We start from the raw sequence: 144,179 nt of genomic DNA on the forward strand, positions 1-144,179 counted from the left end.
AATCCAGGGCTGGTGCTCTATCCAGTGCACCACCTAGGTGACCATTCCCATCATTAAAAAAAAATTAAGCTATTCCTCTTCCTATTTCCACTGAGTAACTGAGTTGAGTTGATAAGTTGGATTTTTTCCTTTGAAAGCAAGAACATGTTGCCTCTTGTATAACAGAAGCACTTCTAAAATGTCTCCATTGGGCATTTCTATATTTTGTTTTATTGATATGGGCAAAAGTTTTGTGATTGGATTATGGGAATTAGAGTTGGAGGATACTTGAGTGATCAGTTCATCCAACCTTCTAATTTTACAAATTAGGAAACTGACACCCCTTTAGCCAAAGTAATTGACCTAAGATCATACAAGTTGTGAGTGCTAGAGTCAGGGATCCATTGATTTTTGTGTGTTCAGAACAAATGTACCTTATGCATAGAGTTGAACTACCATATGGAAATTATTGTTCAGTCCTGTCTGATTCTTTGTGACCCCATTTGGAATTATCTTGGCAGAGATGCTGGAGTGGTTTGCCATTTCCTTCTCCAGCTCATTTTACAGATGAAGCAAACAGAGTGAAGTGACTTGCCCAGGGTCACACAGCTAGTAAGTGGTTGAGGCCAGATTTGAACTCAGGGAGGGGAGTCTTTCTGACTCCAAGGCTGGTGCTCTGTGTACCACAGCGCCACCCAGCTGCTGTGTGGGAGAATCCAACACTAATTTCCTTTCCACTGATCTCTGTAAAATGTTTCCAGGTTTTTTTTTCTTTTCTTTTCTTTTTTCTTTTTAGTGAGGCAATTGGGGTTAAGTGACTTGCCCAGGGTCACACAGCTAGTAAGTGTTAAGTATCTGAGGCTGGATTTGAACTCAGGTCCTCCTGACTCCAGGGCCGGTGCTCTATCTACTGTGCCACCTAGCTGCCCCAAAATGTTTCCAGTTTTAATTCAATAGTCAATGTCTTTTGCCAATGTGAACATCTTGAGGACCTCATCGTCTGTGGGGAATCCTTCTTCCATTTGGACTCTGTGCTGGACTTTCTCTATGAACCTTACTCAAGGGTTCAGTCTAACTATCCATGCCAGAAAAAAAAAATAGAAAAGAACACCTGTTGTCTAGATTATGATATGGATTTATTTATATGTTGTCTCTTCACCACCCCCCACTAGAATGTAAACTTCTTGAGAGCAGGGACTATTTTTTGCTTTTCTTTGTATCCCTATTTAGTTTAGTACCTAAAACACATAGTCAGTGCTCAATCAGTACTTTTTTTTTTTACCAAGTGACTCAAAGGACAAGGGAGAAAACATGGCGGTTGGAAACAGGCCACAACACTTTTGAAACAAAGCATTGTGCAGGAAAAGTGGCATAAAGTACATCATCAGAGAAATAAGGGACTGGAGGAAAGATGAATTAGTCATCATAGGAGGCAGGACTAACCAAGGGACAGCCTGTGTGCTCCCTTTTTGTTTATCTATCCATTGTCAAGAGAGCGTGAGAATATCTTCAGAGTGATGATGGTGGCCCCTGTGGCAAATTCATGGGAGGATGTGGACAAGAGTGGCACGGCATAGGCAGGCAGTAATGAAGGATGATCTTCACCATTGGAAGAAATGGCCACACTGAGAAGATTATAGATTCCTTGGAGCCCTGGAGTATTCAAGAAGGCTAAAAAAAATTTAAAAAGTATCTCCTAAGCACCTACTATGTGCTAGGCACTGTGCTAGGAATACAAAGACAAAAATGGGGGGGCAGCTAGGTGGTGCAGTGCACTGGCCCTGGATTCAGGAGGACCTGAGTTCAAATCCGGATTCAGACACTTGACACTTACTGGCTGTGTGACCCTGGGCAAGTCACTTAAGCCTCATTGCCCTGAAAAAAAAAGAAGACAAAAATGATCCTGTCCCTGGCAGCAAGGAGGAACCTTATATTCTCCTAGGAGAAAACAATGTGTACATAGCTAGCCAGCTACAAAATATTTACAGAGTAAATGAAATATCATTGTATGTGTTGGGGGGGAGAGCACTGTCGAGTCAGGGACATTGGTAAAGGCCACCAATATGAAGTGGCATCTGAGCTGTGCTTTAGAAAGGATGAGGAGGGATCATATTTTAAGCATTGAGAATAGCACATATAGCTTCCCATAGAGGAGGGAAATGGAATGTTGTGTATGCAGGATGGAAAGTAAGCCAATTTTCTTGGAATGTAGTGTGTGAGGAAGAGTTGGTATAGAAAGATCGTTTGGAGCCAGATTGTGAAAGGGCCAAAAAAAAGTCAAACAGAGTAGTTTATACAGCGTATCCCAAAAATCTTAGTGCTGTTTGAAGGTCAGGGTGTCCCCAAAGTCATAGTGCTGTGTTAAGCTATTAAATTTTAAAACAGCACTGACATTTTTTTTTTTTGGACAGCCCTGTCTTTTACCTTGGAGGCAATAATTAGACCAGCCCTTTAGGAATATCAGTTATTACTATTTTCTCATCCTTTCCCCTTTCTCTTTTCCTTCGAATCCTCCCATACCCCTTCCCTCTACTTCCCCCCCCCACCCACACCCTTACAGGTGAGAGGGAAATGCTAAAGACATATTAGGAAAGCAGAGTTAGTCAGGAAGGCAGATGTATGTGAATTTCCCACCCACATGAGAACAAAATTCATTTGTTAAGCACAACTGATATTCATCATTTCCTAAGATATAAAACAGAAAAACCTTCGGTGTTATAATTTATTTTGGTTATCTATAGTCTGAGGTCTATCTATTCCTGAAAGTGTAAAAGAAAAAAAAATTAAGCAGGCCGGACAATTGAAATGGACCATGAAATGCTATGGAAACAACACACATTTACCTCACATTTGCTGCAATGATAACGATACGTGGAGTCCAAAGGCCTAGTTTTGGAATCTTGGCTCTGCTTCTGATTAGCAACTGGACCTTAGGCTAGTCCCTTTCCTCCTTTGTGAAATGCACAAGATAATCTCCAAGGTTCCTTCTAGCCTGAAATTCTATTATTCTATGGAGCACATGATCTGGAATTATTCTCTGAACCCCAGTTGTGCTGGCAGACGGGGTCCCCAAAGCTCAGCTGCTGCTTGTCCCTTCAGTCTAGGAGAAGCCCCAAGGGGTTGGGGGTTTCTTGTGATCTAGCTCATGAGTATACTCTCCCCTTTGATTAAGAGTGATATTTGTCAGCCTGATTTAAATACTTTTTAGAAATGAATATTTACTATGGTAATATAGTTGGTACAAACCATCTTCTTCCCAGACCCTCCCAAGCCTGTAACATACAGAATCCAGAAGAAAGTTGTCAGTAGATTAGAGCACACATGGCAAAGGGATAACTCAAAGCTTCCTCAGGGCTAGATGGATTTTCTCCTCTTTGTGGGCATTCTCATGAAGTTCTTTTTACATATGGTGTAACTTCTGTTGGATTCCTTGTAGAGACTTGAAACTGCCCTTTCTCAGGGTCTCATTTGTTCCTTTCTTCCTTTCTTTCTTTCCTTCTTTCCTTCCTTCCTCCTTTCTTTCTTTCTTTCTTTCTTTCTTTCTTTCTTTCTTTCTTTCTTTCTTTCTTTCTTTCTTTCTTTCTTTCTTTCTTTCTTTCTTTCTTTCTTTCTTTCTCTCTCTCTTTCTCTCTTTCTTTCTTTCTTTCTCTCTTTCTTTCTTTCTCTCTTTCTTTCTAGTGAGGCAATTGGGGTTAAGTGACTTGCCCAGGGTCACACAGCTAGTAAGTGTTAAGTGTCTGAGGTCGTATTTGAACTCAGGTCCTCCTGAATCCAGGTTCAGTGCTTTATCCACTGTGCCATCTAGCTGCCCCTCATTTGTTCCTGATCCCATTCCAATGCTGTCACTGATGCTGTTCCAAGGATGCTGCTGCTGCTGCTGTTTGTCCTTCATTTTCAAAGAGGACCATGATATCAGGAGGTGATGTCATGACTTGCAGTTAATTGGATTTAAGTGAAGCAGGGTTATGCAAAGTCACCGGCCCCACTCTCTCCTCCAGAGCCACCTGGGTCCAGTGGCAAGATATAGATCAGGATGACTGGGGATGGCCCAGGATGTTTTGAGGCAATTGGGGTTAAGTGACTTGTCCAGGGTCACACAGCTAGTAAGTGTCTGAGGTGAGATTTGAATTCAGGCCCTCCCAAATTCAGGCCCAGTGCTCTATTCTTTGCTCCGTGTAGCTGCCCCCAGTGATGCTGCTAAGGTGCTGATGAAAAATCCAAATTCTTTCCTTCCAAAGTTTATAAGGTCCTCATCTGGCTAAGAGGTATGCAGAGGGAAGGTCAAGGTTTAGACTCTCCTAACCCCTCCCCCAGCCAATTTTGAATCCTTAGGGGCTCGACTACACACATGATGGAATGTTGGGTTCCATACTGGCTTGCTATGTTATACAAAACCCACAGGAGATAGTCTCCCCAACCAATATGAACATATCTCCTAGATGATGCCACATAATAGATCCAATAATCATTCAACTGGGAATTCCTCGAGGTCAGGGACGGTATTTTGCCTCTTTCCTGTATTCTTAGCACTCAAGCGCGGTGTCTGGCACATAGTAGGTGCTTGAGGAATGTTTGTTGACTGATCCACTGATCTTCACTCCTTCCAAATTGATCAAAACCTTTTTCTTCTACCTTGTATAAAACTTTCGATTGATTCAATAATGGGATTTAGGCCATATTCACACCTCATTCGCACCTTTATATATTTTTTCTAAAGATAAGAAGGCTAAGTGGGGTGCAGTGATTGATTTGATCACCCCCCCACACACACACCCTTATATTTATAATCTCAAATCATCACACTATCTTTTTCTGAATAAAAGAGAAAACAGACTTTTTTGGGGGGGTTATTTTACTCTGTGGGTGACTTACTTCCATTAGTTTAAGCCCTATAGGAACTTGGTTACTTATTTTATTTTTTTGCAGGGCAATGAGGGTTAAGTGACTTGCCCAGGGTCACACAGCTAGTAAGTGTCAAGTGTCTGAGTCTGGATTTGAACTCAGGTCCTCCTGAATTCAAGGCCGGTGCTCTATCCTCTGCGCCACCTAGCTGCCCCAAACTTGGTTACTTATTAACCCCTGGCCTTCAGTTTCCTCTTCTGTAAAATGGTGATAAGTCTTTTCCTATTAGCCCCACCTTTCTGTTGTGGGATACAGAGGTGTCAATGGATCCCTAATGCCTATCGATTAAACTAATTCTGTAAATCTTTCTCTATTGCCTTTTTTAAACCTTTTATCGCCTAAATCATCATTACTATTTTTAGAAAATTATAGCCCTTCCTAAAGGATTCACCACCACTACCACCCCCAACCCTTTTTCTCTTTACCAATTGAATCAGACTTTATTGAGCACTCACTATGTGCAAGGCACTGGGTTAAATTCTAAGAGGAAAGCATTTAGATTCTACATTCAAGGCCCTCGCAGAACTTATATTCTAGTAGGAGATGTCACACACATAAATAATGATTAAAAATAATACAGGAATGACAGGCCAGCTAAGTCCTATTGTTTCAGACTGGAGCAAGAGGTACTTAGGCTAACATGGGCCCATAGATGATAGCAATGGATTTAATAATAGCTAATATTTATATAGCATTTTAGAGCTTACAATGCACTCCAATATTATCTCAATTGGTCTTCACAACAATTCTGTTACTATTAGGTGCTATTATCAACCCCATTTTACAAATGAACAAACTGAGACTGAGAGAGATTAGGTAACTGAAGTAGTGAGAATGTATGTGGCAGTCAGAATCATTCACTGGCAATAAGCAGTTATTAAGTACCTACTTACTAAGTTCCAGGCATATATTAGACTCGGAGGGTATAAAGACAGAAAGAGATAATAGTCCCTGCCTTCAAGGGGCTTACATTCTTTTGGAAGTGGGAGGTAACCTAGGAGCTGGACCAATCAAGCAACCAACATTATTTATTAGGCACCTATAATGTTCCAGGCACCAGACCACCCATCCTAGTGGGACCCAGAATTGAAGAGCAATGGAAAAGCAAGGTGTTTTGGGGCCAGTGGCCATTATTTTCTTTTTCTGTCCTTTCCTTTGGACAAGCTCCAGTGTGAGTGGAATTCTCCCTCACTTCTCAACTCCAGAGGTCAGGTTAGGGCACACTTCACATTTCTGTAGGAGGGATGTGTCAACTGGGCCATTTGTCATTTCTCTGGAATTGAACCCTGACCACCCCAGTGAGGACCACTTCTAACCCATAGGATTTACCCAGTTTTCCACGCCTCGTTCCTCCTACTATTTGGTGTCTCTGAGTTTCCATGGCAACAACAGGACTGATTTGCTGATTTGCAGGTAGGCTCCAGAGAGGATAATGAAGTGCAGGAGATTTTGGGTTGTATGCAGGAGTGGGGACAGGGATAGTGTTTGCTAAACTGAAAGGCTGTCTCCGGTCCAAAGGTTGTCTTGGGGGAATCAGGAACTGGTATCCTTGTTCTGCACTAGATAAGTCCCATATCTCTCACCTTCTATAGGTGGTTTGAGGGTGGGAGAAGGCAAAAGGGAGGAATATTGGAGAAATGATGAGGAGAGGAAACAACAAAACAATGGAATTGAGGGGAGTGCATCAAGGCTTCAAAAATGATTGCGCTGTCATTCCAATGTGTGGAGGCAGCGTTTAGCTGTGGTTTTCAAGGAGACAGAAGAGCAATTGTTATTCCTGGTGAATAGGAGACTAGCTATAAACCTGGAAACTTTGGACAAAATTGATTTGGTACAGGAGAGGGGACTAACCTAAGTCTGCCTTTGATGCATGGAAAAGGACACAGCAGCAGTTGTCTTCAATCATAGCCCCATAGCCTTAGAGCTAAAAAGGCCTTCTCAATCTAGAGTCCAGGAATTCTCAAAAAGATTTTTTAAAATATATAATATTAAAATATTTTTGATATTTTAATTTTAAATATAATTATTTTTCTTATAACTGTATTTTATTTTATGCAATGTAAAGCATTATTCTGAGAAGGGGTCCGTAGGCTTTATCAGATTGCCAAAGGACACAAAAAGGTTAAGAGCCCCTGACGGAGTCCACTCTCCTCCTTTGATATATGAAGACAATGAGACACTAAACGGGGAAGAGACTTGCAGAAGGTCCCAGAGACTCTGCCAATGACCTATAGGGAAGGCAGCCACAGGGAGCTGTTGTGGTGTGTCTGTATCTTCCTTTCTCTTCCAGGTATCCTATGGACCACAGATGGAGTTGGTGCCTGCTCTGGGATAGGGATCAGCTCACTAGCAGTCTGTTCATCTGGATCCGTTAAAGTAATTTTCCACCTGAGTTTTTTATATAAACATTTGTGTGGATACACTGACCTTTGCTTTTAGCTTTTTCCTTGTTTATTTTCAGGGACTGGAAATGACTTGATAGTTTTCAAGGTTTCATTTGCATCACCCTGTTTGTGGTCACCAGAATTGCTCAATATGTAAATAATGGGGAATTGGTCCACAGGTGATTCATGTGTGTATTCTGGGTCCCACTGTCCATATCAAGCATGAGAAGAGTCAGTAAAATTATTTTGACGTTCACATGGGCAAAGCAGTACAGCTTTCCCGTTCCTTCAGAGGAATTTAATTCGACAAACATCTTGTCTATCTTTCTATCTATTTACAACATTAAATATTTTTTATATTTTGAGGTCCAAATTTTTTCCCTTCCTCTAGTCGCTTTCCTACCCATCAAGAAGGCAAGCAATGTGATACCAATTATAAACATAAAGTAGTGCTAAATATATTTCCATAGTATTTAACAAACATCTTTTAAAAGCCTCTTAAAAACAGAGTTGTTTTTGTTCAGTCGTTCCTGACTCTTCATGACCCCATCTGGGGTTCTCTTGGCTAAAATGCTGCAGTGGTTTGCCATTTCCTTTTCCAGCTCATTTTACAGACGAGGAAAGTGAAGTGAATACGGTTAAGTGACTTGCCCAGGGTCACACGGCTAGTATGTATTTGAGGCCAGATCTGAACTTGGGTTTTCCTGACTCCCAGACTACTGTGCCACCTAGCTGCTTCAGGAAAATGAGGCCAAATGAAGGTAAAAGAGCTTATCCAAAATCATACATGTCAGAGGCAGGATCTGAATCCATGTCCTTTTTTGTTTGTTTGTTTTGTGGGGCAATGGGGGTTAAGTGACTTGTCCAGGGTCACACAGCTAGTAAATGTCAAGTGTCTGAGGCCGGATTTGAACTCAGGCACTCCTGAATCCAGGGCCGGTGCTTTATCCACTGTACCACCTAACTGCCCCCGAATCCATGTCCTTTTGACTGAAGAGCCTGAACTTTTTTCCACTTTATCTTGATGCTTCTCCTGGTAGGAGTCACCCAATCTGGACATTGAAAGAAAAGAAGGCTCTGAATAGGCAGAAACATCAGGAGAGACCTATTTGGGGAACAGTGTAACCAAAGGTACCAAGGGGGAGGGGGCAGGCTGAGATTGGGGAGGTATCAGGCTTGGCTGGAAAGAAGAATTCCCATGAAGAAGAAATTGGATGTGTAAGGCTAGAAAAACTGGAACAAGGTTATGTAGGACTTTGAGTGCCAGGATAAGGAGCTGGACACCTGATTCTTCCAGCACTAATGACACGAAAACAAACAGAAGGAGAAAACAGCTCTAGTTAGTCTATAGTAATTGTTTTCAGAATATGTCACTGAGGGGCCACTTGTCACCAGCCCCTCATTGATCCAGATGAATAGTTTAGGAGTATTCCTTGATAAATATACCTCCCTTGGTTTAGGCTCCAGCTTAATTTGGCTTATTTTTCTCTTTTCTAGGCATTGTCAGTCTCCTTGGCAGCATCTAGCTAACAAGGCACAGAGCAGAGAGTGAGTTTATTACACACAACAAATAATACACAAAGAAATTGTACCCAAGCCCAGAGATAGTCAAGGACACTTTCCCCTCTGGTCAACTCCAGTTCCCCATTCTGTAATAACTTATGTCATTATTTTAGACAGAGCAGAGTCCTAGGGAAGATACCTTACCAAAGAGGGAAAAGAACAGGTGATTCCTTAACTCCCTGGCTTGCTCTAGAGAGGCGGTATGGTACAATGGATAGAGTGTTAGCCTTGGAGTCACAAAGACTGTCCAGCAAATTCTGCTTATGACGTCTGCAGTCTATGTGACCTTGAGTATAAGTATGTTTAGCCTCAGGCAACTCCCTAAGTCTGTCTTTCTGACTGTGGTGGGTTTTGTACCCATGACCTCCCAATTATAAGGCCAGCTTTCCATCTAGTATATCATGCTGTCACTCATAACAAAGAATAAAGAAGGTAAAAACATTTCATCCAAACTAACAAACAAGGGGCAGATAGGTGGTGCAGTGGATAGAGCACTGGCCTTGGATTCAGGAGGACCTGAGATATTCAAATTCAGCCTCAGACACTTGACACTTAACTAGCTGTGTGACCCTGGGAAAGTCACTTAACCCTCATTGCCCTGCAAAAAACCCCCAAACAAAACAAACAAACAAACAAACAAAATGAAGACATCTGGCATTTTTCTAGCATTCTATACCCACAGTCTCCCCCTCCCCTTCTGCCAAAGACCAGAAGAAGCTATGTTTTCAAATCTGTTCTTTAAGTTTAATTTTCTAATTTGTAAAACGAGGTATGTGGACTAGATTTATTCTGAGGTCCCTTTCCAGCTCTGACATTCTGTTTTAGGGTCTATTCTTGATGATGGGCTTGTGCTTCCCCATGAAATCTCCTCTATTGCCTTGCTTTGGTTAGGCCTTGATAGTTATGTTTTTTTGTTTTGTTTTGTTTTGTTTTAGTGAGGCAATTGGGGTTAAGTGACTTGCTCAGGGTCACACAGCTAGTAAGTGTTAAGTGTCTGAGGCCGGATTTGAACTCGGGTACTCCTGACTCCAGGGCCGGTGCTGTATCCACTGTGCCACCTAGCTGCCCCGATAGTTATGTTTTAGGAACCTGATGGTCTCTAAATATCACCTCTGACTCATCATCGATAACTCCAGTCATTCAAACATAAGCTAAGCATCTGCATAGCAATGCTCACACAATGCTTTCTTTTGTCCAGTAGCACCCATTGTTTCTAAAGCCACTGTTCTTGCCGGTAGAAAAGAGAATTCCCCCATCCCCATCCAAGCCATAGAGTGTGAAACTTGGGCTCTTAAATATTTAGGGCATCATAATTGATGAAGTCAGGCCTCAGATGGTTGCTACATCAGAGATTAAATCTAGGCTATTTTTGGAGGGCCTTATCATTAGACTAACCCATTGGGGTCATACATTCAATGGTATGATGTAAGATATCCAATGGGGTCATATGAAACAGAGCCAAAAGACTCCTAAGGGGAACAAACACAAGTCTTCAGAAAGCCTTGTCATCAGACTAACCTTTAGAGACTTAATGGGGTCAGAACAAACAGAACTGCAAGATTCCTAAGGGAGAAAAACACAAGTTCTGCCTGGTTGCCTGGTTCAGCATACCAATGATACATATATAGAAATGCTATCAGGGAACACTTTCTGGGGTCTCTCATAATGTAGCCATAACCTCCCTCCATGGCATATTAGCCATGTGAGTCATCCTCCACAAGGAACTGAATTTATCAAAAGGTAGCACTTAGTTGATTAATTACCACCAGCAATATCGTCCCTTCCTCCTTAAGTCTCTTATCTACATACAAACTTCGTATTTACATAATGGTGGCAGAACGTAGCTCAATTGTGGAGAGAATTGTGCCTCTTCCTTGGGAGAATGCTGGTCCAGCTCATTGTGCCCAACTTTGATATTATCTCTGGCCATAGTGCTAAAAAGAGTTCTTGGATGCTCTCCAAGGAGCCGAGAGATTTGTTGGGACTTTAGTGAGCTCAGGAGAAATTGTCTATAGGTGGAAACACTCTATTTCTAGGATAGGTGTAAGTTTGGGTGGTGAAAACAATCTGAAATCAAAGGGATAAGTACTGTTAGCTTTGATTCTGCTTTTCTCACTGATTCCAGGAGAATTCTTCTCTGGGAGTAATGGAGAAGAGGGAAGGGAGGGAAGAACCCTACAATCAATCAATCAATAAGTAAGTATCTACAATGTGTGAGACATCAGGGCTGGGGGTACAAATTCAAAGTATCCAGGAAGGGACCTTCCGGTCATTTGGGTGGGAGAGGAAGTGAGCATCAATGGCCTGAGGTCTGGAATACTTTGTCCGTTACCTGATCTTCTGGGGTTGGGCCCAGAGAATGGTCTTGGTTAGTCCCTTTTTACTCTCATTCCCCAAGGCTACATTCTAATTTAAAGAATACCAGGAGGGATTCGTAGAATCCAAGATAACAGTTCTACGCACCAATTACCTGAAAGGTTTGTTCTGTGAAATGTCTCCCTTGGGGTTTCTTTAAAATATATATAAAAAAACCTTGACTAAGTTTATAAACTCCATAGCGAGAACTCAGGATTGTCGACCATCTGTTTTTCTAAAAGATGCTACTTGAGTTTTCCTAATGTAGGGAACTTCCAATATGGAAAGTCCTTTCACTAACTCAGATTCTGTAACTTGAAATCGTAGTGAGCCCCCCTTTACACCAACAAGTTAAAAAAAACTTGCCCATGGCTACACAGCCAGCATGTGCCCAATCCAGAATTTGAACCCTTTTCTTCCTATTCTTCCAAGGCCAGCATTCAATTCATTACATCAGCCTATCTTGTTAATATTAATTGTTATTGTTCTTACATGTGAAACACTGGATTTAGAATGAGAGAACCTGACTTGGAATCACAGATGTGCCATTTAATGGGCATGTGACCTTAGGCAAGCCACTTTCATTCTCTGCATGCCTGTTTTCTAGTCTATAAAATGGGGATAATATTGCATTATTTATGTCCATAGGCATTGGTGAGAAGCTGCTAAGATAATGCACATGAAAATTTTTGTAGACTTCATTTAAAAAATCAAATCAACCAATGGTTTATCTATTTTATAGTTTTTTAAAAATAAAAGCAACTTCTAGTTTTATTTATTAGTTCAATGGCTTTCTTACTTTCAATTTTATTAATCTCTCCTTTGATTTTCAGGATTTCCAACTTGTTGTTTAATTGGGGATTTAAGATTTCTTCTTTTTCTAGTTTTTGTAGTTGCATGTCCAATTCATTCATCTGCTCTTTCTCTATTTTATTGATGTAAGCAATTAGAGATTTAAATTTTCCCTTAAGTACCACTTTGTCTACATCTTATAAATTTTAGTATGTTGTCTTGTTCAAAGTGCTACTGTCTATATCTATATGTAAGTATATGTAAATAATTTTATTGACCATTTAAAAATATTGAACCAACTTTTAAATATGAAGAGTATAGGCGGGCCTTTCCAATTTGAATATATATGTACGACATGAACATGCTATAGTAGAGAAGGAGGTGGCTCAAAGGCTAGAACAGCTGGGTTCGAGTCCTAAATTTGAAACAAAAAAGCTGTGAGATCCTGGGTAAGACTCTTAACCATCTAGACCAGTGGTATCCAACTCAAATAGAAACAAGCATGTGCAAAAGGATCCCTGACTGCCAAATCCTGACTTAGAAAGGCATATATTACCATTATTTAAGTACTATTGTATATTTATGTATTTGGTTAAATATTGCCCAGTTACTTTTTTTTTTTTTTTTTAGTGAGGCAGTTAAGTGACTTGCCCAGGGTCACACAGCTAGTAAGTGTTAAATGTCTGAGGCCGGATTTGAACTCAGGTATTCCTGACTCCAGGGCCAGTGCTTTATCCACTGTGCCACCTAGCTGTCCCACCCAGTTACATTTTAATCTGGTTCAAGCCTTATTTGGGAACAAGCAGCTGCAGGTCATGGCCTGTGCTCTGGGCAGAAGGGAATGTGCTAACTTTCATTGGCAGGGGGAATTTCCCTCTCCAAGGAGTTCCCTTATATCAATGATATCACAGGTCCAGCCCTGTCCCTTAAATTGTAATACTTTCATTGAATACTTTTGTGGTCGCATTCCTTAAGGATGGTGAATCTAGTGAACCGCCATTTTCTTTTTTTATTATGTTGCTTGATATCAAGATCAGAGTTAGAAGTGTTTCATAAAGCATATTAGGGAATGCTTCTCACCATAGTTGGAAATGTATTGCAAAACATGGGAAGGATCAGGTCCTGTTGGGATTGATTTCATTTTCTCCTGTGGTTCCCTGGTCCTGGGGCTTTGTTTAGGGGATTATTTTAGCTTCTTCAAACTCTAGAGAAGCATTTAGCTATTTCAGCTTTGGACCAGCCACATGGTTCCAGAAAAGTGTTTTAGCAATGGCTGGATTACCATGGGCCTGCATAAGGAGAAAGGTTGGACTTTTAATGGCTCCTTCAGCTCTGAGATTCTGGCATTCAAAAATGAAAAAGAAAAAAAACCCACTATCATTTCCCATTTCACTGAATATACATCTATGTATGTCTACACATTACGTGTGTATATCTGTGTGCACTTACCTATAGTGTTTTTGCAAATGGAAAAAGTTTTATTTTATTGATTGTTCTGGTGTTGCCCTTGCTGTTAATTTGGGGGTGGGGTGGGGCAATGAGGGTTAAGTGACTTGCCCAGGGTCACAGAGCTAGTAAGTGTCAAGTGTCTGAGGCTGAATTTGAACTCAGGTCCTCCTGAATCTAGGGCCTGTGCTTTATCCACTGTACCACCTAGCTGCCTCCTGTTGTTAATATATATATATATATATATACATACATATATGCATGAGAAATATTCTGATTTTGCCATTGACTCATTGTGTGACATTGGATACATGCTTTCATTTCTTTTGGCCTCAGTTTCCTCATTTGTACAAAAAGGGTATTAAAAGAGTCCATTTGGGGGCAACTAGGTGGCGTAGTGGATAGAGCACCGGCCCTGGAGTCAGGAGGACCTGAGTTCAAATCCAGCCTCAGACACTTAACATTTACTAGCTGTGTGATCCTGGGCAAGTCACTTAACCCCAATTGTCTCACCAAGAAAACTAAAAAACAAAATAAAACGAAACAAAACAAAAAGAGTCCATTTGGTACAGTGGAAAGCACGCTAGATTTAGAGTCAGAGAGTCTGAGTTTATAGCATGGTTTTGCTGCTTACTCCCTGTGTGACTTTGAGAAAGTGGCTTAACCTCTCTGGCCCTCGTCTTCCTGCACTGTAAGATGAGGAGACGGGACATGACTCCTAAGGCCCTTTTAAGCTTTCAGCCTAGACTCTACGATCCTAAAAATAAGGGTCATTCATTAAGGGTCACTAAGGGTCCTTCTGGGTGGCTAGGTAGTGCCATAATGCACAGATTCATCTTTCCAAGTTCAAATCTGGCCTCAAACACCTACTAGTGGTGTGACCTTGGGCAGGTCATCTAACACTGTTTGTCTCAGTTTCCTCATCTGTAAAATGAGCTGGAGAAGGAAATGGCAAACCACTACAGTGTCTCTGCCAAGAAAACCCCAAATGGGCTCATGAAGATTCGGACATGACTGAAAAACAAGTTAAAACAAAAGGCAAAAGGTCCTTCTAACTTTACAATTTTCTCAGACTGTGTATTTATCAAGCTTAGTTTGGCTAAAGGATTGTTTTGTTCATTTTTCCCAAGACCTAGTTTTTGCTCTTGATAACTTTGGCTAGTTAGTTCCTTTTCCCATTCTAGTTACATTACTTTCCCCCTTGATTTTAGAACATTTGTTTTCATTTTTGATGAGGGTTATTTGTTTCTAAGTCTACAAGTTGGAAGAAATGTTAACATCTGTGCTGAATAGTCTGTATTTTTCACGGTGTTCCCACCAATTAAGTGAACATGCACACACAAGTTTGTGTTGTTGCTGTTGGTTTTTTATCTATACACTATCCCTTACCTAAAATTTTTTCAGCGTCTTATTTAATTTAGGTCATTTTTCTGAGTTCCCCCATGGACTGACAATGTTAGGATTCTGCATTGGGGCATAACAATTGTGGATGCTTAGTTTCGTCCAAAGATGCATGTTCTGGCTCTGCCTCTCATGATGTAACCTTGGGCAAGTCACTTAATTTCTTCAATCCTCAGTTTCCTCCTCTGTAAAATCAAGGGGATGGACCAAATGATGCCTAAGGTGTCACCCTGCTCTAAAAACTCTATGTCTGACATTTATTATGCTGGAGGGTAAAATCTGTCTATGAAAAATACATCTTCCATCTTTATTCTTATGTTTTTATTTCTTCCTATCTTTATTGACATGGTATGCTTTAGGGAATACTCTAAGTTGAGTCAGAAGATCTAGGTTTGTGTTTTGGCTTCCCCACTACCAATATATAAATTTGGGCAAATTACCTTGGGAGGTGCTATGGGTCACTGAAAGAACAATGTTTGAGGATACAAGAAAGTGGGGGTGGGGGCAGCTAGGTGGCGCAGTGGATAAAGCACCGGCATTGGATTCAAGAAGACCTCAGACACTTGACACTTACTAGCTGTGTCACCCTGGGCAAGTCACTTAACCCTCATTGCCCAGAAAAAAAGAAAAAAGAAAAAAAAGAAAAAAAAAAAGAAAGAAAGAAAGTGGGGGGGGGGTTTAAATCCCTGATTTGTCACTTATCAGATCGGTGATCTTGGGCTTCTACAACCAAACTTTGATAAGTCTCACCTTACTTTCAGAAAAATGAGGCGGGGGGGGGGGGATTTGGATTAGATGATTCCTTAAATGGGATGACTCCCATTTCATGAGTCTCTTTGGGTCATAGCATATTGGTTTAGAGTTGGAAGGGACCTAGGAGGGCATCTAATCTAAACCCTTCATTTTAGAAATGGTAAAATTGAGACCCATAGAATTTAAGTGACTTGTCCAAGGTAGTGCAAGCAGTAGGTAGAGGAACAAAGAATCAGGTCCTCTGATTTCAAATCCTGTCCTCTTTAAACTCCATCATCACTGTCTAGTTTCCCCTTCTATAAAATGAAAAGGGTTGAATTAGATGATGTTTCAGCTCTCTTTCAACTCTAAACATCTATGGTTCCATGGGAAAGATCAAGTAGGGTATTCCCAATCACATGTTTCTTTCTTCCTAGATTACAGATGATTGGTGGTTGGTTTAATTTTAGCCTGTTCTTTTGACTTGTATCATCTGATTTTGAAAGTGTCCAATGATATTGGGAGATTCTGAACTCTTATTGTTTTACCTATTTGATTGGACATTTGGGGTATAAAATTGCTTAATAATTTCTTGGGTTGAAATTTACACATCTCTTATGTAGGACCAGTCAAACTTAATTTGCAGAATTCTTGGTTGTTGAGTGACAATTTTTTTTAACAAAAGCAATTCACCAAGACCATCTAGTAAGGCATAGCAGAGCTGTAATCTGCATCAATTAAGGGAGTATCTGCATTGGTCACAACATGGTTCCTTGACATATGGAAGTGAGTAACACATACATTGGCAGAAAGAAAGTAGAACATAAGCTCCTTGAGAACAGGGATTGCTTTGTTTTTTTTTCTTTGCATCCATAGCACATAGGAAATGTTTAATTAAATGATTCTTGAGTTGAATGGAAATTGTATTGAATAGAAAAGGCAAAAGTGCATTGGGGGAGTCAGGAAAGGCTTACCAGAGCTTCGTCTTGGTCAGGCCAGGAACATTTCCTCCATATATGGAAGAGGGTTGTTGTAGGATATGATGAGAGGGGTTGAAGGTCAGTGAGATCAAGATATGAACAGTCTTCTTAGAAAAGGCTGAGAGGAAGAAGAATGGAACCCATGGTGGGGAGGGGGGGGGAAAGGAAGGGAAAGGGAGGGAAAGGGAGAGAAAGAGAGAGAGAGACAGAGACAGAGAGAGAGACAGAGACAGCCAGAGACAGCCAGAGACAGCCAGAGAGAGCCAGAGAGCCAGAGAGCCAGAGAGCCAGAGAGAGCGAGCGAGAGAGAGAGAGAGAGAGAGAGAGAGAGAGAGAGAGAGAGAGCGAGAGAGAGAGAGAGAGAGAGAGAGAGAGAGATTCTCCAATCTGGAAAGATGGGTCCCTAGCCTTCTGGGCTTGGAAAGAACACATAGACATGGGTGATGCCACCAAAGTACTGCATTTTCATGTCAGGTTATCGTTCTTCTGTGGTGAACGATGTAGGGTTTTATGAGATTCTCTTTTCCAATGAAACCTTAACTGACTCAGTCTACTCTCCTTTTGTCTTCTCTTGACTACCCGGAGCATGTAAGTTTCGACCCACACAAGTTACTCTTTTAATTGTGTACTGTCTTATGTCCTCTAGTTGTTGCTCATATTAATCTTGTCTTTCCATCTTGATTATAAGATCCCTGAGGGCAGAGGCCGTGTCGTCTTCTTCTGTATTCCCATCGGTTCTTCTAATGGTGTTGGGCACATAGTAGATATTCAGTAATGACTTCTTGGTTAATTGAATTTTTTTGGCAGGGCAATGAGGGTTAAGTGACTTGCCTAGGGTCATACAGCTAGTAAGTGTCAAGTGTCAAAGGTCGGATTTGAACTCAGGTCCTTCTGAATCCAGGGCCAGTGCTTTATATACTGTGACACCTAGCTACCCCCAGGTTAATTGATTTTTGCAAGGATTTCTAGGAAGGCAGTATGGCATGGTAGAAAGAGAAGTAGTGTGGGATCATAAAATCTGGGTTTGAGTTCCAGGAATTCACACTTTCATTTTCTTAAGCCTCAATTGCCTCATCTACAGAAAGAGAAGGTTGGTTGGACTAGGTAATATCTAAGGTCTCTAACACAGAGGTCATCTAACATCCTATGTTCTAAGGTCCCTTCCAGATCTTTGTATATGTTGGAAATAGTGTTATTAGACCACTGCTCAATATATAGTTGGAGAAGACAGAAGAAGAGGAGGAAGAGTGGGGTTGCTATATATGGAAACTATGTCATATAGAAAGACTTTCTATATGACTTTTAGCTCTGACATTCCATATTCTAGAGTTTCTTCCATCTCCCATTTTCTATGTCCTAAGGCTTCTTCTATCTCCCATCTTCCACATTTAAAAGGCTCTGCCAGCTTTAACCCTTTCAATTTCAGCACCAAAATTTGTGATTGCTTCCATGGCACCATTGGCCTTCAAGTGAACCAGTCAAAAGAGCCCACTCAAAATGTATTTGACCTTCACATCCAAGTGTTCGTTAGTGATGGGTATTAGTTGACTGATCCCTAGGAAGGCAGGATGCTGTTTTATCATGGGAGGCACCCAGAAATTATATATATATATATATATATATATATATATATGTGTGTGTGTGTGTGTGTGTGTGTGTGTGTGTGTGTGTGTGTGTGTGTATGTGTGTAGGTGAGGCAATGAGGGTTAAGTGACTTGCCCAGGGTCACACAGCTAGTGTCAAGTGTCTGAGGCCAAATTCGAACTCAGGTTCTCCAGGGCTGGTGTTTTATCCACTCTGCCACCTAGCTGCCCCCACCCAGAAATAATAGAAATGGAGATGCCAGTCAAGAGAAAGGGTCAGTTAGTGCTCTGATTTCCAACAAGTTTCTTGTTTGTCCCCTAAATTCAAACAGAATTTTGCATGAAAGGTGGGTTGTGTTTCTTCAGTGGAAAGGGAAGACCCAAACTAGGGAAGACTTTACATTATGCAGGTGACTGAGAGACATTCTTCTTTGTCTTCCCCTCCAGGAGAAATTTGAGCTGGAACTCACATTAGGAAGGTTGGGAGAACAGAGAAAGGCGATGGGGTTCACTCAGTGCTGGGTCTGGCTCTTTTTCCTCACTTAGAACTTCCTTTTCAGTATTCAAAAGTGACTGTCTTGATTTTCAGGTATTCATTGAGGGCTGCCTCACCTGCAAGAAACCACACACAAGTCAGACGTACTTCATAAAAGACTTTAAATCAATGAGTCTGGGTCCATAGAACTGGAATGAACCTTAGAGGTCATATAGCGAGGCCCAGAAGGATAAGGCCCTACCCAAGGTCCCATAGGGAGTAAGGAATGATAGAGCCAGATTTGAACGCACGTCCCTTTGCGTCCACATGCAGAACTCTCCCCAATTTACCACACTGCTTCCTAAGGGGCAGGTTCTAATATGTCAGTAACTGACTGTGTGACCTTAGACCAATTCAGTGGGACAAATGTTTAAGCACTGTTATTTATAAGGTACCATGCCAGACTCAGGGTATATAAAAGTGAATAGGAGACCGTCTCTGGTTTCAAGGCAGATACTCAACCAACTTGCTTTATATTGCCTCTTGGATATTATATAAACTCAAACAAACTCTAACTCTCTCTCTCTCTCTCTCTCTCTCTCTCTCTCTCTCTCCTCTTTCCCCCTCTCTCTCCTCTCTTCTCTTCTCTTCTCTCTTCTTCTTCTTCTTCTTCTTCTTCTTCTTCTTCTTCTTCTTCTCTCTCTCTCCTCTTTCCCTCTCTCTCCTCTCTTCTCCTTCTTCTCCTTCTTCTCCTTCTCCTTCTCTCCCTCTCCTCTCTCTCTGTCTCTATATCTCTATCTCTCCTCCTTCTCTCCTCTCCCCCTCCCTCCTTCTTCCCCTTCCTCATCTCTATCTCTTTCTTCACCTGTCTCTGTCTGTCTCTCTCCCTTTCTTGCTTTCTCTTCTTTTACTCAGGTGATACCTGAAATCTGTTTAACTTTTAAAATCCTAGAAAGCGAGACTCCAGCCTGTCTTTCCAGATTCACTGAACTCCTGTTCTCTGTGATCCAGTCCAGCTAGTCTTCTCACCATCCCTTACTCTTGAGATTTCACTTCCTATCTCCATGAATTTGTAACAGCCATTGCTTATGTAAGGAGAAATGCATCCATCCCCCCCCCTTACCTTTACCTCACATCACCACCACCACCACCATCATCATCACAGTAGCACTTATAAAGTGATTTAAGGTTCACAAATTCACTCTACAAATATAACCTCATTTTCTCTTCCTAACAACCCGAGGAGGTAGGTGCTATTATTATATATATATATTTTTTGTGGGGCAATGAGGGTTAAGTGACTTGTCCAGGGTCACACAGCTAGTAAGAGTCAAGTGTCTGAGGCCGGATTTGAACTCAGGTCCTCCTAAATCCAGGGCTGGTGCTTTATCCACTGTGCCACCTAGCTGCCCCCTGGTAGGTGCTATTATTAAGCCAATTTTACAAATGAGGAAACTGAGGCAGAGGTGAAATGAATTGGCCAGAGTCACACAGATAGTAAGTACTGGGGACTAGATTTAAACTCAGAAGAGAGAGTCTCTTTCTTCCTTTAGTATCCAGCTCAGGCACCACATTCTGAATGAAACCTTTCCCAATGCCCCCAACTACCTTGTACCTAATTACATCTGCATTTATTAATTTTGCATTTATGTTGTATATATTTTGCATGTCCTTGTTGCCTCTCCCATTAGAATGTATGTTCCATTCTGTGAACTTGTCTACCCCGTGCCTAGGACAGTGTGGATGCTTCATAAATGCTTCTTAGTTGATTACATTGTACTAGAGCAGAGTTACAATAGGGATACACCTAAGTAAATACAAGGAGTGTGTGAGTGAAAGGGAGGAGGGAAGGAGGGGGAAGAGAGATCAGGGAAGGCTTCATGGAGGAGGTGGTTCCTGAGGTGAGCCTACAAGGGAAGTTTCTTCCCTTCACGGGGCCTCATTTTCCTGTCCTACAGAACACAGAGGTTGGGCCAAAGGGCCTCTAGATTCCTTCCAAGCTCCAAAATTCTCTGCCACTCTCTCCTTATCCCTAAAAATTACCAGAAGTGGCAATTTTACTGGGAAATTTTCTCTTGTCATTGAATAACCATTGGAGAATGAGGGTCTATGGGCGTGGCCCTCAGAAAAATTATGAAAATGGGCAGTTTGGGTTTTCTTCAAAGATAATTCATATTTCCAAATGGTTTACAGTTTACAAAGTACTTCCCTAACAATAACCTTGGGATATATTAGCCACATTTTACAGATGAGAAAGATGAGGCCCAAGTGATGTGAAAACTCCCTCTTTAGGTCACACAGACAGCAAATGTCCAAGCCCCAGCCTCCCCGGCCAAGGCCAGTGCTCGCTCGCGCTCTCTCTCTCTCTCTCTCTCTCTCTCTCTCTCTCTCTCTCTCTCTCTCTCTCTCTCTCTCTCTTTTTAGTGAGGCAATTGGGGTTAATTGACTTGCCCAGGGTCACACAGCTAGTAAGTGTTAAGTGTCTGAGGCCGGATTTGAACTCAGGTCCTCCTGAATCCAAGGCCGGTGCTCTATCTGCTGCACCACCTAGTTGCCCCGGCCAGTGCTCTCTCACCATACATCATGTGGCCCTGAGATGTCTTCCCAGCATTCTTTTGCTTTATTGCCCATGTCTTCTCTCCTTCAAGGCATCAGGGGAGAGCGAGAAGAGTGCTGGATATGGAATCAGGAGATCTGGGTTCAAATCCTGCCTCTAACATTTACTGGCTTTCAGATCACAGACTAGTCTTTTAACCTCTCAGAGCTTCAGTTTATTCATCTCCAAAATGGGCACCATCATATTTCCTCAGCTACCTCATGCCCTATCCTATTGTGAAGAATGGATTTAGAAAGCCTAGACGTGCCAGATGGGAGTTATTATTATTATTGTAGGACAGTGAGGTGGTATATTGGATAAAGCTCCAGGCCCAAAGTCAGGAAGACTCTTCTTTCTGAGTTTAAAGCCTGCCTCAGACATTTCCTAGCTGTGTTACTCTGGGCAAGTCACTTCACCCTGTTTGCTTCAGTTTCCTCATCTCTAAAAATGAGCTGGAGGGGGCAGCTAGGTGGTGCAGTGGATAAAGCACTGGCCCTGGATTCAGGAGGACTTGAGTTCAAATCTAGTCTTAGACACTTGACACTTACTAACTGTGTGACCCTGGGCAAGTCACTTAACCCTCATTGCCCCACAAAACAAACAAACAAACAAACAAATAAATAAATAAATGAGCTGGAGAAGGAAATGGCAAACCACTCTAGTATCTCTGCCAAGAAAATAGAGTCACAAAGAGTCAGATATGACTAAAACAACTGAATGACAACGACAGTTATTATCATATAGATAATTCAAGCAAAACACCATAGGTTAAAGGATAAAGGACATAATGGCCTGAATTATCCAGTTAGAGCGTCTAGAGGACATCCATTCAACAGAGCTAGACAACTCTCTGCTTCTCTTTGCCAGTGCAGACAGAAGCGAAGTAAGACCGGAGTACTGTTTCCTGAAACATCTTAGTGGGATGTGGAACAGAGGAAGAAGGATGTGTGTGTGTATGTATATGTGTGTGCTCACCTCTGTATATATGTGTGCCTCTGTGTGTCTTTATGTGTGCATGAGTTGTTCCAGCTCTCTGGGTTTAGGGTTTCTCTTTCTGCAAAGCAAGTATGATCTCACATGCTTTGCCTCCCTGGCAAAGCTGCTGTGAGGATGGGGAAAGGAATAGGGACTACACCTGAGATTTCATTAGTAGAAGCAACCACCAGGTGAGGAAATTCCTTCTAAAAATGCAGGTCAGGACTTTCTCACTAGTGCTTCTCACTAGCACCTTCTCACTAGCACTTTATAGTCTAAGAAAGTTGTCCAGAGCATTAAGAGGTTAAGTGACTTTCTCAGGGTCACAAAGCCATCATGGTTGTCGTTGTGGTGTCATTGTCATCATCATAGTCGTCGTCCTCATCATAGCTCTTTAAGGTTTGCAAAGCCCCTTACAAATATTATCTCATGTTATCCTCATAACAACCATGAGGTAATACTATTTCCATGCATTTTACAGGTGAGGAAACTGAGGCAGATAGAGGTCAAGTGACCTGGTGCCCAGGGCCACAAGGCTGGTGAGTGTCCAGAGACTACAAATTCAGTACTGTTTCTACTATAAGAGAAGTGGAGCATCTTATTATTACCTAAGTCCTTCCCAAATCCGGACTGCTTGAATCCTCCGAATGGAGCTGCCACATCTGTCTTGTTGTAGGTATTGATGAATACGGTGCCTGCCTGAAGCTTATCACTGACATACAGGGCTTTGTTAATATTCTGGGTGAAGACCCCCGAGGCCAGTCCAAATTCTGTGGCATTCGCTCGCTGCAGCACACCATCAATATCCCTGGGAAGACCAAAAAAATCTTGTATTCCTAGAGGACTTTACAATTGCAGAGTACTTTATATCCATTCATACCCATTATCTCATCTGATCCCCTGTGAGGGCCAATGATATTGCCTTCAAATTAACCAAATAGCCAAATTATGGGATGAAGGAAGGAAGGAAAGAAAGGAGAGAGGAAGGAGGGAAGAGAGAAGGAAGAAAGGAAAGGAGGAAGGAGAGAAAGAAGGAAGGAAGGGAGGAAGGAAGGAAGGAAGGAGGAAGGAAGGAAGAAAGAAAGGAAAGAAGGAGGGAAGGACAAAGGAAAGAAGGAAAGGGGAAGGAAGGAAAAGGAAGGAAAGGGAGGGAGGAAGGAAGGAAGGACAAAAGAAAAAAGAAAGAAAGGAAGGAAGGAAGAAAGGAAGAAAGAAAGAAAGGAAAGAAAGAAAGAGAAAGAAAGGGAGGGAGGGGGAGAATGGAGAGGGAGAAGAATAGAATGAGAATGGTCTCTAAAGGGAAAGGAATTTTGGGAAAACTTCTGGAGGCTGGTATGGAGAATTCCCTTCCTACTCAAAAGAAAAGAGGGAATATGGAAAGAGACATGGATCTGGAGACCGAAGACCTGGTTCAAATCCTGACTCTGTGTAACCCTGAACAAGCACTTTCTGTGACCTTCAGTTCTCTCCTTTGCAAAAGGAGGGGGTTGGGCAAGTTCATGTCTAAGACTCTGTCCTGCTGGAAGCTGGAATCCTGAATGAAGAATGACATCAAGACCGCCATGAAAAAAACTTGTGAAAGTCTTCTCTGGCTCCAGTCCTGTGTTGGGCCCTACCCAGCCCTAAGATACTTAAGTTATATGAGGACTTAAAATGTCAGTGAAGATTTGCCCAGGGGGTGACCTACCTTGGGTGGAGGAAAGATGCTCTGGGAGAGAGCTAGAGCTAGAGAAGGAAGCCCATCCCAGGACAGTTTTCTCAAAGCTGAGCCATGTATTAGGAGAGGTCGCTCTCCAGCACCGAATCAAAATGGGAAAGTGTTAAAAAAAACTCAAAGAAAACCCCACAATGATTCCTACCCATCAGGGAATCTGGAGATGATCATGATAGGTCCAAAAGACTCTTCCCGGGCCACAAACATGTGATCTTCCACATTGGTAAATATGGTTGGTTCAAAGAAAAACCCTATGGAGAGGAAAGAAAGTGAGACACTCATTTAGAAAACATTTATTAAGTACCAACCATGAGTAAGACTCTAAAAATAAGAGAGAACTTCTCTCATGACTCAGTACCATCTTGTAAAAAGGGTCTAGGGTCCAAGGTGTAGGGGATTTCATGGCTATATTTTACTAGGAAAGGGATTGTGCATATTGGATTCAGGGGACAAGGGTTCAACAAAACCTGGGTCTGCTATTTAGTAGCTGGTGGTCTTGGGAAAGTCACTTCCCTCTTTCTATTTCAGTTTCGTCATTTATAAAATGAAGGGGAGCAATCATTTTAAAAGCACCTACTATGTTCCTAAGCACTTTACAAATATTTTCTCACTAGATACTCATGAATGCCCTGGGAGACAGGTGCTATTATTATCCCCATGGTACAGTTGAGGAAATTGAGGCAAAGAGGTTAAGTGACTTTCCCACGGCCATATATATTGTAAGTATCTATGGCAGGATTTGAACTTGGGTCTTCCTAATTACAGGCCCTGCGATCTATTCACTGTGCCACATAGCAGCTCTTAAACTAGCAGGTAGGTAGTGTAACTAATGGAGTGTTTGACCTGGAGTCAAGAAGTCAGGATTCTAGTCTCAACCCTTCAAGTAACTAGCTGTGGGACCCCTAGCAAATTTCATCCCCTCTCTGGGTCTGGGTGGGAGCTGGATTTCTAGCTCTAACATTTGATGTCCTAAGGCTCTTTTAAACTACAACCTTCCTTCACTCTGTGGAACACGCAGCCATACCTGGAGTCAAGAATCAGTTTCCTTACTGACCTCATTGTGGACAACAGTACAAGGGAGCCTTGCAGTTACACTTAACCTGGGCGGGCAACTTGTTTTCCTCCATACACCAGGGTGGCTCCTTCTTTCACTCCTTTCTGGCAGTATTCAAGCAGCTTTTGTAAGTGGGCCTGGTGATTCTGGGGTCCATGATTAGTGGCCCGGTCCAAGGGATCACCAATCTTCATCTTTTTGACTTCTTCTACCTGTCCAAGGTCAGGAACAGATCAAATTCAGCAGCTCAGAACCAAGTTCATGGTCTCCTTCCTGTGGACTCCCCTATCTTCATCAATAGCTCCCTGGTTCTTCCCAGTCACACAGGTTTGGGTCATTTTTTTTTTTTTTGCTACTTTTGTTTCCCTCTTCCCCTCTACTCCCCATAGCCAATCATTCTCCAAGCCAACGAGGCAACTGGTAGCACAGTATTGATAGAACTCTGGACCCGGAGTCAGGAAGACCTGAACTCAAATCCAGCCTCAGACACTTATTAGCTGTGTGATTTGGGGTAGTTATTTAACCTCTGCCTGACTCAGTTTCTTCAACTAGAAAATGGGGATAATAGCACCTACCTCCTAGGGTTATTGTGAAGATAAAATGAGATAGCATGTATAAAGCGCTTTGTGAACTTTAAAATGCTATGTAAATTTGAATTATTGTTAATGTTATTATTAATTATTATTATTATTTTCTACCTCGGTAGGATCATATCCATCCCCCTCTTCTCTATTTTCATTTCCACCAGCCCTATCAACTTTAAGCCTTCATTATTTCTTGTCTATTTAATTAAGATAGTATCTTAACTGCTCTCCCAGCCTCTAATCTCTCCCCTCTCTGATCCATAAATCCGGACAGATTAATCTTCCTAAAACAACACTTTTGTCATGCTATACTCCATTGCTCATGAATATCCCCTATTGCCTGCAGTATAAATTCCAAATCTCTTAGTCTTGTATTCCAGTTCTGAACAATGTGACCCTTACCTATCATTCTATGTTTACTTCTCTGTATGTATGGCTTCCTTCTATTAGAATGTCAGCTTCTTGGGGGCAGGGACTGTCTGTTGCATTTTATTATGAGCACCTTACACATAGTATGCAGTTAATAAATGTTTCATTCATTCACTTCATTCATTCACTCATTCATTCATTCCTCTATATGATCTTCTACCTTGGCCAGTTTAGACAACTCACCATCTGCACATATCATGATGAACTCTGCTTTTCAATTCTAACTCACTTACTAGCTTTTTATAACTAAAGGTGAGTCTTGTAATCATGATATCTATTCTCAATTTCCCTGTTTATAAAATGGGGCTAATTGTATTTACACTGTTTATCTAACAAAGTTGTGGGAAAAGCACGTTTGTTAGATGTTTTAAAGGAGTTAAAAAAATTACCTACTAGTCTCTGTAGGGAGATGGGGTGTGTGTCTGAAGATAACAATCTCCAGGGAAAGTGAAAATGCTGATGGTTTTCTCTCAGGCATTATCTTCTACTTACAGAGAATTAGACCTTTTTCTTTACCACTTCCTTTTCCTTTGTTTGGTCACCCCCCAGCCCTTTCTAAAGTTTGTCCTCAGTCGGCAGCTCACTGCCAGGGCTTGATGGAATCTCCCTTCTCATTCTCTAGCCGATGGATTCAATTTAACAGAGCTGTGAGTGTCTTGACCCTTTAAAAGCCCATCTTTAGCTCCTTTTTACATAGGAGCCCCTAGGCTCAATGGACACTTTGTCAACCGTGAAAGTGTTATATAAAAGTGAGTTGTTATCTTCTGTAAACACAGCCCTAAGCTTCCAGTGCTGTTCTCACCTGGCATCTCCTCCTTCTTCCCTATCTATTTATCTAATTCTGATGCATCTTTACAGATGGATTAAATTAGCTTCAATTAAGTTAATCAGATATTAAGTACCTACTAGGTGCCATGCTCCATTATAGGTTCTGGGGGGAAAAAAAGACAAAAATTACCCAGTCCCTGTCCTCAAGGAATTTATACTCTGAGTCTACTGGGTCAGGGATGGGGATTGAGAAGATAGACTACAATAGTGCACAGTCAACTCTATACAAGGTGATTTTGTAGGATGAGAGAGCACCAACAACTAGAGAGTAGAGAAGGCTTATTGGAGGTTCTAGCACAGTTCAGCAGCAAGAACAGAGAAGGCAGATGGGGGGAAGTAGTGAAGGACTCGAGTTTGCCTAAATACAGGAGGCTGAGGAGGCAGGTGATTTAAGAATAAAGGATGGTTCGAGGAGCTGAACTGGTTAGCTGGATTGTTGAGTGTGAAAAGGGAGGAAGTAAAACCAAGGAAGGGATGATGGCTGGAGTGAAGAGGAGGGAATGGAGAGAGTAGAGAACATGATGAAGCAAGGAGTAGGGAGAGACAGATGAAGAGGAAGTCATGTGTGCTCAAGGAAAGAATTGCTGGGTGTTTGCTAACAGAAGTGGAAACTTTGAGTAATGGTACTTTCAAGGGTATGTTTATGCCTCTCACACACATACACACACACACACACACACACACACACACAGACTGAAGGTACAGGTCATGGGAATGAATTAAGGACTTTGAATTAGGAGGCAAGGTAATCCCATCTCCCTAGTTGTACTTCCATTTGGGACTTGGCTATACTTTTTGGTATGACAGTTATCCATAATATACACACACATAAAAGTATACATATATGTATGTACACACATATATACATGTATGTATATATGTGCATGTTTATATACATGCATATATCCATATGAGATTTCTTCCACCAGACTAAGCCTCAAGAGCAGGGTTAATGCCTAGCACAGGGCTTTGTACATTATATATATATATATATATATATATATATATATTTGGTGAGACAATTGGGGTTAAGTGACTTGCCTAGAGTCACACAGCTAGTGTCAAGCATCTGAGGCCGGATTTGAACTCAGGACCTCCTGAATCCAGAGCTGGTGCTCAATCCACTGCACCACCTAGCTGCCCCCATAATAGATATTTTTAAATTATTGGATAATTGATTAATAGTAACAAAAATATTTATTAAGTACCTACTGTGTGAAGAGTACTGTTTTAGGTATTGGGGAAGATGTTTAAGTTAGATATGACACTGTTTTTTCCCTCAAGGGAGCAATAAGATAACCCCAAACAGGTGACTATATTAGACAATATTGTACTGAGTGCATTGGAGGAGTATCTAAGTGTTATGAGAAATCTGAAGGGAAAATACTGTTACCAACTTGTGGAGTTGGTGGGGACAGGGCTGGGAATCAGGGTGGGCTTCTTGGAGGAGGTTACCAGGACACAGGTAGGCTCCCAAACCAGATGTGTCTCCTTCAAAGGCAGAGTGAGGACTCACCACTTTCTGTACAAACTGGTCATGAATCGAGTCCTCCAGGAAGAGGCGGCCTGCTGCGATGCAGTTTTCACCTTTGTTGAAGAAAACGGAGCTCATCCCCTTCAGAGAGAGGAACAGGTTTTAGACTGAGGAGCAGATGGGAAGGCCTTTCCCCTAGATCTTTATCTGTCTTCTTCTCTCTACCAAAGTATTGGATCCATTTTCCAGGTCCCACAAACCACCTTAATGTTGGGCAGGGTGCATACTTGCTATCCTTTTAAAAAATTTTGATTGATAAATTTTGTTTTTAGATCACCTCAAGCAGCGCTTGCGCGCACACGCACGCACGCACACACACACACACACACACACACACACACACACACTCCTAGCTCTGCTGCTTAGTAGCTGTGTGACCAGAGACAAGTCTTTTATTTTCTGAGCCTCAGTTTCCTCATCCAGAAAATGGTAACAATAATAATACTCCTTGTCCCCCTCCTGGGGGCTCTTCCAACCCTGAGATTCTAGAATTTCATTACTTTCATTTTTCCCTGCAAGGCTCAGACGTTGGAGACCTTATTTCGTTTTTGCATTTTGGGAAGGAAGTGTTTCTCGGCAAAGGAATCGCTAGGCAGGCTGATGAACATTATTGGAGACAGATGTTGGACAGGGCTTGGCCAATAAAGAGAGGGGATCAGAACAGAATGGCCTTTGTGAGGGAGGTGCTCACCGCATTTCCTCCCACCAGCTAAAACTCCCCTCCAATTCTGTTTTTATGCAGTTAGCATGGGTGGCGAGCAGCCATTCATGGTGGCATCCATGAAGCAGGGGAAGGAGTGCTGGGTTAGAAGGCATAGATTCCCAGATTCTAGAGTTGGAAAGAGCCTTAGGAGACACCTAAACTCCCTCATTTATAACGGAAGGAGCTGAAGCTCAGTGAGGGAGGCAGTGTGGTACAATGGAAAGAACACTATCTTTTGAGTTCAAGGACCTGGGTTCAAATTTTACCTCTGACCCTAACTAGTTATGGGAGTTAAGTAAATCACTTAACCTCTCTGAGCCTCAGTTTCCCCATCTGTAAAATAAGGAGTTGGGTTAGATGAGTCCCATCTGACATCCCTTCCAGCTGTAGATCTAGGACTTCACGATTTTCAGTGTTCTTCGAACTATGCTACATTGACCTCTGATCCTGAGATTCTGATTCTGTGACCGGGACTCTAATCCTGGTTCTGTCACTATTCAGCTGAGTAATTCAGGGCAAGTTAATTTCTCTCTCTGGGCTTGTTTCTCCATACATAAAATGAGGGCATTAGACTGGATAATCTATCTTCTAGTTTCCTCATCTGGAAAATGGGCATAATACATATCACTTACATCCCAGGGTTATTGTGAGGATAAAGTGAGATAATATTTGTAAACCTTAAAGTGGCGTATAGATACCATTGTTCTTATTATTGTTGTTATTGTAGCTTGTCATCCTGTTAACTTATTATGGGATCAACTCTGTGGGATTTGTTGTTGAGTCATTTTTCATTGTGTCCCGCTCTTTATGACTCTGAGGTTTCTTTGGCAAAGACGCTGGAGTGGTTTTCCATTTCCTTCTCCCATTCATTTGACAGATGAAGAAACTGAGGCAAACGGGGACTCGCCCAGGGTCACACAGCTAGTAAGCATCTGAGGCCAGATTTGAACTCAAGAAGATGAATCTTCCTGACTCCAGGCCCAACACTCTTATCTACTGTGCTGCCCAGCCTCCTATTTGGGATTTACACATTTCCAAGGGTTGGATTCAATTCATCTGTTTTCTACCCAGCCCCACAGAAACTCCGCCTCTTCCGTCCCCAGCCTGGGCTCTTGTCTAGACCACCCACACCTACCCCTTGTTTGTTAGTCCCAGAACACTGAAGGATTACCATTTGGACGGCCTTGCTCAGATCACAGTCTGCGAAGATGATGAGGGGAGATTTTCCTCCCAGCTCCAGAGAAACCTTTTTGACATTACTTAGGGCACAGCTGGAAGAACAAAGAGAGAAGAGTGAGCAGGGCTGGGCTGGATTCAAGGTCACTGAGAAATCTGGAAATCTTGCAAGTCAAACTGAGCCGAAGGTGAAGAATGCTGAGTCGGGATCACTTTTTAAAAAATTTCCGGGGTCACTTTAAAAGGTGGATCCCTGCCCACAGACCCATAGACCCTTACACACAGCTCTCCCTGTCAGATCAAAGTGTTGTTGCTTTTGGCCAAGGCTTATAAAGCAAGGAATGGATAAGAAATGCAAACCACTTATAAACACCAAAGGACCACAAAATTGGACTGTTGGAACACACAAACAGCCCTGTGTCGAACTGCTTTGTAGCTGTATTAGTTCACTTCATATCTGTGCTGCACAGATTTTTATGTGCAAACTTTGCCTTCTTGTTGTACATTCCTGGAGAGTAGGATGGTGTCATTCTTTTTGGTCCCTGGTTGCTTAATTGACTCAGAGACAGTGCTTGAGAGCAGTCGAAAAATGAATCAGCAGATGGAGACATCATCTGAACCAAAGCACTTTTGTTTGTTTGTGGGGGCAATGAGGGTTAAATGACTTGCACAGGGTCACACAGCTAATAAGTGTCAAGTGTCTGAGGTTGGATTTGCACTCAAGTCCTTCTGAATCCAGGGACAGTGCTTTATCCACTGCACCACCTAGCTGACCCTGACCCAAAGCATTTAAAAAGTAGCTTTAGCTCTGCTTGTTGAACTCACCAGTGAATGTAGGGAAATCTCTAGTAGAGCACCCTGGGATTCTATTTGTGACCTGGCAGTGTTTAATATTTTTAACATTGACTTGGATGAAGGAATTCCTCATCCCTGCCAGATTTGCAGATGACAAGACATTTGGTAGAATAGCTAACACACTGACAGACAGAGTCGGGATGCAAAAGAGATCTCAGCCTTACTGGGGAGATGGGAGTAGGGAGGGGGAGAAAAGAAGGGATCATAAAAGCAAAAAAAAAAAATACCAAATAAAACAAACAAAAAAAAACCATTTTGTGGCCCAGTAGATAGAATGCTAGGAATCAGGAAGATCTGAGTTCAAATTCAGCCTTGGATCCTTGCTAGCTGTGTGATACTGGGCAAGTCACTTAACTGGTCTCAATTTCCTCAACTGTAAGATGAGGATAATAATAGGACCTATCTCATATGGTTGTTCAAGGATCAAATGAGATATTTGTAAAAAGAGAAAAAGCTTAGCATAGTGCCCGACCCACAACAGATGCTATATAAATACTTATTTCTCTCTCCTCAACCAATTAGAACAATGGGACAAATCTAATAGGAAGGAATTTAATAGATAAAGGGCAACTTTGTATTCAGGTTCATAAAATAAAATGCATAAATATAATATGAGGGAGACTTGCCAAGACTTAAAAAAAGAGCAGGGTGTTTTTAGCTCAATATTTATGTTGTGAACAGGAGGTGGAAAAGAAAATAAGCATTTATTAAGCACCTACTATGTGTCAGATACTGTGCTAAGTGCTTTACACCTATCATTTCATTTGACCCTCATGACAAGCCTATGAGGTAAGTATTATCATTCTTATTTTATAGATGAGGAAACTAAAGCAGAGGTTAAAATGACTTGTCTAGGGTCACAACTAGTAAAGTGTTTGGAACCAGACTTGAACTTGGGTGTTCCTGACTTTCTCCTTCTGCCACTATTTCATCCTTCACCTCTGTTTCACAGGCTGAAGTGACCTTACTTCTTACCAAGACTAACTCCTCTTACCCAAACAATCTTCTTCCTTCCCATCTCCTCCAACAGATTGCACCCTTGTTTCACTTATTTTCAACCTCTCCCTCTCTCCTGGATCGTTTTCTTCAGCCCATAAACATACCCATATCTCCCCTATCTTAAAAAAATGAAAACCAAACAAACCTTACTTACTTGATCCTTCCATCCCTAATAATTATCATCCTGTATTTTTCTGTCCTTCATAGCTAAACTCCTCAAAAATTGCCATCTACAAGAGGGGCCTCCAATTTGTCTCCTCTCATTCTTGTCTCAACCCTTTATAATCTGGATTCTGACTTTATGCCATTGAAGCTACTTTCTCCAAAGTTACTAGTGATCTCTTAGCTGCCAATTCCAATGGCCTTTTCTCAATCCTCATTCTCCTTGAACTCTCTATAGCTTTTGACACTGTTGGTCATTCTCTCTTCCTTGATTCATTCTCTCTCTCTCTGTCTCTCTGTCTCTCTCTCTCTTCTCTTCTCTTCTCTTCTCTTCTCTTCTCTTCTCTTCTCTTCTCTTCTCTTCTCGTCTCTTCTCTTCTCTTCTCTTCTCTTCTCTTCTCTTGTGTTCTCTTTTCTCTCTCCTCTCTCCCTCTCTCTCTTCTCTCTTTCTCTCTTTCTCCTCTCTCCCTCTCTCCTCTCTCTGTCTCTGTTTCTCTGTCTCTCTCTCTGTCTCTCTGTCTCTCTGTCTCTCTGTCTCTCTCTCTCTCTCTCTCTCTGTCTCTCTCTCTCTCTCTCTCTCTCACACACACACACACACACACAAAGAACTCTGAACTAAAAGTAAAAAGATTTTGGTTTGAGTCCTGGCTTAGCAAATGACTTAAGCCTTTATGAGACCTAGTTTTCTCTCTCAATTAGGGATAATCATATTTCTCTTCCCAATTGAGAGGCAGTGCAACATAATGGATAGAGGGGACAGTCTTGGAGTGGGAAAGACCAGAGCTGACATCCTGCCTCTGATCCATCCTGGCTGGGGCATGCCAGGCAAGTCTCCATTATTCTTTCTGTAGAGTTCCGTTGCTGATCTTTATCGGTTGGGGGAATTTACATAGTAGAAATTCTTCGACCCCAATGGAATCACAAATCCAAAGAAAAAAAAAGGTGACAATGGCTAAAGGATCTAAATGTGAGCTGTTGTGATGATCATTATTAATGCTGTACTTAGTTGCCACCTTCAGTCTACCAGAATTTTAGTTTAGCCCCTGACTCTGGCCGCTGCTGTCTTTGCTGTCTCAGACTGTGATTTCCAGGAAAGGATTTCAGTAAAAATAGGCACAGGTATTAAATATCCAACCAATTATTTATAGCCTGTGACAAGTTGCTGGATTTTCACATGTGTGTTTATCTTCTTCCTAAAACCATCACTTTGGCTTTAAAATAATTAACATGAAGATTTCTCTTTATGGAAGCCGGACTATGTGGTAGATAGAGACCTAACCCTTGAGTCAGGAAGAACTGGCGTCGAATCCTAATTGGACATTTAACAGCTATGTGCCTGGGCAAATTCCTTTACCTCCCTAAGCCTTGGTAACCTCACCTGTAAAATGCGTGTGATCACAGCACCTCTGCTTCACTGGATAAAATCAGATAATGTTTGAAGAGTGTTTTGTAAAATTCAAAGTGTTCTGCATAAATGTAAACCATTATCAGTATTGTAGTAGACAATGAGCACAGCATTTGGGGGTTTTCCGTGAATAAAAGATGGTGGAATTTGAGATATTTTGGAGAGGATTAATGTTCAGGTTTAGCAATGGCTATGTGTAGGTTAACTGGTGGGCTGCCTAAATAGGTTTTAGGAACCAGGTAAGCAAACTTCTTTTCCAAATATCTCCTTGCCACTTACTGATGCCTGAGATGTCCTTCACAAGGGACAAGACCTTTTGTGAGAGATGCGTATGAGAATGCAAATCTCTTTGAAAGAGGCAAGGAAATAATATATTCACATGAACAAATCAAGAGAACTAGGGCCAGTTCTACTTATTCCCTATGTGACCTTAGGCTCATCATTTCCCCTTCTCTAGACCTCAGTTTCCAATACTATGACATGACAGGGTTCTGCTAAATAATGGATAAGATTCCTTCCAGCTCTTGTTAACATTCCATGTCAGCAGTGGCCCAGAACTCAGGGAAGCTACTCCATCCTCTTTGCCCTGTGCTCCTCGCTTAGGGTTTTCCCAGGGAATCTCAGAAATTGAGTCGTCTTGTACTTTTCTTCCCAGATTTCTCCTGGGAACATCAGGATTTGTCTCATGTTTAGGTAGCCATAATGAAAAAAAAAGGGCCCTCAGGCTACCACATAAGCAGTCGGACTATCAAGATCCTAAATATCTGACCAAAAAAGGGAAAGAATTCTCACCCAAGTCAGTCAAGCCAACTCCGCTTCCCTCTCCAGTGAGTTTCCTTCCAGGGACCTATGTATAAAGTTCTCAAAACTTTTAGTACTATATTGGATGGGGCCCCTCTTTTTTTTTTTTTCCAATTTTTTTTTCTTTTTTTAGTGAGGCAATTGGGGTTAAGTGACTTGCCCAGGGTCACACAGTTACTAAGTGTTAAGTGTCTGAGGCCGGATTTGAGCTCAGGTACTCCTGAATCCAGGGCCCGTGCTCTATCCACTGTGCCACCTAGCTGCCCCTGATGGGGCCTCTCTTTAAAGGGGATAGAATTTAGAAGCTCCTAGTTCTTAACATGGGTTGAATTTAAAAAAATATTCACGCAATTTTATAAGAATATAACCAAATTCCTTTGTAATCTTATGTTTATTTTATTTTAAATTTTATTTAATTAATTTAATTTTAAAATTTAGTAAATTTGGGGGTGGCTAGGTGGCGCAGTGGATAAAGCACGGGCCCTGGATTCAGGAGTACCTGAGTTCAAATCCGGCCTCAGACACTTGACACTTACTAGCTGTGTGACCCTGGGCAAGTCACTTAACCCCTATTGCCCCACAAAAAACAAAACAAAACAAAATTTAGTTAATTTAATTTAATTGATTTAATTTATGCATTTAAATACACTGTTGTGAGAAGGGACCCATAGACTTCACCAGACTACTCAAGGTGGGGCCAGGATACACCAAAAAGGTGAAGAATCCTTGGCCATTCAAACAACCATTCGATTCGGGTGGACTGCCACCACCCAATCCTATGAAGTCTTCTAGACCTGTGACAAAATGGGGGATGATAATACCTGCTCTACCGATCCAGCATGGGTGCTGTGAGAGTCAAATAATACCAAGCCCTCATACCTGGATGAGATTTGATAAATACAAAGTGCTTTCATGTTTATCCTTACAACAGCTCTGTTATGGAGGCTGGGTAGGGATTGTCACCCCCATTTTACAAATTTAAAAAAGAGAGGTAAGGGGAATCAACCAAGGTCCTAAAGCTAGAAAGAGGTGGAGCCTGGAGAAGAGCCAAGGATATGTTTTTTTGTTTTGTTTTTTGGGTTTTTTGGTGAGGCAATTCGGGTTAAGTGACATGCCCAGGGTCACACAGCTAGTAAGTGTCAAGTATCTGAGGCTTATTTGAACTCAGGTCCTCCTGACTCTAGGGCTGGTACTCAATCCACTGTGCCACCTAGTTGCCCCCAAGGATATGTTTTAAAGGATCTTTTCACTATAGCTCTTGAAAAGTAAATGAAACCATATCCCAGATGGTTCCAACACCATTTGTATAGGAATACAAACACAAAATTTTATCATTAGGAAAGACAGAGTCTAAGAGTCAAGAAGTGATCCAGCAGCCTCAGTGTGGCTGGTATTGTGTTTCTGCACTGGAACTATCCCATAGAGCTATCTGGAGCTGATAAATTTTTAGTATGAACATTTACAACTCATAAATGGGTAAATGCCACAAATCAGAACTTGATTGTTTTTGTGAATTGTCTAGACTTGAGAGTGATGGAGAAAATGTTAACAGTGTAGATGAAGCTTAAAAGTAAGTCATGTATTCAGAAAGCTAGTTGTTAAACATATACCAGCATATCCCTCCTCTGTTCCCACAACTCACTTACCTCTTCATGATGTGTTTTCCAATCTCCGTGGAGCCTGTGAACCCAATTTTCCTTACATCTGGATGATCTGATAATCTCTGCCCAACCAAGGAACCTGTATAAAGAAGGAGCAACAGAGTGTGAAAGCAGGGCTTGGGGAGGACCCTGAGGCCCCTAAATAACATAGCCTACGGACCAGTGAAGATGGGCCTGCTTTGCTGGCAGTCAACACAACTGAGAAGCTTCCAACACTTGCTTCAATTTTTTTTATTTCTCCTTTATTCTTTTTTTTTAAAATAAAAGTATTTTATTATTTTCCAGTTACATGTAGAGATGGTTTTCAACATTTGTTTTTTTATAAGATTTCTAGTTTCAAGTTTTTCTCCCTCCCTCTCCTCCCCTCTCCCCAAGACAGCAAGTAATCCGATATAGGTTATATATGTACAATCACATTAAAAATATTTCTGCATTAGTCATGTTATGAGAAAAGAATCAGAGCAGAAAGGAAAAACCTCAAAAAAGAAAAACAACAACAACAACAAAACCAAAAGAAACAGTAGGGTTCGATGTGCATACATATCCAAAGTTCTTTTTTTTCTGGATTTGGAGAGCCTTTTCCATCATGAGTCCTTTGGAAATATCTTGCACCATTGTATTGCTGAGAAGAATCAAGTCTATCACAGTTGATCAACACATAATGTTGATGATACTGTGTACAATGTTCTCCTGGTTCTGCTCATCTAACTCAGCATCAGTTCATGCAAGGCCTTCAGGTTTCTCTGAAATCTGCCTGCTCATCGTTTCTTACAGCACAATAGTATTCCATTACATTCATATACCACGACTTGTTCAGCCATTCCCCAATTAATGGGCATCCCCTCAATTTCCAATTCCTTGCCACCACTTGCTTCATTTTTGACTCCTGCCTGACATCCCTCTTTGACCAGTCAAGATGCCAATGGAACCTTGGTGCACAAAGGGGAGGGAGCTCATTGGCTTAGAGTGCAAAAGGAGGCCCTCTTTTCCTTTTCAGGGGAGCTTTTAACCAGAGAAATGGAAATGCCAGGCCAAGTCCACTTAGCAAGCCAACTATTGTTCCTGGTGCTTTCTGAGTCTGCAAAGAATCCCCTGTAGACATAGGAGAATTACTCTCGGGATGAAAGGACAGCTTAATATAGGATTTCGAGCTAGGAGAGACAACAGAGGTCATTTCCTCCTCCTAGACAGGAGGAAACTGAAGCTCAGGAATTTTAAATAACTTCCTTCATGTTGCACATGTAGCGGAGCAGATGAGATCACTGGTCTCCTAATCCCCAATCCAGAGCTCCTCCCCACTGCATTACCCGACACATTAACATCCCCCTCCCCATCACTGGCTAGTTGGGATGTCCCTTGTGGGTACTGAGGGAGTTTACAACCTCCACCCCCACAAATTGGAATAGTCTTTCCCGAGTCCTAACTCTGAAAGGATTTGGGGCAGAGGTGTTAAAACACATGGCAACCACAACACTCTTGAGTGCAAGCCTGAAGCAGATTAAAATGTAATTGGGAAATATTTAACAAAATTAATAAAAAATAATAGAACATAAATAATATTACATTTTAATGGGCTGGCAGGGATCCTTATGAAGCAATTAGTGGCTGCCCTTTCCATTTGACACCACTGGTTTGGAGGACAATGAGTTCCACCTAAGATTCAGTCCCTCAAGACCCTTGTACCTGGAGATGGGAAATCTCGGGTAGATTTGTCTCAAAGTGGAATGGGAAGGCTTGGGAGCCAAGGCTGAGCCATGGCTGAGAAGGCTTGGGAACTTAGGCTGAACTGCGGACAGACATCATAAGGAGGGTCTGCAGGCTCCCGAAATGCTGAGGACAGATTCTTAACACGTTGTGGTTTAGGATTTGTTCCAACATTATAATGAAGCACAGATTCTCAGGTTTAGGGGACATTAGGGGGACCTGAGCAAGAATCCCCCTCCCCCAACAACGTATACAAATGGTCATCCAGGATCGGCCATGGTTGAAGACCTTAAGAGAAGGGGAAGCCACTCCCTTCTGAGTCGTCCCATTGTCGATTGGACAGTTTGAATGATTAGGATCATAGGTCATAGATTGGACCTTAGAGGTCATCTCTTCCAGTCCAGAAGATGGAACTTGGAAGTTTTAATTTGTAGTGGCTGGAAAACAGGTTACTGAATCAAACATTGCACTTTGAGCCAGGAAGACTTGGGTTCCATTTGAACCTCTGACACTTATTAGAAGTGTGACTATGGGCAAGTCATATGGCCTCTATTTTCTCATCTGTAATATGGGCATAAATAAGAACCACCTTATAGGGTTATTGTTAGGATCAAAGGAAATAGTGTCAGTAAAATAATCCTTAAAAAGCCTATGCCGGGGGCAGCTAGATGGCGCAGTGGTTAAGCACCGGCCCTGGATTCAGGAGTACCTGAGTTCAAATCCGGCCTCAGACACTTGAAACTTACTAGCTGTGTGACTGTGGGCAAGTCACTTTACCCCCGTTGCCTGCAAAAAGGGGCAGCTAGGTGGTGCAGTGGATAGAGCACCAGCCCTGGATTCAGGAGGACCTGAGTTCAAATCCGGCCTCAGCCACTTAACACTTACTAGCTGTGTGGCCCTGGGCAAGTCACTTAACCCCAATTGCCTCACCAAAAATAAAAAATAAAAAAAAATAAAAAGCCTATGCCAACATCAGCTTAAAAATCAGTTGTTCCTGGGGGCGGCTAGGTAGCGCAGAGGATAAAGCACCGGCCCTGGATTCAGGAGTACCTGAGTTCAAATCCAGCCTCAGACACTTGACACTTACTAGCTATGTGACCCTGGGCAAGTCACTTAACTCCCATTGCCCTGCAAAAAAAAAAAAAAATCAGTTGTTCCTGATGACTGCCATAGCTTTGTCTCTTTGTGCCTTCTACCCATGACGACTAGCTCTGCCCTCTGGGGCCAAACGGAACAATCTACCACCTTCCCCTAGGACAGCACTTCGAATAGCTGAGGGCAGCTCTAGGTCTCAGTTTCTCTTTTACAAGATGAGGGGTTGGCCTAGATGACTCCATTGAGTCTTTCCAACTCTAAATCTATGTTTTTTATGAGTTTTTATGAGAGGTAGTGTGGTGTGGCAAATAGAGGGCTGGTCTTGGAGTCTGGAAGATGTGGGTTCAAATCCTGCCTTTAACATGTATCAGGTGGGACCATGAACAAACAACCTAATGTCTCAATGTGCTGGGTGACTTGCTAAGACTACAAGCTGCTTTTCTACACTATGAGAAGGAGTTTTCTCTTTTGGGAGTTCCCAAATGAGTGAAATCACAGGTCTAGACCCAAACCACAAACGGAACCCAAATCCACTTATGGCACATGAGGCTGCTCTCAGTGAATTCTACATTTCAGTGTGTTCTATGCACAGGCATCTCACAAGATTTCCACTAATGCCTCCTCTGATGCCTCATTGTGCTCTTGAACTTGGCTTCTTGTGGGTCGATGGCAGGACACGTCAGCAGGGCTCAGTGCTTGGGCCGACCCCTGCAATCTGGAAAGGCTCTGAAGAATGGGCCCAACAATGGCTTGTCGTCTAAGGTCCTAGATAACCCTGGAGAAGTTTATAGCCAGAGGACTAAGTCCCGGGAGGGGGGGGGGTTGTAGGGAGTGTCATCATGGATGAAATCTAATCTAAATGATTCGATGGATGAAATCTAAACAGATATTTGTAAGATTTCAAGGTGGTATCGCAGTGATGAGTTAATTTACAGACTTTGAATCAAAACCGCCCTCAGAGAAAATCCGACCCAACCCAGATTTCAGCAGGACTCCTCTTAGACAAAGGGTGATCTGGCCTTGGCTCCAAGAGTGGGGGGAAAACCCTTCATTTCCAGGGTAGTTTATTCCACTTTAAGAGAGCATTAGTTGTTAGCAAGTTTTTCCATATATTGGGCCTTAAATCCCTCTCTCCCTGAAAATTTCCCCATTACTCCAAGTTCTGCTGTTTGAGGTCAAGCAAGGACAGAGCCTGGATCTATGATTTCAATAATATAGGGAACTCTCAGATGTGGAAATCTCTCTACCAGTTGAAGATTTTCACCTTTTTTTCTTAGAGTTGCCTAGAGAATTGAGACTTCAAGTGACTTGTCCAGAGTCATACAGTCACACAGTGTGACTTTCTATACCATGGGTCCCCTTCTAGGTAGATCACATATAATCCATCTTCTACATGTTGTTGTCCAGTTGTTTAAGTCCAACCCTTTGTGACCCCATTTGGGGTTTTCTTGGCAGAGATACTGGAGTGGTTTGCCATTCCTTCTCCAGCTCATTTTTCAAATGAAAAAAAACTGAGGCAAACAGGGTTAAGTGACTTGCCCAGGGTCACACAACTTGTAAGTCGCTGAGGCCATATCGAACTCACAGTCTTCCTGACTCTGGGCTCTAAGCACTATGGCTCCACCTAGTGGCCCATCTTCTACATGACAATCCCTCAAATACTTAAAGACAGATATAATGTACCCCCTAAATCTTTTCTTCCTTAGGATTCACATTCCCAGGTCTTGTAACTGATTCTCGTATGGTAGCTCCCAGTCCTGGTTGCTCTCCTTTTATTGTAATCCCTCTCATATTGTCAATCCTTCCCAGAATGTGGCACTTAGATCCTAACATAGTAGCCCCGGGATGATCTGATCCCCTCATTCTGGACACTCTGTCTCTTAATGCAGCCCTGACTGACCCAAATGTCCTCCACCATGGTCTAGCTTGTAGCCTGATTCAGAGAACAAAGTTCTCCTTTCTTTGGGGTTTACTCCAAAAATAGACTGGCCATACAAGTCTCTTTTCCCACCTCAGTGGCCGGCAGATCAGCCACTGGCTCTGAAGAATGGAAAGTCACTGAGGGCAGCACAATTTCTCAGTGACCAAAGGGCCAACATTAGTCAGTCCAATGTTCTTCTTCTGCTCAGAGGGGTGCTAGGGGATGAATACTCATGTTGATTCTGCCAGTGCAGACTTAGGCTAGTGGGGGATAGTTAGTTACTCTTTGTGGAGGTAGATATGAGGACATATTAGGGTAGGAGTCAAGAGACCTGGGTTCAAACTCTAGTTCTGTCATTAACTGGTCATGAGACCCTGAACAAATCATAGATCACCTCCTAGGTCCTTGGTTTCCCTCTTTGTGAACTAGGGAACTGAATTAGTTGAGCTTACCAGGCCCTTCCAGCTTTAATACTCTCCAATGTTATAGAGTCTTCCTGTTTACCCCCTGCCCTCCAGGCAGTATAAGTGGATGGGGAAAACAGGCTACATGTGAAGGTTGGCCTTCTATGTAGCAATACATGGTTTTATTTGAGTGATGCAATAGAAATATCTGTCTCACTGTATGAAAATCTACCATTAAAGCTCACTTCCTTTGAGTGTCAAAGACTTTTAATCTCAAAGTCCTCTATAGCTTACTGCGGTTGAATGAGGACTATACTAGTCTGTCTCCAGTCAGGGTTCCAGTGCTCATTCTATCATGGAGAAGCTGCGTGATGTTGGATAATCCAGTCTCCAAGCTTCAGTTTCCTTTTAAAGAATGTAAGGGGGAATATTTTAGGCAATCCCTAAGGTTCTTTCTTTCAGACCCAACATACTATGAGATAGGAATAGCTCTTATGCGGTGTTCTGCAGGCAGAGCACTCCTTGAATGATGCACCCCCTTCTTCTCACTCTTTCTCTCCCCCATCTTGTTCTCTCATTCTCCTGCTTCTCTCTCTCTCCCCCTCTCATCTCTGTCTCTGTCTCTCTGACTCTGTTTCTGTCTCCTCTCTCATCTCTCTCTCCCTCTTCCCTTCCTCTCTTTTTTCCCCTCCTTTCTTCCTGTGTCTCTATCTCTTTTTGTCTTTGTATCCCCAGTGCTTGACTAACACAGGGGCTGGTAAACAGTAGACACTCAATAGATGTCTATTATTTATTTATTTATTTGGGTCTTTGGGGATGAATGATCCCAAGGGCAGCAAAATCAGGGCTAAGGAGCAAGAAAGGTGAAATTCTTTCTTCCCCTGGTCTTTGAGATCTGAATTCTACATTGACTTTGGAATCAAAGATCCTTCCTCTGATACGTTTTTGACCTTGGGAAAGTCACTTAAACATCTTGGACCCTCAGTTTCTTCATCTATATAATGAGGGATTTGGAATAGGTGGCCACCAAGGTCCCTTCTGGCTCTAAATCTGTGATTTACCATTACCATTGTTTGTCATCAGGGCATGCTGCTTCCCTAGACATGTGATTTTAGGCGAGTCAACTTGTCTGAGACTCGCTTTCCGAGTCTGTAAAATGGGATAATACCTTTCCTGTCTCACAGGGTTGTCTCACATACAACAAATGAGGTAATGGGTGTGAATGTGTTTTGAGAACAGTACAAATAAAGTAAAGGTATCATCACCATCACTGTTATTGTGATTAGTATTATTAGGTAAGCCAATGGCAAAACTGGGCTTCCATCCCAGGACTCTTGGATCCCTTTCCCTGAGCAGATGACATTTACCTCCTCTCCCTCAATCCAGCAAATTCCCAGCCAGTGACAGAGTCAGGGAGGGTGAAATGAAACGCGGGCCAATTCTGCCGCCCCAACCCAATCTCCTTTCAGCAGAAGTCAGGAGGTAGAGAAGGGTGCTTTTGTGCTGTCGAAGTTGTAGTTTCAATTACCCCTTTGCTGACAGATGTGTTGGCAGTGTACCAGGTGGGTGGGAAAGAGTCATCAGAGGAACCACTAGGTCAGATCATGAGGGATGTCCCACCCACCCCCATCTTCCCACTGACTCCTGAAGGGCTGCTGAGTTAATTAAGGAAGAAAGAGAACAGCTAGACCGTGGCTGTGTGTAATTCATCGTCTGTGTGCAGAGAGAAAGAGAGAGAGCGAGAGCTATCATTTGGTGGAGAATGGAATAAATACAGAGAGGGATTCTCAAAACATCAGAGATGGATAGAACCTTGGGGGTCATTGATTCCAGATTTACAAAGGAGTAAACTGAGGTTCAGAGAAGAGTACTCCCTTGACCAAGGTCATGCTGTGAATGGCAAAGTGGCAAAGCCAGGACTAGGGCCCAGGTTACTGTTTACTATTTCAGCTATCTCTTTGCTACACCTTGCTACCACTCTCGAACTTAGAATTGTGGCATGTGATTTCTAGATGGGACCTCAGGGATCCAGTTCAACCTCCTCTTTTTTACAAATAGGGAAACTGAGGCCCAGGGAGGACAAGCACCTTGTTCATGATCGCACAGATAACATGTCAGAAGTGGACTCAAACCCAGGTAATCAGGTCTTCTGACTATAAGTTTAGTATTCTCTCCATTGTGCCCACCTCTGTTCACAACCCTTAGCTCATAGTAGGTGCTTCATAAATGATCATAGATTTTTAACCAGATGGAACCTCAAAAGTCTTTGAGTGAATCCCCTCATTTTACAGGGGGAAAACTGAGCACCAAAGGGGTTAAAGTGACTTGTCCACTGTCACACAGCTATTAGGTTCAACCCAGTTCTTTAGGATTCCAAATCCATTATGCAACACCGCCCCTCTTTATACATAGGAGGATAAGCATGATCGTACACAAGATGGCAGGTGAGAGTAGACTCAGGTAAATTTATCTTGAAGTCACAGATGGTTGGTATGACTATAGATTCCTCTTTGCATTTTTTTTTTTTGCTGGAAGTTAACTTTCAGCTGTCTCTTCTTTATCCCTCATTTGCCCATTTATTGTTATTATTATTATCATTATTAATTCATGGTAATAGTAGTAGAAAAAGGCAGAGGAGGGGGAAGAGGAGGTAATGGTGGTGGTGGTAATAGTAGTGTTGGTGGTGGTGTCATCATCACAACCACCACCACCATCACCTCCTTTTCCTAGCTAGCCCTTTCCCAAGGTCAGATTCTTGGTCTTTGCAGATACTTGAGCTTCCTACAGGACTTTCAAATGGAGAAGCTGGTCAGCTAAGATGCCTGCCTTTTCTTCCTGAGAAGGGAGACAGAGAAACACTGCCCTCTCCTGTCGCTCCCTTACCTGATCCAGGTAGCACGTTCACCACGCCTTTGGGAATGCCGGCTTTCACAGTCAGCTCTGCAAATTTCAAGGCAGTCAGTGGCGTCACCTAGTGGTATAGCGAGAGAATTGCACAGTCTCAGACTAGCCTGCCATCCCAGGTAACCTCCTCTCCTATTTTCTGCACTGGGTGACTTCCAGACTCCACACACAGAAAAATGGAGCTATCAATTTTTTTTTTTAGTGAGGCAATTGGGGTTAAGTGACTTGCCCAGGGTCACACAGCTAGTAAGTGTTAAGTGTCTGAGGCTGGATTTGAACTCAGGTACTCCTGACTCCAGGGCTAGTGCTCTATCCACTGCTCCAACACACTATGTGACCCCCTTCCTCCAAGTCGCTTAATTTCTCTGGGCCTCAGTTTTTTTTTTCAGCTATAGGATGAGGGGATTGGCCAGATAACCTCCAAGCTCTGCATTGTCTATCAAACTGGAGTTCAATGATTATTGGAAGGATATGGTCATATGTATCAATTTGTAATCTGCTTGGAGGATGGTTTAGAGAGACTTGAGGCAGGAAGACCAAGTAGGAGACCACTGCAAAGTGTAGAGGTGATAAAGACCTAAACTAAGATGGTGGCTGGGTGAGTGGAGAAGTTTGGATACAAGAGGTATTGGAAAGGGAGAAACAGCAAGACTTGGTAGCTGATTGGCCATGTGGGGTAAGGCAGAGAGATGAGTCGAGGAGGTTGCTGAGGTTAGCGACCTGGGAGTCTGAAGATTGGTTGATGCCTTTGTCAGAAATAAGGAAGTCTGAAAGAAGGAAGGGTCTGGGGGTGGGGAAGGTCACAAGTTCTTCTTTGGACATGGTGAGTTTGAGATGTCTCTGGTTCATCCAACTAGAAATGTCCAGTAAGTCATTGGTGATGTGGAACTAGAGCTGGGTATATAGATCGGAGAGTCTATGACTGCGTAATAGAGACTCGATTATTTTAACAACTCCAACCCACACTGACTTCTCTTTGTCCCGAGCCTCTATGATATTCCATCTGTAAAATTGTAAAGTTGATGAAAATTGACTTCTGTGTCTCTTCCCTTTTAGTAACTCATCTCTATTGGTTCCCTTTCCCTTCTCCCTACTCCCGCACTTAGTTTTGTGTCTCATAGTTTTGCTCTTAGTTGATGATCAACTAACCCTTTGATTAAAGAGATGACATTATGAAGAATGAATGAAAAACATTTTATTAAGGTTTTACTATATGTCCTTGGCATACTCTTCCCATTTTACAGATGAGGAAAAGTGGTTATTAGCATATAGTCACAGAGTTAGCTAGTGTTTGGGCCAGAATTCAAACCCAAGTCTTGACCCTCAGTCTAGTGCTTTCTTGTGACACTCTGCCATTTCTGTACTTAATAATGCCATAATGTTGCCTAAGTACTGGGCCCTTTCCTTTGAGATAGGCTGAAAAGGTTTGTACAGATGGAGATGGCTGTAGAGGAGAGTTTCACTCCCCCCAATTAGCAAAGCCTGGGCATGAATGTGGGAGTTCAATCAAATGCACTACTTGCTCTAAAGAGTCCCATGGGGGAAGGATTTTCCATTAGGACTCAGATGTGGGAAACATACTTTCTCCCCCTATCAGCATTAACAATCCTTGTCCCTTGAGGTGACTCACCTGGGCTGGCTTAATGACCAGCGTGTTTCCAGCAGCCAGGCAGGCAGCAGTCTTCCAGGAAAGCATCATCAGGGGATAATTCCAGGGAATTACGATGCCACAGACCCTAAACACCAGGACCATCAGACTTGAATCCTGCCCAAGAAAGACTCCTCCTCCTATACCATACAGTCTCCTCCATTTTCCTTACATTCTCTCTGCAATCTTGATATAATACTAGGAGAAGCTGAGATGAGTTCTAGACCTGGATCTACCACGAAATCTTTGTGACTTTGGGTGAGTCATTTTCCCTTTTCTAGGCTTCATTTTCCCTATCTATAAAATGGAGAGGTTTGGCTAGATGATCTCAAAGGTTCCTTTCATCCCTGACAAGTTATCCTGAGTCTTGCATCCCCAGTTTTCTCATCTGTCAAATGGGCTGGTTGGACTAATATGATCCATTTCTCATCTGACATCCTATGATTCTGTGCTACATGATCAACCTACAAATATCTGAAGTTATCATGTCTACATCAACTTCCAGGCAACTCCTCTGAGATACTTGCATTGTAAAGTTTCTGCCACATAGTACACAATTAACTTGTTAATTTATTTATATAATGCTGGTTAATTTATTTAAAGAAGTCTTCGATTGCTTAATCCAAAGGAAGTAGTGTCTAGGGATGGATGTGGTATGACACAGGAAGCCCCCAAAGATAAGGCAGTTCTGCCTGGGTTGCCAGGCACTATTTCCAGGCTTGCTTTGTCCCAGTGGGCTTTTCCTGGGCAAACTGTATGCATTTGGGCCCTAGGTTGTTTTTTACAAGTATGAGTGGCATGGCAGGGGGTGTGGGTGGATATCAGCCTCTCCAGTCAGCTGCCCCCCACAGAAAACTACTAGCATCCCTTCCAGGGGTGGGCTTGGCTTGGTTATTTCTGTTTCTTTGGAGAGCTTTGAGAGGCTCATAGATATAGAGTTAGAAGGGATCTCACAGTATGACCACGCTTCATGTAACAAATGAGCAAACTGAGGACCACAGTGGTTAAATGAATTGCTTAAGCTCACACAGCTAGTAAGTAGCAGAACCAGTATTCGAAAGCAGGTCCTGTGACCCTCAATGGTCCTTACTCTCCCTCCCCCTCCCCAAGTTACTAGTACCTCTTCTCACTAAAATGATATTTTTTTTCTCTTGCATATATTTTGCATGTACTTGTGTGTATGTGTTATCTTCCCCAATAGAATACAAGCTCCTTGAGGGCAAGAATTGTTTCACTTCTGTTTTCTTATCCCTAGTATCTAACACAGTGCTTGGTACACGGGAAGTGCCTAATAAATGCTTCTTGATTCATTAATTGCACCATATTGCCTCTCACACAAATAGGGTCACAATTAGTCCCGAGGGAGGCCTCCCATTTGACAAAGTCCAATTTTCTAACAATCTTGCCACCCAACCCTCCTGGGAAAGCATCCCAAAGACTCACCCAACTGGCTCTTTCTTGGTGAAGGTCAGGTTGCGGTTAGGCCTTGCTTGGTTAATGGGGATGGTGGTTCCCTGGAAATCAAACACAAGGATGCATCTTCAGTCCTCTTCTCCCTCTCCTCTGTCCCAGACTGTTGAATGCCTTGGCAATTTTTCCTTGGCTTGGGAATAGGAAGTCAGGCTCCCTTAAACTTGAACTAGTACATGAGAGGCTGTGAGTCACAATCCATCTTTCTTTCCTCAGCCTCTTTATGGGACCCTAAGCTATCCAAGGTAGCCCTTCTTTGTCTCCACCATCTCCTCTGTAAAATGGGATTCATAACCTGAGGTTCTTGTCTACAATACAGACTTTGTAGACATGCGTCCTCAGCATAGAAGGGAATCCCAAGGAGAGGCTGTTCCCTCTGGGCTTGGTTGAAGAAAATGTAGTTGTGGCAGGTGTGGGTGTGTGGCAGTAGAAGAGTGGGATCCCCGCCCCCTTCCTCCAGGATGACTTCTTAGGTTTTCCTCCCAAAGCCTTCGCCATGGGTGAAAGATGGGAGTAGAATGTAAACTCAATGGGAGGCTGACTCATTTATACAGAGAAACTATGGGATTCTATTCTATTCTAAGGAGGTCATTTTTTCTTCCCTCAAAAACCTTCAGGAGCTCCTTATTTCCTATTAAAGTATTAACTCCTGACTGGCATTCAAGGCTTTCTTCAACCAATCTCTCATCCTCCACTCACATTTACCTCCTATTACTTCTCTCCATATATTTGACATTCTAAGACCTGTAACTTTTTGTTCATGTTCCCAGTCACACCCCTTCTCTTCTTTTTGCTTTTGGCCCCCCATGCCAGAATACATCTTCTCCCTCCCCTTCCAACTCTATCTGATGGAACTCCTCTTTTCCTATGAGACCCCCATCAGATTCCCCTAAACTACCCTACCCTTCTTCAACCCCTAGCTGAAAACTCTATCTTCCTCCTCAAGTTTCTCATAACTCTTTCAGCCAAACATATATTTAAAACTGGAAGGGACCTCAAAGCCCCTCTAATTCATACTCATCATTTTTGGGGCGGGGGGAGGCAATGAGGATTAAGTGACTTGCCCAGGGTCACACTGCTGTTAAGTGTCAAGTGTCTGAAGCTGTATTTGAACTCAGGTCCTCCTGAATCCAGGGCCGGTGCTTTATCCACTGCGCCACCTAGCTGCCCCCATACCCATCATTTTGCAGAAGAAGAAATCAAGGCCCAGAAAGTTAAGTGACCAGCACAAGGTAACACAGTGAGTGATAGAGCTGAAGGTTGGAAACTGTAGACTCCAACTGCAAATCCAGCCTTCTGCTCACTCTTTAAGCCACATTGCTTGCCATGGCCTCTCCTTTATGATTATCTTACTTTTCTGTATCATAACTACTTATCTAAGTGTATCTCTCTTCATTAGACAACAAGGTCCCTGAGAGCAGTTGCTGTGTTGTAGTCGTCTTTCTATCGCTAATACTGAGCTTCAGACTTAAGAACAGAGAGATTTAGCAAAGCACTGTTAAAATCCCATGAGAATTTTGCTCTTTCTTAGGTATCTTGGGACTCTCCATCCTGAAGGGCACAGGCCACTCTGGCATAGCAGAGGGAAACTTGTGAGTCACCCGTGTCTCCTAAGGAGCCTGGTGCCCATTCCTCTTTCTCCACATTTTCTGACAATCCTTTTGTTTTGGCAAGACCTTGGCCAGAGCCCTGGGGACTGAGACTTTAAGAGGGGAGGTCAGGTTGATGCACAAGCCTGATGGATCCCACCTGAATTTTGTCACACCATCCTGCAAAATAGCAGAAGGTTTGGATCGACATGCCTACATGTGTCTTCAAGGCCAGTGTGTACACTGCGCCTGAGTCGATGGCTTCAATGGTGGCCAGCTCTTCCTGATGTTTTTCCATGAGATCAGCTAACCTGGACAGATTAAAGGAAGGAAAAGGAATTGTCACTTTCATCCACCTCTCCACCCTCCCACCGCCATCTTGTTTTCTCCATCTTTCATAATCTTGGTCTTGTTACACCCCCTCCATAAAACTTCCCCTAACTACCCAGACCCCCTCTCTCTCCTCTGAAGTCCTACAGTGTAGTCTATATCACACATTTTAAGTCTTAGAGTTAAGGATGGAGGACTATAAATCTGGGAGGAACTTAGCAGGCGTCTAGCTCAACCTCCTCATTTTATACAGAGCAGAATGTTAAGTGACTTTCCCAAGGTCACATAGCTGTTAGTGTTAGAAATGGGACTAGAGTCCAGATCTCCTAACTCAGTCTGGCATTCTTTCCACTTAAATTAAGTACATCACTCAACTTCATGCTGTCTTGCAATGCTTGTTAATTCCTTTGTGTGTGAAGTTTCTTTTGTAGTGGTAAGAACACTAGCCTAGTAGTTAAAAGACCTGGATTCAAATCCTGACTTCACTCTTTAGCTAGATGACTTTGGGCAATCACTCCCCTTCTCAATTTCCCATTCTGTAAACTGGTGTAAACTCTAAGGCTCCTTCCAATTCTGACAAACTATGATTCTTTGCACCTCAATTTTAGCATTTTGAGGGCAGAGCTTGGATCTCACATGCCTTCCTGCCCACATTCCTATTTTTGTTCTGCAGAAGAAGGGCAGATGCATGAGGTTTGGAAGAGGTTAAGAAGACCCTGACACCTTGTGCTATAGCCCAAAGAGCACTGCATTTGGAGTCCAAAGACTGGGTAGCTTACTTTCTCTCTCAGGGCCTTAGTTTTCTCAACTGTAAAATGAGGTTGTTAGGCTTCAGAGCTCTCTAGGATACCTCCCAGGTTTGGAGCCCAAGAGCCAGTGGTTGTCTGACTTCAGAATCAACCTGCTGGCTGTTGAAGTCTTGGGAAAGAGGTGAAGCTGGAGACTATGGAGAAATGGAAGAAGACTGAAACTTTTGGTTTTTTAAAGATCATTTTGTTAAGTGCTTTGAAAATACACATCATTTGTAAGACATTTGGTGCCTCTCACAATTAGTTTCTATTTCTGTTGGTTGAGGTATAAATGTACTTATATTTGGTACACTTGTTTCTGGCGGAGCAATGAGGGTTAAGTGACTTGTCCAGTGTCACACAGCTAGTAAGTGTCAAGTGTCTGAGGCCGACTTATATTTTATATACATATATGTGTATACAGAAATACATAATGTGTATATGTATATACATATATGTGTATACACACATACACAATGTATATATACACAATGTATGTATATATACATACATATATTCTATAATTTGAGATTTTAGAGAGCATCTGGCACTGCCTCCTCAATTTTACAGATGGAGAAATCAGAAGAAGGGAAATTACTTATCTAAAGTCTCACTACAAATTAATGGCAGAACCTTCCTTGCTTCTTTGCAAAGGTGAGGGATTATGGGTGTGGAACATTGCATAGACCATCAAACACAGTTGATTGGATGGGGGAGGATTAATTTTGCTGAACTTCTCCTCTCTTTTTTATTTTATGTCATGAGGGGGAAATGACTCCAGGAGTGATGTGGGGTATTAAAGGTACAGGGCAGGGTGGAGGAGATGGGAAGCAGGAAGATACATTTAGAATTGAAGGTGATATAAAACCGAAGGACATTGATGCAATTAAAACAATGACAAGAAACAGCAGCAAGTTAGTTGTGTAGCTAGAACCTGGAGCTGGGTCTTCCAATTCTTAGTTTAGTCTTCTCACATGGTGTATTGTTTAAAATGACATTTTAGGGGGCAGCTAGGTGGCGCAGTTGGATAAAGCACCAGCCCTGGATTCAGGAGGACCAGAGTTCAAATCCTGCCTCAGACACGTGACACTTGCTAGCTGTGTGACCCTGGGCAAGTCACTTAACCCTCATTGCCCCATAAAACAAAAGAAAATAAGAAATAAATTACATTTTAGATTTTTCTATAAACAAAAATCTCTTTTCTCTCCTTCAGATGCCACAATGAAAAAAGTAAAAACAAAATTCTTGTTACAAACATGCATAGTCAAGCACAACAAATGATCATATTGGCCATCTCTCTCTCTCTCCCTCTTTCTCTCTCTTCTCTTCCCTCTCTCCCATTCCTTTTCTCTTTTTTATACTATATTTAGTGTATACATATGTGTATGTATGTAGTGTATACACATGTGCACACAGACATGTCCAATGTGATAATATGTTTTGTGTATACATTAATATATACGTACAAATACATGTGCATATATGTATATACATACACATATGTATTGTGCAAACATAGACTGATCACTCATCCTTTGGAGGCTGTCTTCATTGACTACTGGGAGAACACTGCCCCCTGCTGGACCTGTTACCTAGCCTTCCAACATCCCCTCCTCTCCACACCTCCACATGACACCTCTGGCAACTGCAAGAAATGAATTCTGTTTCAAAGCTCTCTGGAAATTTGTTTGGACTAATTAAGAAGCAGTATGTAATCATGTTGGCATAATTCCCTGTAAGCTGCCTGACAACAGGATTCATGCTATCCACCTGCTTCTTTGAACCCTGGTACAAATTAGGGTCTCTTTCCCCTTGCATGTGTTTAATAAAAATTGGCTGATTTCAATGAGCAATCCATCACATCAGGTGGGACACCAGGTGGGACAATGTCTAAACCACACAAAAAGGTAGTTTACAATCTCCTTAAAACTTTCCAGAAAGGATATCATTCTCCCATAGTAATGTATTCCTTCCTGCCAGGTGCCTATATATACATACTGTTGCAGTCATTAATCACAATCCTACTTTCCCCCTCTTAAGTGGAAAATGGTATTCACAATGAGCATAAAGGAGTATATCCTTCTTCCATTTTCGGGGGGTCTCAGGTATTGCTTTATTTCACTCACACCTGGGCTCCCTCAGAACCCCATTGTCTTCTCCTCTTCCTCATTTGTTGCACTGCCACCCCTAGAAGCCTCCACCCTGGGGTCTTCCTCTCCTCACTGGTGAACCCCCTCTTCAAGTTCTCCATTATAGGTTGTTTTCCCTTATTAGAATGTAAGCTCCTTGTGGGTAGGGATTGTTTTGCTTGCTTCTATTAATATCCCCAATGCTTAACACAGTGGCTGGCATGCCATGGGTTGTGGGGTTTTGTCCTACACACTCAAAGAGGGCCAAAATGACTCCACTATGTCAGGATCAATGTACTGTGAGTCCAACTGTGGTTGATCAGACCAATACGAGCTCAGGTAGCTTTACCACAGGTCAGTCAGAAAGAGTCCACATGAGAATTTGGGATGGACATGTCTTTAATTAGCCCATAAAAGGCATTGGGGTGAGTCCACTGAGAGAGTACATGTCTCCGTAATGCTTTGGAGTCTCTGAAAGGACCTTCCCCTAACCCTCACCTTAAAGAGGCAGGCGCTGTGGGGAAAACGAGGGGAGGACCACTTTAAGACCTTATCAGCTACCACCTTAGGATATTAATTGACAGCAAGACCCTCAAGGGAGTGGGACACAGGGGGAGGGGAGAGGAAGAGGGGCTGAAATAGAAGACAGAAAAGGAAAGATGGGAAGAGTGCCAAAGTCTAATAGCGTGTCACAGGTCCCGCCCTGCTTCTAAATGTATACCAGCCTTTCGTTTGACGCTAATGGAAGCCTCAGAGATCATCTTACTCAGGTCTGAGAAAGTAGGGGAATGGAAGGCCCCTTGCCTTCTGGCAAAGATGAGAGTTGGAAGGTATCCCAGAGCTCATAGGGATCAGAGCATTTAGAGCTCACTGGGACTCTAGAGTTCAGCTAATCAAAATCTCACTTTTTACAGCCTAAGGAACAGAGACCCAGAGAGGGGAATTGGTTTGCTCAAAGATACACAGTAAATTTGTGACAGCACCAGGACCAGAATCCAGGTCGTTGGACTCCCAGACCATTGCTCTTTCTAATACCACACACTTTTCAGGGTCATTAGGAAGGTCTTCTGGCCCTGAACCCCTCTCCCAATTCATTCTTCATTCATTGGCTGGTTCTGAAAGTTTATTTTTAGAGTTCCATTCTGTTAGCTTGATCCTCCTTGAAATGCCAATTCCCATTGGAAGGGTCACATTCTGAGCTATTCTGTACACTTCAGTGTGAACTAGGACCTGAGAGAAGATTTGCCCTAGGGTATGGAAGAGAGAGTTGGGGGGGGGCAGGATTAAGCACCTGAAAGGGAAGGAGGGATATCAGGAAGAAACTCAAAACCAACTTCATCTTTCCCCCCAAATCGACTCCTTATGACTTTACCAGTTTTGTCTCCAGTTTGTCTCATTCCCCTAATCTCCCATATTTGAAACCCCAAGGTTATCTTTGAATATGAGAAGAGATGGAGGGGGTCACCAAATCCCATGGATTACATGCTTCAAAGCATTTTTCATGCCCATCTCCTCTCTATTCCCACTTCCACCAGCTCAGTACTAGCTTTCATTAGCACCTGCCTGGACCATTGTAATAGTTGCCTGACAGATTTTTCCACATTTACTTTTTTGCCTTCTCCAATACATCCTTTGTAAGGCTCGTCCACTTTATATCCATCTGGATATGGGATTCTTCTAAAAAATTTTCAGTGCCTCCCTATGCCTACCTAATAGAGTTTATTTATTTAATTAATGAGTTAGTTAGCTAATTAATTAATTAATTTTGCAGGGCAATGAGGGTTAAGTGACTTGCCCAAGGTCACACAGCTAGTAAGTATCAAGTGTCTGAGGCTGAATTTGAACTCAGGTCTTTCTGAATCCAGGGCCGGTGCTTTGTCCACTGCGCCACCTAGCTGCCCCCCCCCCCAATAGAGTTTAAATGCCTTTGTTGGGCATTCAATATGGCATATTATAGCATCACCCTATAATCTAGCATCTCCCTATTCTTCGAACCTTTATCTTCTATTACTATCCTTCACATATTCTAAACTCCAGGAAATTCCGACTACTCTCTTCCCAAATGTGCAAGGGGCTTTCCAGCCATCCTGTCTTTGTTCAAGCTGTTCCTGGTAAAGAGACTTTCACTTTTGCCTTTGTATCCTAAGTGCTTGAGGACACATGACACCTAGTCAAGCACTTAATAATTGTTTATTGAGCGGAATTGGATTATTTAAATTAAATAACTCTCACTGTGCTAAGCACACAATACTTGAATAACAATAGGAGTTTAACAGGCTTGTTGAAGGATTGGCTTAAATTCATAGGAAACTAGGGACAAACCTCTCCATTCCACAGTCACAGGCCATATTTGATATCTATATGGCAGCCACATTTTCTACTAAGGCCACAGAAGATCCCATTCAATTCAGTGCTTATCTCCGATATTCTAAACTTTTTTTTTTTTTTTTTTGGTGAGGCGATTAGGGTTAAGTGACTTGCCCAGGGTCACACAGCTAGTAAGTGTGGAGTTCTGAGGCTGCATTTGAACTCAGGTCCTCCTGAATCCAGGGCTGGTGCTCTATCTACTGCGCCACCTAGCTGCCCCCTAAACTTCTTTTTAGGGTTAACTTTTCATGCTCTGTGTTTTAAAAGACCCTTTCAGCTCTAAATGTTCTATGGTGGCCTCTGGCTCTGACATTCTATTTTTTTTTAATTAATTTTTTTTTTTTTAGTGAGGCAATTGAGGTCAAGTGACTTGCCCAGGGTCACACAGCTAGTAAGTGTCAAGTGTCCAAGGCCGAATCTGAACTCACATCCTCCCGACTCAAATACCGGTGCTTTATTCACTGCGACACCTTGCTGCCCCTGGCATTCTGTGTTCTAAGAGCCCTTCCAGCATTGACAGTCTGTGTCCTCAGGGTCCTTTCAGCTTTGACATCCTGGGATTCTGAGATTCAGTGTTGATGGGAGTCAGTTGGTATTTATCATATTTCCCCTTGTTTGTGTATATGTGCTCTACCGCCAAGTCCCCTAGTTTTCTAGGACTAGTGGCTTCCTTCATGTTGAAGGTAGGGCCTGGGAAGGCAAGCTCTGAGCCCCCTTTTATAATTCTGGAGTCTGAAGCCCCCCATTCCCCGAGATGAGGAAAGCTGACCAACTTACTTGTAGAGAAGTCGCCCCCTATCTCTGGCATTTATCTTCCCCCACACTCCATTCTCAAAGGCATCTTTTGCTGCAGCCACGGCCTCATCAACATCGGAGAGCTGGGCGAGTGACACTTTGCAGATGGCCTGTAAGGAGCAAAGCCGGGCACAGGGTTTCCTGAGAAGGTCCAAGGCTCAGGACCTTGGCCACCAGGACCCTTTGGGGGCCTGTTTCCAATTGAAGTAAGGCAATCAGGAAGAACTGGGAAGACTTGGGCTCTGGCTCAGTGTCCTATTAGCTCTGCGACCTTGGGCAAATCTCTTGAGAGTTTGGGGACATTTCTCCAATTCTTTTATTGATGCTTTAAACTCTGTTTCCCCACTTCTGAGAAGATGTAAGCTACTTTCCCCAACTTGGTGCCACAGTGAATAGAATACATGGCCTGAAATCAGGAAGACCTGAATTCGAATCCAATCTCAGACAATTAATAGCTGTATGACCCAGGGCAGGTCATTTAACCTCTGTCTCAGTGTCCTCATCTGTAAAATGGGGATAATAATAGTAGCTATCTCACAAAGTTGTTGTGAGGATCAAAGAAGATATTTATAAAGTGTTTAGCGAAGTGTCTGGGATATACTAGGCCCTAACTAATGTTCCCTCCACCTCCCCCATGTGACCTTAGGCAGATTTATTTAACCTCTCTGGGTCTCAGTTTCCTCATTGGTATAATGAAAGGGATGGACTAGATGACCTTTAGGGTCCCTTCTCTCTCTAAATCTATGATTCTATTTTTTTTAATCAAAAAAAAATTTTTTTGGTGAGGCAATGGGGGTTAAGTGACTTGCCCAGGGTCACACAGCTAGTAAGTGGCTGAGTCCAGATTTGAACTCAGGTCCTCCTGAATCCAGGCCCAGTGCTTTATCCACTGCGCCACCTAGCTGCCCCTAAATCTATGATTCTACAGTCCTTTACTCCAGATGAGAGATGAGGTTTGCTATTGGGAGTTGGGGTAGGTTGTGGAAAGTAAGGTAATGATTACAGTTCTTTTTTCTTCTCTTACCCCTTCCAGAGTCACACATCACCCATAAAGCTCAGCTTTTGTAATACAAACAAACCAGTGGAAGTCCTTCCTCTTAATCCTTGAGGCCTCAGATATCTACTTCCTCTCATGGTGGTAATACTTTACTAATTCCAAAGAAATTTTTCATTTTTTATCTCACTGGAGCCCTCCCCCCACCCCTGAATCATTACCCTATAAGCTTGGCAGGGCAAAGGTTATAATCTCTATTTTACAAATGGGGAAACTGAGAGAGACTAAGTAACTTACTCAAGGTCTCAGAGCAAATAAGGAGTAAAGTACAGATCAATGCTGACTGTGGAGAGGAGAGGAAAGGGGTTGGCAGGCCAGCCAGTACTCACAGTCCCATCCGTTGGGTTGATGGTTTCATAGGTCTTAGCTCCTTCAGCATCCACAAATTTCCCCTTGATGAAGAGTTGGTGAGGCATACGAATAGTCAGGTTGTTGATGGACTTCTCCACCTGGGAAGGAAAGTGACTAATTGACCCTCATCCCTCCAAAACCCAACATGAGATTTGGGCTTCACATCTCTTGTTTGCCCTCTTGGACAAAGGGGATTGTTGTGGTGGCAGTTGAGGAGTTTCGAGAATTGTCAAGAGTTAGTTCATCATTCTCGGTTTCCCCTGTTAACTATTCTGTGGGGCCAGGGTTATAATTGGAGGCTGCAGTAAACTCCACATAGGGTCCCAACTCCATAGCTTTGTGCCAGCTCAAAGATTCATTGTACTATAGATCACCATTAATCCCTTTCAGGCTGTGTAGCAAGGACTTCCCTACAACTGTGGAAAATGGAAGTTAGGAGGAAGGAGCTTCATGGAAGAAAAAGAGTATGTTACCTCCCCATAGCTTTCTTGTCTCCCTGTTCAAGGGCAAAAACAAAAAAGAATTAGCCACATGACTCTTATGTACACAGAATGAACTCCCATGACTCCATGACTATCATTGCCCAATCAAAAGGAAATGCATAAATAAGAAGCTTCTCAAATTTTTACATGGCATGAAGTAGAGAAGGAAAGCGAACATATCACATCACAGTCAGGATCTAAAAAGCTCTTGACAGAATGGAACACTGGATTGAATCTAACAAAAAGAAATGTAATAGGGATAAATGTGAAGTCATATACTTGGGTTCCAAAAATCAACTTCCCAAGTACAAGATGGATAGCAATTAATTTGAAAAAGATCTGGAGGTCTTAGTGGACTATGAACTCAACCAAAGTCAATAGTATGATATAAAAACAAACCAAAAATTAGGTTTCAGGTAAGGAAAAAACTTGTTAATGATTAGAGTTTTTCAAAAGTGGAATGGGTTGCCTTGGAGAGTAATGGATTTTCTTTTGATGCAAGCCTTTGAGCAAACACTGGATATGTTATAGAAGGGATTCTTATTCACAGATGGGTTGGACTAAATAGTGTCTGAGCTGCCTGCCACCTCTGAGATTCTAGGATTCTCTCAAACAATTTTCCATTCTTAAAGGAAAGAGGAAACTTTCCCCACAATGTGGTATACTGTGGGGTGGAGAAGTGTCTGAATTTGGATTTAGAGAAGCAGTATTTGAATTCTACTTTGCCACTCACTGCCTGTGTAATCTTGTTCAAGGCACTGCACCCCAGTTTTCTCATTTGTAAAATAATGGGGTTGGATTAGATGACTTCTAAGTTCCTTTAAGCTCAAAAATGCAGGAAGCAGGAAGACCTCAGTTCCAACCCAGCCTCAGAGACTTACTAACTGTGTGACCCTGGCTAAGTCACTTAACCTTGTTTGCCTCAGTTTCCTCATCTTTAAAATGAATTGTAGAAGGAAATGGCAAACTACTCCAGTATCTTTGCTAAGAAAACCCCAAATGAGGTTGCAGAAAGTCAGACACAACTGAAATGACTGAACAGGGTATGTAAGGTTCCTCTAAACGTATATCTTCTTTGATGGTCCTCAGTATCCCTGGTGGATATAGATAATAAGGCCATGGAAGAAAGGAATCTCAAATGCAATTTTTAGAATTGTCCAGCACTGCTGATCCCAGCTACCATTTTGTATTCCACAGAAGGTGATTATCACCACCATATAGGGTTTGTTTGTAATATATCCCATACTTTTTGGAAGGAGGTGTGATTCATCACCTACATAGTCTATATCTTGTTCTTCCTCTCCATCTTCCCCTCTCAGTTTCCTAATCAGCATCTGGATGAAGTCCCCAAAGGTGGTTGCCATGTACACATCTTCATTCTCTAATTCCAGGCCATTGCACTGCAATTTCACTTCTTCTACAAGCCTAGGAAAAAAGTTTGAGAACACATGACACATGTTCTGCATTTCCCTGCATTTGCAGAGGCCATGAGTAAATGCTAAAGAGCAGCAAGATACAAATGAACACCAGCCCCATCATTGTCACCATCATCTTCCAGCATGTTGGACTGAGGTCCCACAATAGCTATAGGGTTATATTATGCAAGAATAATATTAAGAATAATTACTAAAATACGAACTAATTACTAATAATAACTAATTACTAAGATAATAACTAATTGATAATAATAGCCTGCTTAAAGTTTTCGAAATACTTTAAAACATCTCGTTTCTCATCTATCTCTTCTGTCATTATGCTCTAAGAGGAAGAAGACACATACAAATACAACTGTCAATGACCGTGGGGACAATGAACAGAAGATGCATAAACCTCAAGTGCATATTAACAACAAAAACAAGTGTTACTTGCTATAATGGATTGGGGGGGCAATAATTAGATCTAGGTTAATCAAGAAGAGCTTTCTGAAGGAGGATTTGGAGTAGGATTTAAAAGGAACTAGGGGCCATATTTTAAGAGGCATATTTTAAGAGGTCTTTAAGTATCCGAAGGATTGTTGGGGAGATGAGATATTTTAACTCCAATGTCTCTTTAAGTGCAAAAATAGTATTTGCAAACCTTAAAGTATTGTACAAACAGCTGCTATTATCATTATTATTAATCACTATTATGATGTTGTAATTATCTGTCATTGGAAGCATTCAGGTAGAGGCTAAATGATTATGTGTAAGAGAAGCTATCAAACAAGGTTTCTTAACACTTTTATGTGTCATATCCACCCCTCTCCTTTGACAATCTGACAAAGATGATCTCATTTGTTCTTCACAACAACCTTGTGAGGTGGACACTATTATTGTCCTTCTTTTATAGGTGAAAAAACTGAGGCTGATGGAGGGTAAATGACTTGCCCAGGGACACACAGCTAGTAAGTGTCTAAAGCCAGATTCAAGCTCAGATCTTCCTGACTCCAAGCCCTGTATTCTAAATACTGTACTACCTCGCTACCCTTTTCTTAGAATAATGTCTTCAAATGCATAAAATTCATTGGATTACAAGCAGAATCAATTATATTTAAATAGCTATCAAAATATAAATTCCCAGACTCCAGGTTAAAAATACCTGCTATAGAGATAGATGATTCTTAAATGAGATAGGAGGGAACTCATCTCTAAAATCCCTTTGAACTCTGAGATTCTATGTACCATTGGTTCTATGGAAGGAGGCAGAAAACTATCAATTCCAACCACCTCATTTTACTGACTCCAAATACAATTCTCTATCTCCTATGCCGGCCTGCCTCTTATGCAGAATGCTTGCCATGCTAGACCAAAGTATATCAGAGCCAGGGAGCCATGTTGGCCGGTGAGATTGAAACAAGGCAGCCAAACTGTGATGATTTGTCTTTGGGTTTCAAGGGAGACCACCAGGAGGCAGTCTAAAAGCCTAGTTCATTGGATTGGGAATTCAAGATGGCCTGGGGCTGGAGAAGGGATGGGAAATGAGACTCCCCATGGCAAAGGTATCACCATGATCCTGGCATGAGTTCACAGTAGTCTGGGGAAGGATTTATAGCTAGAGGGGGAGGCAGTTGAGAGAGGTTATGCTTGGTAACTTTATTGGTATTTTTACAAGCCATAGAATAACACCATAAACTGTTGTCAGAGGGAGAAAGAAGGGAAGAAATTGCTTTTAATCTCCATTTTAATTTGTTTTGGTTTGGACCTGTGAGTTCATTGATATAGGAAACTCCCTGCGAAGGAAATAAAGGAAACTCCCCTCCATTGGGGTGGTCTTGTAATTTACAGTATTTCAGAGTAGCCTGGAACCCTGAAAAGTCAAAACTTTTCAGTACTGACCACGCAGCCATGCTGGCAGAGGCTGTGAAATCCACATGTAATCCTTTGTCCTAGAGTACTCAGAGAGCCGTCAGGAGGCAGTTCAAGACAGCCCTATCCACTTTGGCCATCCTGTCTTTCTCCCACTTCAGATTTTTAAAAATTTGCCTTTATAGAATGCCAGGATACCACGGTCTGAAGAAACCATAAAGATGAGTTAGCACTCCGTCTCTCGTTTTTGCAATAACTAACATTTATATAGTATTTCCAGGTTTTTAAAAGTATTTTGCATTATCTCATTTGAACCTCATAAGAACCCCGAGAGGTAAGTACTATGGGTTTTATTATACCTATTTAATGGATGAAGAAACTGAGGCTGAAAAAGCCTAAGTGACTTTCCCATGGTCATATGCCTGACCTGGGATTCGAACCTAGATCTTTCTAACTGCAGGCAGATGAAGAAAAAGAGATTTGGACAGGGAAAGTGAATAACCCAATGTCACACAGGCGAGTGGAAAGGGGAAGACTAGAACCTGGCTCTCTCTACAAAATGGAGACATTGGATGAAATGATCTTTAAGGTCACTTCCAGCTCTCTTATCTTCCAAGTGACTTAGTATCTACTTTTTTAAATGTTATTTTTTGGAAAAGACTTTAAAAATAATTATATTATAGTATATATCAGAAATATTTTTTATTAAATATCAATTATAACCACAGTATCATTAATTGTTTCTTCACTGTATGTATCCATTTTCTTCTTCTTTTTTTAAATGAGCCATGAGGAAGAGTGAGACAGGATTTGAAGTCAGAGGCTCTGGGTTCATATCCAGGATGTGTCCTTTACTTACCTGTGTGACCTTTGGTGAGTTGCTTACTCTTTCTGGACCTCAATTCCCTTATCTGTAAAAGGAGGGACCTAGATAACTTCTAAGGCTGCTTTCTGTTCTAAATTGATGATTTAGATAGGTAAATGTTGGGCATGTTTACTTAACAATAAACTGAGCCAGACTTTTTGAGACATGAAGCCTTTGGTGGAACACAATCTTCAAAAAACCCATTAGTCCACATGAGAACATGTCATTGAGAACCGGCCAGGGGGTTATCTCCTCTTGTATGCCCTGATAAAAAACATCTGTGACCACAAGCATTTTTCCATGGGAAAATGTGATTACATCAAGTGAGAGAACAGACTATTCAGAGAAATAGGTAGTTGACTCTAGGGACTATTTGAAGGAACAAAGAGCAATAGTTTAATGTAATGTAAAGAACTTTGGCCTGGCAGTCAGGGGTCACATTTTGAGTCCTCACTCTGATACTAACCTGCTATGTGACCCTGGGCCAGTCCTGTCCTCTCTCTTGGGATTCATTTATAAAAAATGAGAGTTAGACTTTGTGATGGAGAGTAGGTCAGAGTAATCAGAAATTCTGTGTTATCAGGTGCTGTTTTGGTCTAAATTTCCATGGTTCTATAAAATGGTGGGACTTGGCTAGGCTTCTGAGATCCACAAAGAATTGATCTATTGATGCACAATAAAAAAAGTACTGGATATGGAATCAAGGGACCTGGGTTCAAATCCTGGTACTGTGTGTGATACCATTGAGATTCTGGGCAAGTTGCTATTACCTTTTTGGCCTCAGTTATGTTCTCTGAATAATGAGAGAGTTAGATTACATGTCCTCCAAGGTCACTTCTAGTGCTAAATTTCTTCTTCTAGGATCCCAGTACCTTCTCACTTCAATTTTAATGGGGAGATGCCCTATAACTGGACTCCCTGCTCTAAACATATAGAGGACTGAGGAATCTCTGGGTCACCTTATGGAAGAAGAAGGCCAGATCAAGAAGTGAGGCATTTCATCTCATCCCAAGGGTTCCAAAGTAAACTTCTCAAAGCCTTGGACCATTTCCTCACCTCACAACATCCACAGAGGCTGCGCCTGATTTGAAGAAATCAGTGGAGCTTTCGACTTCCGCAACATTGGGCAAAATCCTCTGCCAAGCATCCTGAAAGGCAAGGTCAGACAAGAATACATCTAACTCTACAGGTTACAAGGAAGCATGGGTAACCAGCTGCTCATGCTTCAGTAAATAGGTGGGCTTTGGTGCCCAGGGAGAAGTTAAGAGACTGGTTGGACTGAAACTTAGAGACAGAGTTCAGAAATGGGAAAAAAATGAAGATAAGCCTGTTCATGTGGCTGCGTCTCCTTCAGTCTGTGGCACAAAGATCTGCCTTGGCTCTGATAATCTTGGCCCACTATCTTCTGACTCCTGGGTCACTAGTCTTATTCCCCTTTCTGTCCCACCTGCTTCCTTTACTGTAGTTAGGTCAGGACCTTCCCTATCCTTACCCACCCTGAGGACATGAGAGGAAACCTCCTACTTCTATGCCTTTGTCAGCTCTCTGGGATCTTAGTCCATGCCTTTACATTGGGTCATGCTGCTATTCCCTGCAGAGTCTGGGGTTAGGACGGCTTGCAGCCACAACAATAACCCCCAGAGTAAGCCTGGGCACTCAACCCAAGAGACAATATTAGAAAAAAGGGGCTGGGTTGAAGGGAATAATTAAGGGCATTTCTTTACTTGTTGTCGAGTTATTTCAGTCATGTCTGACTTTTTGTGACCTCATTTGGGGTTTTCTTGGCAAAGATACTGGAGTGGTTTGCCATTTCCTTTTCCAGCTCATTTTACAGATGAGGAAACAGGCAAACAGGGTTATATGACTTGCCCAGGCCACACAACTAGGAAATGTCTGAGACTGGATTTGAACTCAGGTCCTCCTGACTCCAGGACCAGGACTATATTCATTGTACCACATTCCTTTTCTTTTCTTTTCTTTCTTTTTTTTTTTTGGGGGGGTGAGGCAATTGGGGTTAGGTGACTTGCCTAGGGTCACACAGCTAGTAAGTGTTGTGTCTGAGTCCGGATTTGAACTCAGGTCCTCCTGAGTCCAGGGCCAGTGCTCCATCCACTGCATCACCTAGCTGCCCCCTACATTCCTTTTCTACTTTCACTTCAATCACCATGACTCATGTCCTTTTATCCTCTCTTCTAGACTATTGCAGTAGTCTAACGGATCTTTCTACCTCTAATCTAGAGCTTCAATTCACCCTCCACAAGTAATCTCCAAGCATATCACAGCAATCATGTCACTCTTCTACTTAGACACGTTTAGGAGTTCCCCATTGTCCACTTAATACAAACCAGACTCCTCTTCCTAGCATTCAAGGACCCCTATAATCTGGTTCCAACCTACTTGCTCAGCTTTATTATTATTTTTTTTTTGGTGAGGCAATTGGGGTTAAGTGACTTGTCCAGGGTCACACAGCTAGTAAGTGTTAAGTGTCTGAGGCCGGATTTGAACTCAGGTTCTCCTGAATCCAGGGCCGGTGCTCTATCCACTGCGCCACCTAGCTGCCCCCGCTCAGCTTTATTTTTTAATATTTTCCTATATCCTTTTTCCATTCCAATGAAACTCCATCTTCCATTCATATCTTGCCCTCTTGCTCTGTGCCTTTTCTCATGCTATTTCCCATGTTTGTCATAATAGCTTACCCCCTCCTCCCAACCCCTACATCTCTTGGAGTCCTTTCCTTGCTTCAAGACCCAACTCTGACACTACCTCCTTCATGGAGTCTTCCTTAGCCACCCCCATTACTCTGCTTAACTGAAAATGACCTTATATTTTCCCATACCATTCTACTTGGACCTTGGAACTATATCGTTCCCCCATCTATCATAGTTTTTGTATATTTAACTACCACAATGACCACTTTCTATGACTTTTCATCATCTACTCCTAACTTATCAGATTCCATTAGAATGTGAGCTTCTTGAGGGCAGGCACTGTATTATTTTTCACCATGGTATCCCCAGCACCTAGCACAGTGATTTGCACCAACTAGGCTCTTAATAACGATTTATTGAATTTTATTGAAATAAGGTCCTATTGCCTAGGAGTAACAAGGCAGAGAGAAACATTTAAGTAGATGCAAATTCTCTTCTTACCCGAATGGCCTCTGCAGTGACCATCTCCTCTTCAGTCAGCTCCACGGTGGTACTATCTGCTGATTTGAAGAAGTGAGATGCAGGGATCATTTTGCCATCTTCAAGCTGTATGTTTTTCACCACCACCTGCAAAGGGCACAAATTCTTGCATTTACTTCTGTTTTAATTTGAATCACCTGATTTTAAATTACCATTTCTTCATCTGATATAGATATCTCCTGGTACATACACCAAGAACAACCTCCTCTCCCCTCCTCACTTTCCATCACTTAGTCATCTTCTTGCACTATCTCCTACTTCACTCTAGTTAATCAATCAACTAATCAATAAACATTTGCTAGGTATCTACTATGTGCCAGGGACTGATGAAGAGGTGGTCCTCCTTATCCATAACAATCCCTCTATTTGCATCTTTGATCCCCTTCCCTTCCATCTTCTCCAACAACTTGCCCCCATTATCATCTCTACCAACTTCCTCTGCCTCAATCTCTGTCTACAGAATCCTTCCCTGATAGCTATAACCATGCCTATGCCTCCCCCCATGCTTAAAACATCATACCGTCCCTGACAGCCACCATTCTTTCTCTCTCCTCCTCTTTATAAATAAACCCCTGGAGAAGGCTATCTACCCTAGGTGACTCTACTTCTCTTTCCACTTTCTGATAATCCCCCTATAATCTGATTTCTGACCTCATCATGCAACCGAAACCCTCCAAACTCTCCAAAGTTATCTGTGAAGCTCTTAACTTCCAAATCCAATGGCTTCTTCTTAACCTTCATTTTTCCTAACTACTCTGCAGCATTTGACTGTTGATCACCTTCTCTTCCTAGACACTCTCTCCTTTCTAGGCTTTCATGACATAGCTCTCTCTTGCTTCTCATTCTATCTGTCTGATAATATTTTTCAGTCTCCTTTACTGATTCTTCTCTCCATGGCAAGCCAACTAACAGTAGATGTCTCCTAAGGCTCTGGGGAGCCTTGTCTTGGGACCTCTTGTCTTTTTTTATCTATACTATCTCTTCATCTCCCCATTTGGTTCGTAACACCTCCTTGGGCAGTGTCCATAAAGATAGCCCTGTGGTGCAAGCTACATAAATGGGGGGATCTGTGACTTCTGATTAGCTGAGAATGCTGAGCATAACAAAGAGTAGCTCCTCCAAGGGACTTAATAGCAGTAGAATCCTTGAGAGACAACCTCCAAGGAGGCAGTTTAGGGAGAGATGAGTTGTCAGTGGTATACTGGAGACCTCTCAATACCATAGGCATGTATGAGAAGCCAGATTCTTCTTCTTCTTCTTCTTCTTCTTCTTCTTCTTCTTCTTCTTCTTCTTCTTCTTCTTCTTCTTCTTCTTCTTCTTCTTCTTCTTCTTCTTCTTCACCATAATCATCATCTCTATCTTTACATCTATCTTGTGAGTTCAATTATCATCTCTGTGCATATAATTTCCAGATCTATATGATACAACACTAGTCACTCTTATGAATTACTAAACCTGCCTTTTGGACAACTCAAACTCAATATACCCCGAAGAGAACTCCTAATCTATCCCATCTCACCCCAACCTTCCCTTCTTCTGAAAGTCCCTATTACTATCAATGGCAATGCCATCCCCTAAGCTGCCCGTGCCTCCAACCTTGGAGTCATCCTTGACTCTTCCTTCTCCTTTCCCCCACAAATCCAATGAGTTCCCAAATCTTGCCATTTCTACCTTCTTTACATCTCTGATTTATGACATCCTTTCTTTACTCACACCTCTGTCACCCTAGTTCAAGTCCTTGTCACTTCTTTTTTTTCTTTTTTTTTTTTAGTGAGGCAATTGGGGTTAAGTGACTTGCCCAGGGTCACACAGCTAGTAAGTGTGTGTTAAATGTCTGAGGCCAGATTTGAACTCAGGTACTCCGGACTCCAGGGCCGGTGCTCTGTCCACTGCGCCACCTAGTTGCCCGCCTTGTCACTTCTTGCCTAGACAATTGCGATGGCCTTCTAACTGGTCTCTTTTACCTAGCAGCTGTTGGGACTGGGATTTAAACAAAGGCCTCTGACTCTAAGATCTTTTCCCACCACCCTGGTCTCTTTCTCTTCCCCCTTGACTCCTGCCTCTATGTAGCAAGATGCTGGACACAGGTCAGGTACCCAGTAGAGACCTGTAGGTGTCCTTGAACAAATTATTAGGCATGTGTGTATGGAAAACAAATCCTGGCCCAGAGGAAGAAAAGCATTGAAGAATGCTACCCACCATTTTGCCATCATTTCCAAAAAGGACAAGCCCCACTTTGGTAACAATGCCTGGCTGGCTTGCTCCTGGGATGTCCAGTGTGTCTCCCTCTGGCACAAGACCATTGTCATTAAGGGTCGATCCAAAAAATGTCAGCTTCTAAGGGAGAGAATGGAATCAAGACATGAAGAATGTGAGCTTTCATGGGAAGTTCTGAAACAGCTGTCAAAGGGTCTATGCAAAATGTCAGCCAGATTTTGCCCTGTGGAGTGGGAAGAATCACAGCCTAGATGTCTGAGTCCCAGCTCTGTCATTGACTAACTGTGCAACTTTGGGTACAGTGGTTACTTCGCTCCAAGGACTCAGTTTCCTCATAGTAAAAAACAGATAAGAATGATAATAACTGTCATGTATGTCATGTTTTACAATTTACAAAGCACTTTTCTCCTGATGACCTATGAAGTAGGAAATGTGATTATGAATATGTAAGTAGAATATAAATTCCTGGAAGCCAGGGGCTGTCACTTTTATACTCAAATCCCCAAGATCTAGAATAGTAGGTGCTTAATAGGTATTTATTGATTATTATATCCATTTTACAGATGAGCAAACTGAAGTTTAGGCAGTAATAAAGTGGTACAATTTTAGAGCAGAGATTTGGACCCAAGTGACGTGTGCACCACAAACCCTAGCTTATGAGAGTTTAATGAGACTGAAGTCCAGTTGCATCCCACTTGATTAGACCTGCTCCTGCAATTAACCCACGCTGGGCCCCCTTGGTGATAAAGGGACTATGACAATTATCACTGACTGGCTTCCAAGCTAGGCTTGATTTGGATTGGTCATTCCAAATGTCTTCCTTCGACTTCAGGATCTGTTCTGTGATGTTGAAGCCCTACAGCTGTTTCTCTTAGTTATCTTGCCCTGCCTCCCTCAATGCTTCCTTCCTACTTTTTTTTTTTGCCTGACTTTACATTTCCAGTTAGCTTTACTCTTGTCTGTCTGTCTTTTGGTGGGGCATTGAGGGTTAAGTGACTTGCCCAGGGTCACACAGCTAGTAAGTGTCAAGTGTCTGAGGCTGGATTTGAACTCAGGTTCTCCTGAATCCAGGGTTGGTGTTTTATCCATTTTGCCACCTAGCTGCCCCTATGACCCTTGCTCTCTAGTTGCTATCCATGCCGTGGTGGGACACTAGATTAGAAAGAGGATAAGAAAATAGGGTCAGGACCAAGGACAGGTCCCCCTAACATACCTACCTGCCCATTAGCCTCAGTCCAGGCTCCAGGAACCTTGTCATTTCCTCGTATCCAGTTGTGGATGGCTTCTGCTGGCTGGTCCCAGTTGATCTGTAGAGACCATGGCAGTAACAATTCATATTTGGATGTGTTTGAAGGATTACAAAACACCTTCTTCCAAACACTGCTGTGAGACAGGTAGTACAAGAATTATGATCTCTATTTTGACAATGAGGAAACTAAGGCTCAGGAAATAAAATTACTGGTCCATAGTCACACAATAAATTAAGTGTCAGAGTCAGATGTGAAGTCAGGTCTTCTGACTCCAAAGTCTAGTGCTTTCCCCATTATTTGACACTGTCTTCTTTATTACCCTGGGTACTTGGTTAATCTTTAACTACCCCTGAGGCTCCTGAGCAAAATCAAAGGTCCCCTTCTCAAGGAATCAGAAGATTATAGATCTGGAAAGAACCTTAGAGGCCACTAAGTCCAACTCTCTCTTTTTATAGATGAGAAAACCAAGGCAGAGTTTCTTTTCCCTGACTCTCTGGACTTTCTCTACCATGGCCCTCAGTGTATACCTTCTCATTCCACCCCATCCCCAACATTTTCAGCTATCTTTTATGTTTTGTCTTTTCCCATTAGGATATAAATTCCTCAACAGGAAGGGCTATCTTTTTGCTTTTATTTGTATCCCCAGTGCTTAGCACAGTGACTGTCACATATAAAGCCTTAATAAATGCTTGTCGACTTGTTGGTTTCACAGTCAATAAGTGCCTGAGGCTGGATTTGAACTTGGCTCTTCCTGATGGCTAGAAGTCTGGGATTCTATCTAATATACCAAATAGCTGCTTCTAAGTGGGTTGAAATATCTCTACTCCCTATCCCAACCTCAGGTGCTAATGACAGCAAGTGGAGTGAAAGACACACAAGGCAGTAAATGCCTGGAACAGCAGCCATTCCTATATAGCCCAGCCCCCGCTGTGCTCTGTGGTAGAAAGACTGAGTCAGCAATTTTAGAACCACTCACAATGCAAGTCATCTCAGTTCTTACCTCCTGGGGCTTCAGTTTCTTCAAATGTCAGATGGATACCATAGTTACCTTGCTTGACTTCTTGGACCAGTATAAGGATCGAATGAGGTAATTTAGAAGGAAGAAGTGCTGGGTCCTTCCTTGCTATTGAATGACTTAGGAGAATTGTATCTATCATGGTGGGCTACCAGAAGCACATGGTGAACCTGAGACAGGACTGGGAGCTAGTAGGCTGGATGGCTGACAATTTAGGGTAATTTGAATAATGACACCTTGTTGTTCAAGAGATTATGACATATTTGGCATGTAATCAGGTAGTAAGGCCAGTTCTCTTTCTCTCTCTCTCTCTCTCTCTCTCTCTGTCTGTCTCTCTCTCTCTTTGGTGAGGCAATTGGGGTTAAGTGACTTGCCTAAGGTCACACAGCTAGTAAGTGTCAAGTGTCTGGGGTCATATTTGAACTCAGGTCCTCCTGACTCCAGGACTGATGCTCTATCCACTGCGCCACCTAGCAGCCCCGTAAGGTGAGTTCTCAAACTACTCAGAAAGTGAACAGATGCCAAGATCTGTGGTCACTACAGCTGAACCAGGAGTCCAAGCCAGGAATTCTCCTAAGGCTCCCCATGATCTCTCCTTCCTCCGGTAGGCAGCAGAATGTGGGGGAAAGAGTGCTGAATTTGTGGTCAGTAGACTTGGGTTCAAATCCAATCTCTGACAGCATTTACTAGTTACGTTCTCTTCACTTGTAAAGGCCTCATTATCCCCATCAGCAAGACAGAATAAGAAAACCTATACTACACAATCTCAGTGGTAATGTTTTTCCTTTGTGATTACTTTCCATTTATACTGTATATGTTTTGTATGTATAGTTATTTGCATATTGTCTCCCCCATTAGATCGTAAGCTCCCTGAGGACAGTGATTGTGTTTTATGCTTTTTTTTTTTTTTGGTGGGGCAATGAAGGTTAAGTAGTGATTGTGGTTTTCTTTTTCTTTTTCTTTTTCTTTCTTTCTTTCTTTCTTTCTTTTTCTTTTCTTTTTTTTTTGTAGGGCAATGAAGGTTAAGTGACTTGCCCAGGGTCGCACAGATAGTAAGTGCCAAGTGTCTGAGGCCGGATTTGAACTCAGGTCCTTCTGAATCCAGGGCTGGTGCTTTAGCCACTGCGCCACCTAGCTGCCCCCAGTGATTGTGTTTTATCCTTCTTTGTATACCCAAGCCCTTGGTACATTACTTGGCACATAGTAGGTATTGAACAAATGCTTATTTTAAAAATTGATTACTTCGCATGATTGCTGTGAAAATTAAATGCGATAAAGTACTCTAATAAAAGAGCATGGCTACATAAGTGCCAGCCATTATTAATTCTTTCATTTATTTCATAAATGAGGAAACTGAAGGTCAGAGAGGTTAGGGGACTTCTCTATGATCATACAGGTGATCCGTGGGTCAGAACTGAGATTTGAACTTAGGTCTTCTTAGTTCAGTGTTCTTTCTAGTGCATCAGGCTGTCTCATCTGTGCAGAGGCATAGATCTGGCAGAGGTTGAGAAATGGGCTGAGCACCTTGTAGCCACTAAATTAGTCAATCAACTAACATTTTTAAAGCACGTATTATGTGCAGGCATTACGATAAGTGCTGGGCACACAGAGACAAAAATGAAACAGTCCCTGCCTTCAAGAGACTTCCATTCTAAAGAGGGAGACAAAATGTTCACATATAAATACATATAGACTATATACAAAATGAATGAAGGTAGTTTAGGAAGGAAGAGAGGATGCTAATCACTAAGGGAAATCAGGAAAGGTTTCCTGTTGAAGGTGGTGCTTGAAATGAGTCATGTGGGAAAGCAGAGAAATGGAGCATCATGTATGTAAGTAGGCTAGTATGGTTGGATTGCAGAGAGCACAGGGGGAGTCACGTGTAACGAAGCTGGAGCGGTGGATCAAGGCCAGTTTGTGAAAAGTGTTAAATGACAAATAGAGAGGGTTTTAGTTTGATTCTAGAGGTAACAGGGAGTGTGTGTGTGTGTGTGTGTGTGTGTGTGTGTAGGGATATGACATGGTAAGGTCTGTGCTTTAAAAAAATCACTCAGGTGGTTGGATTAGTGGCTGGATTAAATCTATGAGCAGCATGAGCTTGGGAAACAAATTCAAAAGCTCTAGCAGGCCAAGGTGGTGAGGTCCCAAACTATAGTGCTAGTTATGAGGGTTGAAAGGAGAGAACCTATTCAGGAGGTATAGTAGAGATAGATATGATGAGATTTGGCCCCTATCTGACTCTATGTGGCAAGTGAAAGCGAAAAGATAAGGCCAACATCAAGGTTGTGAACCTTGTGTGCCACTGGTGACAATGGATGAGAGAGAGTGTGTGGTTCAGTAAAAACCTATCACCACTCCTAAAAAGACACAACACTTCCGGTGCCTTGCTGAGGGTATCAACAACAGCATTAGCTGCACACAAAGATCAGGTGGAGCTTTTATTGGAGAATGGAAAATAGGGAAACTTCTAGCCCTCAAGGAAGTGATGAAGGTTCCCCTCTCTCCACTCTCCACCACTTTGAAGAAAAGAAAATGAAGGCACTCATTGAAGTCATACAGGTCTAATCATAGCTCAGCCTCCTTCTCTGCTAGAGTTTTTATCTCTGTGTGAAGGACGATGCTGCAGTCTCCAGAAAAAAAGGAAATTAAAAAGAAGGGTAGGTTTTTTCTTTGGTGTGGGGAGACAATGATTTCTATTTTGGACAAGCTGAATTAGTCATTTGGCCCTTACCTTGGCATTTTCCTTCTTCTGTATTCCTTCATACGTTGCCCCTTCTTCGGTCTGAGGTATTTTGGGGGCTCTCCCCTCAGCAATTAGTCTTACTGCTTCCACCTGGGGAAAGATAAGTATGGTCACAGTGGCTTTTACACGGGGGTATCACATTTGTGGGCCTTGTGGCTCTTCCTTGGGTGTATGTCTTCCCTTTTGGAGGCCCAGCTCTTCTTCACAAACACTAGGGATGCTCCATGGATGTGAGGTACAAGGATGTGGTGTACTCATATGGTCCAATAACACCCTCGGGGACTGCTTTGACTCCCAGTGACAGATGGGTTCTAGAGCAGGTTGGTAATTTCAGGGTTAGAGCTTGTTTTTATTTTATTTTTATTATTTATTTATTTTTTTGCGGGGCAATGAAGGTTAAGTGACTTGCCCAGGGTCACACAGCTAGTAAGTGCCAAGTGTCTGATGCTGGATTTGAAGTCAGGTCCTCCTGAATCCAGGGCTGGTACTTTATCCACTGTACCACCTAGCTGCCCTGTGATAGCTACTTTTCAAAAGTCCCCAGGTCACCAAGCAAACAAGGGCTTAGAAATAGAACATTTCTAAGCTAGAAAGGACCCTGGAGGTCATCCAGACCAATTTTCGATCCACTGTTACTTCCTTTACACATGGCTGTCCAACTTCTCTGTTTAAAGAGTTCCCTTGATAGGGAGCTCATTACCACCCATGGCAGTCCCATGCTATCTATCTATCATTGGGCAGCTCTCATTATTAACAAGTTGACTCTTATATTAAGCCCAAATCTGTCCCTTTTTATCCTATTTCTGTCCTTTGGAAGAGTTAATCAACTTCCTTTCATATACAAAATTCTACCACTTAGTTGGAGAAAAAGATTATGTTCTTCTTAAATTCTTTTCTTCTCCAGGTTCAATGTCTCTAACCAGATTCTTCAATTGTCCCCCATTGGACGTGGTTCCAAGTTCTAACTAGCCTGGTTGCCCTTCTCTACACACCTTCAGTTTGCCAGAGATGCCCCAAAAATGTGGCACTGAGAAGGAAGCATAATAGGTTGGCTCTGGTCTGACCAGGGCTGAGGGTAGCAGAATTATCCCTTCCTCATTCTAAAATTCTATTAGTTAACGAACTGTATAACTATTTGAGTTGTCCAGCAGTGGCAGAGGACAATAAGTTTGCCATCACTGGAGGTGTTAAAGGGGAGGATGGATGATGGCCATTTTCTGGAGATGTCGTGGGAAGGATTTTTATCCTCAGAAGAAGCTGAACTAAATGGCTTCTGAGGTCCATTCCAACCCTAAGATTTTAGGATTCTATAATATGGAATATTACACCATACATCAGAGAAGCATAAAACAAAGGCCTGTGTGAAGTCCAAAGGGGAACTATTACTGAACAAGGGAGAATCAGGGAGGTCTAAGGTCCTGTTAGCTTTGTGAACAATCAGATCACATGGGCTCAGAAAGTAGTGTACACACTGGAAGAATCACCTGGTAACTCCAACCTTTCATACCACTAGCCTAAAGACACACGTCCAGACTGCTGAAACAAGGAAGGTCCCAAGGAGGATGTGTAGTGCTGTCTCTAGAGTCAAGAAGGCTTGGGTTCAGATATTGTCTTTGATGTCACTGCCTGTGTTACTTTGGCAAAGTCACTTAACTTCTCTGAGCCTCAGTTTCCTCATCTGTAAGATGAAGCACCTGGACTAGATAGCTTTTGATGTCTCCCCTGGCTCTAAATATATCATCCTATGACTAAAGCTCCCTTATTTCACAGGTGAGAAAACTGAGACCCAGAATGGTTAAGTGCCTTGCCAAAAGTCATAAAACTGGGATTTTAACTGCAAATTCAACACTCTTTCTACCCACTGTACCATGATGCTTCTAATAATCATGATTTTTGGAAATAAAATGATGCTAGTATCAGAATAGCCCTGAAAGATTTCACAAGAATATTCTGGGATTCATGGAGACAAGGGAAATGTCACAGGAGACCAGACTAATTGTCTGTCCCACTATATACTTGTAGTGGCTGTAGAGTCAGAGGCCCCGCTGGAGCAGGATCCTTGTGGATCTTAATGTCCATTTTACAGAGCAGGGTAGGTGATTTTCCCTCAGGATGGAGGGTGTTTCAGGAGGTGGCTAGCATCAGTAATTACCATCCCACAGATGAACCAATTGTAGTGTATGAATACGGGGGCATATTCTTGCATTGTAAGCAATTATGAGTTTGAGGAATTCAGAGAAATGTTGGAAGGCTTATATGAACTGGTGTAGAATGAAACAGATCACGGAAAATAATATATAAACTACAATAATTCGAGCATTAAAAAAACCATTAACTGAAGCCCTACACTGTATGATTATAATTACTGATGCTGGCCCTGGAGGGGAAATGATGAAATGCCCCTCCCTCTTTTCCTTAGACTGATGGTTGGGGGTGGGACGGGGGCAGGGTATGGATATAGAATGAAGTCTACACTGTCAGACATGGTCTGTGTCACTTAATTTTCGTTGATTATTTTTCTTTGCTGGAAGGGAAGGCTCACTAAAGTTGGGATGGGAAGTGGGGCATATATCTAGACTGGATTGTTTTATTTTCAAAAATTATTGGTGAAACTTTTTTAAAAAAGAAATTACCAGGGGGCAGCTAGATGGCGCTGTGGTTAAAGCACTGGCCCTGGATTCAGGAGTACCTGAGTTCAAATCTGGCCTCAGACACTTGACACTTGACCCTGGGCAAGTCATTTAACCCCCATTGCCTGCCAAAAAAAAAAAAGAAAGAAATTACCATGCCATTGACCCCTTCAGGGAAGAGGAACCGATTGTAGAGTGAGCTCACGGTGTCATCAGGCAGAACTTCACACTCCTTCTGGAGCAGGATGTCTCCTGTGTCCAAGCCATCATCTGCCCAGAAGACAGTAAAGCCTCCTTTCTTATCTCCATGGATCAGGGTCCTGGGAGCAGGAAGGACAATAGCACATAGTAGGTTTTAAAAAACGTATTTTTAATACAACTCTGACAAGTTGGACAAGTGTTATTCTCCTGATTTTAGGATAAGGAAATTGTTTTTTAGAAGAGCAGGATGTTAAGAGGACCAGACAGCATACCATACACACAAACGGATTGGCTAAAAGGACCAGGGACAGTTTGCCTGCAGAAGAGAAAACTAAGGGGGAACATGGTAACTTGCATGAAAGGATTTGAAGAGTTCGCCTCAGAAGGTGAAAGCAGGAGCAATGGGTGCCTGGTCCGCTTCAGGCATTGTCCTGTCCTGCAAATGTACTGTGTACTTCTCCACCTCTGGGCCTTTGCTCGTGCTGTTGCCTATGCCTTGAATGTCCTGCACCTGTTTCACTCTAATACAGTGATTCACACTCAGGTCCTGGTGACTGGATACCTTTTTCCTTCTTACATTTTTTTTTTAATTTTAGTTTTAGCAGGGCAATGGGGGTTAAGTGACTTGCCCAGGGTCACACAGCTAGTAAGTGTCTGAGGCCGGATTTGAACTCAGGTACTCCTGAATCCAGGGCCTGCGCTTTATCCACTGGGCCACTTAGCTGCCCCCTTCTTACATTTTTAAAATGAGAACCTGGAAGAGATAGTTGTGAGCTAAAGGGGTCAATCCTAATGATGGTTTCTTTATGCCTTACCTGACAAACCTAGGAAGAGGGGTGCTGCCTGATGTAACTCACAATGGCAGCTCTAGAGACAGATCTACTTGGGAGGGAGTGGTATAGGCTGGCCTTTGGCCTCTGACCTGCTCCTATCCTCTTACCAATTGATGGCTGAAGCTCCACGATGCCTGGGTAAGATCGATGGGTGGTAGATGATGGAGCCGTGTTCAGGTGCATTGATGACCTCCATGGGGATGAACTGACTGCAGAAGGGCAGGACGTTCAGCTGGGCCCCCAGAGACTTGTATTGCTCTACCACCTCTGGCAGGGCCTTCCCCTTCACCCTCCATCGGGGAAACTTAAACACTGGTATGTGGTCCTTCTCTGCCTCCAGGGCTGTGGAAGACACTCAGGGATGAGGGTTTGCTCTAGTATTTGATGTTCTTCCTTGCTTTTCTTCCCTTCTATCTTCCTCTTTTCTTTCTCTCCCTCTCCTCTGAGGAAGCCCTTTGGTGCCCTGGGACAGATGTAGCCACTGCTGGACTAGCTAAGCACATTGGCATGGGGGTACAAAACATAGCATCCCCTCCATCACAGACAGATCGACACTCCTCTTCTCCCTAGTTGCTTCATTCATACCATCCCCATCTCTGCTCTTCCCTTGGTGATTTCTGAATTATTCTTCTATTAATTAAATAACCCATCACCTTTTCCTTCTGTCATGAGTTAGCTGTCCAAGCCTGCTGCTTGACACCCCTTATCAAAGATACCCTCCATCCTTTTGCTGGGGTGGCCAATCATCTCCTGTATCTTGACCTCTCTGTTGCTGATTATTGATTTATCTAGACTGCCTCTCATTGTCTGTCGCTAAAGTTTTCCTTGGTTGCTTTCCCTGCCCTCCTAGGTCTATCAAACCTTCCAGTATGGCTACAGTTTGTCTGGCTGGTTTCTCAGCTGACTGAGACCTGATTCTCATTTGATTTTGATCCCTAATCTAGGCTGTCTCTTGCCAGCCCCAAAGATACAACAATTCACTTCCAGTCAGCAAACACTGGTTAAGAGCCCTCTGTGTGGGGTCCCGAGCTTGGCTTACCCAGTGGATCTGCTTTCCCATCCTTATCAGGAATGGTGAATACTCCCACCACCTGATGACCTTCCTTCCGAAGTCGGGAGTAGACTTCCTGGCCAAACAGGCTCTGACCAATGATGGCTATCTTCATGGTGGTGGCTGTGGGCCTAGAAGGGCAAAGCCACAGAGTTAGGGCTAGGGAGTGGTTGCAGATAGATTTTTAACTATCTCAAATGAATCTGAATGATTCTGTCAGTCAACAAATATTTATTAAGAAGTTACTATGTGCCAGTCATTGTGCTAAATAAGTGCTGGGAATGCAAAGAATGGTCCCTGCCCTCAGGGAACTCATATTCTAATGCCAGAGACAAGATGCAGTCAACCACATACAAATACACATACTAGGTAAATTGGAGGTGATCTTGGAGGGATTCATTATTCATTTCATTTTGACAAAACAGATACTTCTCATTTGCTGTTAGTCATTCATATCCTAGTGTTTGTGACCATATTTGGGATTTTCTTGGCAAAGATACTGAAGCGGTTTGTAAATTCTTTCTCCAGTTCATTTTACAGATGAAGAAACTGAGGCAAACAGTATTAAGTGATTTGTCTAGGTTCACTCAGCTAGTAAGCATCTGAGGCCAGATTGGAACTCAGGAAGATGAGCCTTTCCGACTCCAGGTCTGGCACTCTATCCAACCGTGCTACCAAGGAACTTCCCAAACAAACATAAACAACTAGAATTCATATTCCCTGACTAGTTTGTAATTAAAAATGTAAACCAAACTCCCTAATAGATTGATTGAGACTCAGAGTACAGGTCACTTTCTACTGTTAAAGCAGGGCTTGATTTGTTTTGTAACAGTAAGCAGGGCACACCATTCATTGTAGCTGATCTACATTTACTCCCTTTTATCCAATTCTTCGCTCTGGTCACTGTGAGTATTGTTCTCCACTTGCTGTGACTCTCTGAATTCTCCATATTCATTATCCCTTATGGCCTTGGCAACACTGCATTACATTTGTATACTACAATTTGTTCAGTCATTCTTCAGCCATTAGGCACATTTTTTGCTTCCAGCTTTTAGGAAGGAAGGAAACATGCATATATTAAATGCCTAATGCATGCCAGAAACTGCTCTTAGTGCTTTACAAATATTATCTCCTTTATTCTCATGATTACCCTAGGAGGTAGGTGCTATTATTATCACCCCCTTTTTACAGATGAGGAAACTGAGTGGAGGATGCATTGGTGTGGGGAGAGTTTTGCTAGGGAGACCAATTAGATCTAGGTAAGAAGTGCAACTGTGGTGTGAATGGAAAGAATGGACAAAAATGTTGTGAAGGTAAACACCACAAAATTTGACAAGAGATTGGATATGTGGGGTGGGTTCAAATGAAGAGTTGAGGAGGACACCAAAGTTGTAAGTCTGGGTAACTGGAAGGATGGTGATACTGGGAAAGTTGGGAGGAGAAGAGAATTTGAGGAGAGAAAATAATTAGTTTTCTTTCTTTTTTTTTCCTGAGGCAATTGGGGTCAAGTGACTTGCCCAGGGTCACACAGCTAGTAAGTGTTAAGTGTGTGATGCTGGATTTGAACTCAGGTCCTCCTGAATCCAGGGCTGTGCTCTATCCACTGTGCTATCTAGCTGCCCCCATTAGTTTTCTTTTGAACATGTTGAATTTGAGATGCTTATGGGAAATTGATTTCAAGATGTCTGGGTGAAACAGAACCAGACTTCAGGAGGGAGATCTAGCTTCATAGAGCTGGGATTTTGCATGGAGATTTGCATAGAGATGATAATTAAACCCATGGTATTTTATGAGATTATCGAGTGAGATAGAATGGAGGAAAAGACACCTGAGAACTGAACCTAGGAAGAAAAGTCATCATTAGTGGGTATGACATGGATGAAGATCCAGCAAAGGAGACTGAGAAGGAGAAGTCAGAGAGGTAGGAGGAGAACCAGGAGAGAGTAAAGCTACTGAAAACTTAAAGAGAGAGAGAAAAAGAAACTTACCTGATAACTTTACTATATATTTACAAGGAATGACAAGTTGTATATAATAGATCTGCAGTTTCATGTGCTTCTTTTCTTCTATTTTACTATGTTATGGAAATGCTTGATTTATTTCATACATTAAAAATAAAACAAATAAAAATTTTAAAAAGCTTAGAAGAGAGTATCTAGAAGGAGAGGGTGATTGACAGTGTCAAAGGCTACAGAAAAGTCAAGGAGGGTGCCCCCAAAGCCCTTAGTGGAGTTTGAAGGTCCTTTCTCCAGGAGTTTAGCTGAAAAGGGGAGAAGAGATATAAATGAGGATCACTAGCAGGAATGGTTGGGCCAATTAAGGATTTTTTTAAGGCTGGGGGAGATATGGACATCTTTGTAACAAACAGGGAAGGAGCCAGTAAATAGGGAGAGATTGAAAATTAGTGAGAGGGAAGGGAAATCTGCTAGAGAAGATGGGACGGAATGGGTTACCTTCTGCGCATAGAGGGGCTTGCCTTGGCAAAGATCAGGGCCACCTCTGCGTGTGGGATGGGGGTGATGGAGGAGTTGGTTAAGGAAAGCTTCTCAGTGATGTGAGATGAGGAAGAGAGGAGAGAAGTTGTTGAGGGAGGCAGGTGAAGAGGTAGGCAGCTCAAGGTGCTCCCTCAAGGTCTAGCCTTGTGATATTCTGTACTGTGAGGCCTCAAGCCCTCTCTCCTGCTGCCTCCTTCCCAAAGCCCCCAGTTCCTGCTCCACATAGGCCCTTTTTCCCGGGTTCTTTGTCTGGTGTTTGTTTCCTTTCCCAGGATGATTTGCATTTTAAGTCAGCTCCAGTCTTACCTCCTGCCAGAAATCTTTCCAACAGTTTGAGGCCCATTGATCTCTCTATGCTTAATTTCATGCTGCCTTTGAATGTTCTGTAGTGATTTTCTGTGGCTGGTTTACCTACTTAAACAGCCTGGAAACTTCCCAAAGATTTGGGACCTCCTCCTCTGTCCTTATCTCCCTCATAATCTTACTTAGAGTTGGTTACATGGTAATTCAATTGATTTTTTTAAAGAAAAACAAATATTATTAATTCATTTTATTCTTACACAACAGTTACTCTCGAACACTGCCACCACATCACCACCAAATGGGCCTTCCCTTGTAACAGAAAGACAGTTAAGCAAAGGGGATTGACATGGTCACCATATCTAATAGAGCATACAACATTCCACACCAATAGCCACCCACCTTTCTACCAAAAGGAGGGAAGTGCTTCTTCCTCTCTTTTCTGGGGTCAAGATTTACCCTTACAGTTGTTCCACATCTAGATTCCTTTTATTGATCTCTTCATTAATAGTATTGGCGCCCTTGGATAGATGATTCCCTTGGTTGTGCTAACTTTAATCAGAAGTGTTCATACTAGCTGGACCTGGAGTCAGGAAGACTCAAGTGCAAATTCAGCCTTGGACATTTACTAGCTGTGTGACCCTGGGCAAGTCACGTTACCCTGTTTACTTCAGTTTCCTCATCTGTCAAATGAGCTAGAGAAGGAAATGGCAAACTACTTCAGTATCTTTGCTGAGGAAACCCCAAATGGGGTCATGAAGAGTCAGACATGACTGAAACAACTGAACAACAACAAATTGAACTGAGTAATCTATTAATATAAGGGAGATAATATATTGTAGTGACTAGAAAAGTGGCTTCAAAGGCAGGAAAACTTGGGTTCGAGTCTCACCTGTGACACATTCTGGCTGTGTGATCCTGGGCAAATCACCAGGCCTTCTCAGGACCCCCAAGCATCTCTCTAAGACTGTAAATTGCATTGGAGAAAGGAGTGTCCTCACCTGGCAGTTCTCTTTATCAATGAAATAACAGATCCAGTCTATCTCTGTGATTGAGTCTTAGCATTCTTTCCATTGTACCATAATGATTAAAGGACTGCCAGGAAGATCCCTAACCCTACCCCCCCCCACCTGCCAGTCATGCTGCCTACAGATTCCACCATTAGAAAGTACCTTCCCTTGGTTAAACATTGATCCCTCCTTGGATATTCTCTTAATTATCCTAAGATGAATAACCTAAAAATTGATCCCATTTCAATTGTATTTTAAGATCTATGAAGCACTCTCCTCATCCCAACCTTCCATGGTAAATAGTGAAGGTATTCTTATCCCCATTCAACAGATGAGGAAACTGAGGCACAGAGAAATTAAATGACTTGCCCACTGTTTCCTAAGTGGGGTCCCCTGAATCTATAGCCACCTTTCAAAGTCATCAATATCTATAGTGTGAATTATTGCCTCTTTTTGCATCCCCTGCACGTAGCGTGGTACCTAATAGTGCTTAATAAAATTGATTAATTGATTGAATTAGTTGATCCTTTCTGTGAAAAGAAGAGGCAAAGGAAAGAAGGCAGTAGGAGGAGAGCTCAGTATAGAAACAGGTGGAGAAAAAGGTATAGAATATGGGCAGGGAAATTATTTTGCCCCAGTGTATCTCTACTGACCACTCTTTAACCACCAATCCCTGAAATACCTGCCCCTAAACTGCTGGGAAAACTGGAAAAGAGTGTGGTGGAAAATGGATTTACAGGGTGCAGCGGAGCTGAATTTGGAGGCACTTTGGGGACAGTCAGGAATAGAAATGCCATGAAATACAAATCCTGAAATTCCAGTAAATTCAAAATCCACCCAAAGTTCAGGAGCAAAGATCCTCCTTGATAGCTAGTCAGTGCAATCCTGACTTCCGACTGTGAATAGATAGTTACAAAACGGATTATTCAGAAATGGGGTGGAAAATCGGTAATAAAAACTCTCCCCACCCCAATCGCCCAGTACTGGTGTGTCATTTCAGTCTGGTACGGATAGAGATGTAGGAAACCCCAGGGATGTATCCAAGAGACTCAAATACGAAGTCGGGCATAAAAATGTTCTGACACATAAAGAACCAATTTAATTAATGTCCTGTCTTTATAGAATAGATCACAGCCAACGGAGCAGTTTCATTTGTGTGCTCCTGGGCCACGGTGAAGAAGGAGTCATCTCTGGCAGGGATAGAGCATATGAGTTAAAAAAAGATTAACGAATTTCTTTAGAAGGAATAAGTGGAGAAATGTGACAGGAGACACCGAGGCTTTTTATTATTCAGGTGAGTAGAGGTAAAGAATTGGATCGAGGTACTTATTGAGACAGTGGCATTGACGATGCCGTAACATGCCAGAAAATACCTGTTGAGGCAAATTTCTTCTATGCAGATTCTATGGCACTTGGCTATTCTTCTTGAGAGAAATTCCAAGGATGGGTCACTGGGTTATTCAGTCACCTTGCGCAATGCTGGAACTGAAGCTTGATTTTATGCAAATCCTCACCCAAGTCATTTGGAAGGTTGCCACCGAATTGGAATATCTCTCCCTTAGACATTGCCTTTCATGCAAAGAAGCAGGTGCTGCGAATTGTGTCCATTCTTATTAACGAACTAGGTTTTTTCTGCTAAGAAAATCCGTGCATTTTAATTTGTATACCAAGCCAGTGGTTGATAGGATAGGTCTAACATTTCCATGTTAATGTAAATCTAACACCTTGAGCCTCTTATAATTCCCTGGAGGAGAAGGGAGGGAAGGGGTGTGAAATCCCCATTTTTCACATTTAATAGAACCAGTACACAGCTATCTCAAATTCAGGTAATTGAAGCAGAAGCTAATTAGGTGTTAATAAGCTGAGTTTGAAAAAAAAAAAAAAGAAAAGTGGATAAAGGTATTTGTTATAAGAAACTGTTGTATCTTAAAAACTTTAAGAATGATTAGAGATTTAATTGCACACAATGCTTCTCAGTGATATAATGCCATGGGTTTTGAAAGTGGGTTATGGAAAAATTAATGCATTTAAAAATATTTTTACTTAAACAAGACAGGCAGTATTGCCCAGTAGACAAAAGGATGGATTTGGACTCAGAAAGACCTGCTTTGCAGTCCTGTCTGACACACACTAGTTATGTGACTGTGGACAAGTCACCTGCCATCTCAGTGCCCAGTCAATGAACCCATAGTTAAGTTTTAGTTTACTTTCAGATCAATATAAATGGAGTGAGTTTCCATACTGGGAATTCCCCAGACAGATAGGAGCACTCATCCAGACGTACTTAAAAAAAAAGAGTTTATAAAAGTATGCATTTGGTTTTTGTCAGACTATGGAAATGTTGCCTAATGCTTTCTGGAACTCTGATAGAATGAATGCCATTGCTACAGGCTAGCTGTGGCGGGCTTTCCCTCACGAAATTTATATTTGGAAATAAATGAGACCCATAGATGAGATTTTCTTAACATTCACATTAAAATTCCTCTTTGAAATTCTGTACATAAAAGGAACACAGGCCCAGGACTATTTATCTGTCAAATAAAAAAGTCATTTTGAATATTTAATTTAGAAACCAGATTTCTATTTGGGAGAAAATGTGAGTAAAAAACTCAAGGTCTTCTATGAGTTATACTTAATAGTAAAGGACAAGCAGGAGAGCAGAGCCAAGAGGTTAGAAGGTAGCTTTATTCACCAGCTTGGGAGTAGTGCTTATCCCAACAGAGATTAGACGGCTTCCTTCTATGCCAGCAGAATGGTGCCTAAGCAGATGTTGTGTGAAAAACTAAAATGTGACTGCAAACAATTTGAGTTGAAGAGATAATGGAGGGACATCACTTAAAGCAAAATTAAATATTATATATATGTATATATGTGCATATATAAATACACACACATGTGTGTGCATATACAAATAGTATACACCCAAGTGTATGTATCTTTGTGTAGATAAACATGTGCATACACACAACTTATACACAATACAATCTGTGTATGTATATGCATATAGGAACATATCTCTATATAATATAATATGTGTGTATACATAGCTCTATATGATACAAATATACACACATATGTGTGCACATACATAGAATATATACCCATGTGTATGTATCTCTGTATAGATAAACATAAACATGTGCATATACACAGAGAAAATATACATGATACACGTATGTATGTATATAAACATACACACGTGCATATGCATACACATAGAATATGTATGCGTGTATACCCATCTCTATATGTATGCAATACATACATATATCTATATACATATATGAACACATTCATACCTACAGATACATATACACATATACATAATATACATACACAATACACAAACATATGTGTGTATGTATGTGTATGCGTATGTGTAGGTATAGGTATAGGCATAGGCATTGCATAGGCATAGGTATAGGTATAGGCATAGGCATAGGCATAGGCATAGGCATAGGCATAGGCATAGGTATAAGTATAAGTATAGGTGTAGGTATAGGTATAGGTATAGGTATAGGCATAGGCATTGCATAGGCATAGGTATAGGTATAGGTATAGGTATAGGTATAGGTATAGGTATAGGCATAGGCATTGCATAGGCATAGGTATAGGTATAGGTATAGGTATAGGTATAGGTATAGGCATAGGCATAGGCATAGGCATAGGCATAGGTATAAGTATAAGTATAGGTGTAGGTATAGGTATAGGTATAGGTATAGGCATAGGCATTGCATAGGCATAGGTATAGGTATAGGTATAGGCATAGGCATAGGCATAGGCATAGGCATAGGCATAGGTATAAGTATAAGTGTAGGTGTAGGTATAGGTATAGGTATAGGTATAGGCATAGGCATTGCATAGGCATAGGTATAGGTATAGGCATAGGCATTGCATAGGCATAGGTATAGGTATAGGTATAGGCATAGGCATAGGCATAGGCATAGGTATAAGTATAAGTATAGGTGTAGGTATAGGTATAGGTATAGGTATAGGTATAGGCATAGGCATTGCATAGGCATAGGTATAGGTATAGGCATAGGCATAGGCATAGGCATAGGCATAGGTATAAGTATAAGTATAGGTGTAGGTATAGGTATAGGTATAGGTATAGGCATAGGCATAGGCATAGGCATAGGCATAGGAATAAGTATAAGTATAGGTGTAGGTATAGGTATAGGTATAGGCATAGGCATAGGCATAGGTATAGGCATAGGCATAGGCATAGGCATAGGCATAGGCATAGGTATAGGTGTAGGTGTAGGCGTAGGTGTAGGCGTAGGCGTAGGCGTAGGCGTAGGCATAGGCATAGGCATAGGCATAGGCATAGGCATAGGCATAGGCATAGGCATAGGTATAGGTATAGGTATAGGTATAGGTATAGGTATAGGTATTAGGTATTAGGTAAACTGGAGGCCTGATCCACTTGGCACACAGCAGTCAGAAAGGTAAGATTCTTTCATAAGTGGAGACTATCTGGGGCACAAACAAAAGCTTCAGACCAAAGGAGGACTGGAAAGAACAGGGCTGGTCACAGTGTCTTCAAGAAAACATTAAGTACTCTTCAAGTGCCAAGATTGACATCAAACTCTCACAAGGCCCAAGTTGTTCAAAGGTGGCTGAGGATATATCAAAATATTGGTGTCCTTTGTTGAAAAAAATCTATCTTCATTAAATTGTTTCCTGTGACATTTAGAATCATAAGAGAATAGGAGCAAAATTAGATTCTTTTTTTTGGAACCTTCGGTGGCCTTATTGAATATAGATTCCCTAAAACAGAATTTTTTAGTTGGAAAGAACCTCAGTGATCCTAAAACCATAGCTCTAGAGCTGAAGGTGGCCTCAGAAGCCACCTTCTAGAACTCTTTTATTTTACTGATGAGGAAACTAAGGCTGAAAGTAAGTGCCTTATTTAAGATCATAAAGGTAGAACCACAAAATTAATTCCTCTGCCCTTAGAACACTGTGCTCTTTGTACTCTGCCAGGCTTAGTTCATTCTTCCCTTTTTATAGATGAAAAAAAGTGGGACCCAAAGGGACTAAGAAATTAGCATGATTGTTGGTGGAGCTGTGAACTGATCCAACCATTCTGCAGATCAATTTGGAATTATGCCCAAGGGGTTATAAAGCTGTGCATACCCTTTGACCCAGCAATAGCACTTTTGGGTCTTTTCCCCAAAGAGATCATAAAAAAGGGAAAAGGACCCACATGTACAAAAATATTTATAGCTGCTCTTTTTGTGGTGGCAAAGAATTGGAAATTGAGGTGATGCCCATCAATTGGGGAATGGCTGAACAAGTTGTGGTATATGAATGTAATGGAATTCTATTATGCTGTGAGAAACAGTGAGAAGGAGTTCAGAGAAACCTGGAAGGACTTGCATGAACTGATGATGAGTGAGATGAGCAGAACCAGAAGATCATTATACAAAGTATCATCAACATTATGTGTTGATCGACTGTGATAGACTAGATTCTTCTCACCGATCCAACAGTACAAGAAAGTTCCAAATGACTCATGAAGGAAAAGGATCTCCAAATCCAGAAAAAAAGGAACTGTGGAATATGGATCCTGAATGGACCATACTATTTCTTTTGGTTTGGGTGCTGTTGTTTTTCTTTTTTGAGGTTTTTCCTTTTTGCTCTGATTCTTCTCTTATAACATGACTAAAGCAGAAATATGTTTAATGTTGTGTGTGTGTGTGTGTATATAAACCTATATCAGATTATCTGCTATCTAGGGAACGGGGGAGGGAAGGGAGGGAGAAAAATTGGAGATTGGAAATCTTATCTAAACAAATGTTGAAAACTAAAAAAAAAATTTAATTAATTAAAAAAAGAGATTAGCATGAGGTCACATCATTGATTAAGTATAGATCTGGGATTAGAATCTTATTCTCTTGATTGCTATGTAAGAAAGGTTTCTCTTAATTCCTCACCAAACTTTTAGTCTGGTAATTTCCATTTTACTTGAGGGTAAAAAGCTCAAATTTATAAATGGTGATATTTATTCCCATTTCACTCATGTGTGATGTTTCCAATTTATGTAATTTAACTGTGGCATATAATTGTGATGGTACTTCAGGATTTTTGCTACTATGAAGATCTTTATTTCTAAAAATAGATTTTTGTCCAATAAAAATAGGTTTATACTAGTATTTCACACCATCTACTAAAATAAATTCCAATTAGAATTTGGAATTATCTAAACATTGAAACTTACAGTGTGAGAAATAAAGGCAAATGAAAGGTTATAGCTTTCACAGCTCTGAATAAGAGAATACTCTGTAGCGATATGTAGAAAAGAAATTATAGAAGATATAATAGACATTTCAATTATGTAAAACCATAACTCATTCACAAACAAAACCAATGCAGCCAAAATACAAAGATACAGATGTAGAAATTTGTCATAAAATGACATCCCAAATCTATGTGAAACAGATACAAAGCTATGAGATTATAAGCCATTTTCCTAACAACTAGCGGTCAAAGGATATTAACAAATATTTCTCAAAAGAAGAAAGGAAAACAAGCTATCAAGAACTATCTGAAAAATAATTGTTACTACTAATTAGAAAATACAAAAATCTAAAAAGCTCTTATACTCATCAAAATAACAAAGGTGACAAAAATGGAAAAATTCAATGTCAGGAGAAGAAGGTTGAATTTAGGAGCCATCTGGGTGGTTGCCTTCAGGTGACTAGTGGTATCTGGATCATGGCAGTTGGAATTAGTGGGTTTCAATCCTGGTCTTGACATTTACAAACTTCATGACCTTGAGAAAATCATTTTACCTTTATGGGTCTCAGTTTTCCCACCTGTTAGATGGGCCATACCTACCTCATAGGATTATTGTGAGGAGAGCCCTTCACAAATTATATGTCTTTATAAATGTTAAGATGCCTCCATTCCTAAGTACATTTGCATCATCGTAGGGGATTTTAATATTTGGTTTGATTTTTTTCTTGAAGCTCCTTTGTATTTGACACAGATGGTCTACTCAAACCACAAACTGTCCGCAGCTAATCAGTGTTTTCTTCCTAGTGTAGCCCAGCCTCAGAGGAACATACCTTTGCCAGAGCAAAGGTCAATGCCTTTCTCTACTCTCTCCAGAGAGACCCTCATATCACTTTATCTTTCTCAAACTAGGTTCTATGCCAATCTGGACAAGGGGAACCAATATCCCTGCCCAGGTTCAGGCCACCTAAGAAGAATCAGGAGTCTGTGACACTGACTTGCTATGTGGTCTTGGTTGAGTGTTTTCCTTCCATGGGGCTTGATTTTCTCACCTGTAAAATATAGGGGCTGGGCTATATTAAGGGTATGCACCAGGGTTAGTTCATCCTTCCCTTTTTATAGATGAAAAAACTGGGACCCAAACTGGGACCCATCTATGGATAGATTTCCAGGGGCTCTGCAAATTCAACTTAGATGGAAAAATGCACCTTCATTTTTACCAACCTTTCCTTCATGACTCTTATTTTGTACATTTAAAACATTATTTGGAGACAGAATCCATTGGCCTCCCCAGACTGCCAAAGGAGTCCAGAACACACAAAAGAAGATTAATTAAGAATTCCTGTACTAGAGCAGAGTCAGTAGAGTGCTGTAGTGTGGCCTGAATTGGATTATGTAATTGGTAAATATTTAACACAATAACAATAAGATAGAACATCAATTATGTCAAACTGTAGATTTCTAAGTGAATATGTGGCCTGTAGGGGTCCTTATGTATGGTTTAGTAGCACCCATATTTCTTTGAGTTTGACACCATTGGACTAGATCCCAGCTTCTTAAACTGTGCGTCTTGACCCCATGTGGGGTCGCACAACTGAATGTGGGGGTTGTGAACAATTTGGCAACAGTAAAAGGTTATATATACCTATTTTATATACCTATACATCTGGGGTCGTGTAAAAATTTAAAATTTCTTGGGTGAAAAGGGGTCGTGAGTGGAAAAATTCTCAGAAGCCCCAGACTAGATGATGCCTGGGCCTCTTATTCTAGGATTCTACAATGGGAACCCCTGGGAGCCACTGTTTCTTCATCTGTAAAGTGAATATCATAGGATTTTTGAACTAGAAAGTGCTCTTGGAGATTTTTATTGTCGTTGAGTCATTTCAGTTATGTTTCACTCTTCATGACGCCATTTGGAGTTGTCTAGCCAAAAAATACTAGAGTTGTTTGCTATTTCCTTCTCCAGACTATTTGGCAGGTGAGAAAACTAAAGCAAACAGGGTTAAGTGACTTGCCCAGGGTCATACACCTAGTGGGTGTCTGAGGCCAGATTTGAACTCATGAAGAGGAGTCTTCCTGATTCTAAGCCCAGGGCTCTGTGCAATATGGTGCCACCTAGCTGTCCTGCTCTTAGAGATTGGATCAGAAATGAAGACATGGGAAGGGCTTTTATAAATAAGCATTTTTTCCTTGTCATGTCACTTTTCCTTCTCCCAATAGACTCCAGAGGTATTTTACTACCTCCTATATCCAATCTCTTCTGGCATTAAAACTTCTTCACTTCCTATCCCCTTCCTATACTTTTCCAGACTTCTCATACTTTATTCCCCTACTTACTCCCCCTCACACAGAATGCTACATCTCTCCCCTGCACTGGAACATCTTCCCATGGCTGGACTCTCTCTGCCTCTTACAAAACCTGGTTTCCTTCAAGACTCAGATCAAACATTACCTTCTGCAGAAGGGTTGTCCTGTTACTACAGTTTTACTCCCTAAGTTTCCCTTCTATTCACTTTTGGTGTATCATCCCTGTACTGATTTATACACATTTTCTCTCCCCTAATAGAATGTAAGATCCTTGAGGGAAGGGACTATTTTTTAAATTTCCCTAGCCCTTAGCACAATGCCTGGCACATAGTAGGTGCTTAATAAATGCTTGTTGATTGATTGATCACCTAGTTCTAGTCATTTACAGATGAGGACCCAGAGATACAGATTGGGGATGGTATGTGTCCAGTATCCCCAAAGTAGGAAGTGGTATTTTGGAACTCCTTCCCATTCCATATCTAGTAGGTCACACTGGGTTGCCTGACCCACCTCGGGTCAGTGGTGAGTATCCCATGAGGATGAAAGTAAAAGCACTTTCAAAATGATAAATAAGGGCTCTAAGTGTGAGGGATCATTATCACCCATTCTTCCCATATGGGGTTCTTTTTGTTGTTCTTTGTCCTTTGTTCTCAAAGAGGACCACGGTATCAGGGTGATATCATGACTTGCAATTGAATTGGTTTTAATTGAGGGAGGGCTATGCAAGGCCACCAACCTCACTCTCTCCTCCGGAGCCATTTGGGTCCAGTGGCAAGATATATACGTCAGATGACTGGAGATGTCCCTGGATATTTAAGGCAACTTGGGTTAAGTGACTTGTACAGTGTCACACAGTAAGTGTTTGAAGTGAGAGTGGAACTCAGATCTCTTGACTCCAGGGCCAGTGCTCTATCCACTACATCCCCTAACTATCCCTACTGGGGGTTCTTTTTTGGTTTGAGTCTCAGAAAATGCAAGGACCACTGAGTCTGGAAAGGAGGTTCTTGTAGTGCCTGGGACATAGTAGATGTTTGCTAAATTCTTACTGTTTGTAGTCCAAAGAAAACTGAGGATCACAGATTTTGGAGCTGGCAAGGAGATCTGAGACCATCTAGTCAGTCAATAAACATTTATTAAGTTCTTACTATGGGCCAGGCACAGTGCTTAGTATCAGGAAATAAAAAGAAAGCTAAAAGGAAGCCCCTGCCCTCAAGGAGGTCCCAGTCTAATGGGAGAGACAACAAACAAACAACTATGACCAAACAAGTCATATATAGGATAAACTGGAAACAATCAAGAAAATGAGGGCACTAGAATTAAGGGGGATCAGGAATGGGTTGCTCTAGAAGGTGAGACCCTTTTGTAGAGGACAAAACTGAGGTGTGGAGATGTGTTATTGTTCAGTTGTTTTTCAGTTGTGTCTGACTCTTTGTGACCTTATTTGGAGTTTTCTTGACAAAGATGCCAAAGTGGTTTTCCATTTCCTTCTCTAGCTCAATTTATAGATGAGGAAACTGAGGCAAACAGGGTTAAGTGAGTTGCCCAGGGACACATAGCTAAGTATGTGTCTAAGACAGGATTAGAACTCATGAAGATGAGTCTTCCTGACTCCAGGCCCAGAACACAGTACCCTATGGTGTCAACTAGCTTATGGTGAAATAACTTGCCTACTAAAGAGGCAGTTCTTCTGGGGGTGGGGGGCAAGTATTGAATTTGGAATGAGCCTGGGTTTAATTCTGGCTACTTCTAGCTAGTCCGTGACCTTGGGAGATTTATCACTTCTCTGAGCCTAAATTTCTCCCTCTATAAAAACAAGAACAATAACTCTGTATAGAATTCCTTACTGGTATGTTTTGAAGATCAAATGAAATTATGTAAAATACAATAATATTATTACCTAAGGCTGAGATTTGATTCAGGTCCTTGGCATCTAAAATTTTCCACTACTTCTTCCCTTCTGGGCTTTCCTTGATTCGATCTAAGGAAACTGGAAACTCATTCAGGGGCTCTTTACCTGGGATCCATAAACTTGTAGATTTAAAAAAAATATAACATTTCATAATGGTTTTTCAATATGGTTTTTATAATTTCATAATTTATAGTTTTATAGTTTCAATATGGGTATCCTTTGTGATCCTGCAGGCAGGGTGTCTCAACTGCAGAAAGATTTTTCAGACACTGTATTTTATACTTTAAAAAATAGTACGTAGAGAAAGGGGTCACAGGCTTCACTGACACACAAAAAAGGTTAAGAAGTCCTACTGTAGACCGTCCCCTCCAGTGGTACTATTCCTTTCTTCCAATCAGAAGAGACCCTGGCTCAAGATCTCCCAGGCACCCGGCCAATCAGGAAAAAAAGGATTTCCCTAAACAATGATCTGGACATGGCTCCCTTCCAGATAGAGCTGAGCAGGGTTAGGAAAACACAGGGCTCGATTTCATTTTCCTCCAAAGCAACAGCTGAAAGATGACTTATTCTGAGAAGCTTGTTGGAATGAGTCTTCCAGAAGCATTGAGAATCCATGGAAAGAGCACCGGCCTGGGAAGCCGGAAATTTGGATCCCTCTGGAACAATAACGTGCCAGGTGACCTTTGTCAAGTTTCTATGGACCTCAGATGCCTTATCTTTAAAAGCAATGATTTGGACAGATCTCAAAGGTTTTTGAATAGGGAGGCACAGTGATACTGGCGAAAGAATGAGTGTCTTGGAGTCCTGAGTGCAAACCTTGGACTTTACTCCGGTGTTATATCTACTGTCAAAATAACTAGGTTCAAATTCTAGCTCTAGGACTTATTACCCGTTATGGCGTCGGATGAAACACTTAACCCTTCTGGACCGCGGGTTTCCTCCTCTATAAAATGGGGAGCCTGGATGAGATGATTTCTCAGGTCAATGGGCATATTGGAAAGACCATTAGACCTAAGTTTACATCTTATCCACGGTATGGGCAAATCACTTCTCTTTTCTCAGTCTGTTTCCTCATTTATAAAACAAGGATCTGAGCACTTACACAACCTGCCTCACGGGGTTGTTGTGAGGAAGAGCTTTGTAAACCTTAAATCTCCATTTTAGTTTGTGTTAGGAAGGGAGATGATCACTGTATTCTCATCCTGCCTCTGACCCATGCTAGTTGTATGGATTCTATGTTGAGAGTCAATCTTTCCACACCCAAGGCAACTAAAAACTTTCAGGTGCAGATTGATATTGTCAGGACCTCACCAGGAATTCTCTTGTAAAATTGTTGTTCAGTCAGATCCTACACTTCTCGACCCCATTTGGGGTTTTCTTGGCAAAGATGCTGGAGTGGTTTGCCATTTCCTTCTCCAGCTCCTTTTACAGATAAGGGAACCGAAGCAACAAAAGTTAAGTGACTTGTCTAGGGTCACACAGCTAGTAAGTGTCTGAGGCTGATTTTGAACTCAGGTCCTCTCAACTCCAGTGCTGGCACCTAGCTAGTTCTCAAACTTTTTTTGACATAAGGATCCCTTTATACAATTGAAAATGATTGAGGACCCCAAAGAGGTTTTGTGTATGTGGGTTATATCCATTGATATTAGAAATGAGGGCATTTTAGGATTATTATGAAAATAGTTTTGACCTCAAAAGGATTTCTGGGACCCCAAAGGTCCTTGGACCACAGTTTAAGAGCCACTGCTCTATACGGATGACATCTTCCGTCTGGACCAAACAAAATCAAAATGTATGTATGATGATGAGCTCGCAATGTTCATCCTCCCAGGGATATACTAATGAAAATATGAAAAACCACTCAGGCTTCACCTTGGAGCAGGTTATATAGTCTTGTAAGGGTGGCACACACACCTACACAGACATAATGCAAATCCCTGCCCAGAGGCATGGGAATAAAGGTGAGAAAGTGCTCAAGGAATTTAGCAGAGGAATATATTTTCACCTGGGGTGGGGGTCAAAGAGAGAGGGATGAGGAGAGACTTCAGGTAGGAGGAGGCAACTGAACTGAACTTTTTGAAGGAGAAGGCTTTCCGAAGGCATCTAGGAACCGGAGAATACAGGGAAAGAAGGCACTTTGTAGTTATTCCCAAAACTCCATTTTGCAATCTACTTCCATTACAAGAAAGTCAAGCACTTGTTTCGTTGGCTTGGCAATGGAAAGAGGAGAAGCAATAAGCGTCGGGAATCTGAGAACGGAGGGGAGGAGGAAGAAAACTCTAAGGGTGTTCTCTCCCCACCGCCTCCTCCGCCTTCAGACCAGGCGCCTCTCCCCGGCAGCCGAGAAGAAACCCCCCAGAGTGGAGAGGGAATCCCTAGGGATGGGTTTGGGGTCAGGGGGCTGGGGCCGGGGCGGCATCTGGACTCACCTGGAGTACGAGAGTGGGGCTGGGAGGAGGCAGGGGGTTGACGTCTCCTGTGGAGCAGCCGCCTGGATCAGGGAGGGGGTCCGAGGCTGCAGGAGACCACCGCCACTACCACAGCCTGGGTCCTCACTCCCGAGCGCCCCGAAGTGCCTTTTTACGGGCCGCCCAGGGAGCAGCCGATGGGCTGGCAAAGCGGAGGGGGGTGGCTGGGGCTGGGGCCGGGATGGGGGTGGGGGGTGGAGTCTATTTATAAACGCTGCAATGCTAGCCGGAGTTTCAGGCTCCATTTAGAGGTAGTTAAATCTTAACCTTAGGAGAAGGGCCCGGGAGAACTGGGGGAAACCGAGATCTTTCCAGCTTTCTCTCTCTCTCTCTCTCTCTCTCTCTCTCTCTCTCTCTCTCTCTCTCTCTCTCTCTCTCTCTCTCTCTCTCTCTCTCTCTCTCTCTCTCTCTCTCTCTCTCTCTCTCTCTCTCTCTCTCTCTCTCTCTCTCTCTCTCTCTCTCTCTCTCTCTCAACAGGCGACTAGAATCAGGGATCCAGGAGGAGGGGAAAAGAAGAATATGGAAAAAAGCCCGGAACTTGGAGCCAAGTCTAGGGTGTGAATCTCACTCACTCACCAGCAAGCCCGGGACTCACTCCACAAAACGACATCGGGCAAATCGTTTCTCACTGTGCGACTGCCTTGTCAAATGAAGAGCTTGAACAAAATGCCTTTCCAGTTCTGCATCTTGGAATAATACCTAAGCAGGCTGCCACCAATGAACTCTCCGTGCCCTTCCCTTCTACCCATTCTCCCTCTGCTCCTTCACCTCAGGGGACCGAGCATATCGTCCTCAATCCCGTCATACCATCGCCTTTATGCAGGGTGTCCCAAAAATCTTAGTGCCGTTTTAAGGCTAATGACTTAAGAACTAAAACTTAAAGCTAATAGTGTTTTTTTTTTTAATCAACAACATAGCACTTAGACTTTGGGGACAACCTGTTTAAACTTTGAGAGTCTTGTAAAAGGGGTCCCTCCCAAGCAACCCATTGAGATAGGCTTTAGCACGGCGCCTGACACATAGTAGGTGCTTCACAAAGGTTTATTGATCAATTAAAAATCCTATGAAAACAGATGTTGAAAAATGTCCTCATATGTAACTGGAAAATAATAAACTACTTTTATTTATTTTTTAAAAAGGTTTATTGATCAATGGATGAAAATGTTATCTCTATTTTATAGATGAGGAAATTGAGGTCCAGCAAGGTTGAATGACATGTTGAAGGTCACGCAGTTAGTAAATAGCAGAGTAGGGCATTTTCCTCTGACTGCAAATCTTTCCCCTAAGCTGCTAAGCTAACCCGTGGGGTGTAATGATCCCCTTTCTCTACCCTGCCCCCACCCTCGTACTAGTAATGAGACTTGGGTTTGAGTAGTAGAACGAGCTCTGAAATTGGAGTGCGGAGAGATCTATCTGCGTTCTAATCAGGCCTCCAACACATCCTGGTCGCGTTGACTATGGACGAAGTCACTTAACCTTTCTGAGACTCAGTTGCCTTATCTGTAAAATGGGAATAAGTACTACATGTTGAACTATGTCACTGGTGGGATCTGTCTCTTGGTGACTCCCAAGTCCTAACATTTTTTAAAGTGTTATTTTACATCCTCACTTTCTAAGGCGTCTGCTCCTCCCCCCATCTCTTGGGGAAAAATAAAAAAGAAATATATTCATGCAAAACACATGTACACTTTGTTCATGTCTGACAATATAATCTGCATTCCATTTGGTAAAAAGAAAAAAAAATGCTAGCACAATTCTGGCACATAGTAGGCACCATATAAAGGCTTATTTCCTCCCTTCCCTTCCCTCCCCACCCCCACATCCCCACCTCTCTTCCAGAAGGAGTAGGTATATTTCCCCATCAGTCCTCTGGAGTTGAGATCCATGGATCGTTGTCATGATCAGAGTTTGGATGTCATTTTAATGTTGTTTTCCTCTTACATATAGATGATGTGCAGAGATAGTGGCCACCTGGTCCCATATGACCTCCCCCCCCCCCATCTTGTGGTTATTGTGTAAATCATTCTCTCAGGGCTGCTCTCTTCCCTTGGCATGCCTGACACTTACCCCTGATCTGTGCTGTCATCACATCATCGAAGATCGTTGGGCTGCTCTTAGCTCAGTGTGTGTCATTAGACAAGTCACTTCACTCTCTCGAAGCCACAATTTCCTTATTTATCAGATAGGGATAATGACACTTCTCCCAACTATTTCACAGGGTTGTGAGAATCAAGTAACATAATGAAAGTGAAAATGCTTCTAAGTGCTGCCAAAATATGAAGCAACATTTATAGCCTTGAAAGAAGCTGGGACTGGGCACAGGGCAGGGCTAAGAACTCAGATCTTGGAATTATCTGGTCTGAATTCTTGCAAATTGATGGCTACTTTAGAAGAGCAAATACTTTACATCTGGCAAGCCATTTAATAATACAACCAAGTAAGGTGAGTACAGCAGATGTCATTATCTCCATTTTACAAAAAGGGAAACTGAGGCACAGAGTGGAGTCAGTGATTTGTCCCAAACACACATCTTGTGCTTTTTCTATTATATGAGGTGGCGTCCTGCAGCATCTATCCAATAATAACTAGTGTTATGGTCTTTTGTTTTCATATCTTATCCTCATTGCTACATTGCAAGCTTGTAAGGGTAGGGATCCAATATTATTCATCCCTCTCCTCCACATTGTTTTACATACACTGGGCTTTGTATTGAGCTCAATAAAGACTGGTAGTTTTCTTGAAGAATATAGCATGACCATTTTCATAGTACCACATGATTGAGAACTGGAATTACCTTAAGCAGTCATCTGGGAAGTGTACTGGGGTCTAGTAGACAGATCCTGGGTGTGGAATCTCAGGAAAGATCTGGGTTCAAGTCCTAGTTCCACTACTCGCTATCAGTGTGACCAGAGGCAAATCACTTAAATCTCAGTCTCCTTATCTGTAAAAAGGGAATGATGATACCTACAGTACCTACCTCACAGGGTTGTTGAGGGGCTCCAATGAAAAAATGAGAGTAGAGCTGCTTTGCAAACTTTAATATCCATTATTATTAGGGCTGCCCTTTAATTTTTTGTTTGTTTGGGTTTTTTTGTTTGTTTGTTTGTTTTTGCAGGCAATGGGGGTTAAGTGACTTGCCCAGGGTCACACAGCTAGTGTCAAGTGTCTGAGGTCGGATTTGAACTCAGGTACTCCTGAATCCAGGGCCGGTGCTTTAACCACTTTGCCATCTAGCTGCCCCTGCCCTTTAATTTTTAAAGATGGGGCTACTGGAGCCCCAAGGGGCTCTAGTAATTGGAGCCTCCATTAATTGGGCATTTTCTTCTCTAGGGGGTGTCCGGGTGGTACAGTGGATGGAGTCAAAAGGACCTGAGTTCAAATCTCACCTCTGCCTCAGACACTGGACACTTACTAGCTGTGTGACCCTGGGCAAGTCACTTAACCTCAATTGCCTTCAACATCTCCAGTCATCCTGATCTATCTATTTTGCCGCTAGACCCAGATGGCTTGGGAGGAGAGAGTGAGGTTAGTGACCTTGCATAGTCCTTCCTCACTTAAATCCAATTCAGTGCAGGTCGTGACATCACCCTGATGTCATGGTCCTTATCAAGAACGAAGGACAAACAACAAGACCAGAACTCAGACTTGATGGCTAAAAATGTAATGCTTTTTCTTATACTCATATTCCTGTGACCTCAGACTCCTCTGACTCCAGAGGAAAGGATCTAACAGCCCAGACACAGGGTTTAAAGCCCAGAGCAGGGTCACTAAAACAAGTGATCCAGCATGCCAGGATGCCAGACTGCAAGACAGAATTGACAGATCCTTCCACAACTCTCTTCCCCAACAATAAAAGTGCAGTCCCCCTACTGACTCACCGGCAAATGACCCACAGCTCTGGGGCAGCTTCTTGTTCAAGGTCAGGTTTCCTGAGGAGAGTGGGAGGAAGCCAATGAAAAGCAATCATTTGCTTCTCTTCCTGCCAGATCTGCATCTGACGTTTATGAAACCTAACAGATGTCCCTGAGTGGTACCTCCCCCCATCGAAGAGGAGATGAGTGCTTGACATCCCTGTGAGTAGACAAATCTGGGGTGTACTTTTACCCCCGGTATTCCATTTGACAGCTGCCTACTTTCTGCCCACAGTTTGCCCCTGTATTCTTTTGACAGCTGTTCACAGTTCACTCTTTTCAGTGCTTTCTGGGCTGCTGATTATATTTCAGAGAGTTTCTCTATTACAAAGCTCCTGAGCTTTAACACAAACCAAATCTTATAGGATCAGAGCAACATGGGATTTAGAGCTGGAAGGGGATATAAAGCTGGACTCCAACATCCTTGTTTTATAGAACAAAGAAATCTAGTTAGAAGGAACCTCAGGGACCATCTCATCCGCCCCTCCCTCATTTTACAGATTTGAAAACTGAGGTTCATGGAGGCTAAATGACTTGCTCAATACCACACAGGTAGTAAGCTTCAGATGGGAGATTTGAACCCTGGTTAGGGTTAGAGTCAGTGCCATCACACTTCTTCCTCTATAAGGCACCTGCAGCCCAGGAAGAGAGGTGTCTTGCCCAGTCAGCAGCAGAGCCAGGATTTGAAACTAGGATTTATGACTCCAGATTTAATTCTCTCTGCCACACTAGCTCCTCTTTTCTTTTCTTTCTCTTCTCTTCTTTTCCCCTTTCCTTTCCTTTCCTTTCCTTTCCTTTCCTTTCCTTTCCTTTCCTTTCCTTTCCTTTCCTTTCCTTTCCTTTCCTTTCCTTTCCTTTCCTTTCCTTTCCTTTCCTTTCCTTTCCTTTCCTTTCCTCTCCTCTCCTCTCCTCTCCTCTCCTCTCCTCTCCTCTCCTCTCCTCTCCTCTCCTCTCCTCTCCTCTCCTCTCCTCTCCTCTCCTCTCCTCTCCTCTCCTCTCCTCTCCTCTCCTCTCCTCTCCTCTCCTCTCCTCTCCTCTCCTCTCCTCTCCTCTCCTCTCCTCTCCTCTCCTCTCCTCTCCTCTGCTTTGCTTTGCTTTCTTGGGCTTTGAGGGTTAAATGACTTGCCCAGGGTCACACAACTAGTCAAGTGTCTGAGGTCAAATTTGAACTCAGGTACCCATGAATCCAGGACTGGTGCTTTATCCACTGTGCCACCTAACTGCCCCTGGCTCCTGTTTCAATAAGGAAAATGTATGGGCCAGCTGTGTCTTAAAGGCATCTAGGCAGAGCAGTGGATAGAGAACTGGACCTGGAGAGAGGAAGAGCTGAGCCCAGATACAGCCTCAGACACTCACTAGCTCTGTGATCCTGGGCAAGACATCTAAACTCAGTCTGCCTCAGTTTCCTTATCTGTAAAATGGGGATGATAATAGCACTGACCTTTCAGGCTTGTGAGGATCAAATGAGTTAACATAGGTTAAGCTAAGTAATCTACTATTTTCTCCATTCCCATTACTACAACCCTATTTACAAGCACTTCTACTTACTCCTCTGGACTGTTATAATATCTTCATGTGCCCAGAATTTAAGGTCTCCACTTCCCCTATTCTAGCACCATCTGACCTTTTTATCCTTAGCTCAGACTGGTCTCTTGCACAAATTCTATATTCCAGTCAAACCAGACAATCCTCTGTCCATAAACTGCTCCCAAAGTTTCTCTCTTCAACTATGTAATTCCTGCTCAGGTCAGTCAGAAATGAGCCTCCTCCATGAAGCTTACTTAGATCTTCCCTAATTGGTAATGAATTACTTTCTCCCTCAGCCCTCACCTAGCACTTTGGAGCTTTGCTTTGGGTTTTATGAGGGGTCTTTGGCTTTGTGCCTCTCTGATGAGCTTGTCATGTAATGCTGTGTGTGACACATAGTCATGTTTGGGTCTTACCACCTTATTAAACAATGAGCACCTTGTGACACTTGTGTGCCTTGGCTAAACCTTATATTTTTTCCAGTGCTTAGCACCATGTCTTGCACACTGTAGGGCAGTGGAGGGAGCACTGGGCTTGTAGTAGTCAAGAAGACTCATCTTCCTGAGTTCAAATCTGGCCTCAGATACTTACTAGATGTGTGACCCTGGACAAGTCACTTAACCCTGTTTGTCTGTTTCCTTATCTTTAAAATGAGATAGAGAAGGAAATGGCAAACTCTAGTATCTTTGCCAAGAAAACCCAAAATCAGGGTCACTGAAATGACTCAGCAACAATAACAAATGGTGAGTGCCTTGTGACACTGTGTGCCTTGGCTAAGCTTTGTATTTTTCCCAATGCCTAGCACAATAGGTTCTTAATATTGGTGGCTGTTTCAGGCAGCAAGAGTAATAAAAACCAGTGAAAGAAAGGATCTGACTGGTGGCATTACCATGGAGCAGAAGGCAGTGGGGAAATCAATCATTTGCCCAGCTTTGAATACAGAGTCACTTGAGGTAGGGGTGGAGGTGTGTGGGGGTAGACTTTGGGCTAGAATCAGGTCTCCTGATTTCCAGTCCAGGTTTTTTCCACTGTCACAGCCTGCTTTCAGGAAAGAGCCCAAGGGGCCAGAATACATCATCTCCCCAGGTGATAAGTTAATTCTTGAGAACTTCAGCTCTGCTTGAAATTCCTACTCATCTAGGAGGGGAAGGGAGCTGATGATGAGTGATAGGTCACAGTTGGGTGCACCGTACAAAATGGTCTCCTGCCTGAAACGCTGAGCCTAAGGGGAGAGGCGTTAGGGACTGCACCTATAATTTCATTGGTGTAGAGAAATTCTAGGTGAGGGAGCTCCCTTTACCAATGTAGGTAGTCACTTTCTGTGCAATCTATAGTCTTAGTTGCTTAGAACAACAGTTCTCAAACCCTTTATACTTTTAAAAATTATCAAGGATACTGGCAAAAAGTTTATGTGGCCCATATTTATTGACATTTACTGGATTAGAAAATTTAAAAGTCTTAGTATTATTTTGAAAATAGTTTTGACCTCAAGGACCCCCTGAAAAGGGATTGGAGACTCAGGATTCCCAGACCACACTTTGAAAACAGCATTGAGAATGGTGTGTTAAGGCATTGTACTTGTCTTTCCCTTCTATTAGCCTATTCTTGAAGTTGATCCTTTGTTTAGGAACTTAATTACATTTCCATTTGTAGGGTAGAGAATATATTATCATCTATTAAGCACCTACTATGTGACAATGTCTACAGTAAGTCCCATCCTGGAGCTACCCCAAGGACATCCTTGGGAAGGACTTTCAGACTTTTCTGGCCCCCCTTAGTGCAATGGCTAGCTTAGCTCTTGACTTTGGAACCTGAGAACCTGGCTTTGATTCTTCTACTTGTGTGACCTTGGACAAGTCCCTTCCCTTTTCTGGGCCTCATCTCCCTCATCTGTAAAATGAGAGTGTTGGTCTAGGGGATCTCTAAGGAGGCAATGGAGATGGAGAGGCAGAGATTGAGGGACCGAGCAGAGCTTTGCATCCCATTTCACACCTGGTCTGAAGATGGCAGAACCTGCCAGAATAGCTGGAATTCCCAACAGAGGGCATCCCAGCTCAGGGAGGAAAGCTGCTCCTGTTGTTTTGTAATGATGACTCAGCTTCCTCAGTTGAGAATCAATAACCTAGCTGCTGAGCAAAGAGCGCCTTCCCAGGGTCTGTGGCCTTGGTGAAATCAAAGCTAGGTAGATGACCTATACTAAGATTTAACCAGAGTCAATGGTTTTGTTTTAGCTTTAGTGGCCCAGGGTTAATCTCTGATCTACTTCAAAGGGCATTAAAGGCACAATAAGCTCAAGTCTCACATCCCATGGGAGACCTTCCATGAATATGCTGGGACTTAATGGTACCTTTGAAGCAGGTGCTACAGCATTTACTTTCTGCGTGTATGTGTGAGTGAGTGAGTGTGTGTGTGTGTGTGTGAGTAAGTGAGTGTGTGTGCATGTATGTATGTATCAGAGAAACCCCTGACCTCAAGGGAGGTCACAGGATCCCAAAGGGATCCTAGGGGCCATCTGGTCTGACCCACTCATTTTATAGATGAGGAAATAGTCTCTAAGAGGTGTAGTGATTTGCCCAAGGACACAAAGGTTTGACTCTTTCCATTTAGGTATTCTGCCTCCATTGGCCCAGGTTAGTTCTTGAAGGTTTGGGATTTTTATTACCGTATCCTACTTAGGGAATGGGAAGAACTCTTAGTACCTCTTGGTGGATGAATAATTGGCTGGCTAGGGCTATTGTGGGGCATAGCCATGCTTTCTTGTTGGTCCTATAAAAATGACACTAAATTGATTTGCTGATCTTATTTCTCTGCATCCAGCAAACATTAGACAACCACCCTGAAGTTTAATCTGCATTAGCATTTTCTCCATAAATCTACACAATCAACAAAACAACAAATCGAGCCTCATTTGAAGTGTTCATTGACTTTTTTTTTTTGATGAGGCAATTGGGGTTAAGTGACTTGCCCAGGGTCACACAGCTAGTAAGTGTCAAGTGTCTGAGGCTGGATTTGAACTCAGGTCCTCCTGACTCCAGGGCTGGTGCTCTATCCACTGTGCCACCTAGCTGCCCCATGTTCATTGACTTCTGAGATGCAAATGCTCACACTGAACATTTAACAAAGTACTGGTCCAGGGGCAGCTTACTAGCTGTGTGACCCTGGGCAAGTCACTTAACCCCAATTGCCTCACTAAAACAAAAAACAAAAAACAAAGTACTGGTCCACACTTTTTGGTGGAATATGCAGGCAAGGAGGCTGCCCTGTCTGTAGGTTCATCAAGCAGGTCAGGAAACTCTTCAATCAAGCCTTTGCTTGTTATTGTCTATCCCTTAGTCCTCATTGACTCTGGATATCTCCTTTGTGGTTGACTTCATGTATTAGTCTTGTCTTTATGAAAGATCCTTGAGGAATGGAATCAACATTGCATGTCCTCTTATCTCCTTCATAGCCTTACTGACCATACTGTGCTAGTTCCCCATGTTCAGTGTGGGGTACAATGGAGAGAAAACATGTTCTGGAGTCAAAAGACCTGAGTTTGAATTTTCCTTCTGATGCTCACTAGCTCTTGGGCAAATCACTTAGTGTTCTTTGTCCTTGGTTTTCTCACCTGTAAAATAGTGGGGTTGGGCCAGATGGACCATGAGGACCTTTCCAGCCCCACATTTATGATGCTGTTTTATTTTTTTACTTGAATGAAAGAATTTATTATTAATTGTTTATCAAGTGCCATGCACTATGCTCAGCATTGGGTATATACATACAAAAAAAAAGATGATCCCTGCCCACAAAGAGCCTGTATTCTACTGGGACAGATAACACACATAGGGGAATGGGAATTGGAGATAGGATTCTGTTCTTTAAAAAACAATTGTGGGGGCAGCTAGATGGCACAGTGGATAAAACACCGGCCCTGGATTCAGGAGGACCTGAGTTGAAATCCAGCTTCAGACACTTGACATTTACTAGCTGTGTGACCCTAGGCAAGTCACTTAACCCTCATTGCCCTGCAAACACCCACCCCCAAAATTGTACCATTTGTACAAAGATATTTGTCACGGAATCATTTTGGGTGATTAAAAAAACCTGAAAACAAAATGTGCCCAATATTTTGGGAATGGGTGAACAAACTGGTATATGAGTGTAATAGAATATTACTGTGCCATAGAGAGAAGTCAAAGGAATATAGGAAGACACATGAAATGATATAAGGTGAAGAAAACAGAGTCGAAAGGTCAATATACACAATGATTACCCCAGTGTAAATAAAGTTGGCCCTGAAAGGAAACAAACATTAGTCAAATACACCAGTTAGTGTTAGTATTGTAATCTCAAAGTTAAAGGACACATCCCTTCCTTCTGTTAATAATCAAAACCTTAAAAAGTAGAAGGTGATGTGCTTTCATTAATTTGGTTATTTTTCTTTAACTGTGTACTTTGGAAGGGGTTGGGATTTTTGCTGCAAAGTGTCTTTATCAAAACATATTTAGTTGTATTAAAGTCATTGTTCAGTCATGTCTGACTCTTTGTGACCCTATTTGGAGTTTTCTTGGCAGATATACTGGAGTGGTTTCCCAGTTGCTTCTCCAGCTCATTTTGCAGATGAAGAAACTGAGGCAAACAGGGCTAAGTGATTTTCCCAAGGTCACACAGCTAGGAAGTGTCAAAAAGATGAGTCTTCTGATTCCAAGCCCAGTGTTTTATCCAGTGGGCGACCTAATTGCTCCTTTCCCCTAGACTAGCACTATTTAAAGAGGCAGACAGATGTAATTCAAGTTCAGTATCTCCTCTGAAAGTAGAATGGGAAAGCCTTGCAGTCCCAGTTTCCTATTCCACTCCAGGGAATACTCAAAATCTCCCATGGAAAGAGGTGAAAGATTCCAGAGATATCTATTCACACTTTCCTTTGAGCTGCATTTAGATAAACCTTTATGAATATACATACAACCTACATGGGCAACAGTTACATCTGATATTGATTATTACTCTTTTGTAATATGGTTTGATGTATGAAACTGGAACATGATAGCCACTTAATAAATACGTGTTGACTTTGACTGACTGGTAGCAAGGAACTCTGTTTCTTCCTCACATCAGTTCCCTTAATGCCAAATCTTATTTCTCTTTCAGTCCCATAGCATTCACGCAGGGAGTGAGGAGGGGGAACACACCCAGTAGGTGCTCAATAAATATTAGAAGTGATCCTGGGCAGGTCACTCGATGCTGTTTGCCTATGTTTCTTCAACTATAAAATGAGCTGGAGAAGGAAATGGCAAACTACTCCAGAATCTTTAGCCAAGAAAACCCCAAATGAGGTTAAGAAGAGTTGCACACAACTGAAACAACTGAACAATGGCAGCAACCAACTATTTGTTGGTTGAATGAATCTGTCATCTATTAATCCATTGGTTCTCAGTTTGGTCTGACATCCCCTGGAGGTCCTCAAGATCCTTTCAGGGAGTTAAAATTATTTTTATGATGATACCAAGAAATTTGGATTTCTAATATGGTAAATATCACCAGATATAAAAGCTCTTGGGAGGGGTGGTGGGTCTGCCAAAATTTGTAAGAGTGTAAATGGTTCCTGTGACCAAATCTAAATCTCCCTTTATCTATTTACATGACATTTTATAGATTCATAGAGCTGGAATTAATTACAGTTCAATAAACATTGTATAGGGCAAAGTAGAATTTTGCAGTAGAGGATTAGCTATGGATTGAGGAAGACCTACAAATTTTGCCTCTGATACATATTATCTATATGACCATGAGAAACTCACTTAACCTCTTGGTAACGTGGGTAAATCTCTAAAACTCCAATGTGCATAGATGAAGTGACAAACTATTATCAATCGAAGGACTTTTCCACAATGCAAAGCACTGTGCTGGGCTCTGGGAATATAAAGACAAAATAAATGACATAATCTTTTCCTTAAAGAGCTTCTGGGGTTAGGCACAATGATATGTGCACAGATAAATATAATGCACACTAGGGTATGATGGGACAAAGGAGAGATGCTGACAAAATGTTCTGGGAAAATTTAAACATGGAAACAACACTTTCAGCTTGTGGGGTCAAGGAAGATTTCATAATGGAGGTTGCTTTTCTCAGTCACTAACTGTGGGTATGCCCAAGGCTCTGTTCAGAACCCTCCTCTTTTTTATTTCTATATCCTCCCCTCTTAACAAATCTTTATTGATTATTTATCAGCTTTTTTTTTGAAGCAAGAGGAAAAAGAAATACTAAAACCAAAGAGAAATTATCCAGCATCTTCAACTGGTACACCTACTTATCTCATCTACAGGATGTATAAGGAAAGTCTGATCATCTCTCAAATTTAACTAGGATTTTTGAATGGATGACTTCATTAATTTGATCTAATACTCTCATTTTGGATGCTGATGAAATTTTTAATATTTTCTTTTTTCTTTTTAAAATTTATTGTTTACATATTTTTAAACATAAATTTCTTTTTAAATTTTGAGCTCCAAATTCTTTCCCTCCCACCCCTCCCCATCCACTGACAAGGCAAGCAATATTATATCAATTATACATGTGAAATAATGCAAAACATATTTACATATTAGCCATATTTTTAAAAAGCAAGAAAAAGAAAGTGAGAAAATTATACTTCATTTTGAACTCAGTTCATTTCTTCTCTTTCTGGAGATAGATTGCAGTTTTCTTCATGAGTCCTTTGGAATTATCTTGGATTATTGTCAAGAATAGTCAAATCTTGGATTATTATCAGAATAGTCAAATCTTTTACAATTTTTTATTTCATTAAATGCCCCACCCCCTCACCCCGGATTGTATTCAGTTTTGCTGTGTAGGTTATTCTTGGTTGTAATCCTAGTTTCTCTGTCTTCCAGAATATCATATTCTAAGATCTCCATTCCTTTAATGTGGAAGCCACTATATCTTGTGTGATTCTGTCTGTGACTCCACAATATTTGAATTGTTTTTAGCTGCTTGATGTATTTTCTTTTTGACCTGAGAGCACTGAAATTTGACTATAATATTCCTGGGAGTTTTCTCTTTAGGATCTTCTTCAGGGGGTGTTTGGTGGATTCTTTCAATTTTTATTTTACCCTCTAAATATAAGATGTTAGGGCACTTTTCCTTGGTAATTTCTTGAAATATGAAGTCTTGGCTTTTTCTTTGATCATATCTTTCAGGTAGTACTAATTTTTGAGGAATTCTTTTCTTCAGTGAGTTTTTGTACCTTCTTTTCCATTTGGCCAATTCCATTTAGCCAATGGTTTTTTGTTTTGGCAATGAAGGTTAAGTGACTTGCCCAAGGTCACACAGCTAGTAAGTATCAAGTGTCTAAGACCAGGTTTGAACTCCGGTCCTCCTGACTCCAGGGCCAGTGCTCTAGCCACTGTGCCACTTAGCTGCTCCCCTAGCCAATGTTTTAAAATTCTGTTCTTTAGCGAAATTCTGTGCCTCTTTTACCAAGCTGCTTGATTCTCTTTTCATAATTGTCTTGTATCACTCTTATTTCTTTTCTTAATTTTTCCTCTACCACTCTTACTACTTTAATTCTTCCAGGAATTCTTGTTGGACTTGGGTCCAATTAGTATTTTTCTTTGAGGCTTTGTTTGTAGCCATTGTTGTTGTTGTTTGCTCATTTTCCCCAGCCTATTTCTTGTCTTTCAACTTTATGTTAAAGTTAAGTTCTCCTCACCATGGGGGTGGCACTATGCTTTAGAGTTGGTTTTTTTTTTTTTTTTTGTGCTGCTGTTTTCAGAGCTAGTTCTGGGCATCTGCAAATTTTATTTGTTTCCAAAGTGGTATGATCCTGGGAGAGGTGTAGTCTTTGCTTTTCTGGTCTGTGCTCTGGTCTTTACCTAGGAATTACTCCTGGTCACATGAAACCACAAGTACTCATCTTTGCCCTGGAACAGAGACTAGAGTTTCCAATCAGTTCAGCTGTACCCAATGCCAGGAAAGGGCTCCCTGTAATCTCTTTCAGACCAGTTTTCCATTCCCCTTCCTGTCTCTGGTCTGAGAGCTCCTAAAGCTGCTGCTGTTGCTGCTGTTGAGGCTATTGTCCCTGTGTGTGGGCCCCAGATAGTCTTTCACCCCAATGCCACAGACTTCTGCCAACCTCCTAAATTTTATTAGGCCAGAAAACATCTCATTCTGACCTTTTGCTGGCTCTGCCACTCCAAAATATGATCTGAAGCATTATTTTAAAGTTGTCTTGGGGGAATGTTGAGAAAGTTCAGCTGTGTTGCCTCTAGTACATCAAATTTCATCTAATTTGATCCTTACACCTGTTAAGGGCTAAAATTCTAGTTAGACTGTCTAAAATATCTAATAAGTGGTTGCCAATAAATTATAAGCTTTAGCAAGAGTTAGACTTTTAAGCATTTATTAAGGAGAATAAGAATTTGGTAAAGAGAGAAGAAAAGGCCTAGATTCCTATCTATTAAAGGGAAAGCGCATTTCTAGCATTCCCCAGGAAAAGAGAGCGAGACAGAGCGCCCGGCTCCCCCTTCCTCCTCCCATCAGCAAACATCACTTCCTGACACCAAAGAAAAGACTCATGGTCTTGCCCTCAAAGACCTTCCTTCATGGCAGAGCTTTTCTATAGTAAGTCTCCAGTAGGTGGCGTCATTCCAATCATTACACAACTCCATTTTACAGATGTGGAAACCAGGTCAGACAGCAACTAAGTGACTTGCCTAGGATCATATAACTATTAAGTGTTTGAGGCTAGATTTGAATTCAGGTCTTCCTGACAGTGGGTCCAGTGTTCTATCCACTCTACCACTTAGCTGCCTCTCATATCATGATAGGAACAGTATTTAAAGCAGAAAGACACTTAAAGGAACTGTTCCAACCCTCTCATTTTAAAGCAATATCGTTGCCATTTACTTTTTTTTTTATCATAATCACTTCTGAATGAAATGCTGCCCTTACTCCTGAGCCTGTTGGAACTGAACCCTCCTTGGTGACAAAGAAAAACAGTTAAATGATGTGTAATTTAAGATTCTAAATGTGGGTTCTAATCTGTTCCCCCGGTTTTGGGGGAAACTGACTAAAATCACTGATAAAATGAGTTTAGGTTTTTACGGGTTTATTGAAAGATAGAAAGAGAAGGATTGAGAACAGAATTCCAACAGCATGACAATCCTATCTTTCCTCAATTTTCCTGTGAAGTCCTCTGCCACCACCACCACCACCATAAAGTCAGGAACCAAAAAAAAAAGACAGCCCTCTCTGCACAGGCCCTCCTTCCTCCTTCCTGTCCCCTCCCAGAAAATGGGAGGCTCCTCAAGTTGACTGGCTGGTAGCCTTGGTGGACAGTACCCATGTGCAAATGTTACTTCCTGATGCCAAGGAAAAGCTGCATGGCCTTGCCCTCTGAGGCATTCTCCTCATGGTGGAGCTTTCCTATAGTAAGTCTCCAGTAGGTGACGTCATTCCAATCATTACAATGAAAACAAACAGAAAATAGTCATTTATATCCTTTATCCCCTCCCTGCTACCACAGGCCATAATGGTAATAAATAAACAAACAGATTAATTAAGTAATTAATTGAAATCAATACCTGCTGTCCTACCTAGTAGTGATGCACCTTTTGGAATGTAGATAGGTTGGGCTTTGCATGGCAAGTGAACCTACTTCCTTGATGGGGCTGAAGTCTTTTCAGCTTGATATGACCCATCAAGCCTGGAAAGATGGATTCAGGCCAGTTTGTGAAGAGCCATAAAAGTTAAACAGAGTACTTTGTATTTGATCTTAGAGGTAATAGCGAGTGGCTGGAATTTGTTGAGTAGGGGAGTGGCATGTCTGTGTGACTCTTTGCCACTGTGAATTTCATAGTATTACTGTGAGGTTCAAGGAAATTGATGTAGTTATAAAGAGAAATGTGTAGACATCATGGCATGTTAGAAGGCATGTTGGATCTGGTTCCAGGGAACCTGGATTTGAATCCTTGCTTGTCTGATTCTCTTTGTATGATCTTAGACAAAGTAGTTCTTACTTTTCTCATCTAAAGGTAGGAGTAGGATTGGATGGTCTCCAAAATATTACCCCCAACTCCAAACCTTGTGAGTTTATAAATCTGAGGTGGGTAGTGGGCTGAGCTAACAGGGAGTCTCTTAGTGAGCATGTTAGGTACAGTTGATGGGAGGGGATGAGTTCAAGGTAAAGAAAGAAAAAGAAGCACAGAATGTCTGACTCAGGGAAAGCAGGGAAAAGGCTAATGCAATAAGAAGAATGGATGATATTAGAATGTGGAACCAGGGCAGGCCTAATGTCAGCCACCCCCTGAGGAACAGTTAGAAAGGGCTAGGGAAGGTGATGAAACTGGGCTTGGCCAGTATTGAGATTTGGGGGACAGGATAGATACAGGGAGAGGCAGACTGGAACATGTAATAATTGGCAAGGACTAGGCCCAAGTGAGGAGTAAAGAAAGCAGAGAGTTGTATCTGATTTTAGGATATTTCTCCTGGGAGGGAAATGGAGAATGTTGCTCCAATCCCTATGGCCACAGATTTATCAATGTCACCATGAACAAGGGATAGTTCAAATCTGGCAATTTCTGACCAGACCACCTGGAACTAAGGGTCCTGGTATGAACAGACCCTCAGGTTAGCCTGAGGAATTTGCATAATTATGTTAATAATCTCATACACTGCCCTAAGTCTTTTGGAATACCCTGTATTTGCAATACCGACCTCATGTATTCGTAAGGAGGCTAAAATGAGTTAATATATAAAAGGCAAAACAAGTGTCCTATAGTTTACAAAGCATTCTAAATAAACTGAATTATCTGATTCTCATAGTAATTTCATTATTATCTTTATCATACAAAGAACTGAGGCCCTGAGAAGTAGTAAGACGTGGCGAATATAGCATTGGACTTGGAGTCAGGAAGATCTGAATTCAAATCCTACCTCTGACATTTACTAGCTATGTGACCATGGGAAAATCCCAACCTCTTTGGGGGGCAGCTAGGTGGCACAGGGGATAGATAAAGTACCAACCCTGGATTCAGGAGGACTTGAGTTCAAATCCGGCCTCAGACACTAGACACTCACTAGCTGTGTGACCCTGGGCAAGTCACTTAACCCTCATTGCCCCACGCAAAAAAAAAATCACAACCTCTTTGAACCTCAGTTTCCTCTTTTGTAAAATGGTGGTAATTATACAAAAGCCTTTGTTAATTTTTACACTTATTAGCACTTCAATATAGTATTGAGCTTAGTAAAGCTTAAAACTGTACCAAGGATTTTGGGATACTTTGTATTTGTAGTATCTGCCTCACAGGGTTGTAGGGAAGTTAAGATGATACAATATATGATGCGGATTTTAAAATGTAAAGCTATATAAATGGCTTATCATTATTGTTTTTGTGGTTATGCTTAAGATTGAATAGAGAGTGTATAAGAGAGCCAGAATTTGAACCTAGGTCCAGTTTTCTTTTCAACAGACCACATGACCTCAGCATGGCCTTGCTGCCTTGTATCACAGTCATTTACATGACTTAACTTTCTTCTGATTTTACCAATGTCACATAGAGAGTGACAGGCCTCCTGACTTCTAATCCAGGTACTTCTCCACTTAGTAACCCACAGTTGTCTCTTAGAGTCTGCCTGTACAAGGACCTCCTCCCTTGTTGGACTTGTTAGACAAGAGAGTATCATGGAAATTAGAGAAGGAGAGTATCATAGGAATAAGAGATTACTGTATCACATAGGAAGTATTTGTCAATGTACACTTATGGGTCTTTGGTGTTTAAAGCATCTTGTCTGAAATGGAGGAAATAAATAGCTGTCCTATATCTGATCTACTTTGTGCAATGAGAAACTTAGAAGAGACCATGCTAAGCACTTTTGGATGGACCCTAGACTCGAGTTAAACTTTTATTTAAGGAATTAACCCTAGAGTTCTACTCTATGATGGGGGCATAATGAATCAAAGACCACAAGAAAATAGCTTGACTGTTCTCTTTATAGGTGGCCCCTTTCAGCTCTGAACCCAGTCTATGTGAATCTCCTTAGTAAGAGGGGGGCACTCCAGACTCCTGTTTCATAACAGGGCTAAGCACTATGTACTTGGAAGATATTGCCCATATCAGGTACTGAAAATCCATGGAATAGGAACTCTTATAATCTTGCTCCTCCCCTTGCCCATCATGGACAGATCTCCTCACCCCCTATCCTAGACTCAGAAATGGTGGCCAGTGATCTGGGCTCGGTGACAGCTCAGCAGTGATAGGCCAATTGGTCATTTTGCAAGAGACTGCAGTTACTGATTTGCCAACAGAACCACTGCTTCTTGGGAAGCTAAGGGACCTTATCTGATGCCAACAGTGTCCCCAGGGGCACTTAACCACCTAACCCAATTCTCTCATTTTACAGATGATGAAACCAAGACCCAGAAAGGGGAACTCACCTGGGAGGCAAGAGGACTGGGTTCTAGTCTTAGTCCTGCTACTCTTTCTGTGTGCCTTTGGGCTAATCAGTCATCCTCTGAAACTCCTCAGCTGTTAAGTAGGGATCATTATTCTTGCCTTGCCTACCTCACAAGGGTGTTGTCAATGACAGCTAACATTTATATATTGCTTTAAAGTTTGCAAAGCCCTTTATAAATATCATCTCACTTGATTTCCTTGATAATCCAGGGAAGTAGGTATTTTTACTATCTCCATTTTACAAATGAGGAAACTGGCAGGCAGAGGTTAAGTGACTGGCCCAGGGTCACATAGCTTGTAAGTATCTGAGGAAGAATTTGAATTCAGGTCTTCCTGACTGCAGACCCATTCCTCTATTCACCAGTGGCACCACCCAGCTGCCTTAGCTAGCTGGAAGACTACAGGAATGGGGATGAAAGAAACCTTTTCCAGCAAGGGCTAGCCCTCACCCAATTGTGATATCCATCAAAGACATTTTCAGCTGCCTCCCAACACCCACTTTCTGCATCTCTCTTGCCTGCTACTTCTCCCTCTTCCATTTTAATTAGGCTGGTTCTGGGACAACCGACGTACTGTCTATTGCTGGGACACCAAATTAAAAGACTTTTCTCCATGGCAGGGCTTGCCAGACTCCTACCCCACAGGCCTTGGACACATCAGGGCCACTTGGATCCCCCCAAGGAGATGTTTGGATTGTCCTGGGATCCGAACAATGCTATGGCTAAAAGCCCACATTTCCCTAGTGCCTAGTGGTTGACAAAATATTGTCAATTGTCCCTGAGGCATTTATTATGCTATCATTTATTCTGATTTTACAGTTAAGGATGCTGAGGTCCAGTTAGGTTGGGTAGCTAACACTGGTTATACAATTCATAGGTGTCAGAGCCAGGACTCGAATTGACTTTTCTTCTAAAGGACGTAGGACTTGGGCATAAAGGGCCCACAGCCTGGTGAAGGAGGTTACTCTTCTGTTTACACTTAAAAAACCTGACAGCTTATTCACTAGAAGGAAGGAAGCTTGAATGGTGTTGTACCAGGCAGGGAGACAGACAGTGAGGTTTTTGGGGTCGCAGATTTGCAGTTTATATGTGCTTGCCCAATTTGCCCACTTCTACACCCCCTGGTGTTTTCTGGCTGGCACAGGAGGCAGTGCCAAGGGGGGAATTCAGTGGGAAGAGGTGCATGAATCTTAGAGTTTCTTTCTTTTCATGTTTATTCCTGGCTTCTTCGGTTCTTTACTTCCTCCAACCCCCCACTCCCATTCTTTCCCTCCTATCCCTTCCCCTCCTCCTTGTTCCTTCTTTAGACACTCCAGGCCACTTGTTAGGCAAGATAGCACTCAATGGAGTTGAAGCCACCCCGAGGCTGCCAGCCGGCCAGGGTTGCCATAAGTGCAAAGAGGGAATTCAAGGAGAGGAGGGGGACTGGCAGTCTCACCCCCCTCAGGCAGCGGCTCGGCCAAGGGGCTGGCATCTTTTTGTCCTTCCCTGGCCCCTTGCAGACTTCCTCTCAGTGGCTGGAGCCAGGGCATCATCTGATGCCGAGGGTTTAAGCCCCCCCACTGTGCTCCCAGCCCAGCAGCTCCTCCTCCTCTCCTCTCTTCTCTCCCAACTGCGGAATGGCTTGAGAACATATCCATGCAAGGAAAGCCCTGGTCCCCTGTCATGGTTGCTCAGGGTTGGAGACAACAGGAACCTTAGAACATAGAATTTCAGAGCTGTGAGATGTCTGGTAGAATGTTACAGCTGGAAGGGACCTTGGAACACGGGACATTAGCATGAGAAAGGGTATCAGAACACCAATGCAGAAGCATAAAATCCTCAGAGACCTTAAGGATCATTTAGTGTAACTTCCTCATATGATTAAAGGAAATCCAGGCTTGCAGAGGTTAGGGACTTCCCCTAAGGTTGCACAATTAGCTAGCAGCAAATCACGCCCTGGGATCTGGGTCTTTAAAAGAACACACACACACACACACACACACACACACACACACACACACACCTAAACCACAGAATAATATATGCAAATTCTCTTGTTCTATTTGCATCCTGGGAAGTCATTTTAGTTCTCTCTTTTCTGGGTGTCCTTCATCTGTCAACACAAGACTTCGCTCGGAGCTGGCTTGGGAGAAGTTAAGGAGTTGGTAAAATAGGTTTTTTTTGGGGGGGGGGCAATTAGAGTTAAGTGACTTGCTCAGGGTCACACAACTAGTAAGTGTCAAGTGTCTGAGGCTGGATTTGAACTCAGGTCCTCCCGAATCCAGGGCCCATGCTTTATCCATTGCACCACCTAGCTCCCCTCCCCCCAGTAAATTAGTTTTTGGAGACCTCCTACCTCCTTCTCCCCAGTCTTGTGTCCATGTCTGCCCTCCCCTTCTCTTCTGTTCTTCATCACCAGGCAGCTGGATATCGGATCTTAAGAGAATCTTGAAATTGAGAGGGGCTTCCTGATATTAATAATAGTGTTCGCTTAGTGCTTTAGTGTTTGCAAATTGCTTTACATATTTTCTTACCCGATGCTCATAGCAACCCTGTGGGGGTAGTTAGTATGAATATCCCCATTTCACAGATGAGGAAACTGAGGCTGAGAGTGGGTTAAACAACATGGCCGGTGGGTTACGGCTCATAAGCACTTGAGGCAGGATTTGAAATAGATCAGCACTGCATCATCTGGCTAGTCCAAATCAAACATTTTACAGCTGTGGAAACCGAGTCCCAGAGCAATAAAGTCTCTTGCACAAGGCACAAGGTAAGCCAATGGCAGAGCCAGGATTGGAACCCAGGTCGTAGTCCCAGAAGTAAGTTTCCCATGGTTTCCCTATGAGCACATATTCTCCACCTTTGACAGTTATGTGATCAAAACACAGAGGCTGTGGAAGTATCCTTGTTACTGTGGAGGGCCTTCAAAACTTAGGTTCTTAACCCTTGTGATGGTGTCAAAACCTAATAACTATAATATATTTTTTTCTCTTCCCCTGTGGCAGATCTGCATACACTCAGGGGACAGAAAAGCTTCACGGTCAAAGTAATTGGTGGAATTTAAGGTCCAGTAACAGGTAACAGACAAGAGAAAGATTCGAAGGCATGGAGACTTATATCATCCCACATCAGTCGCCATTTACTTTGATTATAGGTGAGATTCAACAAGCTTTCAGTATCAGCCAAGCCTGAATCCAAGGAATCAGAAAAGTAAACTTTCCACATTCATCTTTTGGGGAAAATTTTGAGTTCCAAAATTTCTGCTTCCTTCCCTCCCCTTGCCCCCATCAAGATGGTAAGCATTTTTGTTTTAGGTTATTACATATGCAATCTTGCAAAACATAGAAAGCAAACTTTCCAAAAGAGTCTCCTTTGGAAATCATGACCAGCTAAATCTCAGCTTCCCTTCTTTTCTTGAGCAATGATCTATGAAGTAATGATGTTTTGTCTATCTAAGATGTTATAAGAACCACTGGATGATCTGTTCAATTTGGGGGGAAGGAACATCAAACTGGGACTTGGCAAATCTGTGATGTGACCCTGAACTCTCACCAACTCGTCGAGTGGCCATGGACAAATCTCTTTGTTTCTCTGAGCCTTAGTTTCTTTCACTGCAAAATGAGGGAGTTGGATTAGAGGGTCTCTAAGATCTGGCTCTGACATTTCTGTGTCCTTCAGATCTGTCCCGGTTCTAACATTCTATCTTCTAAGTTCCCTTCTGACTGTCCCTTGTTGTGCTCTAAAATCCTGTCTAGCTCTGACATTCTATGTCCTAGGATTCCTTCCAGTTCTAGAACTCTATGTTCCAAAGTCCCTCTCAATTCGTAGAATTTTCGACTTTTAGAATGCTAAGATTTCTAAATACATCAAGGGCCAAAAGAAGATGGCGGAGAAGTCTAAACTTTTACCACTAGATGGCAGGAAGAAAGCACAAAAATCTCTTAAAGGTTAAGTTGACACAAATGGAATCATGCAATGTTAAGGGTAGAATAAGAACTTTAGAGATCACCTATCAAAGATAGAAGGATGGAAAATACTGCAGGGGCCACCTAGTTTAACCCCAACATAGTACAGAGGAGGAAACAGACCCCAAAAGGGAAGTTTATTTGCTCATATCCAGGAAGGAAGGAAGGAAGGAAGGAAGGAAGGAAGGAAGGAAGGAAGGAAGGAAGGAAGGAAGGAAGGAGGGAAGAAAAGAAGGAAGAAAGGCTTTATTTAGCACTTATTATATGCAAGGTATTGTGCTAAGTTCTTCAAAGATATTTCAATTGATCATCAAAACAAAGAACTTGTAGCAGATTGAGAACAAAGACCAAGGGCTTCTACTGTTTAGCCCAGAGTTCTTTCTACCATTAGATGCATCAGTTCTCATTGAAGGAAAAGAGCAAATTGTTAGGATTAAGGACACCCTTTCAAATTGCTTTGTATGACACCATTCAGGTATTCTTTGTATTGGTTTCCCTGTGTACACGAGGAAGCTAAGCGATGTAGTGGTTTGAGCACTGGAAATGTAGTCACAACAGACCTGAGTTTGAATCCTACCTCTCAGACTTTGTGACCCTGGGCAAGGATCTTAATCTCTTTCAGCCTCAATTTTTTTTTTTTTTGCAGGGGCCAGAGACTCATAACCAGAGGCTGGGGTCAGAGGGACTGGGGGCTGGGAGGGGGATGTCAAAGGGTCCAGGGACTGGGGGAAGGGGTGAACACACAGGGTCCAGGGGCTCCCAGTGAACAATCAGGAGGGCCAGGAAGGAAGAGGGAAGGAGGAAAGGGGAAGGGTCAGATGGACTGGGAAGGGGTGAATGGAGGAGGGTTATCAGAGGGGTCAGGGTTGGGGAGAGGGGTGTTAATGAGTCCAGGGGTTCAAGGAGGGGAGATCAGAGGGGGCCAAGGACTGGGGGGATTTGGGGGGAAGTGTCACAGGGGCCTGGGGCTAGAATGAGGGGGGGTGGGATCAGAGATGCTGGGGGCTCTGGGGAGATCTCAGGGGCCAGGGGCTCTAGGCTGGGGTATCAAAGAAGTTGGGGTGGAGAGTTCTCAATTTTTTTAAACTACAAAATGGGGATAATAATAACAGCACCCGCCTCACAGAGTTGCTGGGAGGAATCTCTCTCTCTCTCTCTCTCTCTCTCTCTCTCTCTCTCTCTCTCTCTCTCTCTCTCTCTCTCTCTCTCTCTCTCTCTCATCTATCCACACACATACACACACACACATATTCATTTGCAAATCTTAACATGCTATATAAATGCTAGCAGTCTTTATCATTATATCTTCCTTCTTCCTTTGCCCCCATTCTGTAAACTCCCTGAGGGCTGGTATTGTTTCCCTTTCTTGTTGTTTGTTTGTATTTCCAGCACCATGACTTTCTCTAGGAGGTACTTGATAAATGTTGAATTGAATGGAAACATTTACTTTTATGGCTGATTATCGTTTTGGGGAAAATAACCTCTGAATAGAAGGTTCTACCTTGTGCCTTCTACTTTCCACACCAACCCCCAAATCATCTCATTTCTTTGGTGTCCACAATGTGCTTTTCATGTTGTAATAATCTCCTGATGCTTCAAGGATCTCGGGCATCATGGATGTTACTTTTTTTTTCTACGGGTGAGGGGTGTGTCCCCTCTTCCTCTGAGTGAGCGGCCTTAGGAAGCTGCTGTGGCCAAAACCTTCATTATGTTTTAGCCAACCTGTTCATGAGCTTCTCCACATTTAGTCAGACTTGTTCTCAGATGACAGACACACCTTTGTCCCTGGGTCTCCTGTATTCTCTGCCTTTCCAGCCTGGTGGGAGATGCTACATATTATGTTCCATTGGCAGAGCCTTCCGGAATCCATCTGTACATCTCCATACACACCATAATCAGAATGATATTTCTAGGATGCTTTAAGGTTATGCAATGTACTTTACATGTTATCTCATTTGAGCCTCACAGCAACCCTGCAAGGTAGGCTCTCTTATAATCCCCATTTTACAGATGAGGAAACCGGGACAGACAGAGGTTAAGTGACGCTTGTCCAAGGTCGCTTAGCCAGTGAGCTTCTGAAGCAGAAACTGAACCCAGATCTTTCTGACTCAAAGTCCAGCGCTCTGTGCACTGTGCCCCCTGTAATGATGAATCAATCATTTCTCTCCCTGTGGAGGAGTGAAATAGGGGGAAAAAAGGTTTCTACAGCCCTTTAAAAAAATCCCAAGATACTTTACTCAAGACAACACTATGAAATAAACAGTCTAAGGATTATCGTTTCCATTTTGCAGATGAGGAGATAAGGCTTAGTGATTTGTGCCTATGATCACACAGCCAGGGATGGGAAGGGAAGGGAAGGGAAGGGAAGGGAAGGCTCACTGCACTGCCTCAAGATAGAAACAGTTAATAAATGATAGTTGAACAAATGGATAGACAAATGACCCAGAGTTTTTTGGGCCATTCCTCTGCTTTTTGGCCAGTGAATGTCTAAGCCACGGTTAACAACTTTTCTGAAGGAGAATGACAGAGGCTGGTTTGTCTGGCTTTCCCGGGATGTATTGTTACTCTGTACTAATTAGTCTTATGAATGGAGAGAGCCTAGGCACCAGCTTATGTAAATATGGGGATTGGGGAATGGCAATAACAACTACTCAAGGGGTCTATAAAGCTCACAGATCCCTTTGAAGAATAATATTTTTAAAAACGCAATATACAATACACAGGGTCACAAAGGAAACAACCAGTTATGTGGAAATAAAGATGTATTTTTTTCTGATCTAAGTTCTGAGACTTACTGAAATTTATTCGCAGATTCCTTGTGAACTCTGTGGAGCCCAGGTTAAGAACTTTTGGTCTAAACTACCTTGAATTTTTCCTCAGTTGCCCATTCTAAGGTTTTCTGTGTGGACAATCAAGACATTGTTCCTGTAATCTGTCCCATTATCAAGTTTGATTCCATTCTTATTCTGTCTTCTAATGGTACAGAGGACAGCTGACGTACCTTCAGATTCATGCTCAAGGACAGAAATTGAGTAGCAACTAACCCTCTCAATTCATGAATGAAAGAGCATTTATTATGTACTTGCTGTATGCCAAGCATTAAACTAAGCATAGTACAGAAAGTAAGAAGGAATCTGCTCTTAATGAACTCACATTCTAAGTGGGAGAGATGGTGCATATATAGTAGGAGCAATCAGGTGCAAGGCAGATGGGTTCTTCTGGGATGTTGCATTCAGTACTGGGTACTGCTTTTTTTTTTTTAATTTTTGTTTGTTTGTTTGTTTTTTAGCGAGGCAATTGGGGTTAAGTGACTTGCCCAGGGTCACACAGCTAGTAAGTGTTAAGTGTCGGAGGCTGGATTTGAACTCAGGTACTCCTGAATCCAGGACTGGTGCTCTATCCACTGCGCCACCTAGCTACCCCCTGGGTACTGCTTTTTAAAGGAGCATGTATACTATTGTGATGTTTAAAATCTATGTTGTGTGATCCCTTAAATTAGAAGCTTTAGCACCAGTCTTTGGGTATTAAACATTTATTAAAGCATACAGGTATTAACATGGAGTTCAGAAAGTTAAGAAAAGGTCTATCTAGCCTAGAGTTCCAGCCTGGTTGGGTTCTTCCTCAAGTCCTCCTCCCCGAGCCAGTTAACTTGAAGTAGGCTAATCAGCAGTCAATCACTCTCACTTGATTCAATCAGTCTAGATTAATCTCCAGTTGGGTCCTTGAGTATCCGCTAAATCCCATTATTTCATCACACCATATAGTGTATAAGCATAGATTCTATATAGTATATATTATAGACAAATAGATGATAGATGATAGCACTATCTTCTATCTTTACATGGTGTCTATCTACCTATTATCTATTTTTTGTGGTGCAATTAGGGTTAAGTGACTTGCCCAGGGTCACACAGCTAGTAAGTATCAAGTTTCTGAGGCCAGATTTGAACTCAGGTCCTCTTGAATCCAGGGCCAGTGCTTTATTCACTGTACCACCTAGCTGCTCCCTACCTAGGAAGAACTAGGACCAAGCACTCCAGTTTCAGAGTCCCCTCCAGGGACATAGAGCTCATTGTAATGGTTTACCTTGTAACAGTGGTGGTTGTTGGACAAGGGAATAAGCACCTGAAGGCAGTGAGCTCCCATTCCTAGATGTGTTCAAGCCAAGACAGGAATGGTGTGGAGAGAATTCGTGTGTGTGTGTGTGTGTGTGTGTGTGTGTGTGTGTGTGTGTGTGTGTGTGTGTGTGTGTAGAAGGCTTCATGGAGGAGGTAGCACTGGAGTTGGCCCTTGAAGGAAGAGTTGGCTGTCAGCTGGTGAGGAGGCCATGCCAAGAGTACAGAACAGTCACAGTACAGAAAAAAGCACAAAGGTGAGAAAGGGCAGGGCACAGGAGCATCATAGGATTTAGAACTGCAGGAGACTGTAGAGACTATTTTGTTCAATCTCCTAATTTTTCATACAAGGGCGACGAGGGATAGTCCAATATGGAAGGAACAGGTGGTATATGGAGGGGAGTAGTGTGAGATAAGGAAAAAAGTCTGTTGTAAGCACATTGTGGAGGACTTTGAATACTAGAGAGTTTGGAGTTTTTCCTGTAAGCAATGGAGTACAGGAGTCCCGGAATCCACTTCCAGCTCTAACATTCCATGTTCTAAGGTCCCTTCCAACCCAAACATTCTGTTTTCAAAACCCCCTCTAGCAATAACATCTTATGTTCTAAGGATTCTTTTGGGGGACATTAGAGTGTAGAGTATCAGATTGTAACATTTCAGAACTAGGAAGAGACTTACAGATCATCTCTTTGAAGAGAAGGAAACTGAGGCACGGGGAAGGAAAGCCACTTAGATAAGGTCACTCAGTCAGTTTGTGGATCTTTTGTTTCCCCTCAGTTTCATCATATGGTAAGTGCTTCAGAGAGGATGACCATGAGTATATGGCAAACCACTTTGGGCCGGGTTTTCTTCCTGCCTTATTGGCACAATCTAGCCAGCAGCAGGGTGGTGAGGGGCTGAAGCTCAGCTGCAACAGGCGGGGACTTTCGCTCTCAGGGATGCAGAGCAGTGTGAATTGTCTCAGATGCCAGAGTCACTTATGTTTTTGTTTGTTTGTTTGTTTTGTTTTTGTTTTTTGGTGAGGCAATTGGGGTTAAGTGACTTGCCCAGGGTCACACAGCTAGTAAGTGTTAAGTGTCTGAGGTCGAATTTGAACGCAGGTCCTCCTGAATCCAGGGCTGGTACTCTATCCACTGCACCACTTAGCAGCCCCATCTACTGCGCCACCTAGCTGCCCCCAGAGTCATTTCCAAGAGAAAGGGAGACAGACCCTCCAGTGGGCCCCTCACCGAAACAGACAGCTTTCCATCTTGAACCCTGATATTTCCCAGGGCCACTCTGGCTCCAGCTAGGACTCAGCTGCCTTGGCAGTAGGCACGTGAGAGGTGCCCTGGCCAAAGGCCAGGTTCTCTGGGAACCCATGAATGCACCTATGCACCCACCACTGTGTATGTGTGTGTATGGGCCTCTGTGTCTTGGGCACAGATGTCCAGATTTGTGTGCATGTGTGTGTGTGTCTCTGATTCTGGAACAGGCCTTGTGTGTGGGTGCACATTTTGCGTGCATCTCAGTCTTTTATACATGTGTGCTATCATGGATAGAGTTCTGGACTCAGGGTCCCAGGTCCTGGCTTCTACTCCTGTCACTGTCTAGCATGTGATAATGGGTGAGGAATGTCCCCCTCAGGAAAAGTAAACCTTGACGCAGGATTGAGGGGGGGTGGATTCAAATCCTGATTTTGTCATTATCACCTATGTGACTTTAGGCAAATAACTTAGCCCCTCTTGGCCTCTGTCCTTGTCTGTTGAGTAGATAAGGGGACCTCTGAGGTTCCCTCCAACTCTCAGTCCATTGACTTAGGGCTCAGTGATGGCAAACACCCAAATGCCCCTGGTTCAATTACATTTCTTGCATGAGTGTGGCTGCATGCAGGCATGTTTATGCCTAGGTCCTGGAAGCATTGTGAATGAATTAGAAAATTCCTTTCATTGTGGGCTTGCACAATCTTGCACTCCTTTGAAGTCTTTCTGGACCGGGAGCTGTCACCAGCATCGAGTGGTGCAATGAACAAATACCCATGCAGAGTACTCCCAGGATGGAAGGTGACTGCAAGATAGCAGACAGGGAGGGAGCCTTGGCTGGGACCCTGAGCAACCAGGAGCCTCTTCAGGTGTTGTTCCTAAGAGAATCCACAAAGTAGCCCCAGGGGATGGAGGTTTGGTCCTGTCCTGGCTCCTGGGAGTCCTTCATCCCTCTCTCCATAACATACCCCTTCCTTGCTCCTGTGGATTGTGGATTTCTTAGAGCTGGAAGGACGTGTGGAGATGACCCACTTCAGGACCTCATTTCACAGAGGGATTAATAGAGGAAAAATAGCTGGCCCAGGGTCACATGGGGAGTGAATAGCGGAGCCGGGAAGTGAACACCCTTGGCTCCACATTCTCTTCCCTTTCCACTATTCCACTTGCCTCTCGTAAATCAGGACCACAATGCTGGGCTATAGGTCCCCAACCCTATTTGGTTCTCAGTGGCCTCCAAGACAAAATCCACCCCCTTCACCCTAACATTTAAAGCTGACGCCCTGGCTGACCTCTCAAGTCTTGCCTTCTCCCATTTCCTTCTACTCTCATCAAATTGTTTTGAATCATTCATTCTTCCCCTGAACACCCCTCACTCTTCTTTCACTCATAGCATTCTCAATACCCCTAATTCTCCTTTTGTCTTTTCTGAATGTTAATCCCCTCCTCAGATGCTCAGAAGCCTTCCCTAATTTCACCTCCCTCTGCACCATGCCATTGAGCCATATCTTGTCTGAGTTCCCATAGTACTTTGTAGCTCTCATATACCCCTCATGTACACAAATTAAAGTTATTTATATACAAATTGATCTCTCTTGCTAGACTGTTAGCTCCTTGAAGACAAGGACTGGGGCTTACTAGGCAGCTAAACAGTATCATGGATACAGTACTGGACTTGAATCCTGCCTCAGACACTTCCTAGCTGTATGTCTATGGGGCAAGCCATGGAATCTCTTTGGGCCTCAGTTTCCTCTTTTGTAAAATAGAGATAATAATAGCCCCTACTTGTCAGAGTTGTCATGAGATAATACTTGGAAGACCTTAGACTGCAGTAGGAATGTTAGCTATCATTACTCTTTTTCATAACCTCCATTGTCTCTATTATAGAACCTCCCACTTAATAAGCACTTAGTATAAGTTTGTGGAGTGAATGAATGGATAACCCAGACAAATCTAGCCTTAAATAGGATCCTGGATCTGTCCATAGGGACTGAATCCACAGAGATGGGTAATTGTCCTTATGTTGGCATTGATTTGCAAATAGAATAATTATTTTTGAGTTGGAAAGGATCTTGGAGGCTGTCTAGTCCAATCCATACCAAACCATACCAATCTATACCAACCCATATCAACCCATACCAATTCATACCAACCCAGACCAATCCAACTAATCTATACCAACCCATACCAATCTATACCAACCAATATCAGCCCATGCCAATCCATACCAATCTGTACCAAACCATACCATCCCAGACAAATCTATACCAACCCAGACCAATCCATACCAACCCATCCTAACTCTCTCTATCACACCTCTGCCAAGTGCTCATTGAGTCTCTACTTGAAGATGACCAGGCCAGGGGACCCAACTATATTCCATCCTGGAGCAGGTCATTCCACTTTGGGGCAGATCTAATTGTAGAGCAGTTTCTCCTTTCATCAAAACAGAACCTGTCTTTTTACAACTTGAGTTCTTTTCTCCCAGTCTGCCTCCTGGGCTTGAATAGAACAAGCTCTTTTTTTCCGTAGTAGTTCTTGCTATTTTTAAAGGCAACTTTCATGGCTCCTCTGTCCCTAACCTCCAGGTCTTCTTTTCCTCAGGCAAAACACCTGCAGCTCCCTCTGTGGATCTCCATGTGGTCTGATCACTGTCATGATTGCTTTCCTTCAGATACTATCTTGTTCACCAATATATTTCCAAAAGCATGGTTCCCACACTGTTGGTGGAGTTGTGACTGGTTCAACCATTCTGAAGAACAATTTGGACCTAGGCCCAAAGGATTATCAAACCATGTGTATCCTTTGACCCAGAAGTACCTCTACTAGGTCTGTATCCCAAAGAGAACAAAGAAAAAAAGAAAAGGACTTTTATGTACAAAAATATTTATGGCAGTTCTTTTTGTAGTAGCAAAGAATTGGAAACCAAGGAGATACCCATCCACTGGAGAATGGCTGGACAGATTGCGGCATATGATTGTGATGAAACACTACTGTGTTGTAAGAAATGGCAAGAAGGAGGATTTCAGAAAAACCTGGGAAGACTTACATGAACTGATGCCAAGTGAAGTGAGCAGAAGTGGGGGGAACATTATACACAGTAACAGTGATATTATATGATGATAAACTGTGAATAACTTAGCTATTTTGATGGATACAGATCCAGGACAATTCTGAAGGACTTAAGATGCAAAAATACCATCTACCTCCAGAGAAAGAACCAGTGGAGTCTAAAAGAACCAATGGAGTCTAAGTGCAGATTGAAGCTAATATTTTTCACTTTCTTCAATTTTCTTGCTTTTTGTAACATGGTTAATATGCAAATAGGTTTTGCATTATTTCAAATGAATAATTGATATCACATTTCTTGCCTTCTCAATGGATGGGAGAAGGGTAGGTGGGCAGGCAAGAATTCAAATGTCAACATTTTTTTAAAAGTATGTTAATAATAAATGAATAATGATTTTGTTTTGTTTTGCAGGGCAATGAGGGTTAAGTGACTTGCCCAGGGTCACACAGCTAGTAAGTGTCAAGTGTCTGAGGCCAGATTTGAACTCAGGTACTCCTGAATCCAGGGCTGGTGCTTTACCACTGCACCATCTAGCTGCCCCTAATAATGATTTTTAAAAAATAAAATATGCCTCCCAGAACAGCACACAGCACTGAAGCTGTGGTTTAACCAGAGCAGAATACAGGGGGATTATAAACTTTCTAGTGGTAAAACCTTATGGTTGAAATTCACTTTATTAGGGGCAGCTAGGTGGTGCAGTGGATAAAGCACCAGGCCTGGATTCAGGAATACCTGAATTTAAATTTGGCCTCAGACACTTAACACTTACTAGCTGTGTGACCCTGGGTAAGTCACTTATCCTTCACTTCCCTGCAAAGAAAGAAAGAAATTCACATTATCACAAATCTATTTCCCTTCTCTACACCTAAAACTCTCAGGTCTGCCTTGATCAAATCACTTTTGAGGAGCTTCTATGAGGCAGCATGGTATAATGGAAAGAATGCTGGTTTGGACATTAACTCCACTACTGTGTGATCTTGGTCAAGTCACTTCCTTTCCTCTAGGGCCTCTATTTCCCCAAGAAATTGTACTGTGACATTTGAGGGATTATCAAATTCCTAGAATTCTCGTGCCTTTTCATGTTCTGCAACCAAGGTTGGTATAGAAGTTGTCTCTCATGTCTGAAAACTACATTCTCCTTGCCTATGCCTTCTAGAATACAAAGCACAAGCATTCTACATGAAACCTTAATGCCCTGTACTCTCAGCTGCTGGTCCCCTCCCCCCCCCCCAAATTCTGTTGTTGTTGAAGTCATTTTTGATTCTCCATTACCTCAGTTGGGGTTTTCTTGGCAAAGATACTGGAGTGGTTTGCCATTTCCTTCTCCAGCTCATTTTACAGATGAGGAAACTGAGGCAGGGAGGGTTAAGTGACTTACCCAGGGTCACATAGCCAAGTAAGTGTCTGAGACCAGATTTGAACTCAGAAAGATGAGTCTTCCTGACTCCAGGCCTGGCTCTCTATTCACTGTGCCACCTAGTTGCCCGCCAAATTTATTTTGCATTTATTTTCTATATGTTCATTCACTTATATACTGTTCCCCTTGATGGGATGTATGCTCTTTTAGGGTGAGGATTGTTTCATTTTTTGTCTTTGTAGCCTCGGCACACACAGTGCTTGGCATATAGTAGGAGCTTAAATGCTTGTTGACCGAGTGATTGGTAAGCTGTCATTATTTTCCTTGTGAAACTCTTATTATGAGTATTATCCCCTAAGAGATGGTCCAATGTCCCAGGAAATGATGTGTTTTGATGATCTGGATACCTGATAAAAGCAGTTGTGCTTTCTCTCTTGCTTGTCTTTCTAAAGAAGATGTGAGCGATCCTTCCATTTTACTGCAACGACTTTCTGTCTTCTGGTTTCATTTGTAAAAAGAATACCAATAAGGACATGACTGGTTTTTCCCAGCAGCCATATCCACTCATTGGTCATTGGACAGAGCTCTCAGACCAAGAGTAGCTAAGTGGTCTAGAAACTGATTTTTAGCCTCCTTTTCCTTCTCCTCTAGCACTCTGTCATTTTCACAGAAGAAGGGGGTGTTTATGTGATTGGAGAATATTTCTCTGTATTTTTCTCCATTTCAGGATTTTCTATGAGCAAAGACCATATAACCAAATGACCATCCTATTAATGATGACCTACTTGTAGGTTCTTACTGTAGGCTGGTTCTTGGAAAGCTTGGTAGGACGTGTTAAAATCCAACCCAGAGCTTTGCACATGTTAAATCACTAATACATTTTGTTAATTAAATTGAACTGAAAATCAAGGGATGAGTCTATACCTGTGTTTTGACTCATCTCATTAATTCATCTGCTAAAGAGTTGCGAACAGTAATGATTTTCTAGCCTTGCAGGTGAAGAGAGTTCTGGGCTAGAACTCTCATGCTCCCACCCCATTGATCAAGGCACAGGGGCCCCCACATTAGTCTCTTCTCTTTAGTCAACACCCCTGTCCCACCCTTTGTCCCCTAAGGGCCAGGCAACTCCCTACCTTCTAAGATGAGAAGTTGCTAGTCTAATAACATCTTCATAGTAAAGTGCTAATTAAGCATTTCCCTAAGGCTTCCCTCTAATTCCTAGGTCACCAGTGCATTTTAGCAATATCATTTTGGAAACAATAACTAGCAATAATTTTGTCTTTTTGTAGTATTCTAATATGCTAGTTATTTTTCAATTGAGTCTGACTCTTCATGACCTCATTTGAGGGTTTTTTGGGCAAAGATACTGGAGCAATTTGCCATTTCCTTCCCCAGCAGAGCCCAACAAGACTGAAAAATGACTGAATGACAATAATGTTCTAAATTTATTGGTGTTATTCTCTCTGTGTGCCTTGGTAGACAGCCTTCATGACTTGTGGAGTTAAAGGAAATCATTCCCAGCTCACCAGATTTCTGGGGATGAGCCTCTTTGATTAAGTTGGGTTTTATAGTAACATAGGGTTTTGTTTGTTTTTTTTGTTTTGTTTGGTTTTGGGCTTTTTTGGTATTTGAGGCCTTTTCAGGGTCTCTTCCACTGGAAAGATTTTGAGAAGCCAGCATGATTGCCCTGCCAAGCTGAGACATTTCCATGACCAAAGAATTTATCACCAAATGACTGTCCTGAGAATGGGTTTCTGGGTATTTAAAAGCTGTTTCTGGAGGAAGAGGACTTCAGTGGAAGCTCACATTATATCCATTCATCAGCCAGTCAATCAACTGGCATGTATTGAGGTCTTCCTTTGGGCTAGGACTATGCCAAGTGCTATATGAATTACTTAGTCTAGCTATATTCAGAGAGGCCCATCGCTATCCTGAAGCAGAGAGGGGAAGTTATTTTATTAAGTTTAGATGCCAATCTTAGAAATCTTACTTAGTAAGGCTGTTTAAAAATATTTTAGTGAATTTACAGAATAGAAGAAAATTGGAAAAAGACCTATGAAGATTGCTATGACCAACTTTGTACCATCAAAGAGAGTAGAACAAACCCATTTGGATCCTAATGTCACTTTCCTGATGTGCTTACAGGAGAAGCAGAAATAATACTGGAGGAAAACCAAGGTGAGAAAAGCAGCTGGATTGGACCAAGCATGTATTAAGATTTATGCTGGGGATGCCATGATTATGCAAATACTGAGGGATTATTGTATAAGGTTTCCTGAAGGAGAAAAAGGTACCAAAGTCACAGAAAAAGATCCCAGTCATATCAATATTAAAAAAGGAAGTGAGAGAACAGAGAGAACTATGGACCTATATTTCTATAATTTCACCTGCACAGAGATCTTTAAGGGAACTATTTATATATGAATCAAGGACATCCTTGATGAGGACATTAGTAGGGAACAAGAAGCCTTTCAAATGTGATTTTTGAGCAATACAAATTCCCATGTCTAAAAAAAGAGATAAGGTCTCTACTCACACCCTGAGTCCATCGGCTCTCTCTGGAGGTGAGTAGCATGTTTAATTATGAGTCCTTTGGAATCATGGTTGATCATTGTGATGATTAGATTTCCTTCTTTCTCAGTGGAGGTGGAAAGTAGAAGGGAGAAAAGACAGATTTTTGTTGATAAGAGAATAAAATTTAGTTTTAAAAGTGATTTTCAATAATAGATCACATTTTTATCATTCTGCAACTGACTGAAAGATGTAAAGATCATAAAATCACATTGTACTTTTTGTCAATTATGGGGGGGGGGGGTAAAGCATTTGATTTGATAGTTCAAAATACCTCTTTGAAGGCTTTTTTCCAATAAGGTATTTCTCATCCATATATCAAGCTCATTAAAGATTCCTTGTAAGATGTAAAATCAGAAGTCATCCTGTCCAGTAATTCTCTGATCATAAAAACCAAATGAAGCGTAAAACAAGAAGCTATATGCTTTCATAAGGTGTCCACTGTTGTGACGGAGGGCGATCTAGCATGGAATGCATATTGAAAAGAGACTCTCTGTCCAGGGTGAGGTTCTCCATATGTTCCTGTGTGTGACTGACCTTGTGCTTTTAACCTCAAACCCTGGAACAGTGTGGAACCTCCCAGAAGAAATTTGTAACTACCCCCAAAAGTTTGGCCTAACCATCCACACAGGGAAGACTAAATGGATGAAAAAAAGGTCTTGTTTCACAGATGATGATGTACATTTAAATGGGAAACTCATAGAGCTTGTCTATCAGTCCATACATCTGGGACAGACAATACTGATAGACAATAGGTTAATTCTGGGGCAGGCTAGATTTCCTTAGGGAAACTGCAATGCTCTTTTTGAGGACTCAAGTTTTCCATGGAAACAAAAGCCCATTTCTTTAATAATGACATTCTATTAGTGTTGCTGTATGTGTTGCGTGTCAGATAGAGGTGGAATTAAAAACGAATATTACACAGGGGCAGCTGATAGGCTCATGGTGAGTGTAAGTAGACCATAGCTTAGAACCAATAAGTAACTTTAAAGAACAGGAGTAAAGGAAATATAGGATAGGAAGAGAAGATGCCCTGGCCATATGGAGAGGGTGAGGCATCACCAGTGTACAGCCTGAATGCTTTACTGGTCTCTTTACTGTGTCAGGAAAAAGGGAGGAAGCATGTTGGGTGAACCTTCTTTGGCAAACTTATGGAAGGAACAATATGTGAAAAAAACATTTTTGTTCTCATTTGTTCCTATTGGCTCCAGGAAGGGGAAACACGCATAGGTTGCAATTTTCATGGCTTGAAGGAATTCCTAAACTTATGAGGTCGTAGATCCATTGGGGTATTTAATTATACTTCTCCATGCTACAGTGGACCCACAATCTCATCTCTGTGAGAAGTCCTTCCAGCAGAGAAAGACTGCCTTTTATCCATTCCCTCTCAGCGTGTGTGACAGTGGTCCATGTTCTCCTGTATATCCTTCACTGGGGTCTACCCAATGTACTGGAGGCTTGCCTTCAGCTCTCTTGGCATTGTGTGGATATCTGTGGAGTGCCATTTGTTCTCTCTTGCTATTACTACTTGAACATCTCATCTCTCTGGCCATACATTTCTCTGATAGATTCCTTTATACTCCTTCTCTTGCATAACTCTTCATTAGTTTGTTGCAGCCTGCTGTCAACATATCATTTGTAATGTTCTCCATGGCTGGCAACTCCTGCTCTTACTCACCTTGAATCACAAGCCCAGCTTGAGGGTGGACAAACTCCTAATCTCCATTGATACTTTAGGACAATTCCTCTTCCACCATCCCTCTAGACCAGGGGTTATTAACTTGTGTTGTGTCATGGATCTTTTGGCAATCCGGTGAAACCCACTAATCCTTTTGAAGAAAAATGTTTTAAATACTTGAAGGAAATGTTAAATTTCAATTTGAGGTTAGTAAAAATAAAGATGTAATCTTTCTATCCAAGTTCATGCTGAAATGAGGACCCCAGGTTAAGAACCTCTGCTCTATGGTACAGCCTAGTCCTTTCTGACTTATTTATCCAGGCCTTGTCCTAGAGGGCTGGCTAGACCTCACTCTCTAAAATTGCTTAAAGTAATAGTGATGCGGGGCAGCTAGATGGCGCAGTGGATAGAGCATCGGCCCTGGAGTCAGGAGTATCTGAGTTCAAATCCTGCCTCAGACACTTAACACTTACTAGCTGTGTGACCCTGGGCAAGTCACTTAGCCCCAATTGCCTCACTTAAAAAAAAAGTAACAGTGATGCTTTCCTGTTTTCTCTTCTTAGAGATTATTGAGTTAATCCTTATCTTCCATATGAGGAAACTGAGACCCATAGAGGAAAGATGACCAAGAACCTAAGCTAAATGGGGCAGCTGCCTGGACTGAATATAACAAATCTCCTTAATGAGGTTAGCCCTTTTAATTATTTTTTTTTTTGGTGAGGCAATTGGGGTTAAGTGACTTGCCTAGGGTCACACAGCTAGTAATTGTTAAGTTTCTGAGGCAGGATTTGAACTTAGGTCCTCCTGAATTCATGACCGGTGCTCTATCCACTGAGCCACCTACCCCTACCCCTCTCACCTCTGACTTTGTTCAACAAACTATTCTCATATTCATATTCATTCTCTTTTACTGACATAGACAGCTAGGTAGAACAAGGAATAAAGTGATAAACCTTGGGTCAGGAACACCTGAATTCAAACATGAGTTGTTAGACACTTATTAACTGTGTGACCCTAGGCAAGACCTCTGTTTGCTTCAGTTTCCTCATCTATAAAGGGGAAGGGAACAAAAATTTATTAAGCAACTACTATATGCCAGGTGCTATGCTAGTTACTTCACAACAACCCTGGGAGGTAGGTGCTATTATTATTTCCATTTTTTATTGTTCAGTCACGTCCAACTCTTTATGACCTCTTTTGGGGTTTTCTTGGCAGAGACATTGGGGTGGTTTGCCATTTCCTTCTCCAGTTCATTTTACAAATGAGGAAACTGAGGCAAAGAAAATTTAAATGATTTACCCAGGGTCACATAGCTAGTAAGGTTCTGAGGTCAGAATTAAATTCAGATCTTCCTGACTCCAAACCCAGTTCTCTATCCACTGTGCCACCTAGTTGTTTCCCATTAGATTTATATCTAATGAATAGAAAGAATGGAATCAGAAAGACCTGGATTAACAACTGAACACACATCCCTTTGATGTGTCCCTTCACTTCTCAATGACTCTGGCAACTCCCAAGATTCTAAGTTACAAAGGAGTTCCCAAAGTGTATGAATGGAAGGAGTTTCTGCATAGAGAATCTCCTATACTGAAGAAATCACAAATCTGGATTACAAAAAAAGAGAACACCTTACACATCTAATTGGTTTGTCACCATTAATGAATGACCCATGTGTTAAATGACTCATTGATGACTCAATCATTATAGTAGTTAATTGTGGTCTTTGTTATGTGGAAGGCGACTGTGAAGAGTACCCAATAGAGCATACTCATCAAAAATGGTTTAACTATGATGTTGATCAGGGTGGTATAACAGGAAAAACATGGGAATTGGAGCCGCAAGGTCTAAGTTCAAGTGCTGGCTCTTCTACTTGTTACCTCTGTGACCTTGGGTAAGTGACTTGGGGCTATAGTTTCCTAAAAACAGTAAAATGAGGGCCAATATTTGACACTATTGATCACCTTCTCCTTCTGCACTTTCTCCTCTCTCCTCTCTCCTGGTTGTCCTCCACTCTCTCCAACATCTCCTCGACTGTCTTCTTTGCTAGGCCTTCCTCTATGTTGTGCACACTACCCAAGGATGTCTACCAATGCTCATTTTGGTCTGTTGTATCTCTCTTGGTGATCTTATCAGTCTGTTGGTCAGTTAACTAGCATTTTGGAAACACCCACTATTTGCCAGGCACTCTACTAAGTGCTGGGGACATTAAAAAATAAAACCAGAAAAACTGCCCCTGTTCTCAAGGGTCTAATGGGGAAGTCAAGGACTGCTCTCACAGTCTAATGGGGAAGATAATGTATAAACAATTATGTAAAAACAAGACATAGGATGAATTGAAGGTAATCTCAGAAAGAAGGCACTGATACCTAGTATTTATATAGCACTTTAAGGATCTGCAAAACCCTTTATAACTATTATCTCCTTTGATCCTCATAATAAGCGCTGGGAGGTAGGTACTATTATTATCCTCTTTTTATAGATATTAGGAGGCAGATAAATGGTTCAATAGATAGAGAACTAGGCTTGAAGTCAGGAATACTTGAGTTTAAATTCAACCTCTGATACTATCTGTGTGACCCCAAGCAAGTCACTTAACCATTGTCTGCCTTTGTTTTCCTCAACTATGTTCTTGTTGTCCAGTTGTTTTTCAGTTGTGTCCAACTCTTCATGATCCCATATGGGGATTTCTTGGCAAAAATATTGGAATGGTTTGCCATTTTCTTCTCCAGTTCATTTTATAGATGATGAACTGAGGCCAACAGGGTTAAATGACTTGCCTCAGGTCACATAACTAGTAAGTGTCAGAGGCAGGATTTGAACTCAGCTTATCTTGACATCAAGTCCAGTATTCTATCTACTGTACCACCTAGCCATCTAAGGTTAAGGAAAACTGGAAAAGATTTTTGCAGAAAGTGAGACCTTAGGTGAGACTCAATGGAAACCAGGGACTCTAGGAAGTGGAGATGAAGAGGGAGAATATTCTAGCCATGGTGGATGCTTGGTGAAAATGCCTGCAGTTGGGAAATGGAGTGGTGTGTGTGAGGAATAGTAAGGAAGCCAACGACATTGTATTTCTTTTGGGGGGGGGGCAATGTGGCTTAAGTGACTTGCCCAGGGTCACACAGCTAGTAAGTGTCAAGTGTCTGAGGCCAGATTTGAACTCAGGTCCTCCTGAATCCAGGGCCTATCCGCTGTGCCACCTAGCTGCCCCCTGACATTGTATTTCAAAGTAAAGTATAAGAAGATTAGAAAGATAGGAGGGGACTAGGTTATGAAGGACTTTGAGTATCAAATAGAGGATCTTATATTTGATCTTGGAGATAATGGGGAACCATCAGCTCCCACTGGTTCAATTATTATCTCTATGCAGATGATTCCTAAATGTATATGGGTACTTATGTATCTATACATATATACATATACATACACATATACATACATAAATTATACCCAACCCTAGTTTCTCTTATGAGCTATAGTCACGATTACCAACTACTTTTTTGAATATCTTTAACTGGATGTCCTATAGGTATCTTAAACTCACTGTCTTAAAAATAGAACTTATCAATTTTTCTGCCAAATGCTTCCCTCTTCTGGACTTTCCTAGTTCTTTTCTCCACCTAAACTCTCAAGTTCATTCCCATACTAGACTCCTTACTCTCATTCACTCCACCTAGATAGCTCATTTTGTGAAATCTTGTTTCTACCTTCACAACATATCTTATATGTTCTGCCCCCTCACCATCACATCTTAGTTCTCCTTACTTCCTTCATGTATCAACTAAAACCCCACCTTCTGTAGGAAATCTTTCCAAGTTATACCAGCTGCTGACATCTTCTCTTCTCAGGTTATCTTCCCATCATATATACCTTGGATAGATTGTGAGTTTGGTTCTAGACCACCACAATAAAATGAATATTGCAGTCAAGTGAGTCATGAAGTTCTTGGTTTCCCAGAACATATAAAAGTTATGTTTATACTATATTGTAGTCTATTAAGCGTTTAATGGTATTATGTCTAAAAATGTACATACCTTGATTAAGAAACACTTTATTGCTAAAAAATGCTAAACATCCTCTGAGCCTTAAGCGAGTGATAATCTTTTTGCTGATGGAAGGTCTTGCCTTGATGTTGACAGTTGCTGACTGATCAGGGTGGAGGGGGCTGAAGGTTGGGAGTAGCTGTGACAATTTCTTAAAGTGAGACAACAATGAAGTTTGCCTCATTGATTGACTCTTCCTTTCAGTTGAACACTTAGAGGTTATTAATCGGCCTAATTTCAATATTTTTGTGTTTTAGGGAATAGAGAAAAGGGAGAGAGATGGGAGAAGGGTGGATGGTGGAGCAGTCAGAACACACACCATGTTTTGATTAAGTTCGCCATCTTATATAGGCATCATTCTTGGCTCTCCAAACAATTACAATAGTAACATCAAAGATCCTGATCACAGATTACTATAATAGATATAACAATAGTGGGGAAAGTTTGAAATATTACAAGAATGACCAAAATGTGACACAGAGACATGATATGAGTACATGCCATTGGAAAAATGGTGCCAATAGACTTGCTCAGAGAAGGCTTGCCACAAATCTCCAATTTGTAAAAAACACCATATGTGCAAAGTGCAATAAAACTAGGTATGCCTGTACTCTGTAATATCTTGTGGGCACATAATCATTTCTGTGTTGTCTCCTCCATTAGAATGTTTGTTCCTTGAGGACAGACACTGTTTCTGCATTTCTTTTTATTCTATGTGCTCAGTCTAATGCTGAAAAGTAGCAAGTGCTTAATAAATGTGTGTTGACTGACAATTAATGTAGATCAGTACCTTGTCTTCAACTTATAGTCTAAGAGAGTTGTTGTCTAGGGCAGTTGGAGGTTTAGTGACTTGGCCAGGGTCATATAGCCAGTGTGTATCTTCAACAAGTCTAGAATCCACGGCTTCTAGTTATCTCCCCACTATGCCACTGGTTCTTCTCATAGGTGTACACACACACACACACACACACACACACACGTGCGCGCGCGCGCACGTGTGTGTGTGTGTGTGTGTGTGTGTGTACATTTATGCTCATTTTCAGTTAGTTGTCTAATGATAAATATGTGCTCAATTGAGGAATATTGCTTATGGAAGTTTGTCTATTCTCTATTACCTTTTTCAAGAATACCCTCTCTATGTACGTGCATAGGTTATTCTTTTAGAAATTTTAGATTTTAAAAAATGACTTATATGTGTCCATTTTGTTTTGTCCAATAGAATGTGAGCTCCTTGTTTCAGCTTTGTCTTTGTAAGTTCCACACCTAGAAATAGTAGGTACGTAATAACTTCTTAGTGATCAATGAATTGAATACATAGAAGGAAATGGAGGCATCTGTGGTGGGAGCTGATGTTTTCTCCATTAGCTTTTTTTTCAGGTATCGATAAGATCTGAGATTTATTTTCCCCTCCACACTTTTGATTATCTTACCCTACTTCAGACACCCTTAAAGCCTTCACAACTGGGTGGTGTGTGCAGGTGACAACAATAACAATCAAGAAGCTGACCAAAGAAAACTGGAATAAGGAGTATCAAAGAAGAAACAGCTAATAAGAATAACCACTCCTGGCCAAAGGGTCTGGTCCCTCTTCTTTTTCTGCTTTCTACCTCCTTTAGTCTTATTGTCGGAAAGGAGTCCCATTTCACCGTCCATGAAAAGCCCTTGCTTATCAGTGTCTTCCTGCCTGACTCTGGCTGGAGGCCACGCTATGATGGCTCAAGGGGAAGGAAGGCTGCTTGGTGGCTGCATTGTTGCCATAGCCATGGGCGGCCAGAGATCGACTTCCTTGGAGCAGCCTCCACCCCTGCTGCCCATTCTCTCTCCAAAGAGGCAGGAAGTATTGAATTCCGAAATCATTAGGCTAAAAGCTGCTGCACGTTCCCATTGAGTGGAATTGTGAGGTTCATTGGGCAGCCACCCAGCCTTTCTTTTTTTCTTTGAAAAAAAATATTTTGGAATTGGCTTGTAACATGGAAAACTTTGTTTCTAATTTTAATGAGTACTCCTTGAAGACTAACTCACCCGTGCCTCCACGAGGCTGCCTTGGCTCCATTTCTGCCCCCCTCCACCAACAGGATAACCTGGCTTGCATTCTCTCCCAGTGCTCTCCCTATGAACTTTGGCTGCGTGATCTTTACCTCTTCTGGGTGGCTCTTCTCCTCCAGCTGGGCATGGTCAGGATTAAGCAATTAGGGTAAAAGCCTGTGCAATCCAAGATTGATGCATTGTATAACTGGGAAACAGGTCTTGGGTAAGACTTGTTGGGATAATTGGTTTCCTTTTAAAGATGTTCATTCAAACCAAGGGTTTGGAGCCTTGGGCCTGTCTAGTGGGATTGCCATGATATACCTAGGATCTCCTTCCATTGTGAAGCTGCTTCCTGGTGAAGGGAGCACCATCCAGATGTGCCAGGTGCACTCACAGATGGAGGGGTTCAGATGAAAAAGGCTAGTTTCGTCCATTGACCCTACTTAGGATAAATAGCTAGGAAATATCCTTTTTCAGAGTGTAGTGATGGAAAGTCAATTCCACTCATTAATCCTTTCCAGGATCCTTTCCCAGGAACCCACTATCTATAACATCAGCCTCAGCTATTCACAAAGTAAGAAACAACTTTGCCCCAGCATGAGACATCTTAAGTACAAGCTTTATGCTAGCCTGCCAATTATAGGTGGACAATCCAGTTATAGTTACTTGATCAGGCTTAAGCATGTCTCTATGTATAGGGTAGAGGTAGGAACCAGACCTGTGATTTCATTGGCTTAGAAAGCTCTTTGCTTTATTTCAGGCTGGTACCTTATAGCCATGGAGAGTTGCTTAGAGACTTCTCTGGTTAAGGTACTTGCTCAGGGTCATGCAGCTGGTATGTGTCAGGTCTTTCTGGCTCTCAGGCCACCTCCCTATACACTATACTACACTCTTTCTTATTCCAATTAAGTCCCAAGATCATTTGTACAGATCTCGTTAGTAACAGTCTACTTCAAAACCAAATAGGGAAAATGAGGCTCACTGTGAGTTAGTCTTCCCCTGGACACTACAACAGGCTCCCAATAGCCATTGCTCTCTTGATAGGAGCCATCTAGTTTGGAAGGGAGTGGTTGGTTCCATAAAAATCTATACCGGACTGTTAAGACCTTTCACATCTGGCTCCAGCTACCCTTATTGCACATTACATCCATATCTAGGCTCCGTGTTCCAACCAAACTGGCCTCCTTCATTTTTCCATGTGGCATTATATCTCTGGTCTCTGTGAAGTTGCATAGATTTTCCAAATGCCTTTTCCATCTCCCTCCGAGGGTCCTTAACTTTCTTCAAGGCTGGGTGGTAGTACAAGACCTTTCTAGGTCCCTCCATAGGCCTTCCCTCCTCTCGTATTACTTAGGGTCTATTTTACTTTATCTTTGTACATTTTCTTTCCCTCCTGTACAATACAAGTTCCTTAAGGTCAGGGGGGCATTTGGGGATTTTGTCTTTGTATGCTCAGTGCCTAGCATATAGAAAGTACTCTCAACTGAATAAACAGGGCAGCCTGCTCATCCCTTTAAGGCATGCTAATATTTTAAAAAATATTCTTGGGGCAGCTAGGTGGCACAGTGGATAGAGTACCAGCCCTGGAGTCAGGAGTACCTGAGTTCAAATCCAGCCTCAGACACTTAACACTTAGTAGCTGTGTGACCCTGGGCAAGTCACTTAACCCCAATTGCCTCACTAAAAAAAAATATTCTTATTTAAAGTTTTGAATTCCAAATTTTATCCCTTCCTTCCCCCTTCCTGAGGTGGTAAGAAATCAGATATAGGTTATACATGTGCAATGGCATACTAACATTTATTGCCCCCATGATATCCAAGTGATGACCTCCCCACAAAGCTCATGCTTCATTAAGGGAGGTTGTTGAGAGGCCTATTGATGATGGCAAAAGACTTTACAAATACCCACTTCCTAACCATCAAATCCTAGGAAAGTCTCTAGCTCTTGAAAATTGTTTGGAGGGAGCCAAGTGATGAGGGGCTATACTTAATCCCTATTGAGAACCAGATGACCTATCTATTTGAGAGAGGCTCTGTAGAACTGAAAGGGTCAATTAATGGTTTTAGGTTAACTGTTTCTAGTTGGTCTAACACTTTCAGTCAACCTTCCATAAGCTGTTCCAAAGTCTTTGCAATATGGTGAAATGATCCAAATAAAATAGTACTTCCAGTAGTTTATATCACCAGCTACCTTTTCCATTAACTATTTTTATTTTTTTGATGAGGCAAGTGGGGTTAAGTGACTTGCCCAGAGTCACACAGCTAGTAAGTGTCAAGTGTCTGAGGCTGGATTTGAACTCAGGTCCTCCTGACTCCAGGGCCAGTGCTCTATCCACTGTGCCAACTAGCTGCCTCTTTTCCATTAAGTATTGAAAAGGAGTAGGGGCTTTAAGAGATGGATTTCTTTTCAATCAACCAAAAAGCAATTTTAAGAGCCTTCTAAGCATCTGGAATAGAGAAATGGCAATAATGTATATAAATCAATAACATTTTAAAGGAAAAATAGCAAAGTGCTAGAGCCCTCAGATTCCTTGGAGTATGTGCTTAGAATGCCATAGTTTCACTGGAAAGTTGAAGACCATTTCCCCCTTCTCTTCCTCTTCCACAGAGACCTGCTAGTATCTCTTGTGCAGGTCCAATCCTGCAAACCACTACTACCTATCAGATAGTCCAGGGCAACTTGAATTTGTGGTATGTGGTATACTGGCTCACCTTGGTTTTCTTTTCAAAGCCTAGAGATTCACCTACGTCAGTATCTCTCTGCTAGTCTTCTGTACCACCAGAATGGGTGAGGCATACAAGGCTATTGGACCTGGTTATATTGCCATAGATGAACACTTCCTTCAGGTAGTTTTCAAGATCCTCTATCTCAAAGAGGTAAATTTTCCAAGACTATTTTGAGAGGGTCAAAAGCCACTGACTGGTGTTGGTGATGTCCTCTGTTGAGGAACATGCTGGAGGCAGCATGCTGCACATCCCAGTCACATGAGAACATGCCACTCCATATGGTTAGTTTCTTCCTTAAATGAGCCTTTCATTCAGCAGGCTCTGGAGAATGTCCAAAGTCAAACTTTTCCAAATCTACCACTGAGTTAGAGTTCAGTGGGGGATTTTTTGGCCAACATTGGGCTATGAATTCCTGAAGCTTTGACCTAGGAAAGTACAGGTAATGAACCTTCCTGAAATGTTCCACCAGTGTTTTGAGCAGGCAGGAGTTGGTCCAATCAATGAAAGTACTCCAGAGATGGGTAGCAGCATTAAGTATGAGTTCAGAGAACATTTCTGGCCAGGTGAGTATAGTATGCATATACACATGCATGCATGCATGCATGTGTGTATGTGTATATGTGTGTATGTATGTGATTATCTTTAGCAATGACTATTGATGACTGAATGTCTAGAGAGGGCAACTAGGAAGATTATTGAGATGATTCCAAATGAAAATCAGTTAGCCATCTAGAGAGGACACTTAAGGGAGGTATGATAACTTGCTTCAAATATTTGAGGAAAAGGGAGACAGTATGGTATGATGGGAAATGTGTTGGCTTTGAAATCATAGTTCTCAAGACTAAATTCCTGCTCAAATTTGCCACCCTGTGATTTGGGGGGAGTTGCTTTTCATCCGTAGGCTCAAATTTCCTCTTCTTTAAAGTGGGGTAGTTGGACTAGATTGCCTCTGAGGGTCCCTCTATCTCCAGAGCTATCATTTTTTTATTTAAAGGGTTGTCTTAGGGAAGATGTTGTTTGCTCCCAGAGGACAGGCCATATATGTATGATCTACATGTATGAGCTGTGAAGAGAAAAATTTAGGCTTGATGTCAGGAAAAAATTCCTAAAAGTTAGATCTATCCAAGAATGAAATAGGTTGCTTTTGGAGGTAGTTTGTTCTCCCTTACTAGAAGTATTTGAGTATATACTGTTTGCCCACTTGTATTTGTTAGAGAGGAAATTCTTATTCAGGCATGGGTTAGTCTAGATAAGGCATTTTATATCTCTGAAAATCTATGTCACCCATAGAAAAGGTAGCCATATCTGCCATTTTTGGAACTGAACCTTGACCATGGGGAAGTGAAGTCAATAGTCCAGGGCTCTTATCAAAGACTGTGCAATCAATCAGGGGACATAAGTTTCATTGTATTGAACCAATCGTCTCTTGCTCCACTATCTTTAGGTGAGTAGTTGTGGGAGTAATTGGATGATGAAAGCCTATGAGAGATGTTACAGGCCAAGAAAAGGGAGTGTGACTGTTGGGGACTAAAATTCATTTCTTAGATGGTGTCCTGTTCTTAAGAGAGTAGCATAGGATAGAGCTGAGTACTGTCCTGAGCCATTACTGACCCATCATAAGGTAAAAGAAAGTAGCTGATGGGATGATTTAACAACAACAACCTGGAAAGACTTACATGAACTGATGCAAAGTGAAGTGAGCAGAACCAGGAGAACACTGTATACAGAAACAGCAACATTGTCTAATGATCAATGGAATGACTCAGCAATACAGTGATCCAAGACAATTCCAAAGGACTCATGATGTAAAATTTTCTCCATCTCCAGAGAAAGAACTGATGGAGTCTGAATGCAGATCAAAGTATACTATTTTCACTTTCTTTATTTTTCCATTTTTGTCTGTGTTTTCTTTCACAACCTAACAAATATGGAAATGTTTTGCATAATCGAACATGTATAACCTATAACAAATTGCTTACTGTCTTGAGGATGGAGAAAAGAAGGAAGGGAGGAAGAGAATCTGCAACTAAAATTTTTTAAATGAATGTTAAAATTGTTTTTACATGCAATTGAGAAAAATATTATTTTTTAAAGTAGCTGATACTATCCACAGAATGGTTAGAGCCTGGGGAAAAGTGTATTTTGTAATCACCTGCTATTCATTGTGAAATTAGTCAAAATTCCTGGTGATCAGGAGTGAAAAGGGCCCAACAAACAATTATAGAGAGATTGTTAGACCCAAACAAAGCCTCATGTTTAGTAGAGTCAGATAAAAACAAATTAGATGTTGGTACCTTCCAAGGGCCAGGGAACCCTGGTATGCCTAGCCTTGGCTAAAGTAGATGTCTTCCCAGAGTCCACGTTTTTCTCTTTTAATACTCTGTCTCTGGAGGTCCTGAGGGAAGGAAAGTTATATATACTGACTGACTCCTTGGGTGCAGGAGGAAGTGATAGTCAGCCTTGGTCATCCTCAACTCAGGATTGGGGCTGCAGTAAGCCTGAAAATACCAAGGATATAGAATGAAAAACTGGGTCACAAAAGGACTGGGATTATCTGGTCAGTGACCAGGATGATTTAGAAACTCAAAGAACAATAAGGGAGGAAGTTGCACATGAAGCCAGATGATTGATGTCCATATATATATATATATATATATATATATATATATATATATATATATATATATATATATATATAACATGTACTTGGTACAACATGTTGTGTTAGATATTGCTGGATGTTCCATGTATTATGGTGTTACATGTGATCTTTATATCTGGTTTGCTATATGAAACTCTGATGTGGATGCTATCTACTATATGCCTACAAATGTCCTGTGTATTTGGGGATAATTACCTGCGACCCTTCTATATGCCAATTGGTGAATACTTATAAAGTATGCTTGCAGATTTACCTGGTGTGATTTGCAGGGAGTATTTTTCTAACAATAGGGGAAGATGTAGGACATATATTCATGGACCCAATTTTCCTCATTGCTCAAAATGGAGCAAGTTTACATCACTAGGAGAAGTTCTCTATACTACATTTCCCAAAAGGCCATGTAAACTTGCAGTGTGGAGATGTCACCTGGCATAGACTTTGATTAGATAAGGTGGTTCTGTAGCAAGTACCATTTGTTGTTGTTGTTGTTGTTGTTTTTGGTGGGGCGATGAGGGTTAAGTGACTTGCCCAGGGTCACACAACTGGTAAGTGTGTCAAGTGTCTGAGGCCAGATTTGAACTCAAGTCCTCCTGAATCCGGGGCCGGTGCTTTATCCACTATGCCACCTAGCTGCCCCAGAAAGGAGCATTTTTTAAAAAGCTCTCGGCATCTGGTGTGGGTAGCCAATGCACAAGTAGACAGAAGAGCCAAAGAAAAGGCAACTGTTTGGTGGGTACCTAGCCAAAGCACCCTAGACTCTTGCATCCAATATGAACCATGAGTTGGAGTAGACCAAACTTTAAGATTTCTTCCTGCTTTAACATTCTGTGTTAAGGTTCATTTCAGCTCTGACATTCTATGTTCTAATGTTCCTGCTCCATCCCCTTCCAGTTTTGACATTTCTTTTATCTTGAGTTCAAGGAGTTTGGGGAATAAGCCTAGTTCAATCCCAGTTGTAGGACCCAGCTGTGCTCAAGGATATTGGAAATTGGTGTCAGGCTCTGTCTCCTCTTCTTCAGGAAACATTTCCAATTCATTAGATGATGAAATCCTTGAGACAGTTACATTGTCTGTATGCCAGCAACAGCTCTGAAAGTCCAGGCATGCGGGAGGTTCAAAATGATTTGTTGGCCAGGAAAGGCAGGGGTGGGATGGGGAAGAAGGAGAAGATAAATAATGCAGCAGCTGGGTCCCAGTAATGGCTCACTTCTCACACTTCACTCTAGAAATTCTGGTAAACATTTTCATCATTCTATGGAATGTTAGAACTGGAAAAGTCCTTAGAACAAAGACTTTCAGAGCTGGAAGGTATGCTTAGGGTGTAAGTAGTCCAATCTTTGTTGAGGAGATTCAGAGAAGGGAAGCTGCCCAAGGCCACCCAATCACTGAATAGTAAGACTGGGACTAGAACCCAAGTCTTTGACTCCTGGCCTAGGGTTCTTTCTGTTCTAACACCCATAGGGAAGATATGATTGAGGAAAATGTTCAACTCAATGCCGTCTTATAGCTGTCAATTTGGAGGCCCTGTCATGATGAGGAAGGCCAGGGTTATCAAAATGATGATGGCACCCACTCAACTCCCATTGTCTGGGGGCACTTAAACTAAGGCAACATGGTGGGGGACACATGCTTCCCTCTCCTCTCTCATAAAGACGGTCCAAAAATCCACATTTATCAAAGCAGGGGGTCTGCAGAACTCTTGTGCAAGCAATATCCTCTTTTGCAGACCTGACCACTCCTGAGGATACCACCAAGTGAGTATTATTATGGGCTATGGGCAGTAGTGAGCAATCACTTAGACCTTAGAGATGTTCTATCCCAGTCCTCTCATTTCAAAGAAGGTGAAACTGAGATCCAGAGGAGTCAAATGACTTTCCTAAGATCACACGAGTGGTGGAGCATAGAATCAAGGCATCAAAATCTGACCCTTTTTCCACTATGCTACTTAGGAGAGCCAAGGTAAGTGTCGGCATAGGAGCATACTGAAAGAAGAGTCAGTCAGAGGATGCAGAGAAGTTGTGTGTGTATGGATGAAATGGCAGACAAAGAGGGCATCAAGGCAAGTCAGTGGTGAGGGCAATAGAAACAGATTATTAGCCTCCTGGACTCTTGATGACTAGAGTTCAATGATTTCTGGCATATCTTTATGACCACCAAGTAGCTCAAAGAGGTATTCAGGCATACAGAATTGCTGACTTTTAACAAGTCTTATCAGTAACCATCCTTCTCTCTAGTTAGAGAACCACCAGCTTGAGGTTAAACAGATGCCTAGGCATGCACAGATCTCAGAAATACATGTTACCATGGTCTCAAAGGGGGTGGAGGGGAGGCGATCAGGAGAACACAGAAATGTCACACATGAGGGGCACACCCAGGTGCCCTGACTTTACATTACTCAATCATGTTGACAGATTTCACTTGGATCTTCTCTCACTCTGTTTAATCAAGCAGGGTAGAAAAATGTATGACAAGAAAGATTCTACTGCCTTCCCCCCTCACCCCACAAATGCAGACTCTCCTACAGGTTACCACCTCAGCCGTGGTACATATGTACACACACACACACACACACACACACACACAAACACACAGGCAGGGTGATACATACAGGAAACATATGTGGCCAGGGCAATTTATACCTCTGAATCTGCAGAGCCACCAATGTCCTCAATGATGTCCACTGCTCCTCTCTGTTGAGTCTTGTGCCCTTACTGCTGCTGTTCACCACTGGGCGTCTCTGTTGGTCTCTAGTTTCTGAGCTCACCCAGATGCTGTTGGCTACAATGGGCTGGTCTTCAGCTCTAGAGATTTTTCAGAGCTCTTTGCTATACTGCTGCCACTTACTGGAGTGTGGTTACTTAGAAGCCTCTTCCTTTGCAGAGGAGGACCAAGTGTTTTTATTTTTATTTTATTTTAATTTTTTTATTTGCCTGTATAAGCCATCATAGATAAACCAAGTCAGGTGGCCAGCAGAAGCCCCAAGCTCAGATCGTCTTTCCTTTGAATTTATTCTCTTGCTGTAGTCTCTGGAGGTCTCTAGCCCCATGCAACTCTCACTCTTGTCATGGGGAAATCTCTTTTAACTTTTGTCAGTCTTTAAATCTGTGATGATTAGTCAATATTCCCATTTTGGGGACCATTAGTCAAATAGGATAATATTAGTCAATATTCCCATTCTGATGGAAGTAGCTGATATGGTTCCATAAAGTATATGGTTGGCATGTAGGTAAACCTGGGGGCAAGAACAAAGGAGGTAGGTGAAGTTAGCAGATCTCTCATCCTCTGCCTTGGTTTTATAACCCTGTCTTTGTTATGGGGCAGTTAGGTGGTGCAGTAGATAGAGCACCAGACCTGGAGTCAAGAAGACTCCTCTTTCCTGAGTTCAAATCTGGCCTCAGACACTTACTAACTGGATGACCCTGGACAATGATCTTAACCCTTCCTGCCTCAGTTTTCTCATCTGTAAAATCACTCCAGTATCTCTGCTATGAAACCCCAAATGAGGTCACTAAGAGTTGGACACAACTGAAATGACTGAACAACAATGACAACAATCTTTGTTATACATACCTGACAGCACCAGAAACACTCATCTTTGTTTAGCTGTTCCTGCTAGCTAAAAACCTCCTTGTTCTCCTTGAATTTATATACGAATGTTGTCAACCTAAGAAAGGAAAACTGGGTACCCAAGAATACAACAATAGCCTCCTTCGTGATAATTTTCAGGTTCTCTGGCTCATAACAGCACCCTGTGGGAGTGGTGGTGCAG

General features: G+C 42.1%; 1 protein-coding gene and 1 pseudogene across 1 annotated transcript; one reads left to right on the forward strand and one right to left on the reverse strand.

The window, feature by feature from the left end:
• Positions 1 to 18,401: 18,401 nt before the first annotated feature.
• ALDH1L1 (aldehyde dehydrogenase 1 family member L1) lies at positions 18,402 to 93,230 on the reverse strand. The gene is made up of 23 exons (XM_043977650.1): positions 93,067 to 93,230; positions 76,365 to 76,507; positions 75,433 to 75,667; positions 74,446 to 74,611; positions 71,650 to 71,751; positions 67,871 to 67,960; positions 66,636 to 66,773; positions 64,398 to 64,523; positions 62,305 to 62,396; positions 58,377 to 58,524; positions 56,596 to 56,715; positions 55,195 to 55,322; positions 48,964 to 49,114; positions 47,188 to 47,258; positions 45,727 to 45,832; positions 44,076 to 44,163; positions 36,054 to 36,147; positions 30,181 to 30,280; positions 28,289 to 28,387; positions 24,978 to 25,143; positions 24,023 to 24,128; positions 22,772 to 22,971; positions 18,402 to 18,729 (listed from the first exon to the last, which is right to left on the reverse strand). The coding sequence occupies exons 2-23, from the start codon at positions 76,489 to 76,491 to the stop codon at positions 18,674 to 18,676; spliced, it is 2,709 nt and encodes a 902-aa protein (XP_043833585.1). The 5' UTR covers positions 76,492 to 76,507; positions 93,067 to 93,230; the 3' UTR covers positions 18,402 to 18,673.
• LOC122753756 lies at positions 78,821 to 81,820 on the forward strand (annotated as a pseudogene).
• Positions 93,231 to 144,179: the final 50,949 nt, after the last annotated feature.

Source organism: Dromiciops gliroides, chromosome 1, assembly GCF_019393635.1.
Source record: "Dromiciops gliroides isolate mDroGli1 chromosome 1, mDroGli1.pri, whole genome shotgun sequence".
In the NCBI taxonomy this organism is placed as follows: Eukaryota; Metazoa; Chordata; class Mammalia; order Microbiotheria; family Microbiotheriidae; genus Dromiciops; species Dromiciops gliroides.

Excerpts from the sequence above, each read along its gene's own strand:
- ALDH1L1 (XM_043977650.1), bottom strand. The coding sequence starts at position 76,491 with ATGAAGATAGCCATCATTGGTCAGAGCCTGTTTGGCCAGGAAGTCTAC. Across the intron at positions 62,397-64,397 it reads TCACTGCAGAGGCCATTCGG|GATGCTTGGCAGAGGATTTT; the intron begins GTAAGAAGAGAA and ends CTTGCCTTTCAG. Across the intron at positions 44,164-45,726 it reads TGGTCATTAAGCCAGCCCAG|GTGACGCCACTGACTGCCTT; the intron begins GTGAGTCACCTC and ends CTATACCACTAG.